The sequence below is a fragment of the Pholis gunnellus genome, assembly GCF_910591455.1.
Source record: "Pholis gunnellus genome assembly, chromosome: 21".
In the NCBI taxonomy this organism is placed as follows: domain Eukaryota; kingdom Metazoa; phylum Chordata; class Actinopteri; order Perciformes; family Pholidae; genus Pholis; species Pholis gunnellus.
Window position 1 is genome coordinate 16,564,682 of NC_136548.1, and position 131,749 is coordinate 16,696,430.

General features: G+C 41.4%; 12 protein-coding genes across 16 annotated transcripts; 7 read left to right on the top strand and 5 right to left on the bottom strand.

Annotated features, from left to right (window-relative positions):
* Positions 1-431: 431 nt before the first annotated feature.
* Positions 432-21,244, top strand: scn4aa (sodium channel, voltage-gated, type IV, alpha, a). Of its 2 annotated transcripts, XM_079182343.1 has the most exons (27): positions 432-588; positions 5,771-6,111; positions 6,413-6,531; positions 6,695-6,784; positions 6,867-6,995; positions 7,234-7,325; positions 7,551-7,844; positions 7,926-7,989; positions 8,080-8,221; positions 8,353-8,550; positions 8,644-8,814; positions 8,911-9,040; positions 9,696-9,934; positions 10,027-10,200; positions 10,306-10,662; positions 13,146-13,595; positions 14,057-14,098; positions 14,271-14,403; positions 14,494-14,648; positions 14,754-14,927; positions 15,061-15,183; positions 15,671-15,952; positions 16,046-16,099; positions 16,835-16,976; positions 17,481-17,578; positions 17,747-18,017; positions 18,106-21,244. In XM_079182343.1, the coding sequence occupies exons 2-27, from the start codon at positions 5,821-5,823 to the stop codon at positions 19,404-19,406; spliced, it is 5,715 nt and encodes a 1,904-aa protein (XP_079038469.1). In that variant the 5' UTR covers positions 432-588; positions 5,771-5,820; the 3' UTR covers positions 19,407-21,244. The 2 variants fall into 2 exon arrangements, with proteins under 2 accessions (XP_079038469.1, XP_079038470.1); XM_079182344.1 differs by lacking the exons at positions 432-588; positions 5,771-6,111; positions 6,413-6,531; ... (3 more) ...; positions 7,551-7,844; positions 7,926-7,989 and having other exon boundaries at positions 8,090-8,221; positions 8,330-8,550.
* Positions 21,245-24,093: 2,849 nt separating this feature from the next.
* On the top strand, positions 24,094-29,630 carry cd79b (CD79b molecule, immunoglobulin-associated beta). The gene is made up of 5 exons (XM_079183284.1): positions 24,094-24,228; positions 25,512-25,826; positions 25,948-26,066; positions 27,409-27,462; positions 28,656-29,630. Exons 1-5 carry the CDS (start codon positions 24,177-24,179, stop codon positions 28,752-28,754), a joined length of 639 nt encoding a protein of 212 aa, XP_079039410.1. The 5' UTR covers positions 24,094-24,176; the 3' UTR covers positions 28,755-29,630.
* Positions 29,631-29,770: 140 nt separating this feature from the next.
* Positions 29,771-30,838, bottom strand: LOC306713291 (interferon a3-like; the record flags this gene model as incomplete). The annotated part of the gene is made up of 5 exons (XM_079182944.1): positions 29,771-29,923; positions 30,014-30,097; positions 30,268-30,417; positions 30,539-30,619; positions 30,707-30,838. 5 exons carry the CDS (start codon positions 30,836-30,838, stop codon positions 29,828-29,830), a joined length of 543 nt encoding a protein of 180 aa, XP_079039070.1. The 3' UTR covers positions 29,771-29,827.
* Positions 30,839-33,492: 2,654 nt separating this feature from the next.
* LOC306713292 (interferon a3-like) lies at positions 33,493-34,499 on the top strand (the record flags this gene model as incomplete). Its single annotated transcript, XM_079182945.1, has 5 exons — positions 33,493-33,624; positions 33,712-33,792; positions 33,914-34,063; positions 34,230-34,313; positions 34,404-34,499. 5 exons carry the CDS (start codon positions 33,493-33,495, stop codon positions 34,497-34,499), a joined length of 543 nt encoding a protein of 180 aa, XP_079039071.1.
* A 2,251-nt stretch (positions 34,500-36,750) lies between these two features.
* LOC306713293 (interferon a3-like) lies at positions 36,751-37,757 on the bottom strand (the record flags this gene model as incomplete). The annotated part of the gene is made up of 5 exons (XM_079182946.1): positions 36,751-36,846; positions 36,937-37,020; positions 37,187-37,336; positions 37,458-37,538; positions 37,626-37,757. 5 exons carry the CDS (start codon positions 37,755-37,757, stop codon positions 36,751-36,753), a joined length of 543 nt encoding a protein of 180 aa, XP_079039072.1.
* Positions 37,758-39,896: 2,139 nt separating this feature from the next.
* Positions 39,897-50,772, top strand: plekhm1 (pleckstrin homology domain containing, family M (with RUN domain) member 1). Of its 2 annotated transcripts, none has more exons than XM_079183053.1 (12): positions 39,897-40,123; positions 41,623-41,712; positions 42,474-42,715; positions 42,909-43,580; positions 43,715-44,174; positions 45,178-45,325; positions 46,613-47,593; positions 48,121-48,266; positions 48,375-48,568; positions 48,651-48,714; positions 48,797-48,954; positions 49,465-50,772. In XM_079183053.1, the coding sequence occupies exons 2-12, from the start codon at positions 41,659-41,661 to the stop codon at positions 49,571-49,573; spliced, it is 3,228 nt and encodes a 1,075-aa protein (XP_079039179.1). In that variant the 5' UTR covers positions 39,897-40,123; positions 41,623-41,658; the 3' UTR covers positions 49,574-50,772. The 2 variants fall into 2 exon arrangements, with proteins under 2 accessions (XP_079039179.1, XP_079039178.1); XM_079183052.1 differs by having other exon boundaries at positions 39,897-40,109.
* Positions 50,773-52,001: 1,229 nt separating this feature from the next.
* Positions 52,002-58,189, top strand: LOC306713197 (kelch domain-containing protein 1-like). Of its 2 annotated transcripts, XM_079182845.1 has the most exons (13): positions 52,002-52,124; positions 53,223-53,293; positions 53,539-53,650; positions 54,366-54,478; positions 54,791-54,881; positions 55,008-55,106; positions 55,260-55,334; positions 55,610-55,668; positions 55,788-55,900; positions 56,308-56,380; positions 56,491-56,575; positions 57,288-57,367; positions 57,881-58,189. In XM_079182845.1, exons 1-13 carry the CDS (start codon positions 52,023-52,025, stop codon positions 58,014-58,016), a joined length of 1,209 nt encoding a protein of 402 aa, XP_079038971.1. In that variant the 5' UTR covers positions 52,002-52,022; the 3' UTR covers positions 58,017-58,189. The 2 variants fall into 2 exon arrangements, with proteins under 2 accessions (XP_079038971.1, XP_079038972.1); XM_079182846.1 differs by lacking the exon at positions 52,002-52,124 and having other exon boundaries at positions 53,241-53,378.
* Positions 58,190-59,013: 824 nt separating this feature from the next.
* LOC306713561 (LIM and SH3 domain protein 1-like) lies at positions 59,014-65,542 on the bottom strand. Of its 2 annotated transcripts, XM_079183300.1 has the most exons (8): positions 65,346-65,542; positions 64,286-64,380; positions 64,081-64,165; positions 62,145-62,252; positions 61,407-61,514; positions 59,620-59,689; positions 59,464-59,552; positions 59,014-59,301 (listed from the first exon to the last, which is right to left on the bottom strand). In XM_079183300.1, exons 1-8 carry the CDS (start codon positions 65,412-65,414, stop codon positions 59,128-59,130), a joined length of 798 nt encoding a protein of 265 aa, XP_079039426.1. In that variant the 5' UTR covers positions 65,415-65,542; the 3' UTR covers positions 59,014-59,127. The 2 variants fall into 2 exon arrangements, with proteins under 2 accessions (XP_079039426.1, XP_079039427.1); XM_079183301.1 differs by lacking the exon at positions 62,145-62,252 and having other exon boundaries at positions 59,015-59,301.
* A 1,556-nt stretch (positions 65,543-67,098) lies between these two features.
* On the bottom strand, positions 67,099-81,010 carry LOC306712683 (plexin domain-containing protein 1-like). The gene is made up of 13 exons (XM_079182079.1): positions 80,505-81,010; positions 74,044-74,204; positions 71,861-71,995; positions 71,695-71,764; positions 71,254-71,376; positions 71,044-71,162; positions 70,860-70,956; positions 70,682-70,777; positions 70,504-70,585; positions 70,360-70,420; positions 70,148-70,271; positions 68,814-68,974; positions 67,099-68,142 (listed from the first exon to the last, which is right to left on the bottom strand). Exons 1-13 carry the CDS (start codon positions 80,578-80,580, stop codon positions 68,017-68,019), a joined length of 1,431 nt encoding a protein of 476 aa, XP_079038205.1. The 5' UTR covers positions 80,581-81,010; the 3' UTR covers positions 67,099-68,016.
* Positions 81,011-91,918: 10,908 nt separating this feature from the next.
* On the top strand, positions 91,919-96,207 carry tectb (tectorin beta; the record flags this gene model as incomplete). The annotated part of the gene is made up of 10 exons (XM_079183131.1): positions 91,919-91,985; positions 92,881-93,071; positions 93,495-93,646; positions 93,722-93,824; positions 94,000-94,103; positions 94,192-94,275; positions 94,383-94,545; positions 95,428-95,506; positions 95,774-95,806; positions 96,134-96,207. 10 exons carry the CDS (start codon positions 91,919-91,921, stop codon positions 96,205-96,207), a joined length of 1,050 nt encoding a protein of 349 aa, XP_079039257.1.
* Positions 96,208-96,723: 516 nt separating this feature from the next.
* gucy2g (guanylate cyclase 2g) lies at positions 96,724-105,424 on the bottom strand (the record flags this gene model as incomplete). Its single annotated transcript, XM_079182947.1, has 22 exons — positions 96,724-96,804; positions 96,941-97,048; positions 97,137-97,228; positions 97,430-97,528; positions 97,844-98,018; positions 98,395-98,587; positions 98,688-98,828; positions 99,227-99,404; positions 99,602-99,757; positions 99,854-100,022; positions 100,671-100,739; positions 101,226-101,330; positions 101,827-101,910; positions 102,014-102,148; positions 102,257-102,423; positions 102,504-102,607; positions 102,699-102,834; positions 103,298-103,442; positions 103,524-103,706; positions 103,902-104,011; positions 104,115-104,463; positions 105,098-105,424. 22 exons carry the CDS (start codon positions 105,422-105,424, stop codon positions 96,724-96,726), a joined length of 3,306 nt encoding a protein of 1,101 aa, XP_079039073.1.
* A 2,571-nt stretch (positions 105,425-107,995) lies between these two features.
* On the top strand, positions 107,996-116,033 carry acsl5 (acyl-CoA synthetase long chain family member 5). The gene is made up of 21 exons (XM_079183361.1): positions 107,996-108,088; positions 109,498-109,663; positions 109,764-109,875; positions 110,152-110,216; positions 110,317-110,418; positions 110,503-110,602; positions 110,939-111,117; positions 111,257-111,289; positions 111,378-111,429; positions 111,720-111,793; positions 111,878-111,955; positions 112,041-112,175; positions 112,714-112,848; positions 112,937-113,032; positions 113,513-113,585; positions 113,797-113,885; positions 114,208-114,324; positions 114,465-114,608; positions 114,717-114,818; positions 115,166-115,237; positions 115,883-116,033. Exons 2-21 carry the CDS (start codon positions 109,508-109,510, stop codon positions 116,018-116,020), a joined length of 2,052 nt encoding a protein of 683 aa, XP_079039487.1. The 5' UTR covers positions 107,996-108,088; positions 109,498-109,507; the 3' UTR covers positions 116,021-116,033.
* Positions 116,034-131,749: the final 15,716 nt, after the last annotated feature.

The window sequence follows — 131,749 nt, forward strand, 5'->3', positions numbered from 1 at the left end:
GACTCCAGATATATAAAATGAAGCCACGTGGACTCTTTAGTCCACGCTAATAAGTTATGTGCTTATATAACATAATGAATACATTTAATAATCTGTGTGAACTAACTATTCCTATAGCAGATCGTGCAGGCGGACCAGTTGAATAAAACACTTTTATGCTGAGAGGAGTTTGTGCGCAGAAACATCCCGCGCGCTTCATCCGCGCTGCGTCGACACTTCACCTCAAACACGTTTTAAAAAGACCCCGATCGACGGACACGCGCGCAGGAGCGACCAGCTGTGTGGGAACGGATGGGGGGGGGGGGGGGACGGACGGATGGGGAGGGGGGGGGGGGGGGGGGGGGGGCGGTCCCGCTGCTGAAGTGTCAAAGGTCTCATCTGATCCTATACCTGCAGCGACTCCTCCGGTTTCACTGCAGGTCACCACCACCGCGTCAGCAACAGCTGTGCCGCCGCCACGCACCGGCTGCCAGAAGGGGAGAATTAACGTCCTCGGTGCAAGGCTTCACGGAAGACTTTATACTTTATTTTTTATTTTTTCCTTCAAGTTTCTTGGATTCTTTGGGAATATTTTCTTTATCGTGCAAGGTAACCTGTCACCTGCTTGTTTTATTCGTGAGCCTAAAGAGGACTCCTGCATGAAGCTCAGAATATAGAACGTTTCCTGTCAGACTGCAGGTTGAAGGGTTTTGCTTTGACTTGATGGTTATTAGGGTGCTATTTTATATCTTCACCGGTCATGAGTTTTATCTTTATGCTCCCCTTTCTGTGGATGAAATGGGCTCATTTGGCATCTTCCTGATTTAAAGGTTGTAGTTAGGTTTCACCACAGTCCAAATAAGCCTATCGTGCACAGTTTTCTATCGAGTAAGAGAGAACCAGTTGACTGTTTTAATAAAAGCATTTAAAAGGTATAAAAATGTAGCAGTAAATGAAGCATGGTATCTTTTATTTTCTTTCTTGGTGCTCAAAATAATCAGTTGCACTGGCGAAGAAATTAAATGCTAAGTCTTGTTTTAATATGAGTGCCTTTTGTTCTAATAATAAACACGGGTCTGTAATTGAGCTTAGGTCAAATATGGAATTGGTAGATTTATGGCGTCTCAGCAGTGTTTTTGAATGTGTTTGTGTTGTGAAGGTGCACGCACATGCAGTGCTGAACTGGTGCTTTACTATTATGCTACAGTAGACCATGTACAGTATGAGCGGGAAACTGCATGAGCATCAGAACAGGTCTTCACCTCCCAGGTGAATGTCTCCCTGGAGGCACATGGCTGTAATGTCCAGTGTGGACACTTTGCAACCTTCTCGATCCCCACTATGCCTCCTCCCACAGGGACAACGTGTTATTTTTAGCTCATGTCCTCCTGGCAGATGGGCAAGATACTGTGATGCTGTGGATGCTCATACCCCACCGTTTCTCTGCCGTTAATCCATGGAGCCCAAATCAGAGGTGTGGGGCAGAGACAGCCTGGCTCCATGCATGCAAAGCAGATCTTTGGACACGTTGGTGGGAGACATGGAGACATATTAGATCCTGCTAATGTAACAGGATGGGCTCCTGCAGTGCAGTCCCAGCAGAAGTGAATGAGAACCATCAGGTGGTGTTTTTAAAGTCTTAGAGTGAGTTTTGTTTGCACAGTGCATCAGTTGTCTCACATATTTTTCTGCATTCTCCGCTGACCTTGTCACTCGTGTCATCACATACGTGGTAGATAAATAAAGTACTTATTTGTGTAGCTTTTAACCTGCATCTGCGGTCGTCCTGTGTGTGTGTGTGTGTGTTTGTGAGTCTCGCGTCACATGTTCTTGGACGCAGAGGGTGTCGGTTTTGAGTTTCTTTCACCCACTGAGTCCATGTGACTGCTTGGCCAGGCCTCTGTATTTTCCAGAGTATTCAAAAGGTGAAATAAGGTTAAAGATCAGCGAAACTTTTTCTTTTCAAAATCTCATTTGTTCAGTCGAATTGAATTCATCGTAGAGTTCTACTGCTTCCCTTATCTGAACATTATGTGACAGAAATACTTTTTGGGGTTTTTTTTGTCAACGTTTCGTCTTAGCTATGGTTCAAACATGAGCAGCTCCTTCGTGGATGTCTGTGTTTATTCAGGACCTGGCCGGCATTATGAATATGATAATGGCTCCCGCTGGTCTCTCACAAGCACGATGGAAAGCTCTCCATATCGTTTCCACACTCAGATTTCTGTGCAGCGAGTGCAAAGGCCAAATGGGTCAGTTTGATGCAGCAGAAATCTGTTTGGAAAGCTGCATTAGACTACATCAGAGAACAACATTATTCCTGGTTCATTCCAAACATTCCATGTTTGTGGTGTCCTTAGAGACACATTATGTGGCTTCATCCCCTAATAAAGGTCTGGATTTCTGGATCAGTAGGCCTTTATGTCTTTGTTCGGCGTCTGACCATCTGACTGCACCGCAGAGATTACGTCGGGTCTTCACAGCTCCTCGGTATGCAGCGACAGAGGCATACTGCGAATGACAGCTGCTGTCCTCTTAGCAGCAACATAATGAATGTAGGGACATAATGCAGACTGAGTCCACTGTGCACACATCCAATAAAGACAGGCGTGACCCCCGAGTAGATGCTGATCATTTGCAGCCGTGCAAAGCTCGTAGCAACATACAATGAGGCGGAAGGAAGCGGCGACAGGTGGAGAGGTCTGTTTTTAATGTGGCTCCCTATAGAGTTTGAAATACAAGGTTAAGTGTTGGGTGACGGAGGTGTTGAAGCGAGCTGGGAGCGAGAGCGGAGCACAGTGCTGCGATCTGACCCCGTGAGAAAACGGGGGGGAACAGGAGCAAGGCAAATGTCAAAGGACGAGTGGATAGAAAGCCCTTGTTTGCTCTGTTGTTTACAACTTCACCACATTCCAGGAGTGGTAGGCGCTGTGTGATGAGGGGACTGAGACGTTCGCCACAGGACTTTGAACTTGTCATGAGTTGAGCCAATAAGTCATTAAAACATTAGGTTCTCTGTTAAAATCACATCCATAGTACAAGACAGCATGCAAGTTGTCTCCTACTATTCGAGGAAAGTTTCTGCTCATCTTCAAGTTAAACATATTTTCTATCTAGATCTCAGTCTCGTGAACTCGGCCTCTTTAATGCACGGCCTCTCTCGCCGTATGAACTCGAGCTACCCTCGGTTGACAAAAGCCAAAAGCTAGTTCGGCCAGTTTCCGGAGGTGAATATTGGCATGCGCATTCCTACGGCCGGCTAGTGTAACGAAGAGGTGTCTACATTACATCGTCTATATCCTCGACCGGAATGTCACAGGTCACATGGCCTTCGCTGACATGCAAGCTGATATATACATTACTGTCGGGGAAAGCTTCTGAAATCGAACTTCCACTCCCTCTTCCTTCAGCTGGCCACCTGTCCTCAGGGCGAGTGAACGAGCACGGTCATGAAACCAGTTGATTGTCTTCAAAGGTCTCAAAACGGGCAATGTTTGATGCTCAAAGAGCTAAAATGATGCCTTTTGGTACTTATAATACCTCTTTAATCTGACTTTGGTAGGATTTTGACGCAGGACTTTTACTTGTTACTTAGATAATGGATCAGACTAGACAGGACTGTATGTTCTGCACATGGTTTATGATGACTTTCAGCCCGATCTACAGAATCTAGTTTGACTGGTACTGAATATTGCACTTGTGAAGAAGCACACGCTGATCCATGTAGCTACAAGCTTCATCACGCCGCCAACACATATTATTTCCCTAACTGACGAGGCAACAGCCTCATCAGGAAGGACTTTTTTTAAGATTGGCAGGCTTTTAATTTATACATATATATTTTTATAAAGGACATCTGATGGCTTCAGCAGTGACGGTGTGATGTAATGCAATCAGGAAATGTTCCCCGTAAGCCACACAGAAACGCATCCATTCTCAGGATGTGTATTTTAAGGTTGGCTCACGGTCGAGGGCGGCGGGGCCCGCGGCTCCTTGATTGGGGGGTTTCTGAAACGGGATGATGAGGGGGGGAGACGAGGGCTTAGTATGGAGTTGGTGTTGGGCTGCACAGGTTGATGTTGGTAATAAATCTAAAGGTTTTCTCTTTTTGGTAGGAAGAAGAAAATACTGGCCCATGTTTTTAAGGAGAAAAGAGTTGTGTGTGTGGGATAAAAGATGGTGGTTTGATGAGTGATGGAGTTGAGACTGATTTAAAGAGCGCTTTAAAGGCTCAAGTGTCGTGTATCTGGAGCTCTAGTAAAGTGGCTGATACGGGGTGCGGCGGCGGTGGAAGCTTAGTGTGTTTGGGGGCCCCTGTGTAAAATGGAAGGTGGTGGAGGAAGAGGAGTCCGCTCGGTAAGATAAGTTGGCACGCTGTCCTGTTTATCGGAGTGATGTGAGGCGCAGAGCGAAGGCTCAGCCAGGAAGGAATGAGCGGAGTCATCGGGCCTCTGTAACACGACGCTCCGTCCTGATGGCCCGGAGCAGCTGGACGGCCACCGTATCTGTTTGAGTGTGTGCGTCTCCTCACGTATGTGTGTGTGTGTGTGTGTGTGTGTGTGTGTGTGTGTGTGTGTGTGTGTGAATGCATCGTTTTATGTGTGAGTGAGGTGGTTTGAGGAGGCTGCATTAGTGTGTGTGTGTGTGTGTGTGTGTGTGTGTGTCAGTGGCTTTCTCTTGTTGCCATGTTGATGGTCTCATGTCTGTGTCTCTTAGCTCTTCTCTTTTTACAGCCTTCCTGGTGATTAGTGCCATGTCTGTATATTATATTTACCTTTAGTTTAATAGATTTTATTGCAACTGGTGTCGAGGCTACAGCTGATGCCTTGTAGATTTATTTACTTTTGAGTAATCTCAGGGTTTTTTGCTGCACAATTATGTATTCAAACTTTCCTTAAATCTATTACTTGTTAGCTAAAGGCCCACTTATAATTACGTTGCATCTTTGTCCTCTAATCGAATTTGCAAATGATTTAACTTTCAAAATGCACATTGATAGTGTTGCTATCTGGCAAATATATTTCCCCTTTTAATAAAAATACCACCTTCAGGTTAAGTGGTTGCAAAGTACATAATAGTAGACCACTATTACTCAAGTAGTGGTATCTTTTGATTTGTATTGGAGGGTAGATCCATTTAAAGAAAAATAGCTAATATAAATACATAAAGGACACTTTACTCCTTTTTATTTTGCCACGCTAGCAGCAGCCTAACCTCAGCTGCTCCAGCCGGGTTGCTAAACGCATCAAAGGATGTAAGCGAACTCCTCTTGGATCCGATGTGGAGCGTCTGCTAGGCTAATAAGTAATCTGATGTACACCGGTAATGTCATAGTCTCTTTAGAGCGGTGGGAAAGTCCAAGCTCTCGTCCCGAGTGCGTCTAGTCATTTTGTTACCGTCCTGACACTTTAAAGTGATGGTGTTGTAGTGATGGGTGAAGGGTCAGAGATGTGGAGCAGGGTGGAGGGCAGGAGGGTACGGAGACATGAACCTGGAGGGGTTTGGACATGGGTGAAAGAAATCTTCCAACCTTATTGGCTTTTGACCCCTTAAAACAAAAGTGTGTCTACACGTGACTCCTCACAAGGTTGACTTTCTTAGAAAAACACTCATAGAGAGGTTTAACTTTTTGTAGGATATCATACAAACTGTTGTATGAGGATACGTTGAACATGGCGGACTACGTGAAGAGGACCCTCTATGTAGATATGAAGGGCTCATTCTAAGCTAAATCATACACACTGTTCCTTTTTTAAGTCAAAACGTGTTTTCTCTCGATTCCTCCCTGCAGCTCCTCCCTAGGGAAACCCCTGTGTGGCGGTATCCCTTCGCGATGCGAAGATGGCGCCCCTGCTCCCTCCCCGAGGCGCCTACGAGTTCCGCCGCTTCACCCAGGAATCGCTGGCGGAGATCGAGAGGCTCAAGGCGGAAAGCGAAAAGGCAGCAGCAGCAGCAGCAGCAGCAGCACTAGAGGGCCACGAGGTCCACGACGGCCACGAGGGGGAAGAGCCAGCGGCCCCGAACGCCGGTCTGGAGGCGGGCAAGAGTCTGCCCATGATCTACGGGGACTGTCCATCAGAGATGCTCAACACGCCTCTGGAGGACCTGGACCCCTTCTACAAAGCGCAGCACGTCAGTTTGAGCACATCTGGGTCTCACATGGCGATGAAAACACACACTTTGTGTTTAATGAGCTCGACTCCGTCCCTGCATAACCTTGAAATACTACAGGATGTATTACTTCAGATGAATTTCAGCTGCATGCAGTATCCCTTACGCAATGTATACCGTTTCATTCGTGGCATGTTACAGTTGAATGTTAAAGTGTCATTTAAAGATTGTCATCACTTAAGTATCTATTGAAAATGCACGAAGTGCTTTTAGAACCTGTCGCGTCTTTTGCATTTATACATTTATAATGTGTGTTTTTCAGACATTCATTGTGGTCACTAAAGGAAACACAATCTTCAGGTTCAACGCTGAACCGGCCTGCCACATTCTGAGCCCCTTTAGTTTGGTTAGAAGAGGATCCATCAAAATTCTCATACATTCATATCCTTTGAACTGTTGTTGCTTGAGTTTGTTAATTATTAAGTGTGTTCACGTTTATTAAACTGGATATGAAGTGGTTAAACTATGAACAAAGTGGGAAAATGTCTGCTTATATATACATATATACATAATGTCCATGTTTGTTTCCTTAATCCTGAATTAAATTATTTAGCATGTTCATCATGATTACGATTCTATCGAATTGTGTTTTCATGACGATGAGCAACCCTCCAGCATGGAGTAAAACCGTTGAGTGAGTACTTCACTATTGTGGTTTTTTCTGTGTCACATTTAACACTTTTCTTATACTAACTTGTGTTTCTTCCTGCGTGTAGGTATGTATTCACTGGTATCTACACCGTCGAGGCGACAATCAAAGTGTTGTCAAGAGGTTTCTGTGTTGGATCTTTTACATTCCTTCGAGATCCGTGGAATTGGCTGGATTTCATGGTGATCAGCATGGCGTACGTGTACTTTTAATATTTGTGTTTATCAGAAGAAACGTTACATAAACTCCACATTTTGATATTAAAACCAAAAAACTTTAGTGCATAAATTGCTGTTAAACAGAAGTGACATTTTTGAGACCAGCTACTATAAAAGTTGATATTGTGCATTTTTAGCCGATTGGGGGCAAAAGAAGGAAAATTAATAGATATGTTGAGTCTTATTTGGCTTTGATTGTTTTATGTCTTTCCACAGATACGTCACTGAGTTTGTTGACCTCGGCAACGTGTCCGCCCTCAGGACGTTTCGTGTACTTCGAGCCCTTAAAACAATTACTGTGATTCCTGGTATTTCTTTAATCTCTTTTTTTAAAGTTTTGTTGTGTGTGTGAGTCAGTATTTTACTGAGTATGAGTGTAGTTTCACAAACGAGACATCATATATACATAAAACTTCATATTTTCATTTAAATTCTCTGCCATTCATAGCTTTACTCAACAGTAATCATTTGTCATATTGATGATCACGTGTTGTCGCAGAGCTGTTTCAGACGTATCGATTGTATTTCGTCAGGTTTGAAAACCATCGTGGCCGCGTTGATCCAGTCAGTGAAGAAAATGGTGGACGTCATGATCCTGACCGTCTTTGCGCTCGCCGTGTTTGCCCTCATCGGCCTTCAACTCTTTATGGGAAATATGCGTCAGAAATGTGTGCGATGGCCCCTCCAGACAGACGAAACCGCCTTTGAATTCTTCAACACCACCGCCACATTTAACGACACGGCGTCCTTCAACAGCACCGTGGGCTTCAATGATACCACATATTCCAACAGCACCTTCAATTTCAATGACTATATTGAAAACAAAGGTATGTTTAAATCTATGTTTTTTTTTAAGCTGATATTTTTCTTAATGGGGTAAAAGGTTTCATCTTCTTGTTTGCTTTTAGATAATCAGTATTATTTGGAAGGCAGCCTAGATGCTCTACTTTGTGGAAACAGCTCCGATGCTGGGTATGTACTACCGTGGTCATTCTATCTGGTGGGAGTGTGATTTGGAGGCTGGGAGAGCCATTGCAGCTTCTTCTTCTTCTTTGTTGATAGAAAGTGCCCAGAGGGATACACGTGCATCAAGGCTGGCAGGAACCCCAACTATGGCTACACCAGTTTTGACTCTTTCGGCTGGGCCTTCCTGGCCCTCTTCAGACTCATGACCCAGGACTACTGGGAGAACCTTTTCCAGCTGGTTGGCACTTCTTTCATTTTCTTGCAGATGGATTCATGACGTCTAAACTTGGAATCTTTTTTAAAACTTCAGTTATGAAATGAATAAATGTGTCCTTAGTTCTCGTAGCTTCTTTTTTGCTCCAAACACAGATCCTGCGGGCGGCCGGTAAGACATACATGCTGTTCTTCGTGGTGATCATCTTTCTGGGCTCCTTCTACCTCATCAACCTCATCCTGGCTGTGGTAGCCATGGCTTATGAAGAGCAGAATCAGGCCAGTCAGCGAGAGGCCATAGAGAAAGAGGAAGAGTTCCAGCGGCTACTGGAGCAACTCAAGAATCAGGAAGAGGTAACCGTTACAAGCAATAAGCAGACGGCTCTTTGCTGTAATTGTTGTTTACGTGATTAACTTAACTCTTGATGTTTATTTTTAATTTCTCAGGGTCAAGCTCTTGGGAGCTGTGCAACTCTAACCAGTAAGAAGTCGCTGAGTCATCACACCATGTCTGAGTTGACAGACGATGATCGGAGCCTCGAACATGATGAAATTATCAAGGATTGTAACGGGAGAATCATTCCCCGTCTGTTAATCAGAGCGCCCACCATGGTCAAGGTGAGTCCGTCACCCTCTGGTCACAATTAATTGTTTTTAAAAAGAGCCTTTTGGTTTTGATTTGCAGCTGACAACATTTCTGAACACATTTTACAGTCGGCTGCAGATTACGAACTTGGAGAGAAGTCAATAGGCTCCGTTCACAGCATGTGTCATCTGGACGAGCCAGGCCTGAAACAGAGGACTGCTAGTGCTCTGACGGTGCTCACTATAGCTGCTATGGAAGGTAGAGTGCCAACAAAGGTAGAAACTTAACACTAATAATGCACCGACGATTATCGTACAAAAACCCCAAGATATGAGGGTTTATTTTCTAGCTTTGATTAAACTAAAATAAGAAGACGACACAACGGAGCAGCAGGGTGTAAGCCTCTGCAAGTGTCAAGTTCCTCCAGGGATTGAAGGATGAGATGCTTTAATGTGAGCTCTAATTGCTGAGATTATCAAGCAGTTGTTCACATTATACACTCATTTTATCCAAAGCCAATACAGTAGCATTGTCTTGAGCTTGCAATAATCACATTGTGCAGCTGGATAAATCCCTGTCAACACTCAGTGTCGCGCCCTCGTGGTGTTAAGCTTTTGGCTATTTTAGCTCGACTATAACTTGGCACACACGTCAGTGCTCTCTGTTAGCTGTGTTGTGCACGTCGTTTAAAGATGATTAACGAGACAGTGTGTAGCATTTAGTGGGATCTATTGGCAGAAATTAAATTTAATATGAATAAGTGTGTTTTCTTTAGTGTATAATCACCTAAAAATACACGGCAGTTGCGTTTTTGCGTCGGCCACCGTAGTAGTTCCAACGCTAGATGATACCGTGGACCTGTAAAGCTTTGACGAAGTGACGGTAGACTACCTAATTGTTTTTCTTTGTCTAGAGTTGGAGGAGGCTCAGAGGCCGTGCCCCCCCGGCTGGTACAAGTTTGCCGACACGTTCCTGAAGTGGGACTGCCACCCGCGATGGGTGCTCTTCAAAAAGTGGGCGCTCTTCGTGGTGATGGACCCCTTTGTCGACTTGGCCATCACCATCTGCATCGTGCTCAACACCGTCTTCATGGCCATGGAGCATTACCCCATGACCCCAGAGTTTGACTACATGCTCTCCGTGGGGAATCTGGTGAGCATGTGCCACGTTACATTTAAATTTCATCGCAGAAATGTCCGTCCGCCTCAGACTTGATTTGAACCAGAACTGTCTGCCCCCTGCAGGTTTTCACTGGGATCTTCACAGCGGAGATGGTCTTCAAGCTACTCGCCATGGATCCCTACTACTACTTTCAAGTTGGCTGGAACATTTTCGACAGCATCATCGTCAGTCTCAGTCTGGTGGAGTTGGGGCTGGCAAATGTCCAGGGGCTGTCTGTCCTCAGGTCCTTCCGTCTGGTGAGAAACAATGATTGTATTCACTCGAGTCCATTCAGCACAATGAGATAACTTCATCATTATTCACTGTCTTTTTTGCTTGTGTCTGTCCTGTGTTGGAGATAGCTCCGTGTCTTCAAGCTAGCGAAGTCCTGGCCCACGCTCAACATGCTGATCAAGATTATTGGTAACTCGGTCGGAGCTTTGGGAAACCTGACTTTGGTGCTGGCCATCATCGTCTTCATCTTCGCCGTGGTGGGTATGCAGCTCTTTGGGAAGAACTACAAGGACTGCGTGTGCAAGATCTCCTCGGAGTGCGAGCTGCCGCGCTGGCACATGCACGACTTCTTCCACTCGTTCCTCATTGTTTTCCGCATCCTGTGCGGGGAGTGGATCGAGACCATGTGGGACTGCATGGAAGTGGCCGGAGCTGGGATGTGTTTGATTGTCTTCATGATGGTTATGGTCATTGGAAATCTAGTGGTGAGTGCAACAATTATTCATTCACTGCTGATCCCCATCTTAAATCTAAAGCGTGGGGGGGGGATTATTTTACAAAAAAACAAAAGTGGATGTTCTGGCTGGGGGCGTGTTGTTTCAGGTGCCAGAGAAACAATGAAGTATAATCCAGATAGTTTTAGTAATATTCTTTAATTTGCCCCCATTAGCAGCCTCAAAGTGATGGCTAGTCTTCCTGTGGTCCACTCAAAAACAATGATAACTAAAAGGCCACACGGAGAGCGCAGACAATCTGTTCCCAAAGGTGAATTATAATTATCCACTTTATCCGCTCCGTGATTTGGATCTCCTCCAAATTGATTGGATTCCTCCATCGCCCATGCTACACACTTCCCTCAAATTTCATGATTATTGGGCCAGTAGTTTTTCCATAGTCCTGCTGAAAAACAAACCCACCAAACCAAAAACATAACCCCCTTAGCGGAGATAATAAAAACAATCGCACGGTATCAATAAAACATGCAACTGTCACGACTGTGAAGCTGTAAAGCTGACAAATTATTTCGAAAAATCTTTCTAAATCTAACAGTTATCTTATCATAATGCCAGGAGATTTTGTGGCCTGCATGTCTCAGCAGTCTGTTGTTAACCTCTCAGCTGAGTGAGGGAGGTCGAGGACGGACGGACACAGCTGAGGGAGAAAGTTGTATCCTCTAGAACCCTTTAAAATGTCGAGCCGCTTGGGTTGGTGGAGGTCTGCTCTCTCCGAATGCTCTTCTAGTTTCATATGATAACTGTTCACTAACCTTTTCACACAACGTCCGGGTGAATTTGTGCAAAGAGGCAGCGGAGTTTGACTGTCTGGGTCGTGCTGAAATACTGTCCCTGACATTTTATCTTGGCCTCGCAGAACAAGGACGAAGGAGGGATAATACAGAGATGACCACTCTGTTCATTTCAGCATTGTATTTAATGACCAGAGCCAAAACCATTTCCTGTTGGGTTATTCATAGAAATGGAAAGGAAATGGCTCATCGTCAAGCTGACAAAAGTATTGCGATGGCCACACTGTGCCAAAAATGTCCACGGCTTTCTTGGGATGCACACTATTTGCACTGACATAAAGGCAAATAGTTTACCAGCACACGTCACAGGAGGGGGGGGGGGGTTCTATTTGAATCGAATGACTCGAGCCGCCAAACAGTGGTTTTGACCTTGAGTGTGTGTTAAGATCCGGCTCAAGGAAGCCTGCTGCCAACACCGACAGCTGAGCAAGCAGGGCTCAGGTGGCAGGGGGACTGGGTGTTAAGGAAAAGTAATGTGATCGCAGAGTAAAGCGTAATTGATGAAGAGGTAATCATATTGAGCCATCAGCGCCACAGCATGTATGGATTTAACTTAAGCTTGTTTAGGGAAGATGCTGATATCATTTTCTGCTGGTTATCTTTATGATCCAAAAATGCTTCTGAATTTCCACGGTCTCCTCTGCAGAGTTTTTGACTAAGGAGAAAGAAAACCACTAAATATTTTGTTATTTTGCATAATTGTACGGGCTCAGGCGAACATTATTGAGAACGTGTTGAATTCTTTCTCAAAGCTTGAAATGTTAAAGGTGCAGCATTTTGGTCAATAGGCCTTTTTGTTTGTCTTGTCGAGAGTTTGATGAGAAGATCGATAACAACATCGTGTCTGTTTAATCTGAAGCTGCAGACAGTTAGCCTAGCTTAGCATAAAGACGACTTGTCCAGCCTACTTGTTTCAACCTGCTTCTAGAATTTACGCTAAGCTAAGTTAAGCTAACTGTCTACTGGCTGAAAGACATCGGAGTTTGATTGGCTCTTGTCTTCCAACTCTCGAAAAGAATGTCAAAAAAAAAGTCAAACTTATCTTTAAGATAAAAACTTAACCTCTCACATCATCAGGTTATTAGAGCAGCTCTAAAGAGAACTGCATTTATTTTGTGCCGTTCTTTCTTTAACACAGTTTTCGTTCCTACACCGTTGGGCTCGTGTGTGTTTTTTTTTAGCAGCTCATCCTCTTTACTGATCCACAGCTCCCACACTGGAATGAGGCAGATCAGCCTGCCGTGTAACCGTGATCTCCCGCTAAACCTGAACAGGAACCGAGAAAATGACCAACAGGTTTAGACTCTAAAGATAGCTGCGCCGACGACATAATATTTATTGACGTGCCATCACAGGACCAATTTGATATGTGATGTGTATTTGAGACGTTTGTTTCCAGCGATGTCGGCGTACTTTGACGCTGTGAAAAGAATTATTATTTCACATGCAAACCCAGGATTCACTCACCCTTAGACAATGTTATAATAATTTAAATCTGGTACATTAATCACTGATATAAACTGTACAATTCTAGATATTTCAGATACTGTAGCTGCAGTCTAAATACAGACTACTCGCAGTACATTTTGGGGGTTTTCACAACACTTTGACGTCTGACATTTCAGTGTAAACTTATCTTTACCTTCATGTGTCTTTCCTCAGGTGTTGAACCTCTTCCTGGCCTTGCTGCTCAGCTCGTTCAGTGGAGACAACCTCTCCACTGGGGACGAAGACGGGGAGATGAACAATCTCCAGATCGCCATCGGCAGGATCACGCGAGGCATCGACTGGTTCAAAGCGTTCGTCGTTCGAACCGTCCTGCAGATTCTCGGCAAAAAGCCCAAGGAGCCCGAGGAGGGCCCGACGGACGACGAGGAGCCTAAAATGGAAGAAATTGAAATGAACCACATGGACACCGGTCAGAAAATGGCAGATGGGATACATAATTGTTTAGTTGAAGGCCGGCCTTCTGGATTTGTTGTGGACGGAGAGTTCAGTGTCAACGTGCCAATCGCTCAGGCTGAGTCAGACTTTGAAAACCTGGGCGAGGATGACGAGGATGATGCTGATAATGCTAATGACTCAGACATTTCAGATGAGAAACATAACGAGGTAAGTACAGCAGATAAATCAACATCTATTTGTCTACGTGCACTGACAAAACACAATATAATGTTTGTCCGTCATTCAGGCTTTAATAGAAGTGAATGTGGAAACAAATCGTCTGACAGGACAACTTAAACCTTTATCGTTCTTATTGGCTCATGTTTCCCAGCAAAGCGCCGCCCAAAACATGGTGAAGGTGATAATTGTCCCGACCTAACCGGTGAAAGAAAAGCTAAAAGAGTATGTCAGTAAAAATAAAAGTGAGATGTCAGTCAAGCAGCGTCTGTAGACGTTCACACAGTCCATAGAATGATACATAATTAGACTGACACCTGTGTAGAGCCTTTTACAGTCGTCTTAACTGTGTAATTATCTAATTAAATATTTTTTTTGGGGGGGAAAGAATTTATGTCTTGCTGCTTATGAATGCTTACTAAAGTTCGTTCTTTATTCCTGCGCTATTTCAGAAAAACTTAGAAGATGAAAGTGGCATGCTGGGAAAAGTCAAAGTGAGTAACTCAGCAGACCCACAAACAAAAGAAATCCTGATTACCGATCATTGACTACGGTCATTACTGTATATGTGGTTCTGCTCATTATACATTCGGGGGGGGGGAATCAAAAATGTATATTTTTGCATGGTGGCTTTGTAACTGAGCTTCAATTGTAATTCTTGACTAGCTGATGGGTGCTTTGAATGATGGGGATTCTTCAGTGTGTAGCACAGTGGACTATCAACCACCTGAGCCTGAACCAGAAGAAGTGGAGGAAGAAGAGCCGGAACCCGTGGAGCCAGAGGCCTGCTTCACCGACGGTATGAACCAACCGCGGGAGAATTTACCCTGAAACTGTTAAAATGATCGTCTCACGGTGAAACCTTTTTGACTCTCCTCTCTCTCCTCAGAGTGTGTGAGGCGCTGGCCGTGTCTGACGGCGGACATCACCCAAGGTAAAGGCAAGAAATGGTGGAACCTCCGTAGGGCTTGCTTCACGATTGTGGAGCACGACTGGTTTGAAACCTTCATCATCTTTATGATCCTCCTCAGCAGCGGCGCTCTGGTGAGTGCCGACGTCACTGCATCAAATTTAGAAATGTTGACAGTTTTTTATGATGGCGTTACGATTAGGACGTGTATCTGAGTGTCTTATATCTTCCTTTGGCAGGCGTTTGAGGATATATACATAGAAAGACGCCGAACCATCAAAATTATTCTGGAGTATGCTGACAAAGTTTTCACCTACGTCTTCATCATCGAGATGCTCCTTAAATGGGTGGCGTACGGCTTCAAGACCTACTTCACCAACGCTTGGTGTTGGTTAGACTTTTTCATTGTAGATGTAAGTTTTGGCCTCTTATTTTACGGCTCATCTGTGTGTATGTGTGTGTGTGCAACGCTACAACAGAACATGTTTGATGTCAGATCATTTCCGTGGTAACACGTGAATAGGAAATGTTTTGATTCTGCCACAGATTTCCCTGATTAGTTTAGCTGCCAACTGGATGGGATACTCGGACCTCGGACCGATCAAGTCCCTCAGGACTCTCAGGGCACTGAGGCCTCTTCGGGCGCTGTCGAGATTTGAAGGGATGAGGGTACGTTTCTCTCTGTGCAACCACGTTTGAGCAACGTGCACGACTAACCAGCGGTGGAAAGCAACCAAGTGCATTCTTTTTAAAGTACTTGCACTTTACTTAAGTTTGGTCATGAGTTTTGAGAAAGAGATATTGCTGTTGAGTTTTTCAAATATATTTGTATTTATCAAAGCTTTTTTTTCTCTTCTCCTTAAGTACTTAAGTAAAGAAAACTTCTTCCACCACTGCAGCTAACATTGATCTAGATGACGCTGTGATGTTTAATGCATTATCACACTAATTTGACTGGCTTTCCTCTACAATGTGTGTTGAATGCATGCTTACATCATGGCTGCTGTACCAGAGCTGACTGAGGTAAGAGTACGTGCAGGACTTGATGTCAATAGCAAGCTCGTTGCTCACTCTTGCAAACAAAATAAACCGGGGAACATTTCTATACATTTCTTTATAGTCCCTCATCTCTAACAAAGTCCTCTCCTCTGAACAGGTGGTGGTGAACGCTCTCGTCGGAGCGATTCCCTCCATCTTCAACGTGCTGCTGGTGTGTCTGATCTTCTGGCTCATCTTCAGCATCATGGGAGTCAACCTGTTTGCTGGGAAGTTCTACCGCTGCATCAACACCACCACGGGGGAGCTTTTCCCCATGACGGAGGTCAACAACAGGACCGAATGCGTGGCCGTCCAAGAGGCCACGCAGGAGGCCCGCTGGGTCAACGTAAAAGTCAACTATGACAACGTGGGACAAGGCTACCTGTCGCTGCTTCAAGTGGTGAGGAGGGCGGTTTCCATTATTACATACGTGGAAAATAAAAGCTGTTGTGTTCAAGTGACAGATTTTGAATCAATGTTCTGTGTTTTTCAGTCAACTTTTAAAGGCTGGATGGACATCATGTATGCTGCCGTCGACTCAAGAGAGGTAGTTATTAATTACAGTTATGTCTTGAAACATAATATTTGGCATTAGATGTGTTGGTGGTTTGAAAGTAGTATTTTCTGTACTAAAAACAAGGTGAACACTTGCTAATTATATTTAAACCATCCTGTAACAGAAGACCCTTCATCTTGTATTCTGAATACTTTTATATCACTTTTATATTATATTATTAAAAATGTAGGCTAGATGCATGCATGAATTTATGCACATATAGATACGTTTATACGTATTCATGTATCTGTATATACAGATGAATATACAGTTTATTCTTTCTGTTATAATAGTAATTGCAAATACAGGTTGGACATTTTGTGGATGTATTAATTCAGTTAATTGCAATGAAAGTATTAAAAGAATATTTAGAATAGAGGAATTGCATATCAGAAATCCCACAGTATGTATACTACGTTATTTTTTTATTATGTATATGAACATAAGTAAAGTAAATTATATTAATCCAAGTCTGGAGTTCAAAGATTCTCCCTTCCCTTTTCTAACACCCCCCCTGCACTTTAAGATAATTCAATATATATGTAATAATATATATGTGACAGGTGGTGATGGTGAAGTGAGACCGGTCTTTGGATCAACAAGTACCCTCCGACTAGTATCTTATTCCAGTTTAACCTTTTATCCCGCGTCTTCCTTCTTACTTAATAATTCAGAAACAGAAAAGGGACAGATTTTTCTTTTCTAAATGTTTTGTTCCTCTTTTAGGTAGAGGAGCAGCCCTCTTATGAGATCAACCTCTACATGTACATTTACTTTGTCATCTTCATCATCTTTGGCTCTTTCTTCACACTCAACCTCTTCATTGGTGTCATTATTGACAACTTCAACCAACAAAAGAAAAAGATAAGTATCACACTTCTTTTTTTTAGTAATCTGCAGAAAAGCGATTGTTTTTCTTTTAGTTACATCCATACTTATTTATATACCTGTAATCCTTACACCCTGGCCCATTGTTTTCCTGTTTACAGGTTTTCAATTACTATTTCCTGTTTTATTTTGGTACTCACCTTTTGTCTCTCGTTCAAATACTGAAGTATAAGAGTAGTCAGCAGTGAGTCAATGAGCAGTATGAAATGGTTAATAAAAACTATATTGAGAAAGTGTGAGTCACTGCAACCACGAGAGGTACTTGAGCATGTAGCCATAAAAAAAGCACCCAAAATATGATGTAGTTTGGTGCAGCAGTATGCGAGGTCAGCCTCGGACAGACACAGAAAGGCACACACTCATTCACAGATGCACACACGACCCATCTCTACTAGAAAACATAATATATCTGCAAGAAAACACAACCTCGATCTTGTGGTCATTAATTAACAATATGTTTGTTTTATGTTGCGTCTGCACGGAGATAAAGACCTTTTCATGACTGAGGAACAAAAGAAGTACTACGAAGCCATGAAGAAGCTTGGCTCCAAGAAGCCACAGAAGCCGACTCCACGTCCAACGGTTTGTCATTTGTTTGTAACTGATATTAATGTAACCCAAAGTAATGAAACATCAGCTCGTGCTCATGGTGATGTCACCTCTGACCACTGTGTTCACCTTTTCTGGGACGGGCCAAATGACCCTGTTGGATTTCTGTTTCTTGTGTTCTTTGCCCCTTCTGACCTGCAGAACCTGATCCAGGGAATGGTGTTTGACTTCATCAGCCAGCAGTTCTTTGACATCTTCATCATGGTGCTCATCTGCCTCAACATGGTGACCATGATGGTGGAGACGGACAACCAAAGCCCCGAGAAGGAAGATTTCCTCTTTAAAGTAAACGTCGCCTTCATCGTCGTCTTCACCTGCGAGTGCGTGTTGAAGCTCTTTGCCCTGCGACAATACTTCTTCACCAACGGGTGGAACGTGTTTGACTTTGTCGTGGTCATCTTGTCCATAGCTGGTGGGTAAAATATACATTACACAGAAACTGTAAATTGTGTTCAAACTGATGAAAGGTGTTCATATATATCGTCTCCTTTTTATTTCAGGTACGATGCTCTCAGACATAATCGAGAAGTACTTTGTGTCACCGACTCTGTTCAGAGTGATCAGACTGGCCCGAATAGGCAGGATCCTGCGTCTTATTAAAGGAGCGAAGGGCATTCGGACGCTTCTCTTTGCTCTAATGATGTCACTTCCTGCTCTATTCAACATTGGCCTCCTGCTCTTCCTCATTATGTTCATCTTCTCCATATTTGGCATGTCAAACTTTGCCTACGTCAAAAAGGAGGCTGGAATCGATGACATATTTAACTTTGAGACGTTTGGCGGCAGCATTATCTGCCTGTTTGAGATCACCACGTCAGCCGGCTGGGATGGGCTTTTACTTCCGATGCTGAACAAAGAGTTTCCAGACTGCGATCCAGACTTTGAGAACCCGGGCACGGATGTAAAGGGCAACTGCGGCAACCCGCTCATAAGCATGACGTTCTTCTGCAGCTACATCATCGTCTCCTTCTTGGTGGTGGTCAACATGTACATCGCCATCATCTTGGAGAACTTCAACGTGGCGCAGGAGGAGAGCGGCGATGCGCTCTGTGAGGACGACTTTGTTATGTTCAACGAGACGTGGGAGAAGTTTGACGTGGACGGAACTCAGTTCATTGAGTATAGCCGGCTCTCAGATTTCTGTGATGCCCTGCAGCAGCCGCTGAAGGTTGCCAAGCCCAACCGGCTCCACTTGATTGAAATGGATCTGCCCCTGGTCATCGGGGACAGGATCCACTGCCTGGATGTCTTGCTGGCCGTCACGCAGATGGTCTTGGGAGACACGGTGGAGATGGCGGCGATGCGCGAGAGCATTCAGGCCAAGTTCATCCTGAGCAACCCCACCTCGGACTCCTTCGCGCCGATCACCACGACCATGCGCCACAAAGAAGAGCAGATGGCCGCCGTCGTCATCCAGAGGGCTTACCGCCTGCACCTGCTGAGACGCTGCGTACGCCACGCCGCTTTCATGCACCGCTGCAAGAGGATGGGTGGAAAGGAGGGCGGCGATGATCCACCAGAGAAGGAGGGCTTGCTCGCACGGAGGATGGGAGTGCTCTACGGGAGCAACGTGGACCTCGCCGAGGAGATGGAGCAGGCCGATTTAGAAACTCTTGCAAGCCAACAGCCTCCTAATCCTGAGACACTGTCACATGACACAGGGGCCCAATGTGGTCCAGAACCCCCCGAGCCAAATGTCATGGTTGTACCTGTAGAAATCACTAATGAGGTGTTATTACATTCTGCCCCCAACCCACACCTCTTTATCCTACACGCAAATCTGAGGGAGACGGTCGTATAACAAGCAGCAGACGACGATTAATGATGTCGTCCTCCTGTTGCACATTAGATGAAGAGCTTACACAGTGCTAATGAATGTTTACACTTGACAAGTAACTTCATGTGATATTCAAGTTTCTTTTTGGTTTTAAGGTTGAAACTGGAGTTCATGGTTTTTCTCTGATAATATTCATATCGGCATAAATAACCACTATTAATGTTAAAAGAGAACTAACTACAAATAAACTACTTCACATGTTAAATGATAATTAACCTAGTTGTAAAAACAAGTAATTTTCAAAAATATTAAATGACTAGTTGTGACGCTTTTTCTAAATAGTTTAATTTAATTGACATTTTCAAATTTAAAGGTGCCATTAGATGTGATTTCTCAGCATGTAACTGTACACTGACTTTCAGAGAACTGCATCAGCTAATAAAAAAACTAGTATTTGTTGTTACAGAGTTAAACATCATAGTGAACCGGACGTCTGATATAACTTTGTAGTAAGAAATCTATCTTGAAATTGCAAGATAAAGCCCCCATATGTCTGAAAATAACATATATTTCAGTATTTAATGCACACTGTGGTTGAAGTCCTCATTTAGGCCAACAATAACTTTGTTTTTGGTATGGTAATTATTACCATGTGCCCCAGTTTCTAACCAAAGAGTAACTTGAACGTCACATGAGAGAACTTGAATGACCCTGTGTTTATGTCACAGTGAAGATACACATCAGTGGCACAAATCCAGCGCTGTTATCCAACTCTACTGAGCAATATTTGAAAATGAAATCAATATACACACAACCATTTCATGGCTAAAAATGGCAATGCGGAGTCCCCTCATTTGTTATAATTGTCGAAAAATTAAAACGGAGCAAAATCCTATTCCTGCTTACTTTAAGTCACTTTTATGTGGAATCTCATTAACGTGAAGGCTCTACACACTAATTCTTTCAATTGGACACTAAAAGATTTTCTATGTTGAGTTATTTTTGTACATATATATAAGGTTTATCCTCATCACATTTATCCCTGTCTACCAGTGAAACCCTGTTATTCTTTATTAGTTAACAAGAACATGGGCCAGCTAATGCAGTTACCATCTGAAGGCCCGGTTTATATTGCACTATTTATATCCCTTCCAGGTCAAGTTAGAGCAGACTGAGAGACCTTCCTGTTTTTAATTTCACCACTGATATATGCATGTCTTTTAAATGTTTTGTCTATTTTTTTTTTTTTCACCTCAGATAGATCTGAAAACCCAAAGCAAGCAGTCAGTGTGACTTTATTAAGATGTCTTTTGACTTGATATCAAATTGATTTAAAATTCTGAAACACAACTTGAGTGTTGGTTTAGTGAAATAAATCCATGAGTGAAGTTAAAGGAATCCCCCATGTTTCCAATGTGTAGATAATCACAACTATTTACGTATTTAGAAAAATATTTATCTTTTCTCAAGTCTGTCCTCGTGTAGAAAGGTTGCGTCACTTGCTGTTGTTCAAGTCTTAAAAACGTCTTATTCTGAATATATATACATGAACAACATTTGTTTTAATTTTTTTTACAATAGAATATAGAAGGTTGTCCCTTCTTTTGTTTATGTGTTCAGACCTGTCTTAACATCAGCCCTGGGGGACACAAATGTTTCCTCTTTGTCTTATCCTGCTGCTGCAGCATGGCAGTAGCTCTATAATGTGACCGGCAGCGATCCTATTTACCGTCGCTGCACCGCCGAGCTGCAGTCTCCTCTGACGCTACAGTCAAACTCACGAGACTGTGTCCTCCTTTTGTTTACGTCTCTAATGGAGGGAGAGCTTTACTGGAACACCCGCAGTCAGTGTTGCCTGTACATACACGTTTTTTTTTTCTTTCTCTATTGTGTATTTATATCATTTTGTTATTGTAAAAAATTGTAAGTATATTGTGAGAATTAAAATACTTCTTGTAGGGAAAAGTAGGCTGTGAGTTGTCAGTAGCTGTGTGGAAGTGAAACTACACTGAGGCCCTCTGCTGGTTTGTATGCTGAACAGGTCGTTCTGCTGGCTGATTTATTCATTGAAAAGTTATATTTTTTGGGACTATAGACTTAATTAGAAAACAATCCAGTGCGTCATTTCCCTCGACTTGTACTGCGTATTTTTTTCGTGTGAAATGGTGACATTTGTTTGGAGACTATTTGCAGCCGCAGATTTGGTTCAGTAAGTATTTGCAGCAGCAGGACGGTGTATGTGGGGCTGACTCAAAATACACGATGCCTGTTCATGGTAATGAAGAATTAAATCATACAAATTAACTTATAATACATGTTGGGGGAAACGATGAAGCTCCATGACGGTCAGCTTTACATTTGTCATCTTCTAATATATCAACAGAACTGCTCGCTTCAGCGCTTTATATTGGCTCGCTGGCCCAGTCGCTATTTCTTGTTCATGAGTGTCAACAGGCGGGAATAAGCGCTGCCTCTTACAAGAAATAAGGAGGTGGGGTGTCTGATTTATTTGCATTTTTTTGTGGTTGCACGCTGTAGCCTACGTCTTGCCCAGTGCTGACTGGCGTTTCTTAAGAGGGACTTGTCGGTCTGACAGGTTTGGCAGCCTGGCAGAGTCGTGCTGCTTTATTCAGCTGTGGCTATTTTCATCGGTTGATGTCCAGCCACCAGCACGAACAATTCGGGCTGCAACTAACTTTTATTTATTGATTAATCTGCTCATTATTTTCTAGATATTTGGTCTAAAAAACATCAGTAAACAGTAAAAAAATAAATAAATAAATCCATGGTTACTTCTTAAAATATATTTTTCCTCCGAAATGCAGAGATATTTTATTTACTATCATGTAAGACAGAAAGCAAATCCTCACATTTGAGAAGCTGGAACCGTAACATTTCTGATGTCTTACTTTGATTGAAATGCTTAGTTGATTCTCAAAGTTGGTGATTAATTATCTGTCGATTATTTGACTTTTGGTTGCAGCTCAACAAGAAACGGTTCCCACCTCTGACTTCTACCGTTGATTTAAACCATGTTTGGGCGGGCACCATTGTTTATGAGAAATGAAATGTCAGGCCCTAACTAAGCTTGACTGATTTTCTGAGTCACCTCATTAAAATGTTGCAGCATTTCCTGCCAGCGTTGGTTGTTGGAGGCAGCAGTATATCACCTGTACACTGAAAACTGAGCAGCTCCATAGAAGTAGGTGCTGCAGGATGCATGTTCTTTGAGGGAATAAAGGAAATGTGATCAGCGTGGCTGACCTGAATTCACTGAACTGCATGTGGATGTTTCACAACAGTCTTCAGCTGCACTGTAGCAGCCCTGTGGGACTTTACTTACAGTGAGCACAGTGACAATGTTGACATGCTGATGTTTTGCAAGTATGCATGTCACAGTTAGTACTTTTGTTGGACAATATATTGTCTCAGAAATAATTGTAATAAACGATATCATTGCCATTTGAGGGCCCTTTTATGCCACTGATATGATTATATGATTGCGTAATAATGCAAGTAATGAACGTTTCATTCTTAAAGATATTCACACATTGAAATTGGAATGTGGACAAAAAAAAATATTCTAAATGAAGATAAAATAAAACCACAAACGATAAATAAAATGGACCCTCTGGCTTTGTTAACCGACATGTACGACATATGACAAATGTCCAAATCTTATAATGGTAGTGAAAACCTTGCTGTTTATTCTGGCATCATGTTTGCTAAAATATTGTTGACATTCATATAGAAGTATGTAATATATAAGAAACCACTACAGGGGATATCGAGGTCAGCATCGAGCTTATGTCCTTTTATTGTATGAAAAGTCGATGATGTAAATATGATCGATTTCATGTTCATATATCGTTCGATAAGTTAAACGTAAAAACGTTTGGAGGTCATGTCCATACTGTAATTATTGTGACTATTTTCAACACTTTATTTTGTAAGAATGCTTATATTTGCTTATATAGTACAGCTGAGGCTGCTGGGAATGTCATTTGTTTACAACCAAATACCTTCAAAACTAATACTGGATGAACTAAAGTGTTACAGTAACGTGATGATGTCGCTACATGAAAAGTCAGAGGATCACCAAAGTTATTACAGTTCATCACAGTTCATCATATTTTGATGAATATCAGGAAAGTATTGTGCTTTTTTAAGGATTATTGTGACAAGAAGTTGTCATATTGTCCCCTGAATATTCCTGTTCAAATAAAATGTTGCTATTTTTCCTCTATTTTATTTATGCAAAAGTCTTTTAAGACTGCTTGTTTTTCCAGAATGTAACATTTGAGAACTGCTTTTGTGAAATGAAAAGTATAAGGCACCAAAAAAAAAAGGTACTGTTTTGATTATCGATACTGAAACTTGGATATTGTATTGGCACGAGTATCGGAAAATATCAAACATTTCTAAGCCCCATAATAAGTTGCTTTCATATGAATGTTTGTTGTCATCCTACGAATTGTCTCAAAAACCCTCCCAGTTATCGTTTAAACCTGCTAATGTTCAGGTTTACCGTCTTGTTTCACTCGTCCCTAAAAATGGAACATACGTATGTACGTGAAATAGTTATTTAAAGGTATAGAAGTGGGTTGGTTCCATGTTTCAGTGCTCTTCTTCCCCTTATTTGCCTGTGTGGTGACAGACGGCCCTCCCACTGCTGCAGACACTTTATTCTTCGCCCTGTTCACAACCTTCTCATGTCTGCAGAGAGATTCGGGACAAACGTGTGAGGACATCAGCGCTCTTAATATTTATTTTTGTTGTCTTTTGCATGTCATCATGTGCTGGTTGCTGGCTGGATGCTGTGGGCTCGCTTTGATCAGCTTCTCAGGTAAATGAAAACTCTTGCAGTTTAACAAGTGACTGAAAAACAACAATCACAGTCTTGGTGCTAAATATATTGTGAAATTCTGAATGTTATTACAGCATCAATCATTTCATAATGTTTCAGACATTTAATTGTACTTTTTACGATTGTTTAACCGCAGCTACAATGCATATAAGTGTTTTGCATGTTATTTCTGACTCTTCAGAACCATTACTTCCTGAACATCTGGGGGAAAAGAGGAAGTTGTCTTCTGAGACAAACACTATAGTTATTTCAATATACTGTATATACAGTTTACCTTGTCCAAGTTATCTTTCAGGTTACTTTATTTCAGACCTGTAGTCTGTTTCTAGAGGAAGATGAGAGAGATTTAAAGTATATATCCAAACAGAGCACATTTAAAAACCACAACAGTGCTAACCGTGCAAAATCAAGTATAGTAAAGACAGTAAAACAACATAACAACATAAAACCATATGGAACATAAAAACAGATGGTTAACATTAAAACACAAATCATATAAACTATCCATTCCCAACATGAATAAATAGACTTAAACACAACTTTGATGCATACATTGAGCTTTAGGTTGGATTAACTAATGCATGAACTCTCGCGTTTTAAGAGTATTAAGTGAAAGACTCACGTTGCAGTTTCTCAAATACATTTGCTGCTTTTCTGTATTTTATGTCTTGTAAAGTTTTTAACTTTGAGTTTTTACTTCCCGTTGAACAAAATGAGCAACGTGGAGCCATCGCTTTGGGATCTAAGAACGATGTTTTTTGGACATTTTTTGGACATTTTATTGATTAAATTATGAATCAATGAATACAAAATAAAAACACAAATCCATAATAGAAATTAATTATCGTTTGCAACCCTAATGACTACAATTAGCACCCTCATCACTATAACCAACCTTAGGTGTTATTTTTCCATATCTTTACACCACATTACGCCCAAAACACAAAGACATCATTTGAACATATATGATTTTTTGGATTCAAGCATGTAACCTTCAGCATATCATTTACAACAGTGGCGTAATTCTATCCTCCATAACGCCATCGGTAAACTTTAAATAGTCATTTTTTTATCCTCTCCATATCCACTGAGTACATTATTCTTCTTGGCATCATTTTTGGGGGAACACAGTCAATTGCTGAAGACCAGAACTGCAGGGGACAAAATAAAGCCAAATTATCTGCATGCATGTTTGAGATGTACACGTGACTGCTGCTGTAACTGTGCCACAATGTCCCTCAACCTTCTTTTGTCTGCCTCAGTGGCCCTAAACCGCGACATGCAGATCACCCAGAAGCCCCGGTTCTACGGTGTGAGAACCAAACGCAACGTGGCCATTGGCTGTCTGTCCAGCCAGGACCTCCAGCCGGCCAAGGTGCAGTGGTACAAGGCCGATCCGTCCGACGAGCAAAATCCAAACGGAGGCATAATAGTGTCAGGACAAAGGTTTCAATTTTTTGACAGCAATCCGCGACAAAAGTTTCTCGTGATCCGGGATGTGCAGATAGAGGACGGAGGAGTGTATTTCTGCAGGTTAAACAACACATGGGGACCTGGGACTGCACTTCAAGTTGTCAGTGAGTAACCTGTGTCTACATGACATCGTATGCATACAGACACATGATGCTGTGTTACTCCGAGTGGATATTTACTGTGATTTATCGACGTCTGTACCAACACGTATCGTTCCTCTCACAGGACCCATTGGCCTTCCCCAGGCTCTGCATAGGACCAATATGAAGGATGGTCTCATTATCCTCCAGGGCCTGGTGCTGGCTGGCTGTATTGCTGCCATACTGATGCGCAGACGACAACTGGTGAGGAACAAGATGACCAAAACACTTCTGTGCAAAGCTGTGCTTTACCAGACTGCACTGCTCACTTAAAGATGGAATAAAGCTGAGGATGTGCAAAACAATATTCACATTCAGGGCCAAGATAACGTACAAATCAAGGAAGAAGTTGATTATTTTTTTCCAAGTAATGTAAGCTTTTGGGAATAAAACGGATGTCTGTGATACTATAGACGTGTTGCCAGGTCACAGCTAAAATGTAGGCCTTATGCAAGAGCTTGTTTATTAATACATTTCTGATTTATCAATTAATTGTTGACAAGTTCCCGGTCCACAAGGTAATGGACTTCACATTGCTTGTTTTGTCTAACCGGCAGTCCAAACTCCCAAGTATTCATATTATTTATAATTTTATAAAAGATAAAAGCAGCATATCATCTCATTTAAGAAGAGAGAAACCCTGAATGTTTGGTATTCTTTACATGTTTTGTTACTCATGAGTTACAGCAGCCACGCAAATGAAGTAACGTTAGTTAAGAGGCAAAATACAATAAACAGTCATAAATAATTAACAACGACAACATAAAAACGAAACCATGAGAATTGAGACAGAACTAAAACCACGACCACTTAGTTACTGCTGGTAATGTTGCATCTTTAAATCAACACCACCTGTAACGTTGGCTCTCCTGCATTGATCGGCTGCACTTTACAAGCTCGTAACACAACATTTGGAAATACACGTTCAACAACATCGAGCCCAAATATGTGTGTTAGGCACATTGACGCCAACTGTTTTAGGAACATAGATAATTGCCACTTTGCTCACACACATGTTGCCCAGTAATGTAACAGCACTGTGCACTAGCGTTGAACATTGAACATGGGTGAGGTGCTCCGGCAGTACTCTGGCCCGATTTGTCGTCACGGCCGGTGGATCCCATCGCAAGATGGTCTCTAGTTTGCATTACTTGTGATAAGCTTACAGAGCTGCTCAAGCTGAAAGATAACATACCTAATTTAGTATGAAGATACAGGAAGTTCTTTTTACCAGTTTGCCAGTGCCATATATGCTTAAATTCCCTTTCCATCCTTCTTTTATGACTCTTTTGGTGAAAGGGTATGACAGTCTAAGTGATGTAGTGTTGTTACAACTAACAACTACACACCTTTTCACCATTTTTACACACAGCTAGCTTGTCTTGCTTTAACGTTAGATGTTCCATGATCGAGCCTTTAGATCAATATAACACTAGCTAGCTTACTTCTTTTAGCCGTTTTTTAAAGATTAACGTTGTTTCTCAATAGCTGGTGCTAACTCCTAAAATGCATCTTTTTTATTTATTCTTTATTTTTTTATTAACAGTTGGAAAAGAAGGACAGCATCTACGAGGAGCCTGACACTGATCACATCTATGAGGTTTGTTTGCTTTCATTATACATTTATATTAAACAAAAGACTGAGGTGTAAGAAGTACTTAAAAGTACTAATATCATACTGGAATAATCCACCAAATGTCCAGCATTCAAAACCTTAATTAAGTAAAAGTATCTCAGTATTATCAGCAACATGTACTTAATGTACCAAAAGCATTGATTGTGCAGTAAAATGTTCCCTGTCAGTGTTTTACTTTAAGATGTTTCTTGGTTAATATAACAGCTGCGTTAATGTGTGTGTTTCATTTTACTGCTGTAGGTGTTTTAAACTCCTTTTGTTGGGTAGTTTAATCTACAGCAATGCTTCATATTCTATAAGATCATCATTTACAGACAGTACTTGTGAAGACGCATCACAGCTGCAGGTTTTTTTACAGCAAAATACACGTGCAAGACACACGAGTCTCCTCGCACCACTGAGCTCAAAACCACATTATTATCTTGTTCTGTCACTGCAGCTCTCGGGTTCTTCATATAAACTCAGCACGACACAGTAGGCAGAACTTTTGTGTGTCTTTTTTGTGAGAATAATAACTTTGGAAAGTAGAATTTGTGGGTTGAAAAATAGATTTTTTTTATTCCTGTAGTGTTCTTGTAGAAATCATAGAAGAGCAATGTTCACGTTGCCACTCGGAATGCTTCACATCAATGTACAAGAAAACAAGAGGAAGCAGACAATCTTAATGCGTAGACCTGTACAGTCAAACATGTAGTTTAAAGTATTTATAATGAATTATAATAGGAGAAAAAACTCTTGACTTTTCAGTACAAGCAGCAGCATCCTGTACAAGCTTTTGTTTTATTTATACTGATTTTTTGGAAAATAATCTTCTGTTAGATAGAGAAAATGCTGTTTTACTGCAAGGTTAAAGTCAAATAAACACGGATTTAATGTGCTAAGATAAGAAAATGTGTTAATTGTGAGCACAGTTTCTCTGTACTTTGTAAAGCTATAACAGTTAGAAACATCAGAGATCTTTTTTTTACAAACAACAGGAAAGATATTTAAATGTCAGCCACTCTGCTGTAACATTTAGCAGCTGCATGTCTTTTGTCTTCTGAGTCATGTCCGAATCACTGACTATGCAAATTCAAGCTGTACCAATGTGCCCAAGCAAACGCGTTAAGCTTAAACTGTGCATGTTAACCGACTTAAATCTTATTTCCGTGTGTCAGGGTTTGGCGATCGAGACGTGTGGCGGAGATCTGTACGAGGAGCTCTCTGTGTACGCCCAGGCTGACGGAGCCGAGGGAGCCGAGGCCCCGTGGGAGTGAGACAGCCTCACAGTAACAGTAGATGGCGGCCGGCATGTCTCGGCTTGGAGAAACAGACAGAACTACTGCGGCAAATCAATGTTCTGCTGTCAACATTGCTTTGTCAGCACAAAAACTATTTTAGCCACCAAAAAAACCCTACGTCAGTTTAAGTGTATACGCGATATTCTGATTATATCTCACTGCTTTACCTCACTGTCGCAACTCCTGTGTTTTGCGAGGTTGTCAAAGGAGTCTGGTGTCTCTGAAGAGAGCAGATAGCGGCCTCCGTTCCCTGACGGCGATGGTAAAGCAGTGACAATATTCCAAATATAGCCCACACTTTTTTTGCTGCTGCCTCCATCCACAGCAGCATGTTGCTTTGCTCTCCAGTACTCCTGTCTGTTACTCCAGATACTGTAGTAATACACTGACTATGGAAAAGTACTTTGTTCAACCCCACGTCTACTAATCGGATCATTCCCTTTAAGAGTACTTGAGGAGATTTGTCATTTTTCCTCTAGTAACAGTTTGTTTATGAATGTGCAACAATGTAAAACGCTTGCTATGCCCGCTGTTGATTTTATGCTGTTCAGTAACACTGGAGTGAATTAATAAGCTGTGATTTTAATTGTACTGAAGTGTAAATGAAGAATTCTGCAATTCAGATTCGACAGCTGACATGTTGGTGCTTCAAGAAGCTTTTTCTGTCTTTATATATAAGCTGGTGTGTATTGTTTCATAATGACTTCTCGGTCTATTTCATCTAAATGTTACAGCGTGTGCATCAGAGCCTGAACTAGACCCTGCTTGATGTTTGATTATATATAAAAAAAATATTATTATTCCTTTTGTTTGTGTAACAAGATTAAAAACAATAAACACGTTTCCTTTTGCTGGAGAAAGTCTTATTTTTATTGGCTTTTACAGGTAAAAAAGTACAAAAATAAACTTAAATAACAAGTTGATCAACAACATTGGTTTAAAAAAGCTGCTGGTTGAATAGAATATCAATAAATACAAACAACTCAGGACATAAATAAGCAATAAAAAGATAAATAAATAAATATATAAATTAATTAATCGGACATGTTCTAGTTGGTGAGTAGAGACAGAACCAGCTGGTCTGCTCTCATCAGATGGGTTTTCATCTCCTTCCTGATCAGCTCCCAGGATTCAGCACTGTGGCCCTACAGACACAAGAATATCATCGTTGTTAAAACATGATCAATGCTGCAGGTTGATTGACTGATTAAAAGATCATTGACGGACACACTTACCATTTGCTCCAGGACATGACGAGACAGTCTCTTGAAATGCATCTGCAGCTTCTTGTTCTTCTTCTTGTGGCCGTGGCTCTTAATCTAAATGATTAACAAATAATTAACTGTTAACTTGGTACATTTACTATTAGTTGATCCTCTCAATCAGCAGGATTCATTAGTTTAATAGAAAGCAGTCAAAGAACCCTGATGCATGTCTTTAGGTTTTTTCGGGAACAAGTACAGCTCTGTTAATCCACCCTGAGACTTACACAAGACTGAAGGCCGTCGGCCTGCTGGGTCACAACAATGAGAAAGTGGTCCACTGTGGTCTCCTCCCATGATGCATTGCTGTGATCCTCCTCAAACAGGGCAGCCATCTCCTCCAGAATCTGAACTGTGAAGCTGAGTTTGTCCTCAGCCTGGAAGAAGAAGAACAAGAGAGATGGCAGTTATAATAAGATACACTTTTCTGTGGAAACTATTTATTACATTCAAGGAGATCAAATCAAACCATGAGTTTGTGTTTTGAGGATGACTTACTGATGCTTTGGATGCCTGTCTGTACAGATCATTAGGGAAGTTCACTTCAGCATCCTCAGTGGTGTTAGTGGAGTTAAGAGCCTGCATCACACAATATACATGTAAATAAATACAGTAAAGTAAACTCATTCAGCGACTTTAAAGAATATCCAGAAGAAGTCCACTTACCATGGTGTCTATTAGATCCAAAGAGTTTCTACTGTGCTGTCTGAATTTATGATCCACCCATCTGCAGCTCAGCGAGGAGACTGAACTGTACAGACTGAGAGACAGACACACCAACACGATCCTGCAGAGCATTTTCAACGAGATGTTAATATTCCCTTTGTATGGAGCGAATAGAGATTTCTCTTGTGAAGCAGTTGTTCTGTTGGAGCAGAGCTGCAGCGCCTCATTTATACTGCAGGACGCACCTTTTTCACTTTCCAGACACCTGTGGGAAACACTGAATGAACGGCGACTTGTTCGCGGTCAACCTCAGCCTACATACTTGTATAATGTCAGTCACACATTTCGGATTCTAATTAGCGTCCTGATGAAAACCTCCCGCAATAAAAGCATAAACAAATATCACAATAATGATAAAAAAATGAGCTTTTAAAAAGATGGAACACCTAAAAAAACATAAAGACAAAAACAACTCACTATAAAATATTAGAATTGTTTACTATTCGATATTGTAAATTATATGATTTTTCTATGAATTTTATTGCGATTTATTTTAGACCAAATACAAAATAAAGACCCAAAATGAATACTTGATTTTTAAATGAATGCTATGATAATGATTTGAGGCTTTTATAAAAGGTGCATGTTTATTCTACTTCGGTAGTTTGAGGTGTTACTTTGCAGATTCCATTTCCCTTTCAGTCTGCACGCTCTCCGGTGTGATGGTGTAATCAAAGCAACAACAACAATCATTGTTTTATTCTTGTCATTGCGTGATTCATTATGTTTGGATTCCTCTTAACCGTTCGTCAATATTCCCGCAACGGGACCTGATTGTGTCCACTAGGGGCCATACAACGGGAAGTTCCCGTCCAGAGAAACTGAAAGCTGCTCCCTGGCTGCGGCCTGCGCTCTGACGCGCGTTCACATGAATCCGTCAGTGACATTTCACGTTGTTTTAACAAGAACATGGCGGCTTTGAACATGAGAACCAGAGAAGGGGATTCTGCTTCACAGGAATCATGAAAATCGATTTTACAAAGCACAGGCCTATAATCCATGAAGTGGAGAAGCAGGCTTTTATTTAGTTAATGGTCCATTTATTGTAATTTGTATTTTCAATTTGTGTTTTTTTTTTACAATGCATGCTGTAATATAATTATCGATGATCGATCAGATGATAAATAAATCAGGCAATAACATAGATCCTTTTTTATGATCTTATTTATTCATAAAAGCAGATACAAAGGAGGCTCAGATCTTTATATTCCACCACAGTTACCTCAGGGAACAATAACTCAACTATAAGTATAAGTACCTGAAGTATGAGCTGCAAACTAGAGTATCAAAAGTAAAAGTTGACTTATAAAAATATCATGCTTGATCAACTTAGAAATAGCAACATTTTGGATAATATTATTATATGTAAAATAAATTATACGTGAACATAATTTTGCAAGTAAAAAGATTGGATGAGATTACATAACTACACCTTGTTATAGGAAATTAACAAATGCAGATTATCTTCAAACTATATATTTTCATGTTAAGATAATAACTTATATTCATATCTAAGTTTAATGTCAGGAGTTTAGTATAAATCAGATGTTTAGGAGATCCCTGACCTCTCCAGATGTACCAAGACAACCTCAGTCCAGAGATCCACGATGAGAAAGGAACCTGCTGTCTGAAGTTTTGGTTATTAAAATATATTCGTTAGGAAAGATGTATTGAAGATCTAAAATTCCATATGGAGTTCTTATTAAAAATGTAAAAATAGAAAATATGATTTAGCCTCATCATACAAAATCCATCCTGACACACAAACGTGAAATTTTTTCTTCGATAAACTCATTTGGAAAAAAAGATGTGAATCGGATTAGACTATTAATCCAAAGAAACATACATCAAAGGGTATTAAACTGGTGATAAACTCCATATCATATTTAAATAAGTAAGATCTGTGAGAGGCATTAGATCTGAACAATGTTGTTTTATTGAAATAAAATAAAAATCCAAACCTTTTATTCGTGTGACAGAATGAAGGGATTTAAACTTGCTGGAAGAAAGATACTTGTATTGACCACGACATAAATTAATATATAACTCATTAATTAAATAAATGAACACACTCTGATTTCCATGTTGCAGCGTGAGAACGTCACATGTTATGTACGGAGTCGCTTCCGCTTTCACTTTGGGGACGCGCTTTCAAATCCAGTGTTAATCATTAATGATGAATGTTATTAACACTTTATAAATACATGAAATTTCTTGCTTCAAAAATCCAAAACAAGTAAACATATTTAAAGTATTAATTGGCTCATTAAAACCCAATCAGAGAGACAAGAAGTTCATTCAAGAAAACTGATTTTGTGTCTTTGTTGCTTTTAAAAGTCGCCAAAATATTCCCACGTTACACCCAAAATGTTTCCTATCACACAAATCAGTGTGATGATAAATAGTGAGCTGTGTTTGTGCTTGTGTGTGGCTTTACTGTATTATGGTGAAGCATTTTAAAACTTCATTAAAGGCAACATTATCTAAATGTGGCATAAATCTTTCATTTGGCCGCTAATTAGAATCCGAAATACGTGAGTGACATTCTTCATGTATGTATGTTTGAGGTTGACCGACATTCATTCAGGTGTCCATGTCTGGAAAGTGAAAAAGGTGCGTCCTGCAGTATAAATGAGGCGCTGCAGCTCTGCTCCAACAGAACAACTGCTTCACAAGAGAAATCTCTAGTCGCTCCATACAAAGGGAATATTAACATCTCGTTGAAAATGCTCTGCAGGATCGTGTTGGTGTGTCTGTCTCTCAGTCTGTACAGTTCAGTCTCCTCGCTGAGCTGCAGATGGGTGGATCATAAATTCAGACAGCACAGTAGAAACTCTTTGGATCTAATAGACACCATGGTAAGTGGACTTCTTCTGGATATTCTTTAAAGTCGCTGAATGAGTTTACTTTACTGTATTTATTTACATGTATATTGTGTGATGCAGGCTCATAACTCCACTAACACCACTGAGGATGCTGAAGTGAACTTCCCTAATGATCTGTACAGACAGGCGGCCAAAGCATCAGTAAGTCATCCTCAAAACACAAACTCATGGTTTGATTTGATCTCCTTGAATGTAATAAATAGTTTCCACAGAAAAGTTTATCTTATTATAACTGCCATCTCTCTTGTTCTTCTTCTTCCAGGCTGAGGACAAACTCAGCTTCACAGTTCAGATTCTGGAGGAGATGGCTGCCCTGTTTGAGGAGGATCACAGCAATGCATCATGGGAGGAGGCCACAGTGGACCACTTTCTCATTGTTGTGACCCAGCAGGCCGACGGCCTTCACTCCTGTGTAAGTATACGAGACAACTGTTAGTCACAACGTACAGCTTTATGTGTAACATTTAACTCTCTGTTACTCTGAAGTCCTCACAGATGTGTCAGGTTTACAGCTCTGTGAAGCTTTACAGGTGAAATATTATACATTTTAAACATTTATTTTCCTCTGATGAATTTAGATTAAGAGCCACGCCCACAAGAAGAAGAACAAGAAGCTGCAGATGCATTTCAAGAGACTGTCTCGTCATGTCCTGGAGCAAATGGTAAGTGTGTCCGTCAATGATCTTTTAATCAGTCAATCAACCTGCAGCATTGATCATGTTTTAATAACGACGATATTCTTGTGTCTGTAGGGCCACAGTGCTGAATCCTGGGAGCTGATCAGGAGGGAGATGAAAACCCATCTGATGAGAGCAGACCAGCTGGTTCTGTCTCTACTCACCAACTAGAACATGTCCGTCTCATCACGAATATGTGCTCTTATGTGCTGACATGCAGTCTATTTATTTATTTATACATTGATTTACACGTTTATTTATTAAGTTATTTATTCATTTATTAACTTATTTATTGATTTGATTATGTATTTCTTAACACCTTTATTCATTTGGTTTCTTATTTATGTATTAACTTATTTTTTTAATTTATTATATTTATTAACATATTAAATAATTTAGTAATTTTTGTATTTTTTGATAATGTATCTTTCTGTGTTGATCAATATTCTTGTTTTTGTGCTTTGAGCAAAATGTGATGTTTTTATATTTCTTATGTTATAATCAATAAAGATTATATTTCATACAGTATATGTGGATGTTTTCTGGTTTTATTGCCGTCACATAAACAAAAGGATGCAGATTTTTCCTTTTCATGCGTTCAATCAAACAACATGCAGGAACACGTGTTTCTATATTAATACCGCTCACAGTACTTACTCCTACTGAAGGTACAAGAACTGATATTAAATCATCAGGTCAGAGGATTAGAGAGTAATATGAGTGTACAAGTACAACTTTAAACTTTTAAAATCTCACCTTTTAACAGATACTTAAACATGAATGAATCTCAAATGTCAACCTCTTTGTTCTTTAACTTCGGCACAAATAGGAATAATTTATAACTCTTATCTGACACAGCAAACACAAAACACCTGCTGAGAGGTTTTTGTTATTGATATGATTTACTACTTACTACTTTATTATCAGATTTATCTGCATCACAACACACATTCATATATTCTGTAAATCAACTCTACTGAAGGTATCTGTATACAGTGAGATACATTTCCTGCCACTTTTCTGTTCCACACACATATTGTACTTTTGTCTCTATATTTACTTGATAACTTTCAGATTCCGATATTGTGTAATAATGCAAAAGATAATCAGCAAGTAACTTAACGATGTGTTGTTATATTTTAAGATTTATTGATCCTGTGGAGAAATGCACAAGTTACCCAGCAGAAGGCGACATAAAGTTCAGCATTAGCTCCACTTAAGCAACATCAAAGTGATGAACACACTTTAATGCATCACTAAATATAATTTAATATAATACATATAACTCTGAAATGAGACATTCTTGTGGGCTTTTACTTTTAGCTCCAGTATATTTATGTTTTGATGCTAATTTTGTTGTATTTTTACTACACTCTGAACACAGGACTTGTACTTGTACCTGAGTATTTGTACACTGTGGTACTGCTACTTTTGCTCAAGTTAAAGATCAGAGTATTTCTCCCACCACTGGCTGTACTACTACGTATCTGCTCTGAGACTAGGTCTTAGATTTCTGACTGCACATATTAAAAGGATGTCGTCTCTGGATGATAATAATCATTTTACATCAAACACCAGATTTAGTCCCACAGGTCAGACTGTTCCTCTGATTACACTGCAGCAGCTAAGATACACCTTAGTTTTGTTGTCTGCTAAATGTTTTGTTATGATATATGAAACAATGCAAACTTTGTGATGCAGATGAATCTGATAATAAAGTAAGTAGTAAATTAGATGAATAACAAAAACCTCTCAGCAGGTGTTTTGTGTTTGCTGGGTCAGATAAAAGTTATACAATATTTATGTTTGTGTCAAAGTTAACAAAGAGGCCGACATTTGAGATTCATGTTTAAGTATGTGAAAAAGTGAGATTTTAAAATTTTAAAGTTGTACTTGTACACTCATATACTCTCTAATCCTCTGACCTGATGATTTATTATCAGCTCTTGTACCTTCAGTAGGAGTAAGTACTGTGAGAGGTATTAATATAGAAACACGTGTTCCTGCATGTTGTGAACTCATCAAAAGGAAAAAAACAGTAAACACATCCACATATACCGTATGAAATATAATCTTTATTGACTTTATAAAAACATCACATTTTGCTCAAAGCACAAAAACAAGACACGTGATCAATGATTAAATAAATAAATATCTTAGTAAAAAAAGAATTAGATAAATAAATACTTTAATAAATAAATGATCAAATCAATAAATAATGTAATAAATAACCAACCAAATGAAAAATCTCATGAATTAATAAGTTAATAAATGAACAAATAAATAAATACGTTTATCAATAAATAATCAAATAAAAATCTCATTAATGAATAAGTTAATAAATTAATAAATAAGTTAATAAATGTATAAATAAATAAATAGACTGCGTAAGAGCACATATTCGTGATGAGACGGACATGTTCTAGTTGGTGAGTAGAGACAGAACCAGCTGGTCTGCTCTCATCAGATGGGTTTTCATCTCCTTCCTGATCAGCTCCCAGGATTCAGCACTGTGGCCCTACAGACACAAGAATATCATCATTGTTAAAACATGATCAATGCTGCAGGTTGATTGACTGATTAAAAGAACATTGACAGACACACTTACCATTTGCTCCAGGACATGACGAGACAGTCTCTTGAAATGCATCTGCAGCTTCTTGTTCTTCTTCTTGTGGCCGTGGCTCTTGATCTAAATTCATCAGAGGAAAATAAATGTTTAAAATGTATAATATTTCACCTGTAAAGCTTCACAGAGCTGTAAACCTGACACATCTGTGAGGACTTCAGAGTAACAGAGAGTTAAATGTTACACATAAAGCTGTACGTTGTGACTAACAGTTGTCTCGTATACTTACACAGGAGTGAAGGCCGTCGGCCTGCTGGGTCACAACAATGAGAAAGTGGTCCACTGTGGTCTCCTCCCATGATGCATTGCTGTGATCCTCCTCAAACAGGGCAGCCATCTCCTCCAGAATCTGAACTGTGAAGCTGAGTTTGTCCTCAGCCTGGAAGAAGAAGAACAAGAGAGATGGCAGTTATAATAAGATACACTTTTCTGTGGAAACTATTTATTACATTCAAGGAGATCAAATCAAAGCATGAGTTTGTGTTTTGAGGATGACTTACTGATGCTTTGGCCGCCTGTCTGTACAGATCATTAGGGAAGTTCACTTCAGCATCCTCAGTGGTGTTAGTGGAGTTATGAGCCTGCATCACACAATATACATGTAAATAAATACAGTAAAGTAAACTCATTCAGCGACTTTAAAGAATATCCAGAAGAAGTCCACTTACCATGGTGTCTATTAGATCCAAAGAGTTTCTACTGTGCTGTCTGAATTTATGATCCACCCATCTGCAGCTCAGCGAGGAGACTGAACTGTACAGACTGAGAGACAGACACACCAACACGATCCTGCAGAGCATTTTCAACGAGATGTTAATATTCCCTTTGTATGGAGCGACTAGAGATTTCTCTTGTGAAGCAGTTGATCTGTTGGAGCAGAGCTGCAGCGCCTCATTTATACTGCAGGACGCACCTTTTTCACTTTCCAGACACCTGTGGGAAACACTGAACGGCGACTTTTACGCGGTCAACCTCAACCTACATGTATGAATGTCACTCACACATTTCGGATTCTAATTAGCGGCCAAATGAAAGATTTACGCCACATTAACTGGTTTTAAAATGCTTCACCATAATACAGTAAAGCCACACACAGGTACAAACACAGCTCAATATTTATCATCACGCAGATTTGTCCGATAGGAAACATTTTGGGAGTAACGTGGGAATATTTTGATGACTTTTTTAATTAAATTCATGTCAATGTGTTAATGACACAATTATTAATTTAGATATGTTAGATTACTTGTTTTCTCTTTTGTATATTTGAAGCGATATAATACATGTATTTAAAAAGTGTTAATTCAGTTTGCAGGCTCACGTGTTAAATAACGATTATTCTCTATTTGTTGTAGTTAGTATTTAGTGATTTAATAACATTCATCATTAATGATTAACGCTGTGGATTGGACTGCAGCGTGTCCACATGCCAATCATGAAAAGAAAGTGCTTCCCCTGAGTGACAGCGACGTGCTGCGGCCTACGTTACGTAACATGCGACGTTCTCACGCTGCAATGTGAAAAGCGCAGCACAAGTCATGACGTTTCTGAAGGAGAATTTCAAGATAAGAGAAGACAGATAAGCTTTTATTGTTCTCCAGAGGGGGAATTCAAGTGGTTCCTTGGCATTTCATCATCTGGTGTTGCTGAATTGCATTTTCCATTTGTTGTTCAGGTGCGCTGTAATCATATGAGTATTACGTGTATTAAAGGAATGAAGAATTAGGTGTTTTACCTTTTTTCCTATTTTGGTAATATTCTTGTTTGTGCCTTTTTTTCTGACAATACATATTCGTACGTTTTTATTTCATTATCTTCCTTTTAAGTACGAAATTCAGCATTCTGAGGAGTTTGAGGACATTTTAGATACTGCATGCTGGATAAAGAAAGCCTCTAATGAGTGGAAATAATGGTGTTGCAACAGCATAATTCAGAAATAAGTACTGACAAATAGAGAGAACTAAAATATATACAAAAATATGAATACATCATATATAAATATATAAAAATGCACTATTGATGAGCATTTAAACTTATGACTACAACAATGTTGTCTTGTTTTTTAATAATAAAGGCAGTTGTTTTTTATCACATTATTACACACAAAAGAAAGGATATTGCTTCATGTTATAGTGTTGAGTGTTAACAAATAGTACACACACATGCAAGACATTTAGGATTCACATTCACCAACAACCATTCAAGTTAGAAAATAATCAAAATCTGAGATTGAATCTTTAAGTGGACTTTGTCACCCCCTGTCGAGTTATTTGATGACTACATATTAGCTCTAAATCAATGTATTTTCAGACTGCAGTTGTACCAGCAATGGATTGTTCTCCACAAGGGACAACCAATTGCCAGGATCCAAGTAAACCTGAATGTGACTGTTTAAATGTTGCATCTTTTTATTCTCCTCCTTATGCAGCTTATCTTTTCTTCACACAAACATTATTTAAAAAACAGTATAAGTGTGGGGATACTGTGGTTGAGCTACTTGACAGTTTGCAAGTTGTTGAGTAGTTGATTTAATATGTTGGAGCTGTGTTGTCAGTCTAACAGGAACTCTCAGGGAACATTAAGTCCTCACATGTCTGAGCAACAACATCAGCACGCCTTTGAGAGCTGCGCTGCCTTTGAGTGTTACATGTAAACTACATCAACAGCACGGATTTCGCTTCTGGACCCCACATGCTGAGGTGTAAACAGTTGTAAACGTAAAAAATAAGTTAAAGTATACAACAAGTAAATGTATTATGGATGTGTGAGTGTTAGATGAAAAAAGGATAAGAAGGAAGAAGGACTGCCCTTAAAATGTCGTATAAATACGTTCCTGTAACGTCTATTCTCACTTTTACTACATATTTGAGGGAACCTGAAGGCATCATTGGTGTAGTCTACTTCCCATAATGCACTTGTGTTACACTGGAAAGTGACGAGAGAGCGTCTTCACCCCTCTCTCGAGAAAACAAAGATTACTTAACGCTAATTGTTGGATTTTGGGGGATTTTTGGATGATTTGGAAGCGATGGAGAGCGACTGTACGGATCGACTTTGCCTTTAACTTACATTTACTGAGTTTATAACAATTTACGGAGGATTTTTGCGGTTGTCTTTGGACCTTTAATGGCAAGTTAGCCAACCGGTTGTCGGTAAGGAAGCTAAGGTTTGTTTTTAATCCCACATTTATCCTAAAACTGTCATGGTTACAGTGTTAACAAAGCTGCTGGTGCACGTGCTGCACGTGCTGTGTGTGTTTTCTGTAATTCTTCGATGTCTCGAATCTTCCAGCTCGAGTTTTAAAGAACCACACACGCCCAAAAAACAGAAGCTAACAGCAGCAATCATGGTACAGGTAAATAAAACAACAGAGTAAAAATATTAGATATACAAATGCACAATATATACAAATAAATAGAATAATATTAAATCAACTAACTAAACAATAGTGCAAAGGTTTAGTTAATGTAAGTGTAAGTTAATGTAAGTTAACTGAGGAGATGTGAGCTAGTTTTAACCTTAATGTGACACCAAACCGAAAGTAAGTTATTTTTAATAATTATATATATTAATATACAATATAATGATATATTAATTATAACATATAATTAATTATATTATTATATTTATATTATATAATAATATATATTATTATATATTAAAAATATATATTATTATATAATAATATATATTATTATTAAAATATAATATAATAATACATTAATTATATTATTATATTATATATAATATAATCATATATATTAATTATATTATATTTATATTATATACAATATAATAATACATATTATATATTAATTATTATATATATATATATATATATATATATATATATATATATATAATATATTAATTATTATATATAATATATTATTATTAATTATATATCATTACGGTATATTATTAAATTCTGTAAGGCTAATAATACTTAAAGTCACTTGTCTATCTGCTGTTAGATAAATCCTATTTCTTTCACTGGAGGTTTTTGATTTAATATATTCGTGTTCTACGACATATCATATTTAATCTTCTATTCTATTATGCTATATTGCTATATATACTATGGTGTACTATATTACACTACTAACGTTACACCTTATGCTGTCTCATTTATTTTTTGTCCTTTTTACTGCTGCAACTACCACAGTGCCCCACTAAAGATTGACCTTTTATGCATTCAGAGTTATCTGCTCGTGATCGTGTCAGGGAACCTGAGTGGCATTGTGTCTCTGGATCCTTGTATTTGCCCTCACAGATCCTTTTATTTGCCCTCACAGTGCGTTTCATTTCATTTAAGGAAGTTAGACGCTGATGCATTTTGTAGCTACTTCCCTGCAGACAACCTCCTTTAATCAGCGCCTCACATGACTTCATGGTTACTCTCTGAAACCGTGAAATAGCAGATATGTCACAGTGGCAAACGGCAGGCTCGTTGTGGAAAAATGTCACGATGGCTCAGTGGCACGAAGTGAGGAAGAAAGAACAAAAATAAAACCAGCTTCCTGATCGTCACATGCCTTGCTCGTCTGCAGGGGCACGCAAGCTAGTCACCAGTCATGTCGACAGGGAAGCTAGGGGTCAATGAAGCGTTTATTAGAGATGTTTAAGTGTTGAAAGGAGTCATATTTGTTGTTTTGTGTGTTTCAGCCTGCCATGTGGGAGTAACCCTGCCCAGGAGGTGCCATGCTAGCCACACAGATGCCAGACACACCGCCCGAGGCTAAATATGTCAAACAGGTAAAACCACAAGTCCCGTCCCGTCCCCCCCCTCCTTGTGTGCAAAGATCCTGTGACCTCGTAGACTTCTCTCCGGCCTGCTTGTTCTACCTTTTACTGTTACTGTGATACCATGGTTGTGACATTGAAGTAGGCTAAATGTTGTAAGTGTTCTTCAACGTTGCACCACTTTTTAACCCTGCACTTGTGGATCCATTCAGTTGCCCGCGTATCTTACTTAACAGACAATCTAATGGTTGGTTAATAGTTAAAATGATTTATTACAGCAGAGCTTTGCAGACGTTGCTCAATGTACTGCTGAATTAATGTATGCAAGTCCAGAAGCTATGAAAACAGGCAAGGAGTCGGTCCCCATACTCAAGTCCTGCCAAGTCATGCACAGCAGAAGAAGAGCGCTTCAGGCCATCGCTGCTTTGTCGCAAGTGTTGCTGAAGAAGTCGTTTTGATTTTGCAACCTATTGCGTAACGTGGGCTCACTTTCTATATGTTTATGTTCTCTGTCTGTCCATGTCAGCTGACAGTAGGTGTCATGTGACTGTAGGTAATCTGAAGATTAGGTTTCACAACAACACGGCCGTGCAGACCTCACACTGCGTCTCCCTCTTCAGAGAATGTGCTGGCTGCTTTCTGTGCTGTACCTCTAATGTTTGTTGGTTATTTGCCAACCTGCTTCGCATCTGAACCGCACCTTTTAGTGGCTCTCACCAAGCGAAACGAGGAAGCTGATGGTATTTTCCTCTCACACGCATCGTCGCATGTAGATCAAGGAGAAGTTGGCACAGTCGCTCAAGGCCCTGCAGAAGAGATACGTGACGTCGGACGCAGTGGTGACCAGTGACGACGGGGACGCTAACCTCCTCTGCTGTGCCCTGGAGGCCGTCTTCATCCACGGCATCAAGAGCAAGTACGTCCGCTCGGACGCTGGGGGCCGGGGCAGGAAGGGAGAGCGAGGATCCCTCCCTCAGCCTTTCTTCTGGAGCCTCCTGAAGACCGTCACCCACCGGTAAAAAGCACATTATTCTAAAAGGACGTCGGTAGAGCTGAAATTATTGGTTGGGTTAGATTAACAGAACATTAATCTGCAACTGTTTTGGTGGTCGGATAATCGGTCCATTCATTTTTCAAGCAAAAAGGCTAAACATTCAGGGATTCCTGCTTCTCCAATGTGATGATAACACTGTTTGTGAACTCCCCAGTGATGTGGTCAAGGAGCTGGAGAAGATCAGCTTCGTGGGCACGGACGTGGGTCGCTGCCGAGCGTGGCTGCGGCTGGCCCTGAACCACGGCCTGCTCGAGTGCTACCTCGCGTCGCTGTTCCGCGAGGGCTCCAAGCTGCGGGCCCACTACCAGCCCAGTGCCTTGCTCCTGGACACCGAGGAGCGGGAAGTCCTGCTCAGCTACCTCCAGGGTCTGGCCTCGCTCGCGTTCAGCCTCTCCTACAAGTCGGCCGTCCTCAACGAATGGACCACCACGCCTCTGGCTCTCGCCGGGCTCTGCCCCTTGTCCCAAGCGGACACGATCGACCTGCCCCTCAACGGCGGAGACCTTCCCGACTCCAAGCCCGCGTTTAAAGAGTCGTGGGACACGGCGTCTCAGTCGTCGGGCTCTTCAGACGCACAGGACCTGCAGAGAGGCTGCCCGGTGACGCTGACGGGGAAAGGGACGGTGATAAACGGAGGTAGTACTGCACTCAACTCATCTAACTTAAGCCTGGACACCACAGGCTCCTCCCAGCTCTCCTCCAGCTTGAGCTCCGATAGCCTCCTGCAGGGGCAGGACCCCCGCAGCCCGACGGGAGAGCAGTGGTCTTCATGTGACCTGGACACGCCCATTAATGTCACCATCAGCACCAAGAGGCCACAGAATGAGTAAGTGTGTCTTCTTAGCTGAGTTCTAAGTAGAATAATGTTTTATAATTTAATATTAGAAATAGAAACAGGCAGTAGTAAACTCCTCTCTTTTCTTATAAGCTTAAATATATCTTGACTTGTTGTTATCTCAGCGGTTCACTGACAGAGTTCCGGGAGAGTGGCCACTGCAGTCAGGACTCCATGCGCGAAGACTCCTTCGTCTCCAGCACGGGTCCGGATCAGTACTCGGAGACGGCCGTGTTCAGCGGCTCTGACAGCGAGACCCAGGGTCCCCCTACGCCGTCCCAAGACCCCGTGGACCACGTCCCAAACTCTGTGCTGTCTGATTCAGAGCCACCAGCGACACCCGACGAGAACCACGTTCACCGCTCTCCCTCTGAAGTGTGCGTCGCTGCCTCTCCTGAGGCACTCTTGGACACGGACATGCTTTCTACTGAGCCTGTGGAGCCTGTGGAGCCTGTAGACGAAGTGCAGATCACCGGAGTCCAGGAGAGTCCTGAGCCTCTCCAGGTAGAGAAAGAAGCAGAGCCTTCAGTGGATCAAGGCTCACGTCGCTCCACCAGCAGGATGTTGTCCTCAGATTCTCTATCGGTAAGACCCTCTTCTGTTTCAAAAGATGTTTCGCTGTGTTATGGTTCATCTGTACAACTTTTAACATTTTTACATTTTGTTTGATCCGGTCTGTTGTGTCTCGCTCAGAAGTCTTGTTCTCAAATCTCCCGTTACATCCGCATTGTGACGTCGAAATCAGATAAATATTCAGCCGTGACATCGAAAGTATTTTAGATAACACTTCTGTGCTCCAACACACCACCGACGCTCCTCTCTCCGGCTCTAACTCACGTTTTTCACAGTTGTCTTCTGGGCAACAAGTTACGTAACACAAGAACAAACAGACCCGATGAAGCAAAAGGTAAAGAAGAATGTATGTAGGGTCGTTTCCTTAATGCTGTCAGACACTTATAACAATCTGAGCCTGTCAGTGGAAAAACAGGCACATTTAGTGGACGTACAAGCGATTACATCACAACCTGTTGAGCCGCTGCTGTCTGCAGCGTTCTCCCTCAATACTTGTTAGTCACTTTGACACAAAAACATGGAAAATCACAGGTTGAGAAACCGTTCCCCTTTAAGGATTGTACAGACGGGGTAAAATGCAGAATTGCCTTGATGTCCGAGCAGGAACAGCTCACGGATACGTCACTAAATGTAGGACTCTCTGTGGTTGCCACACACTGGTTTATCAAGATGGTGACACATTTGTGCTTGTTTTTACATTGACCCTGAACAGAGAAAGACACCATTCATCAAGGTTTTATTTATAGTTCTCACGCTACTAACCCCCAAGACACATGATAACAGGAACTGCTCCTTTATTGAAGACAGCTCAGTTGTGCTCACTGCGGTGCGGCCCGTTGATTAGTAAAGTTTGTAAGAAAGCATTGAAAGAAGTGCTGCAACAAAAAGATATTCTAATTGTCAGTTAATCAAGATTCAATCCAAGATAGTTGACGTTGGAAACCAGTTTAAAATGTCTTGTTTTCTTCGACTTGCAGTCCCAAACTCAAAGATAAACGTGTCATTTCTGTTGCAGCATTCTCGTTCCTGGATCTCCGAGGACGACATCTACAAGCCTCACCTGGAGGAGGTGTCGGACCACGATGAGGCGCCTCCTGCTGCTCCCTCGGCTGAGCTCAAGGTCTCTCAGTCACCTCCCAGTGTCGTCCATCGCAGGCAAATAGGTACTTCTGCCTCCGTCTTCCAGCTGTCTGTGTCATTCAAAGCTGAAACATTTAGTCAACCTCAGATCTATTTTTAAGATTGTTTGTCTTTCTTCTGGTTCAAGCGTCTCACATGAGATGGTTTCTTGCTTTTCTTTTTCATCCGTCTTTGTAAAATGAATATTGTTTTTTTTTTGGTGAAACAGCACATTTCACTTCACAATAAATTAGAAAAATAACAATCAGATTAATCGATGATAAAATAAAAGTGTTAGTTGCATCCTCAGCGTCATCCATGAGGGCCATTAACTGTTTTCACATAAAAACATTTCAGCTATCACTCAAATCGATGTTGACATTCAGTGCATTCTTGAGGTTGAACACATTTCCTTCCGCCTAAAACATTTGCAACACAGATTTCTCTTCGGTTAGTTTACTTGGTGTGTTGCTGCCCCCTGTAGATCAGTGGAGTAGTACAGCAGTCATGAACTTAAACATGTTCATTTCTGCAGTGCAGTTGGGCATTTTAACACTGTGGGTCTCTGGGGATTGTCGCCAGCCTCAAGCGGCCATTCGACTTCGTTTTTCAGCCGCTCGGTCGGTAATAACATCATCATGTTTACATAGTGCAGGAAATTCCCACAGTGGAATGAAAACACTGCAAACCACCCCCCAAACAGTGACAATACAGACAATCCTGTTCACATAGGGCAGGAAATGCCCGCAGCACAGGAAACCGAGGAATGAAAACAGTGCACGCCACACCCTGAACTGTGACAACACAGCAGGTTCTATCAGCTGATTGAAAAAAGAAAACCACCAGCTGTTGTTATGTCATTAGTGGGACGTGGCCAGATGACACTGGAATGTAATAAACCTGTATGTCTGGCCAGACGTCACCTCAGTGAGTGCTTGAACTATGGACCAGCTACTGTAGTATCTCACCAATCAGGTCAACAGATTCATTATTCAACCGTCTCATTGGTCAACAACAGCAGCTACCGTCGCTAAATTTAGTGCTGTAAGCAAATAGTGAATTAATTTGTCAACGTACAGATGATCTTCTCCCTTTGCTTCTCATCAGATCCCTAAAAGTTGCTTTGCAGTTAAAGAGATGACCAACATTTTGTATAGTAAACACTGGTTTTAATAGTTGATTCTGACTGTTAAACATTCATATTTATCATTCTTTTCTTGTGACTTAAAGCTGTTATGACAAAATGTAATTGGTCTCGATCTGTCAACAAGTCTGCACAGATCATGTAAAACATTGTTATGGAGACTCTTTTCCTTCCGTCTGTCTGTCAGGGCTGTCCAACCCTTTCCGTGGCTTGCTGAAGCTAGGTCACCTGGAGCGTCGAGGTGCGATGGGGATGTGGCGCGATTATTACTGTGAGCTGTCGCCCTTCGAGTTCCGGCTGTACGTCAACGCCGAGGAGCGCACGTGTTGCGACAACTGCTCCCTGGTGCGATGCGAGGACGCCCGCGTGGCCTCGCCCGAGGGCCGCTTCGAGCTGGCCTTCCCCGGCAAGCGGCTCTACCTCCGGGCAGCGAATCGCGGCGAAGCCGAGGACTGGGTGGACCGGATAGTGGAGGCCGTCATCAAATGCCGTCCGACGCCTTGTACCGATGAGCATTGGGAGGTGCTGCAGCCCGCCTGTGAGAACGGCGTGGACGCGGCGTCCTCGTCCTCCGTCCCCTCCAGCCCCGAGCGAGGTCCCTCCTCCCCGGACACGGGGCCATGCGGAGGGCAGGAGGCGCCTCCTCCTCCTCTGCAGGACTTTGACTGGACTCGGACTGCGGATTTGGAAAATGACGCAATCAAAGAAGCTGTTTTGTACTTCTCCACAGATCCAGAGGCTCGGACATGGGCGCCTCTGGTCTTCTCCCTCTCCTTGGAGTCCTTGAAAGGGTTTCGGGTACAAGAAGGAAGGAAGCAGCTGCGGCAAACGCTCCCTATCGAGGAAATCCGGGACGTGGTGCCGGACGTGTCTCAGGGAGGACCGGCCTTCTTCAAACTCCTGACCGTCAGGGAGACGCTGAGGGTCCGAGCTGAGAACCCGGAGGAGGCTCGCTCTTGGAGGGTTTTGATCCGAGGGGCTCTGGACTCGTACCTGGAGAGTGGGGAGGACGAAGGCTCCGGCGAGGCGCCTGCAGTCCTCCCCGGTATGAGTGGAAATCTCCACAGACTGGTGCAGCACCGACTAAAAGAAGACGGAGCGCTCCTCGTGCATCTGTGCACTGTTCCCTCAGAGAAGGGGCTCGACACGCAGAGCTTCAAGTGTGCAGGTAATGTTGAGTTGTTGAACACACATTAATCAGACAAGTCCAGTAGTAGTCCAGTGGTATGTTCTGATCCAGTGGCTGCTTATCGTTATCTCTAACACACACACACACACACACACACACAACACAACAGTTCTGATCTCAGTGAGGTGTTGACAGCATACGGGCACAATTTTGGACTATTTATCAACTCAAAGGTCTCTCATCATCTTCCCGTCACACAGGAGTTCCTCTATAGAGGAGAGTAAAAGGAAAAGAGGAGGAAAACCCAACATTTCTCCTCCTGATTTTGCTTCAAAATATAATATTTTAATAGCAAGATTACGGGGGCTTTTATTGTGAAATGTTCAAGGAAAATGTGTTAATCACCAAATTTACCGGGGCTATTCTTCAATACAATATGCCTACTTATATTGCAGGGAGGAAGAGTAAACAGCAAACATAATGGGGGACTTTTATTGTGAAGAACAGGACATTTTTGTGAATGAGATGCTGAGGTTGTGTTTGCTGCGTGTCTCACACACACACAGGGTGTCCTCAGCCGATCGGCCCGTCTCTGGGCAGAGCCCGGCTGTGTGAGTTCTCGGGTCAGTACTACTGTGACTCGTGTCATCACGGCGACACCACCGTCATCCCCTCACGCATGGTGCACAACTGGGACCTCACACGGCGAGAGGTTTGTGCAGCACATGCAGATCACTTCTTAACTACGTGCAGATACAGTTAGACATACAATGTGTCACACGTTTCTCTGACCTGTGTGTGTGTGTGTGTGTGTGTCCAGGTGTCTAAGAAGGCCCTGCATCTGCTGGCTCAGGTGGAGCAGGAGCCTCTGCTGAACCTGGAGCACCTGAACCCTGAGCTGGTGACGCACGCCGACTCCATGTCTCAGGCCCACAACCTGCGGAAGAGGCTCCGCCTGCTGGGCGACTACCTGCTCACCTGCCGCAGCGGAGCCTGCAAGAAACTCCAAGCCAGGTGTGTGTGTCTGTGTGTGCGTTTTACATTCTACCATATCCTACCACGACGTTTTCTAACGTATGTTTTAAAACTCTGTCAGAATGGAGCAGCGGACGTACCTGCTGGAGTCGAGCCACCTGTACAGCGTCATGGACCTACGACAGGTACTGTGTTCGTTGTGTGACCGCGACCTGTCGTCTGCCACCAGGAAACAATCTTAACGTGTGTTGTTGTTTTATCTTCTAGATAGCAGAGGACGAGTATGTGAACTACCTGCTCACAATGCTGCAGTACGCCTCCAACCACGTGTTCCACTGTGACCTGTGCACTCAGCGGGGCTTCATCTGTCAGATATGCCACGCTAATGACATCATCTTCCCCTTTCAGCTCGACATCACCACCAGGTGCATTTTTACTGGGACGCCTCAATTACTGTTATTTAAAAATCATTTGTAGTATAAGACTTGGGCTCTCCCACTCAAAGATAACCCTCAGAGAGCGTGTGTGTGTGTGTGTGTGTTGAAACATTTTCAGTTTTTTTGTATACTGAGCTACAGTTTGATTTTTATATTCGGTGCTTAATATTTAAAAAATATAGGCTGTTCTTCCATCTATGAAAGGTTTAAAATGCATAAATACAAATAAATGAACTAAGAAATAAAGTGAAATACAATTCACATGTTTTTATTTTAATGTAAACATTTACTGGTTCATTTAAAACCACTACTTTGAATCATCTCACAGGTGCTTAATTATCTCACTTTTTCATCAAATCAATGTGTTCCTAATGACTAAAAATCATTGTTTCATTGTTAATTTTAAATACAATGCACTGAGCAGTTTTCCATGTTTAGCTTTTGTTCTCTATGTGCTATTAAACCTGTATTTGTTTAATCTTTCCTTCTCTGTCCCAGGTGTAAAGATTGTAAAGCGGTGTTCCACTCGGCCTGTAAGGCTGCTGGGGTCTCGTGTCCTCGCTGTCAGCGGATGAAGAAGTACCTGGAGAGGAATCCACAGTACTGAGCCGTGAGGCCCCGACTAACAAGGCCACGGAGAAATAACCGAAAATCTAGCTTTTACATGAAGTAACCTCAAGTGCAATTATGAGCGTGTTGTGAGAGCGACGGTGCTGCAGTAGCTCGACTCTCTCGCACTAATTTAGAGGCACATCTGGCCTCGTTACGCTGACACGGTGCAGCCAGATGTTACCGACCAGTGACGTTAATACCTCTCTGAATTCAGACTCGGCATCAAACGGAGGACGAGACACCGGTGAAGGTTGCTGTGCCAAGAATCATATCAACACATTTTTTTACATGGTGTGTTTTTCACTTTGTTTGTCTTATTGTATCTACGTTCATCATGTTCACACAGGACATTCTGCCTTTCTCTCAGATGCACGTATTTAAACATAATGCAGCAGGTTGGTTGGGTACTGAACATGCAAAAATATCTAAAGCAGTGCTTGAAATATTCTAATCGACATATTTTGATTGTGCCTTTTTAATTTTAGCTTTACACTCTTCTCCACTTGGTGTGTGTTTAACACGGCTAAACCTCACACTTTTAATTTACCTCCACCAGGAGAAGAAGTGACATTACTGCAGTAGAAACTGATTGTGATAAAATCTGAATCAAGTCGTAGAGAAGACTTTGTGGAATGTTTCTTACAAGTTTTTCAAGCTTACAAATGTACATTAATGTGATTTAAGAGGATAAAGAGGTGAGCCACACTGACGTATAACATAAAGTTGCTGAAGAAAATAAATAAACGTGCGGCCGAAACAAGGAAAAGTTTGATTTTGCGTTGATCATGAAGTCAAAACACATTTTGCACATTTGCACGTATTCGCGATGACTGTTAAACTGATGTTTCAACTCGACTTTAGTTATGTCTTCTAGCACACAGAGCTACACCTCAACTAACACACAAACCTGCATTCTTGACATTTTCATTTTTGCAGAATTTGATTTTCTTCTCTTGAAAGTTTGACGCCGATGTAGAGATGAACTCGCAGAAGTAGCACATTAAGAGAGACTTCCATTTGCCAAAATCTGCAGAGAACAAATAAATAATTGATGGTTTAATCATCAAGTTCATTTGGATATATGCAGAGCATATCAAACCACAGAATACTTCCAACTATTCATGGTTTGTCTTTGTCTTCTCATTTATGATGTATGATGTATAAATGACCGTTATGATTAAATGTCTCTGTGTTACTTGATGAATCTCTTGTTTTTGGGCACAAAGGCTCTCTGGATCGTTGGTTATAGATTTAATTGTACGTGTGTTTAGTCATCATTGCATTAGTGCCAGTTTTGCTGAGACACACACACACACACACACACACACACACACAGTCCACACTCAAGATTAAGTTAGATTTAAGAGAAAATACTTTTTCTTAATTAACATACAATAATGACAATAAATTAAACTTTTTTAATAGCACCTTTACTTCTCCAAGGATCAAGCATTGTCTTCCATCTATTGACATCCTAAAATGTATTTTAATAAATGTACAGTTAGAGATGCAACAGTGTTGCATGCTGGGACTATTTTTCTACTATTCAAAGATGTTTTCTCTTTTAATCTTTATTTCTTTCTAACCAATTGTCCATCATCTTCCCTCTCACTGTGTTCAAGTATTTACTTTTTTAATAAGTTAAGTCAAGGGAGTATCTTCCAAAGTCAGTCTTTTTAGAACAACAGTCCTTGTTGCTAAACATATTTAGCTCACCCGGCTGAAGACTCAAATGTAACTTGAGCTAACCTGTGATTTTACACCAATGACAATTGAACAAAGGCCTATTGTTGAGGCACAGGCTGGACTTTTAACAAAGCACAGGTGCAATTAATCACACAATGATTGCTGCCTGGATTAGTCACGCGAAACGCCCCGGAAGTGACTCACATAAACGCTGTGCACTCTTAATTAAATCAATTACACACCTGTGTTGGATGAGTTAGAAATATATTGTCCTCTCAGTTAATTTTGAGCAACTTGACTTTATTACATGCAAACTGCAGAAATGATGTGCAAACTAAAATGAGCATAAACTTAATTGTGAAGCAAACAACCAATAAACAAACACGCGCCCTGTCCGGTTGGTAAATGGTTTAACGCACACTTAATTGGTATTCTAACGTTAAATGCAAACTCAAAGGTGTTAAATGAGTGAAGGCGGGTTCCTCCTTCAACGCAACGTGATGTCATGGTAGAAATAAACGGGCATAACAACAGGGATCCTGTTAATGGGAGGAGTGAAATCAGGACTGCGAACACGAAAAACACGTTCCGCAAACCCTCCAATCCAGTCGGCTTTCCTCTGTGCCTGGAGCCCGGAGCTGCTCTCTGAGCCAACAACACATTCCTGGTAGCGGTCCCTTCTCTGCGAAACCATTTTAGTTGTTTTTAATTTGAGCGGTGAGTCGGAGAAACAAAAAGAGTCCAGAGAGTGTTTGGGGATGGATGCTGCCGAGAGAAGCGCCCCGGTGAGCCGGCTGGAGAGAAGCAGCCACACGGCGTTCATAGAGGACAGGACGCTGTATGTGTGGGGAGGTTACCAGGTAAGAGACGTCGCTATGTAGTTCTACCTGTGCAGGTAAGTCTCCATACCTGTTTCTCCTCTGGGAACGTCATGTGTCTTCAAATTACCCCGATGTTCTTTTAACAGCATGCTGTAATTTATAATTTACCAATAAAAACAAAACCTCTTGATGGAATACTGAATGGGGCCAGGAGCTGTCAGGGGCCCTGCACCTAATAATAAAATGACACTCCAAGAGACATGAACCAACCAGGAAGAGACTGCAAAGAATCATAAAATGACTACAAAGAGACTCAAAAGACTTGCAACGACTATGATTAGGGACACAATTACCACAAAAAGACACAATATTACTATCAAGAGACCAAAACAACTCTAAAGAGACTCGAAGTAACCTCAAATGCACTTACAAAGACACAACTAACACTTTTGATGGTTTGAGGAATGTCTGTGTCTTGCTGGATGTTTTGATTGTCATAATCCTTGCACTGAGTTATGACATGCCATTTTATTAGGTTTATCTAACTGACTCAGTTTAAAACAACAGGCTGTAATAAATCCTCTTTATAAAGCCTGATGTTCATCGTCAACGGTTTTAGAAATCTTCATTTAAATGTATTGTCACTGACTGAGGTGTTTCTCATATTTTGTCCACCCTTTTTATTGATAAAGGTGTGGTGGACAAATGACACACTTCCCCTGTCACTGCGGCCTCACACCTGCTTCTTAATGCGTTGTAAATTGAAACAGGAGGATCTATAGCAGGACTGTTAACTTCGGTTTAACTTATAAACTGAGTGTGTGCGTATAAAGAGAACAAAGTTCACCTGGAAAACATGCAGCGACGCTCTCAAAAGCAACTGGATGGCAGCAGAGCGGAACATTAGACAGAGAAAACATTTCTCCCACCGCGTCTTGTTGCATCCTGATAGTTAACGTATGGGTTCAATAAACATCTACCGTTCAACCACACGCATTAACAGGAGCCATTATAGTCCGATTTAGAGGTTTGTAGTCAGCAGATTTTAGCCTAAAGTCGTGCAGTTTCTGCTGGCTGTTCAGCAGATAAGAGCACAACATGTTTTCATACTTTGTCTTTATCTCCTCTCCCTCACAGGTAGCTGGTGGAGAGGAAGTCATGTTGCCCTCTGATGAAATATGGCTCTGTGATTTGGACAGCGGGACGTGGTGAGACGGGAAGAATGCAGTTTATCCGCTGATATGAACTCTGTGTCACTCTGACATTGAAGCTAAGGATGTCGCCTCAGAGCCTGTTAGTTTGTTTGTTTCATTGAAATGAAGAGACACAAAAGCAAGATAGTTAAAGGGGGAATCTGTTGAATAAATACCAATTTAGAAAGTTCCTGCAGATTGAAACTCTCTATGGTTGAGATCACATTCACAGTTTCTTTTGTTTTGTTTTTGTGTGACAGGGAGTGGAGGAAGATCACCGGGGACGCTCCACCAGCTGGCTTCTGTGGCTCTCATGTTAACGGAGCGCTCTACGTCTTTGCAGGATGCGAACCCGTCGGATACACTGACGAGGTGACTACCACGACCTCGTCGTTTGTAAAAGCTCTCGTCTTTTTGTTTATCTGAAAGATGAATACCAGGAGTTCTTCTGCTCCTTAAGGCATTTCCAAAATGTTAAAGGAGTCTCCTAAGCATCCATATGCTGCATGATATTTTCCCCCAAGTTCCTAATTTAAAGCAAAGACATTGTGCAACATAAACCAAAAATTACTAAGGTTGTCTCTATTTCTTGTGTTGTGAAGTATTTATAGCTACAGGTAAAAAGGAAACTGTGATACAACTTTGGGAAATGTTTAAAAACTCTTTTCTTATCATGCAGCCGAATATTCTTTATCCACGTTAACTTGTCTCCAGACTGAAATATCTCAACGAGTATTTGGATGAATCTGGAAGTCTCTGAAGGTACATTATCTCTTATGCAAGAGATGAAAGAGCCATGAAGAAGAAATCCATTTGCACTCTTCATAAATCATGTTTTGAATGTCAGATATGAAGTTAGTCCTGTAGACTGCTATCAGACCAGACTCCTGATCGTCTGGTCTGATAGCCGTCTGAAACAGTCGGGATCATTGACGACTTTGAAGATTGACAATAAAATAGGAGGCGGGATGAAGCCTTTCCATTTGGTTTCACAGGAAAAAACGTGGAAATGTTGTCTGAGCTCCTTCTTGGATAAAAGTGACGGCCGCTTGATTGTTGTGATGCGTTTATCTCTCCTGCTTTGTAGATGTTCAGCGTTGACCTCACAGAGCAGAGCTACTCGTGGAAGAAAGTGACCGACACCAAGGGAACGACGCCGTCACCGCGAAACAAACACTCGTGCTGGGTTCACCGAGACCGGTCAGTCCCGTCCGTAGGAAATCACAACACAGCACACAAACAAGCTGGACCAGCGAAGACAAGCGGCTGAAAATGAGCCCCAGCTGAGCTTTCCAGCAGCTGATCACATCTTCTACATGACTGAAGAGTTGGTCATTTTGCATCTTATATCACAGCTCTACACGAGCAAATGTAGCTTTAACACCTCAACGAGAGATTTAGCTGAGGGGTGTTTTTATTATCTGATACAAACCAAATCTTGATCTTCTTTTAACCACAAATACTTTAATTTTGTTGTTTCACAATGTGAATTAATTAAATTTTTTGGTGCAGATTAATCTTCTTTGGTGGATATGGATGTAAGACGATAGGGGAGGTACGAAACGCATCGACGTCAAACTTCGTCGTGGAAGAGATGTCCTGGGTAAAGAGGAACCAATGTTGTGAACAAAGCATGCAGTGATTCCTTTTTATTGTACTTTTTTTGTTTTCCATAAGCAAACTTCCACATCTAACTTGTTTGGTATCGTATGTTCTGTTGTCATTTTAGACCACAATTGGAAACGCATTATTTCGGTGCTGGGGCTGGAACAATGAAGTCTGTGTTTTTGACACTCTCACGGCGACGTGGAGCACGCCAGAGACTCGGGTGAGTAGTGGAACCACAGGATTTCATGTCTAAAGACGCTAACTTAGGCTTAGCATGTATTTCAGCTCTTTTTCTGCACTATATTCTACTTTTAGACGATAATATAATGTATACAGGGTGTGAACATAGTTTTTTTTTTTATGTCATGTCCAGGGTCCTGCTCCAGCCCCCAGAGGCTGCCATGCCAGCGCCCTTCTGGGGAACAAAGGTTACATCTCTGGCGGCGTGGTGAGTTGTCTTGATGTGTAAAGTGAAAAACAACATCTAACCACGAATATGTGTGCACACCCTGTGACGTGACGGTGCTCTCGGGCACAAAGGAAGATCTGTAAAGAAATTGTTTTAAATGTTTAAAGAGTTTAATCACAGATGGGATGTTTGTTTGTCTGCATACCTTTTGGGCTTGAGTTGTGTCTGACCATGCAGAGGTGTAGCAGCCTTTTGACCATGCTCCATAGTGTTGTAACTGAACACTGTCAGGACTTTACTCTTTACTTTTGCAGGAAAAGACCGAATTGGACATGTTCTGCTTAGACCTGAAGACCTGGACTTGGACTCAATTGTAAATTCTTCTACGCTCTTTCACACACACACAGCAGTAATAGTAACCTTTTTATTATAAGCGGCTCTTCTTTCCAAAAATGCGCTGACGCCTGTTGCGTTCTGCTGCTTTTCCACCAGTGACATCTCCCCGTTCTGTGCGCCTCTGGGACGCTCCATGTTCACCATGACGCCCACATCGGATCACACGCTCTTCGTGTACGGAGGCCTCGGCATAGACGGAAGCACTCTCAGTAAGTCTTCGCCAATCGGTCTTTAATGCTTCTGCATTCAACTCTGAAGGCTCACAGTCTTCTCTGCCACATGGACGGATTATGGGACAACACGAAGAGACGCGAAACGACCACAAAATAAAGCAGCGACGGAATTTTGCGTCTTTTTGTGGTTTGACTTTCCAATGAGAGATATTTACTCTGGCCTTGGAGCTGTCAAACAAACATTTTATCTGCATTTTATAAACATCTTAAGCCTTTTATCTGTCTTGGACAAGTGTGACCAAGGTTGAAGGACATTTTTATTACATGCAACTCTAAAAGCAAAGGACGTCACTGTTGCTCAAGTGGTTCGTTCTCTCAAAAATACTGAAAGTGAAGCTCCCTGTGGTTTCATCTGCATTTCATCATTAACCTCTCTGTGCTAGATGATGCCTGGCAGTTCAACACGCAGAAGAGCGAGTGGAACAAGATGGTGAACCCACACAAAGACAAGCCCAGGTAGTTGATTTGTCAGTATTCTTATCTTCCTGTTGACGTGTAGCTCATCGTGTTTTGACAATCGGTGTGCAACTGATCTTTTTATTCACCTACATGTTGGTCTTCCTCAGAGTGTGTCACACGGCGTGCCTGGGAAGTGACGACGATGTCGTTGTGTTCGGGGGAAGCAGCAACATGTGCTTCCTCATGGACTCGGTATGTGTTCTGTTTGGTTTTTAGATCAGCTTCCACTTTCAATAATACCAGTAAATAGCAAGTATTTAGCAGTGAATTTGTCCTAACTGCAAGCATTATTATTAGGTCCATAGTGAGGTCTTAGTGAGTAAAATGCTGTGCAGCATAATCTTTTATCCCTTTAGGATTTCCATCAGCAAAACGCAGCATTTTGCCTTTTTAATCCCCTCATTCCTTCTGTAACATTGTGTTAACTTATATCATCGTCAAGCAGACCAATTATAGCGCAGTGATTAAGTGTTGCATAAAGAAAGCTTAAGTGATTTAAGGACTCAAAGTCTCAAAAATCCCAACATGCATGTTTTACAATCTTAGCTTAGCCTGGTAGCATGCTAACTTGCTAGTGCTTGTTAGCACTACACACACACACAGGAACAGCTGAGACTGATGAGAGCTTGAATGTATTTGACCTGTTGATGGAGCTAGACTAAAAGTCAGAGCATCACTTTGGGGCTAATGTCCATCCTCTGGGGACAGTGAACATCTGTAGAAAATGTAGTACAAATCAAGGTAATAGTTGTGTAGATATCTTCAGTCTGGATCAGCCGACATGACCGTCCATAAAGCCAGTTTTACCCACAGTTGACTGTTTTCAGCCCACAAAAACTTTTCTTACCATTTGAATAATTGTTTTGTCATCAATCCTCATGAGATTATCAAACCTCTTCACCAGGTGGTCATTCTGAGGGCTCCCTCACAGAACCACTGCAGAGACGTGTTTGTGTTTCAGACTCAGCCGTACTCACTCTTCAGGTACGTTTGAACCTCCCCACGTTTTTATTTCTGACCTATCGGCTCTCTGTGCGTCGTGTACCATCGCTTACTTTCCTCGTGTTGGTGCATGTTTACATGTGACTAAGCAGTTTTAACAAAGTCCACAGAGACCCATTAACCAGCTATTTATACTCTCGCCCTGTTGGACCTGTGTGCAGTGTCTCAGAGGACATGGTGTTGTGCTAATGAGCTTTACATTATTCTAACATTAGGCAATCGTCTGTGGCACATGTATGTTAAATGGATTAAAAGACTCACTTGAGATTAAAATGTTTGTAAAGTTGTAGCGAGTTCATTTGATTCTCAGAACACTACGTGATATGAAAGTAAATTTTCTGGCCAAACAATAATGTGAATATTGTTGTGTTCTCCTAGAAGTGTGGCTGTGATCTGCCGTGTAGAGCAGGAAGCTAGTCAGGATTACAGTCTGCCACGCTAACCTCTGTCAAGACGCGTCTGAACAACCTGCGTTTGATTCTATTTCCTCTCTAGAATGTGTGAAGACTTTATAGGAAGAAACCCGGAGCGGTTTGGGAAGCATCTGAACTGTCTACCATCAAAGGTCCACAAAAGAATCAACAAGCGAGTCGCCTTTTTCTCCGATACGAAGCCCGTTCTCACAGCTTGAAGAGGACGGTTTGTTTCTTTTAGACTCTGAGCCGGTCAATTATTACAGAACTGTTTTCATTTTTTGTGTCAGGAATGTGTTTTTTTTTTTTTCTTCAAATGATTTAAAAAACACTAAAAACATCCTACAGTTCAATTGTTTTAACTGAAGACATTCATTTGTAAATTAAGCTTTTCGCCTTATTTTAAAAAGCCAGTTTAGATTTGGTAAAATTTTACTCTATATAGTGATTTGATGATGTGCAATCTGTTTTTGAATAAAAGTGATGTGTTGTATATTACTGTGGTGTTTTATTATTCATTGGTGGTATACAAAGTAAGTACTAAAGTACAATTCTGAGGTACTTGAGTATTTCCATTTTCTGCTAATTTGTTTTTATTCTCCGCTATATTTTGGAGGCAAATATTGTCATTTTTACTCAATGCATTTATTTAATACTTCAAGTTACTTTATGTTTTTATTTTTATAATTAAAATAAGACTTTATTGATCCCTCTGAAATTCACAAGTTACCCATCTGCAATATTTAAGTGGTGAACACAGACAATAATTATAGTTCAATAATATACATTATAATTTCATTATCCTGAAATGAAATATGAACAAAGACGTTGCCCATTTTGTACTTCATTAAAATTGTGAATGCAGGACTTGTATACTTTTACCACTGATCTCCTAAATGTACACTAGAACAAAAGGATGAATGAAGCAAATGTATCATCTTAAAAAATAATGTACACAAAGTTACATATTCCACTTCAAATCAGACTAAATGATAATTTAGGGTCAAATGAGTTTTGTACATTAAAGGAGCATGTCACCTGAGAAAGATAGGAAGAAAAATAAGTAAACTGTAGGTTTATTTAACATTTCTTCAGTTTTGTAAATGTTATCCCTCTGATGTCCTCTTACTTCCTCTTTTGTGAGTTTATGTTCCAGACTCTCTTCATATAATATATTCTTTCCTTATTTAAAAATCTAATTTCTGGCCCCCAAAAAAAAACAGAACCAGTGTGTTTTTTTTTATTTTAATTTTCAAAAGGTGATTTTGAGTAGAAGCCTGACTGTTAATGGTGACGACAGATTCACGGACCGCCTCGCGTGTCCTCGTCTCACACGGGCCGGACGTAGTTGGCGGGCAGCATGCCCCGCTGCCCCGTGCGCTGGTTGCACCCGAACATCCAGCCTTCGTCTATCTGCTCCACGTCTGACAGCAGGTCGCCTTCCTGCAGAGACACCTCATCTGCTTCTGCTGCCGCGTAGCTGTACACGGCCTGGTAGCGTCTCTGTGGAGGTCAGACACACGGAGAGGGGGACGAATCAACAGAAGCTCCCATAAAGAGAATACGGAGTCCAGACCGGTTCAACGGCACAGATTAACACCTGCTGTGTTGGAATGAGACGTTTATCAGGTGTCTGCATATAGTTGGTCTGTGTAGTAGCCTTACCTCTCCACTAGGTGGTGCTACAGCAGCAGGGCGCGTTTGGCCGACTGGCTGATTGAATCTCTGAGGGTTGGATGGTTGTTCCTCATAGTCTACACACACACACGCGTTAATACCATTGTTAAATACTTGGAGGAGTCTCATGAGGATGTTTCTCACCTTGTCTGTTCTCAGGAGGAGGTGCGTCACTTCGAATCCGGCTCTTCTCAAAGTCTTCGTGGTACTTTATCTGCACACACACAGGCAGCAACGCACGCGTGTTAAACCTACATCAAATATGACTGTTGAGAAGCAGCTCACCATTTTAGGAGGTGCTGGGAGATGATGAGGGGGTAGGGAGGGAGGGAGGGGGCAGTCTCTGCTGCAAAGGCAACAGTTTCAGTAGAGGTCAAACAGCTGAAGACTTTATGTTTTCAGTTTCAGATTTGGTGTGTTTTTATTTAGCAGAAACTTAAAGATCATTAACTATTTCTTTACAAATAGGAACACTTACATTCCAGCAATCTTTATCATTGAATTTTTTTAATTTCTTGGGCACTATTTAATGTTAGAAACTTAGTCCTGTCACTGTTTCTGGCTTTTGGAGTTTTTCTTCTTGACATTTTCTCGTGGTGTATAACAGAAGAGACTGGAAATCTATGACAGCCACTCTTTAGCTGTACAAAAGTGACGGTTCAAAGACTCCAGAAATAGATTTGTGTCGTCTTTAAGACCGACCGCCTTCTTCACTTTTCACTGAAGAGAAACTGGTGTTGTTGAGATGCTCGTTGCATCATCCAGAGAGTCCACCAGAGGACACAGAGAGACAGACGACAACATGACACGACATCTTTAAAATTCATCAAATGTTGTTCCAGCTTTTTTAGGGGCTGGAAGAGGAAACACACACACACACACACACACACACACACACACACACACACATACACACGTCCTCAACAGACCTCAGTGGGAGAGTAAATAGAGACAGGATGCGATGAGAAAAGACTGAAGGGAGTGAGGGACTTAAAAAGGCAAAACAAATACAAAAGGAGGGAAGGAAGAAGGGGAGAAAGAAAGAGAGGAGGGAGGGAGGAAAGAGAGAAAGAAAGGGGGGAGGAGGAGGGACGAATGGAAGAAAGAAAAGAAAGAAAGAGAAAGAAAGAAGGGAAGGAAGGAAGCACGAAAGACAGACGGGAGAGCCGGTGATAGAAGGAACGAAATAAATAAAGTAAGGAAGAAAAAAAGGAGGGAAAGAAGGATGACAAAAAAGAAAGAAGGGAGGAAGGAAAGAGGGAAGGGAGGGAAGAAAGAGAGGAAGAACGGATGGAAGAAAGAGAGAAAGAAAGAAAGGACAGAAGGAGGGAATCTCCCAGTGGAAAAAGGAGTTACTAGATTTTTCCTTTTTCACATCACCCGTCATTCCTTTCTGCACCCAGAACCCTCATGAGACAAAAAAAAAGAAAGTGTGTGTGTGGTATGTGTGTGTGTGTGTGTATGTGTGTGTGCTGCAGAAAGCCGACGTTCCTTCTTGTGTCCACAGCTGAGAGACTTTGACCATATAGGGCAGCTGGACGAGGAGAAATGTCTGAAATGTGTCTGCAGGATCTCTGAGATCCTTCTCTGCAGCCGTCTGCTCTCCTCTGCTCGAGTCTCAGCTTTGTGTAAAGGACTATCCACAAATCTACTTCCTGTCACTGGACCGGGTTTCTGTTGTGTCTTTGGCTGAATGGCTCTACTTGCTGCTTGCATGTCCTGCTTGTTTTTGTCCCTTGAGGTAGAAGGGAGCTCTAGTTTCAAGTCTTCTTCAATACAGCATGATGTTCATTTAGTACATTATGGTCCTGAAGATATCTCAGAAACTGGGCACGTAAAACCAAAACTATCTGCACGACAAGCTACCACTGGCGTTGGAGAAAATGTGTTGTTTTGTGATTTGTTTGATCCGATCCTTGTGTGTTTCTCACGTTACTGATCTGGTCTTGCGTCTTCTTCACTCTCTGCATCTCCGGAGTGTCGACCACCACGCTGAAACCTTTCCCTTTGTTCTTTTCAAAGTCCTCCTTGTAAAGAGCCTGAAATGTAAAGTTAATTATAATGTTAAAAAAAAAAAAAAACATCATTCTAGTGTTAGAGGAATAGTTTGATGTTTTGGGAAATACAATGATTAGCTTTCTTGCTGAGAGTTACATGAGAACAATAATATCTCTACATCTACGCTAAATATGAAGCTGCAGCCAGCAGCTTTAGCTTAGCTTAGCATAAAGACTTGAAACAGTAGGAAACAGCTAGCCTGCTCTGTCTATCAGCACATCTGAAGTTCACGAATTAACACAAAACATCCTGTTTGTTTAATCTGATGACCTCCGAAGTCACTGCATCCGGCTAAGAAAATGTATTTTCTTCACTAAGACGGTTTAATTCTACTTTTATAAGCTGGAAGAGGTAACACTACACAGTGTGTCACACACACAAAAGAAAATAGATAACATCTGAAAAATAAACATATTATAAAAGGGAAAGATTTTTTTATAAAAGTGCATGCAGACATGCAGACACACACACTAACACACAAACACAGCGAGAGGTTGGAGAGACATCACATCTAAAACGTCGACGAACTGTTATGACTATAGAGACGTACGAAGATTTGGTGTTATTAGATTGTTTAATGCTCTGCGGTTCTTGAGGTGAACCGGACGTACGTGACTGATCTGGTCTTGTGTCTTCTTCACTCTCTGCATCTCCGGAGTGTCGGCCACCACGCTGAAACCTTTCCCCTTGTTCTTTTCAAAGTCCTCCTTATAGAGCGCCTGTAAATTTGTAATTCATCAGGATTTAAGAAACTCAAGTCTTTGAAACTAGACCCCCTGAGGAGAACTTCTCAGAGCCAAAAAAGGGTTGTGTTCTTCAAAATAACAAAAAGCTAGATTAGATATTCTGCGGTCGCACGCACTCTTCGACCAAATGTGATTCACAAATAAACATAAACACACACACACGCTGTGCTTTAAACGGCTATTTGTCAGATTTCCTTGCAAGTTTAGGCGCAGGGGGGAAACACTTTAAACGACATTAAACAAAGCTGGAATGTTTACTTGAAAGTAAATCTGAGATCCACACACACACACACACACACACACACACACACACACACAAGTGAGTCATGTTCTTGCTATGAGGAATATGCGGCCTCAGTAACAGACCTTGACTGCCGAGACTTTTATGGTTATATGAACTGTGTTGCATGAGAGGAGACGAGAGGACAGAGAGAGAGAGAGAGAGGAGGAAATAGCTTTTGGTGTAAATTTAATCACCATGTTTTCAGAACAACCATGTAGCATGTCAACAAAGTAATGTTTAGAAGTGCTTTAACCAAAAATGGAACTAGTCTGTGTGGTTACATCAGGTGTTTGTTTTCAGACATTTAGAGTCCCAATTTACATCTCGTGTTTTGTTTGGTGTTGCTGTAGTTTATAAGTCAGAAAACAAACCACCCATTTAACTTTGGTGGGGGTTTTCTGAGTGCACGTTGACATGCTAACATTTCAAACCAAGACGCCGGTGATGGGTTTGAAATAGTGAGAATGAGATGCAAAGAAACTGTTCAGAACAAGCTGGTACCGGCTGACTAGTAATGGCTCTGTTCAACCCTCGCCTCGCAGGTCGTAGCTTTCCGATGAGAGTCGCTCAGCTAAAGCCGGGAGTCAATTAGCCTAGCTTCAGGACAGAGCCAGGCTAGCTGATTAGACTAGAAAGCACAGAGCCAGGCTAACTGATTAGCCTAGCTTCAGTACGGAGCCGGGCTAGCTGATTAGCCTAGCTTCAACACATAGCCAGGCTAACTGATTAGCCTAGCTTCAACACATAGCCAGACTAGCTGATTAGCCTAGCTTCAACACATAGCCAGGCTAGCTGATTAGCCTAGCTTAAGCACTATCTGGGGGAAGGGGGAAATAGCTAGCTCAACTCGCTCCAAAACAAACGAAAACAATAGGGGTACCAACACTGGGCCATGAGGCATATATGGGACTTTAATTATGTACATTTCAAGTACAGAATTTGCATCTTCTCTGCAGATTAAACATTCAGTTTTACAAATAGTTTGGTGTCACATGATTTATAAGAATTTAAAGTACAAACTGATGATCAGTTTTAGCAGAGGAAGAAATGCTTCATGAGTGACAAGACAATCCCTAAAGCAAGATTCACACTGTAAAGGAATCTCTTTAATTTTTGCGTGACTTGGAGGACTTGGAGGACTTGGAGGACTTAACCCTCTGATCAGGTTAAATGGCCGGCTGGAACAGTGTGATTAAGATTAGAGATTAAGAGCAGTGAAGGCAGGCCAGGAGGCTGATCTTAGCCCGGGCCACACGGGTCGTAGAAACAGAAGGAGAGATTTACACGTTTAGATTTCTAGATCTTTACGTCAAAGTCAAGCTTGCATGCTGTCATTTTAGGGCTCATTTGATTTAATTATATCTGAATGAAGGAGACAGATAAAGAGGGGGGGGGGGGGGGGGGGGGGGGGGGGGGTGTACTGAGTCATGACGACGACAACCAGATGAGGACGAGTATATCTGCCCGAGACAGAGGAGTGATAGCAGAGACAGAGGATCTGATCTGTGGACGTCTCACCTGGCTGTTGAGCATGCTCTGCTGTTTGAGACGCAGATTCTCGGGCGTGTCGGCCACTATGGTGAAGGAGGTTTTGGGGTAATGCCTGAAAGACGGAGAGGAGAATAACAAAAAACGTTGGAACATCTCTGTTCAAGGATTACAAGAATTCACACACACAAAGTTATAACTCTTAAGAACTGTTGTGTGTGGTGTAAACACTCACATACTGCAGTAAGGTTTCTTCTCAAAGCCTTTGTAGGTCGTCATGCTCAGGGCCATCTTGCAAACCTCGCAGCTGAAACAACCTTTGTGCCAATACTACAGAGAGCAAACAGTAAAAGGGTCAAGCATTCAAAATGATTACTCATTGCTGATTGTTTGGATTCATGCATTTGGTATCAGCTAAAACACAAAAAAAGGATGTTATTGTAACTTAAAAAGCATGTGTTTATGGTTTATGTCTTTAAAATAATTTCAGAATTGTAATCTTGTAATCATAAAGTAGGCCACTAGGACACCCTCCCAAATCAATCATCATGTTCTATGATCGAGCAGCAGCTTGTGACATCTCTTTTAACTCTCGTTGGCTTCACACAAAGCTATAGTTCTCAAGTCATGGAGAAGATTGACGTAGGTATATAGTTTAATGAGCGTGCATGTGACACAGGAAGGGGAGCCTTTGATAGTAATAAGATAATGTGCCGTTATAAAGATATCAAATCGTCTCACAAAACAGTTGTTCGCACCAAAGTAAACTTCCCAAAGGAGAGAAAGACCTCTGACTGTCTAGTACTGACCATCTTTGTGAAGTATTTGATGGCTTTTATTTGCTGACTCAATCACAGATTATATTGTTTCACTCCTAATGAAAAAGCCCCAATGATAGTCGGGGAAAAAGAAGAATAAATAGTGGCCTACAGGCAGTGGTGAAAGGTAACTAAGTACATTTAATCAAGTACTGTACTTAAGTATAATTTTAGGATACTTGTACTTTACTCTACTACAAATATTGTTCTTTTTATGCCACTATGTATGCCATGTATTTGATAATGTAAGTCATTTTCAGATCAATAACACAAAATATAATCAAATAATAAATTATGAAGTGATGAAGTGATGAACACATTAATGCATTTATAATCATATAATATACATTATTCTGTGTACTTCTTACAGTGCCTTCTACAAACTACAATTTATTATCAGACAGGATTATTATAGACTAAATCTCTAAAAAAGGAAATGAAAGTGTTATTTGGTTAGTGAATGGAGTTCGACCTTACCTTATCGAGGCAATTTATTTTTTCTGTGGGATAAACTGGTTTATTGCATCTTCCACAGGGCGGATTCATGTTGGTGCAGGAATTCCTCACAAACAATCTCTCTAATAAAAAAAGTTTTGAAAAAAGGTGTTGAGCAGTAAAGTGCAGACTGTGGTGAGCATCTGGGACACAAGTCGTCCTCCTCTTCTTCGCCTGCAGGCATTTCAATTAATATACGGTCGCGAGGAGGAGTCAAGCACGAAGAGCCTTCATGGTGCCTTCAGGGACCGTCGGCTATAGGAGACTTCACTTGTTGTGAGAGGGGTTAAAAAGTTACCAGAATCCCAGTTGTATAAAAAACTCCATGTTGATACAATTTTTATTGTATCTGATGTGTTTTCACAACTTAAGATAAAACATGCAAAATCAAAGACAACAGACATCATTGTTGAATTATATTATATATTATATGTTTACTAGTGATGAAGCCTTGTGAAGCTTTGGGCCCGTAAACAGTGGCATCTGGTGGTTTGCAACACTCATAGCAGCACTTCAAGACCAGAGTTCATGGTTGAAAGACGATAGTCACGGAAATGAAGTTAGCGGAGCAGGTTGTAACTCATGGACGCAGATTTTGTCTGGATAAATGGTACCAACATCCATCCATCATCTATAGTCCACTATCTCACCATGAGATAAGATAAATAGGTGTACGGCTCAGGCTCAGTACATCGGGGGTATAGCTCAGTGGTAGAGCATTTGACTGCAGATCAAGAGGTCCCCGGTTCAAATCCGGGTGCCCCCTCTTTTTCTAATTAGTTTGTTCTACTTATCACGGACTGTTCTTATGTTACTTGCTAACGTTAATCGGTACACAGCAACATATATTGCCGGTTAACAGCAAAGGTACAAACCATTACTTGTGCACTGTTTTATCAGTATTTATCTCTCTCTCTATATAAATATATTTACAATCATTTAAAATATTCTATCACTGGGACTACCCCACCCCCGCCTGTAGAGTGGTATGTTCCACCTGCACTACTTCCTAAACGTTTTTCAGCTGGCCAATTAGTATCGTCCATCGAACAGTAAGTGTCCTATTTACATAATTAACGTCGCTTCTTTTGTTCGTGATTCAGCGTTATAGATGATGGGACTGTTTTTGGTGGCCACACTAGCAGGGGTCATTCTAATTAGGCAATTAACGCTGGGAGCAACTAACGTTAACAGCTGTGTTCGGTAACTAGCTTCTGAAATGTGCAGAGTGTGTAATAACATCAATGTCTGTTTTAAACACTATGGAGACAAACCCTGTCTTAGCTTGCTAATAAATAAGATAGCTGAGTTTCTGTAATTAAAGCCACCTTTTTGTTGTCATCCGTGGGACAAAGCGTTCCATGATTTGGGATCAATTTGTGTTGATGTGTTGACTTTACTGTAGTTTTATGGCTCCACCCTGTGGCAGTGCTTTGTATTGTTTGTTTATCATCAATACCTTATATTATTCTTATATAAAGTCTATGATCAATCCCTAATAGTGACTGACGTTAGGTCTGGGTGTATAATGTTTTCCTCTCTTTATTTTTCTTTGTTTTATTCTTGTTCAATTAATACGATTATACATATAGATATATGGAGTTTATTTAGTTGTATCCGTACATGTAATCTATTTACTATTTAGATAAAAAAGGCATTATCCAAGTCATTTGTCCCTGTTGTGCTCTCTTGTGCCTCATTTGTTCCATCACTAAACGGTCAACAAAACCACATTTCATTGCATTTAATTAGGCATTATATATCACAGTATCACAAAATAAGGATATTACAATGCATGTCAGGGCTGTTTGTTTACATGCATTAATCGTATGCGTCATTACCTCACATGTGCCTGGACATTGAGTTGATTGCATGCAAAAACAATGTAGATTACTTAGTGAGAGCTTTTAGAGAATCTAAACAGTATGTTAACCGATGACTCTCACCTGACAGTGACCATCATCCTCTCCACATGTGTCTCAGTAACTTAATTGGTCTAAATATAGGCCAATGTGGTCAGCACCATCTTATTTTCAACACTCATCTTTTATTAGAAGACATTTAAACAGAAAGGTTAAAAGAAAAACATAACGTCACGTCTCTAAAAATGAATCTAAGCAACTTTTCTCCAGAGAAGTTCAAGATGATCAATATACTCACTACAGTTACATTGCTAAATATCTGTTATAGTGAATTCCACAGAAATATAACATTTTATGAACCAATCAATGGTCGCGTAGAAGTTTCATGAAACAAAAATAACTCCATAAACAGAATAGAAACACATTGTTACGTTGAGCTGTTGGTTTGCAGTATGAAGGCTAGTTCGAGTCATTCCCTGACATCCCCCTTTGCGTTTTATTTTGTACAGTTACACATTTGCATCTTTTTGTCGTCGGCTTCCTCTCAGACCCCTCCAACCCTTGTATAAAATGTCAGATCCCCTGTGTGATGGCAAAGAGCAAAAGACACTTAGAAAGCTGGGAAGAGCTACAAGAGCAGTTACAGTAAACACTGTCCAGCCGCCGAGGTTGGAGTCGAGACACCCAGTGTCGGCCTGATCCTCCATGTTCCTCCACTTTGTAATGCCTGTGCTGTCCTCTAGATGGTGTCCCTTTCTTCTTCTCTCCCAGTCCTGCCAGTCTTAGGAGTCTTAGGAGCACTGCTCGGCCTCAATGAAGCCTTCCTTTTCGTGACCCCCAAGCTCGACCTCGGCGTAACCGGACTGACAGCCCTGGTTGTGGAACTTCATGGAGGGCCAGTAGTTGTTGGTGCGACGCTACGAACAACAAGACGGCAGTTACACAAGGAGCAAGGCAGCAGACCAACACGCATCCATGCAATCCATTGTAAGGGCTGGTACCACACTGTACAAATAATCTGTTACTTGTCAAAGTAATCTATTATAAATGTTACTAACAATGTCCCCTGTGACTGTATATCTATATTATAACATTAGGTTATTATTACTCATCCATTCTTGTAAAAGCAGCATTTTACCGCTATAGGACTGCTAATTATATTTATTATTATTTAGTTTTTTGTCCAGCCAATAGCACAACATTTAAAATGAATTCAAACTATTAAAATAAATAAAAATAAAAGCAAAAAATCGTCACATTTATGAAGCTGTAACTATGAATTGTTTCGTGTAAAAAAATATTGTGAAAATAGTTGCCATATATTGCCTAATTCATAAATGAACCAATTGTTTCAACTGATCTGAATATTTTTGAGCAGTTTAATTGATAAGAAAACATATTTTATAAGCTCTTGTGCAAATATCTGAATTGGTAAAGTTAACTAGTAACTAGTCGTGAGGTAGAAGTGAAAATAAATGAAAGTACACTTCAAATTAGCGTGTAATGTGCTTGCATTCCATCAAACATGAGTGCACGTGTGGGATATCTTTAAACAGAAGAATGAACGTGTGAATATTGTCTCTCTCACCTGCATGAAGTGGAACGGCGTAGCGACTGTGGGGTGTGTGTTGATGTAGTAGATGGCCAGTAAGGTCAGCACTACAAGCAGAACCAGTGCAGCCGCTACACCGGCTACGATGGCCATGTTCTCCGGTATCCCGTTGTGGTCGGGTGGACTCGTCTCTATGTCTGAAAGGAAGGAAAAACAGAGATTGCTTGTTATCGTTAAAGCATGCAGTCTGCATGGAGAAGTGAGGTGACCGTAACCTTAGAGGCATCGATCATATGTCTGGTCTGACTTGCTGCGATAGGAGTATGAGCTCTGATGTACTTGCCAGTTAATGTGGATGTTTTTCAGATACACTACATTATTTATACAGCACTCATACAGCACTACACATAGTTTATTCAAGAGAAAACCAGAACAAAAGGGGGGGGAAGAAAACGTATGGTCTGTGTTGCATTATATGTACATAGTAAAACTTTTACAAACAGTTTAACAGCAGCACAGTCAGTCAACCAATACATTTACTATTAAAGCCCCAAAACAAGCCTCAACCTGCTTGTGGTAAAATCACTGAGACGGTTAAAAGGCTAATTACGGTTTATTACAACATGGAAGCTATTCATAGTTGTAGCCATTTCCTATAGATACAAATAAAATTGTATTAAAATAGTTGCTGTGAACTGTGAACATGGGGATCACTATAACGTCCAACATGGCAAAAAACAAGCAGTCAGACAATCAGACGGGTTGGAAACCCGTCGGTCAAAGCTGAACCAGGAAGTAGGTCTATAAACTGTGACGGAAGTTTACAACCTACGTCTTGGGTGATAATTATACTGTTTCTTTGTTTTCTCTGTTTTAGTAACCTGCACATTTCTTTAAAACCTGTCTGACTATTTGTGTTTCTTGCCCTGTCTGAATCTTTCAGCGATGTTATCACATTCTCACACCTCAGCATTTAGCTGGATGAGTACAAAGAGATTATCAGCGTAAGGAATTGTAGCCAAAACTACGAAAATAAGCCAAAAAGAATTATTCTTTACTGTAAGTGCAGCGAAAAACAGTCTTTAAAGATGTTGTTTCGTCTTTAGGCTTTTATAAACTTTGTCAGACCTTGTCTGCTTTCTAAAAAATTCATATTTTGGTCACATAATTCAATTTTCTGCTTCTTAAGTTCTTATTTTCCAATATGTCTGTATGTCAGACATTGGCTGCCTGTGACTGTAAACTCCATACAACAACGGTAAAAGTCCAGGGCTTCTGGTTCTGATCCTGACAAACTAAACCAGCAGGATGATTGAGATGAACCTTCACCGACATACCGCACTGTCTGTTTACCCCTCAGAGACGTTTACCTGTAGTGACCGGCTGGTCTTTGTTCACTGCCGAAGAAGACGTTGGACCCGGAGAGGACAGGTTGAAGGAGCTCGTAGATCCCTCGGGTAGTACGGGGTTGTAGTCCTCACATTTGCCCTTTGCCTGAGTGAACGAGCACAGGAGTGACTCAAGAACGAATGAACCAGCTGCTCATTTCTCTGTTGTATAAATCGGTAAAAATGAATCTCACCTCTTCAGTACAGTTGTAATCTAACCAGTCTTGTCTATGCCGGTCGATACCGTCGGAACATCTGAAACTCAAGAGCAAAAATGAGAAGAGCCGGGCTTTCTGCGGGCCTCATCGCGAGACACACCTGTCAGAATCTGACCCTACCGTTGAAGCGTGTTGCACCAGCCACAGTTCGTTGTCAGGTTGGATGCGAGGCAGAGATCACAGGAAGTGTGTTGAAGACAAGCTGGAGGAATCAAAAATCACAGTGTCCTGGAGTCAGAGAGGTTGAACAACGAGGCGAAGGCTCTCGCGTGAAGGCCGGCTTTGTGAGGATACTTACTCGGCAGAGGCGTTAACTCAAAAGAAGATCTGCTAACGATCTTTGCGATGTCAATCTCAACACGGTGATACTCAAAGATGGTACGTTGATTCAGTTCTTCAAGACAAATATCACATGTTAGTGTGTTTGTAAGATTTTTAAGACATTTGAAAGTCAGTTGTGTTGAATAAAGACTCACCTAAGGGCTGTGAGGGTTGGCGTGCCAGAAAAGCATCAGACAGTCCCACTTTCACGGGATGCTCGGTGGAATTAATTTGCTCCACTGGTATGGGGACCTGAAAAGAAAATAGCATCAGCATCTGTTTTAACAGCTGGAACAGTGTACAGATGATGAAGAAAACAAGTTGAAATCCACAACTTACATCTCTGTAGTTGAAAACAATGGTTCCATTTCTGTCCAGGACCGCCTGGAAAGTAAAAGGTCCTTCAGCCTCTCGGTCCTTCAGGTGCACGTTGTCCCACTGCACCACAAACAGGTTACCTGAGCACAGCGGGGAACACAGAGGCCGGTCAGAGACAACCCAGGAGCTCCACAGACATTACCGACGTCACCAGGAGGAGCTCCTGCTCACCGTTGTCCGAGTACCTCACTGTGGAGTTTTGGGAGAAGCTGGGGTTAAAGTTGGCCATGAGGGGAGCGATGTACTGCGTGGCGGTCAGCATCCGATGAGTCACGTCACCCATGAAGATGAACCCTGAAGGGGCACGTACAGATGTTAGAAGTTGTGTCGCATATTTGTACTCACAGCAACAAGTCGGTATTTATTTTTGTTGGTTACGTTATCGTTATGAGAATCGCGTGTCTTGTTCACTGAGGGATTATCTAGCTGCAGCTGGAAAGCGGCCACGCGTAATATGTGATGAACGACCACAAATTAACTACATTTATTATAGCCTGGTATGCCAGAATATCTAAGTCCTTCAGCAAACTGGTAGACGTTCAGTCTCCAGATTGGAAGAGCAAAGTAGATGAGCTCTGCGGTGATATCAAGTCAAATAAAGAGAAAACTCACCACCGGTTGCTATGATAATTGATCTCAAGGGGTGTCCAAAAAAAGGGAAATCAAACGAAAGCGCCACCCTCTGGAAAAGAAAACATGTCAGACAAGGCTGGGTGCTAAATCAGACTTGTGTGTGCGCGTGTGTGTGTGTGTGTGTGTGTGTGTGTGTGAGTCTAACCGCTGCCTTCTGGTGTGCATTGGACAGTATGCCGTGGATCTGGAATTGGCTCTGGGTGTTCAGGTCTACCCACTTGTCCTCCGTCCGTCTGTCTGTCAGACCAAAGCGCTGCCATGTGTAGTACTGGTGGGAGTCCTCCTCAGAGAAAAAGGCATCAGAAACATAATTAATCCGTCAGTCGATCAACAGCTGCAGATTAATCCAAAAAGAAAATAATTTTTTAGTTGTAGCCCTAAATTATATTTCATACATCTCGTCAGAAGAAGTCATTCATAGTTGGCCTCCTTAATCATCAGCCTGAAAACCATTGATTTACACCAATAATACCTTAACAAAAAGAACATTTTGTTATTTTTGTGTGTGTTTTTTCCCCGCAGACATTTTCAGGATTCGGGACGATGCTACATGAGGACAGTGGTTTCCAACCTTAAAAGAATCGCTGCATGAATCTAAGGATTGTTGAGGTAAGAAACATAAACTCTGCTACACAAAATCAAGTACTTTCTGCTTTTCTTCTTGTGAAAAATCATCCTCACAAATCAAAAACATACAACCAGGGTCCTGAAATCGACACCCAGCAAACACCAAATGCGGGTAGATCTTCCGTACGTTTAATAGCAAATACTTCAGTAGAATTTTGAGATCAAGACTTCATGAGTTGTATATAAGCTTAATTTGATTATCTGTTGATCGATATATTAAAATAATCCTGCTTCAAGCTTTGCTTTGGCCTCTCTTATGTTTCTATTCAGCGTAATACCTTGTTATCTCAATGAAATGTACTGAAACGAATGTATATGTGCCACAAAAAACGCAATTTATTATTTATTCCTTGGCCGATGAGTGAAAAAATTAATTTTGGACACTTCATACAACCAATCAAAAGAGATGTTGTGCGTTGAGGGGTTGTTTGGAAACCCCCCGCACCAGACATCTGGGATTTATCTCCTCTGTCTCTGCCCAAACAGTTCCACTTGAGGGAGCTGTTTACACCCTGGGCTCTGCCTCCGCACAGATCTCCGCTCGTGACGGCATTATTAATGTATGCCACAGTTCAAGGTGACGGAGAGCAATGGTTCTGGGGTTTAGCGCGGGCTCAGAAAGTGGAGCAGTTAAATGCAGCGCTCTCACTGCCTCTCCGGCTGCTCCACATACAGCAAGTGACCCACTTTATTTTCCTCCCATCTCCACCACATGTTTGCTAGTGGGGGGGGGGGGGGGGGGGGGGGGGGGGGGTTCTAGGTGAGGAAGAAAGTGAACTATCATATACTTTTCCCTCACAGCTGACTGATTTATTGAAGAGGTTCCCAATTGGCAAGACAAGAGGTGGAGTGTTTTGGAAACTAGGACCAGACCTCCCCCCAAAAAAGGCAGCGGCAGCGGTGCAACAGGCCTCCATGTGATCTTGTCCAAGTGAGTCATTCACATGCGCGCTCACATGCACACGCGCACATACTCACACTTATAAAAACACTGTAAGTTGGCAGGACGAGGCTCTCGTCTGTTTTCAATTTGAATTGGAGCAAAAAGGAAATTTAAAAAAAAAAGAAAGAAAAAAGGTGCAACACAATTTATTTGGGTTGAATTTGACTGAGGCTGATTCAAGTGAAAGAGGAGTCTGTGACATCATAACACACTCAAACAAACACACACAGATGCCAAAGGTAATGAGTGGAAATTGGCAGAGGACAGGTTCACCTGACAGAATAACATTAACCTCCACTCAACGCTTCTCTAGTCTAGCAGAATGTAAAGATTATGACCCCGCAGTCAGATTAAAGGTTCTACAATGCATGCAAACAACTACATGCTGTTTTCTAATTTGAACCTGATATTAACCAGCAGTTAACAACATTTTTTTCATGCAATTTTAAGAGCTCAGATGTCTGTAAGTCAACTCATAACAACCTGTAGAGCTGTTTTGAAAAGCGTAAAGTGCCTTCAACTTGCATTCTTTCTAATGGCCAGCAGGGGGCCAAACATATGTGTGGTTGTATAGGAGTCTATGAGAAAACGACTCTACTTCTCTCTGGATTTATTACCTCAGTAAACATTGTAAACATGAGTTTATGGTTTCAATCTCTAGTTTCAAGTCTTCTTCAACACAGCGTGATGTTCTTTCTTTTTAAATTATGGTCCCAGCTAAAATGGACTCAGCAAAGGACCAATTATTGGCATCTCACCACGATGTGGGTCGTGTTGTCAGGCAGCGTGCTGACGTCAAATCCTCTTCCTCCGGTGTTGCGGGCTTCTCTGTGCTTGTGTGGGGTCTGCTGGTCCCTCCTGGTTCTGTGGGAACCGGACAGATCCACATCCGCCTGCAGAAGAGTCCCGCTCAGTGCATCTAGAACGAGACGGGCATCGAACAGTTAACACACACACGAGGGCCACACGCAGAGACATTCAGGAGGATTTAATCCATGAACGAACAGCTGCCTCTTGAACTCTGCATGTTTTTCTTCACGCTGTAGTATTTCTTCACCTGTTATTGACCTTCATATGGAAACACTCTTGTCAGTTCCTTAATAGACTCCAGACTTTTGAGGAAAAACATGATCATTGAATTCGGTCCCCGATTCCCAAAATGTGTGAAAAGAGCTCCGTAATGATCCGGTCAAATGTCTTTTAAAAGGAAGTGGAACTAAATTAAACTCTGCGGTCACATCTGCTCGTTATTGTTGCCATGATTTGGCTCATTAACAAGCAGACAAGTCCACAGAAAATACAATTGACGTTTGGAGCAATAACTCACTCAGAGACAGAAGAAAACAACAAAGCTCAGAAACCCATCTGGTCATAAAGACACAGTGCCATGACTTCTTTCTAATTTCTACATTTTGAACGTCATAAAAGTGTGTTTTTGGCCGGACCACAGGTGGTCATTAACTAATTGTGACGCATGACCTTCATTTGGTATCAGCATTCTTTACTGGCCAATTATTCCTGTGTTTACGTCCGACCACCGAACCTTGTGTGGGTTTCTTGTCATCGGCTCAACTTTGACATTTGGAACGTTTCTTTTGTTCTTTCTTTAACACTAAAGTTAAACTGACCCACGACTCGCTGTCCTCTGGACATTCTCAGACAGAGTTGTGAGATCAGCAGAATTCCTTGCGTGAAGGTCTCCGACTGTTTTCCCACCGAAAAAAAGAAGTTGAAGGTTAAATCCAGTTTGTTGTCTGGATTTGTCTGATCTGAGCAGTTAAGTGTAACTGCGTGTCTGTGAACATCTTGAGAAAAACAAAGACAAGAGCCAGCCTGACGTTCAGACCTCCCTCTCAGCCTCTTTCCTTTTAAACGCTGTTTACAACATATGCCCAACAGTATGTGCTCACCCCGGGTCCGATCTGCATACTTTTGAGTAGTTTCGGTCTGCAGCTGTTCTTCTTGGTTTTTTGGCTTCGTCCGTTTTTTCCGATTGACATCGTAACGCTTCGGCATCTATTGATAATTTAGACGATAATTTGATTCCAGCTGCGTGGCAATAGTTTGGAATGCCATTTCCTGTTGATGACTATCCAGAAAGCCAGAAATGGTTTTCTCAGTTTGGTGAGAAAGAAGTTAACTGGCTGACCTCACTGATGCTCCGGGAGACAATCCCTGCAGCCAGGTTTCACATCTGGTGGAAAGTCTTCCCAGGAGAGTGGAGTCTGTAGTAGCAGCAGAGCAAAGCCCATTGTTGTTGGAATGAGATGTGAAAACAATCACTTCAGGGAGAAATGTTTCTTTTGACAAACTTTTGACCGAAGTTGACAAAAAAATAGGTGTCTTATTTTTCTCTCTCTGCTTAAACATGAACGGGTGAGATTATTGGATATTTGGCATTTGGTCTCATTTTGATATTTGTTGGATGAAGCAGATGACGTGTGAAGCAACATTCTGGGAAATATGCTGAGAATGCAGAGAATTAGATGAGAAGTACTTTACGTGTATCAAGTTTGTATACGTGAATGTAATGTTAGCTTAGCTTAGCATAAAGACTGGAAACGGGGGAAACGGTTCGTCTGGCTCCGTCAAAAGGTGACGAAATCTGCGTAGCATCCACTCTAAAGCGCACAGATTAACACACGATGTCCTGTTTGTTTAATCCGTGCAAACATTTGAAGTTCTGGTTTTATGGTTCTTGGCAACACTGTAAGATTTTATCCTCCGAATCGTAATCGTTAAACTCACTGAACGCTTTACCTAATTGGGGTGCTCGGATGAATGAAGTGAATTTACTATTAGACGAGTAACACACAATGACAAAAAGAGACTTGAGGAACAAAATGGGACAAGAGAAAAGAAACATTGAGAGGTTTTCACACACTCAGGGGAGACGGCTCTAATGAGGAATCTCGTTTTGATTACGGCGCAGAGGAAGCCATTTCCACATCTTCAGAACAAGAGGCTCCTAATTGGGTCATATTGGCATCGCTTATCATCATCATCATCATCACTAAACAGCTAAGGAGGCGTCAAACAGCGGGGATGAGGAGGAGCTCTGAGGGGGAGGAAGGCTGGAAGTGGCAGATCAGGGATTATGCATTAGTTATTACAGAATGTACGCCAAGTCCTTTTTAGAAATGCAGCCGACCCGTATATGATTGTGCATTCAATTTTTCACTTCACAAATATTGAGCTTCTTTTCCGGGAACATCTCTAACCTTGTTTAAGTGTCTGCATGTGGGCCCGGATGGACTTCTAACAACACGAAATAGGATGCTTAAGGACTTGAGTTAAGTGACCTCCATAGCGTCAGGTCTGGCAGACACGTGTGTGTGTGTGTGTGTGTGTGTGTGTGTGTGTGTGTGTGTGTGTGTGTGTGTGTGTGTGTGTGTGTGTGTGGAACCTGCATTGGGAATGTGCAAACTGGAGCAGAAGAAAACATTCTGGTGAATTTGAAACGGGGCCCAGAAATCCAACGACTAAAGAGACACATCTCCTGGTGGAGAGCGGGTGGTTTAACGGTAACCATAAACTATGATGGCCCCCCTCCAGTAGAATATATAATGCACGGAAATTATTCCTCCAAATGTAATTTAATCCAACATATCCTGCAGGGCCACCTGTGTTGACCTGAGTGAGAATCAAGCCTCTAATCCTGCAGGTTTATTTAGAATTATTAACAGATGTACATCTGCGCCTGCATTGCAGCAACCACCTTATAAATCCAGTGGGTGCTGGGAGTCACATCAAACTAGGCCACATCATTTTGAGCCATATACAGAGTGCTATAGATATACACATTGTGTTCATTCATGCCTTCATCGTCTCCCACGCACCCTTTTTCCCGTTCCCCTGATCTCTTGCTCTCTTTGTCTTTTTCCAGAAACCTACAGTAGCTCCATGGCGTTCTTACATCACTTGTTTTTACATCTTTTGCAGAATTCAAACTATTTATCTATGATTTTTTGATGACAGACGGACATGTTTACTGTTTGAAAAGCAGCGTTTGAAGGCTAAACAGACACTGAACAACACACACCAGATGAAAAAGCCACATTTCCTCATCTGAGACAAAAGCTTAATGGTCTTCCAATCTGTTCGGCTGGTGTCCAGACGTGAAAAGAAATAAATGTCCTCTGAAGATAATCTCTTTCTTGTCAAACGCACAACACAACACTTTGTAGTGCGAGCACATTCGGGGATACACTGAAGGCACAAAGGCCTGCACTTGGTCCTGGACAGGAAAAGCTAATTGTCTGCAAGCCCAACAAAAGAGAGCAGAAGGCCAACATCTTTGCTCCAGAGACGGATACGCTGAGCAGAGTGAATCATTATGCCTAAAACACAGCAGAGGAGACACGAGTGAACCTCACGACACAAACGAAGTCTCGACCCTGTAACCGTCCCGCGTTGTGTCAGACGAGACGCGGTGTTGGTGTCACCGTGTCTTCTGGCAGAAGAACCATCAGTGGAACAGTAATCAAAATGTCGGTGTGTGTCTTTTTGCAGTTGATCCGTGTTAAAACCAGGCCGGGGCTTTGTGGCGTGGCTGGAAGCCATTTGGCACCTTACGTTCAGAGGAACAGCAGTAACCATAACACCCCAAACACTGTCGGCTGGACCGATAAGGACCCGAGCAGAAAAGCGCTCGGATAAATATGAACACATAGATCAAGCTCAAGAGTTTATAAATTTGATTTACTGTCGTGTTGTTTCTTGTTTGTATTGGAACCGGCTTTCTTTTGTGCCGCTGACATGACGTCTCAGTTTGCAGATGGTATTTGTTCCAGTTGTAGTTCACTGTCTGATTTATTTTACAGATAGGAAAGTACAGAAACTCCTGATAAATCTATCAGGGAAATAATCTGTCGGATTAACGTGTGATCTTTTGATAAATGTGGTTCAGCTTTATATTTGGAGGCTGTGTTTACATGATGAGATTACTGGGCTATTTGTGGTCTTTGTTACCGTACTGCAGGAAATACGAGTTGGACTGCGGAGTTACTTATATTGGTGTCATTTTTAGCTCCTTCTGGTCATCTGTCTGCAGGCTCAGGCCCACCGTGACTGTTGATCACTGCAGCCTGTCAGAGTTAGATCAGTTGTCTTGTATAGACGTCATCCAGTTTGAAACCTATCTGCATCAGACCGAAGCCAAAACGTATCAATGTGAATCAAGTCGTCTTCATGTTATTCTTACCACTTAAAAGGTCACCATGTTGATATCTTATATGTGATTTAAAGGGAACTGTCCCTAAATTTAAATCCGTATCAAATGACTTGTGCTATTATGCATCCATGTTATAAATGATGCCATCAACACTGGTATACTCAGACATGCTGACTAAGCTCCATTTAGTGAAAAGGGATTTTGGTGACCTGCTGACCTGTTCACACAGCGGGTCATGACACCTGCACTGGGAGGTGTGACCGATTTCCTCGTTACCCCCCTGAGAAAAGGGACAAGACCTGAGTGGGAAACATAGCTTTGGTGTGGATTCACTCTCCACCACTTCAGTTCAAACTGAAATATCCCAAGTATATTATTTTACATTATATTATTCTAATGACTTTGGTGATCCCTCGACTTTTCTTCTACGGCGCCACCAGCAGGTTTGTGGTTTTGAGTGAAATGTCACAATAACTGTTGGAAGGACCGCCATGAAATGTGGTTCAGACATTCATGTTCCCCTCTGGATGGATCGTAATAACCCTGACTTCCATCCAGCCTGAGTTGTGCTTGTTGTGTTTAGTGCTAATTGGTAAATCACTATAAATCACTATGTTAGCATTGTCATTGCAAGCATGTTAGCATGCAGACATTAGCATTCAGCTCAACGCACCACTGTTCCTTAGTGCAGCCTCTCACAGAGCTGCTAGCATGGCTGTAGCATTGCTAGCATTGCTATTTGTTTTTGCCCAACATGCAGCAGACGTATGTAGAGGCCTGGTCCCACCAGCGTTTATAACGGCAACATTTCCGCACATAATCAGTAACGGAATTGTTGCATTCAAGCAGATGAAGCGACAACACATGCAACTGTTTGTGTAGAGTTTGGTAAAAATGTCATGCTGAAATTTGTACTGTTGGTCAGTTGCAGACAGTCTTGACTGCTGACCTCCTCTGCTGACCTTTTTCAGAGAGCAGAGACAGACGTTTCATGTGAAACCGCTGGACTATGAAGTGGCCCCGCGGTCAGAGCGGATGAGACCGGAGTGACTCAGACTTTCGGTTGTCTTATGTTTCGGGCGGGGATCTGAGTCTCTGGTCTCTCTGCACAGTGTGTCAGCTTGTCCTCTGCAGAGCGAGGCCCCTGATCAGAGGAACTGGGACCACAGGATAGGCCAGAGAAAGTGGAGCACTGCTGATTGTCGGAGGAGGAGGAGCGGCAGCGGAGGAACGGGGGCTGGCTAAAAATAATGCATCTCCAAGGAGAACGAAAATACATACATGCGCGTACACTCATACAGACACTTATACACACACACACACACACACACACACAAAGTGAGGCAGCAGCACACATATGCAGGTGATGCACAGAACAAGCACATTATGTCTGGTCATTAGTTTGAGATAAAGCAACATAGAAAAGCGAGAAACTTTCCAAATGTAAGTCGTCCAGGCTCAGCTGCTGCTCTCATTGACTTTTGTGCTACTTTCATAAAGTGCCTGCTGGAATTAAAAAAGTAATCATTTAAATGCCCGATTAACCTCAAACATTTATCTGCTGAAGTGCAGGATTTCCGATCACATGATTCCTATTTTTCAAGCAAGTGAGCACCAGATGTTTGGTTTTTCAAATTATGGAAACACCGGTTTTGGAATGGCATCCCAAGAAAATCCAGACCTTCACACACACACACACACACACACACACACACACACACACACACACACACACACACACACACACACACACACACACACACACACACACACACACACACACAGGCACAGTCTTTCATGTGCTTCCTGTGACTGACAGAGAGAAATGTCAAAGGGCCTGTTAGCTTCACACATACGCAAATCCACCTTCAACAAAAATGGCAGAAAACATGATTTAAAGCCTGCCTGGTGCCAGAGTTAGTGGCAAGAACTCTTGTTCATACAATATTTCCTTTAACCTGAATATTAGAAGCTGTTTTGACAGTCCGTTCTGAAGACATGCAGACATTGGAAGACGTATGAATACCTGAGAACGGGGGGGCTTACCTTCATGCTCGTGAGCCCAGACTCTCCCCAGCTCAGCCTGGGAGAGACAGATGAGGAGAACGGCACAAAGCCCCATGTCCAGCCAACTCTTCTTCCTCCTTCCCCGACTCGTTATCACTCCTCTCTTCTTCTTCTTCTTCTTCTTCTTTTACCCCTCCCTCACTTTGCTGAAAGGGACGGGGCGCCTCACTCCTCCACTCCCCTGCCTTTTGGTCGCTGTCTCTTCGCCTCTGTTCTCCCACACAACTGCTTTTTCTCCTCACCTCAGCCAAGGGTTCCTGCTTTTCTCTCCCTCCTCTGTCTCTCTTCTCTGCTTCACGTCCTTGTTTTGTCCTTTAGAGTAACATCTGGCAGAACAGGTCCCTGTCTGGAAAGGAGTTGACAAACAGCTCACGTGTTGCAGAGTGAGGTGTTTCCCCTTTTTCTCTTTGTTTTGCACAATTTTGTTATTTTTCCTTCTTAAATGAAGTCTTCACTTCCCCCTTTCTGTCGGTCCGTCTCTTCTCTTGCTCGTGCGTCTCTCTGTTTCTCTCTCGCACAGAGCTCTGGATTTTTGTACGTCCTCCACAAAGAGGAAAATATTTATGTATTTCTACATTTTTTCATTCCTTCTGAACTCCAAAAAGGGGAGTTGGAGTTGGGAGGAGTATGTCTCCCTCATGTGGAAGCACGTTGAACCAAAACAAATGTGACGTTGACATTCTGAGAAATCGTTCCGTTGTTTGTCTGAAGAAACATTACGTGGATTAATGCAAAATTGTGTGTTCATTTGATTTTCTTTTACACAAGCTTATTATAGAGAGTCATTTTAAATGTAAAAAAACATTTATTTATATAAGTTGTTGTTGTTCACACAACTTACATGAATTGGAGTTTACCTGATTGATGGTTCAAGATTATTGATATCTTATAGGTCAGCCATTTTAGTTTAAAGTGTTTGATTCTCACTGTCTTTTTACATGCGTTTATATGTATAAATACATTAAATAAATTGATGAATTGACATGTTTTTCAGGAACCTGGGACATCAGGAGTAAATGTGTTGCAACTGTGACAGTGATTGTCTTCCGTCGCTGCTCATCGGTAAGTATGAAGCCTCTTTATTAAGAACCAGACGCGGGACGGATTTAAAGAACATCTACAGCAAAGAATAAGAGAAACGCAACGTCAAACACCGCCCAGCAATGTAGAGATGTAGATGCAGATGACCGACATCTGCGGGAATCTGTTCAGAAGCAGACAAAACATGTTGATTCAAGTATTTCTTTTCTGTATCGTGAATCTGAGTGAAGAAAACTGCCTTTTTAATCAACAACAAAAACAAATCTTAAAGTCAGTTTAATGCAATAAATCAAATGTAAAAGGAATATAACGTCAGCTCCTGATGCTCTGGTTGTTGTGGGGCCAAAGGTGTTTACCGTCATGGTGAAAAAAACAAAGCTGCAGTCTTGACAAATATGATGAATGAGTTCATTTGTGATCAATTGGATCTGTTAAACAATCCAACACATACAAGCAAGCCAGTGGGCAGAATGTGTTCCGTCTTGTGACGCCTCCTAATATTCGTTTCCCTACGTTTTTAGCAAGCGAGACAGTTTTTATGAGTCTGATAAAGTTGTTCCAAATGACCGGACTCCTCCCGCCTCCCTGCTTTTACAGACTAGTTTGCATTTGTTTTTTTTCGGCATCCCCTGCAAGATTCGCAAGACACATATTAAGAAACATATTAAAGGAAAACCCGAACAAATGAGCAGAGAAACACACAGTAGCAAACGCTGATTCCTCCATACGAGTCACGAGGGCTCACCGAATTTAAAAATCTTTAACGATTTTGTAATTGTGTTGCATCTTCACTCTAATCTTAAACATGCTCACACAGCGATATTTGTCTCGTCACTCACTTCGAGGAAACCAGAGGGAAGCAATACACCACCTTGTTCTCACGGGGAAGCAGATGTTGACGAAATAGTAGCTGACGTTGTGCAACGACCGGCTGAAATAAGTCTTTGCAGTGATAAAACTGGACAAGATTTCTCCTTTTATTGTTGGCAGGACGAAACTAAAACCAGTTTAAGACTATTTTAATGTGTCACTCGTTAGAACATGTCCCCTATAAAGACATTTTTGACAACAACAACAACAGAAGCAAGACATAGCTGATAACCCAAGTTTGCATCGCTGGTTCATCTTGGGATGTAATTCTTCGGACTGTAAACATGAAGTCAATCGGCATCAGAAATAGAGAGAATACTAATTCCAGGACAGATAAAAGTACCGGAGTGTTTCTCAGTCCCACACAGACCGTGATGTTCTCCTCTCAGATCCTGTATTCTTGACGGGTTGTTTTCTTTGTTTAAAAGTGAATTAAACATCCTAATAACGAGGAATGACCTGATTTGTGATTATTGGCCACCAGTGACCCTTGCTCCAGTTTCTCATCCGTCCCTTATTTATTCTATTTCTTTTTTAAACCTGGCACGAAGAAGACAGAGGTCTGTTTCCCATTACAGAGGGAGACTCACTCTCCTGTCTTGTTCCAATTGAAAACAGCTTTTTCGGGAACATTATTTAAACCTCACCATAAACGCGGCTCAAACATCTGACGACAGGTTGGGTTCATTTGCGGTTGTAAGTAATGATGAGGTAAGTATATTATGTTGTCTATGGACCCAAAATAATGAACACATTTTATTGCCATTCATTTTTCTCCTATGTCAAAATGCGTCTTTAAAGGATTACTGTTAAATTCTAATAAAGGTCAGATGTGGGGTTGGTTAGGAATCAGCGAGGCAGGCCCACTGGCACTATTGGGAACTGACAAAGCCATTACGTGTACGGTGGGTTGCCGGTGAATGTTTGTGGCTGGCACACAGTGTACTCGTCCAATTTAGAATACATCAGATTCAAGACCTTTGTTGTAAGTCATCCCTTTACTTTTATCCACTGTTTTCTTCCTTAAAACTGTTTTACCATATTGTTTTCATGAAGCAGCAAAGAACCTGACGTTGAACACATCAATAACTTTACCTGAGTTAACATCCGTCTCACCAACAGTAAAGATAACTCACTTTTAAGACGAGTATGGGAGCTTAACTCCTTCATCACCGTCAATAAGAATAAAGTAACCAAGACCCGTAATCCAGTTTTCTGTAAGATACAAGTTTATAAATACATGATTTTCTTTTCGTTTTCTTCCAAGTGGCACAACCTCGAGTAATACTGAAATTTTGAATCTTGAAGAAACAAAACATTGACCTCATTGTTCTCTCGTACTCTGAATACGCTCTCACTGATTGCCATTCGTCCATCCAGTCCTGCACTGAACATGTCTTCTTTTGCGGTGGGAAGGCAGACTCCTCATGCCCTCCACCATTCAGAGCTCCCGGTGGGGGGGGGTCGAGGTCCATTACAATGGACAAACATCACCCTGCCCGTTGTTTTTGTTAGCCTCTAATTGCAAGAGCCACGGCAATGTTGATTGTGGCATTCATTACGAACGTCATTAGCAGAGTCATTCACTCTGGGGGGGCATGTTAAGGAGTTTTTGGAGACAGTTATCTGCTTTTGGCATTGGGTAAATAACACAAGGGATACCTTTCTGTAAGTACGACCGTAGAACAAGAATACGTGTTTGGAGGAGCGCGATAAGGAGAGGGAGTGGGAGTTGTAATTCTTGTGCTGCAAGACACTCAGGAAAGATCCAAAACGCCTGTTTAGTTGGGTAAGTGAATTTATTTATAAGTGAATTTATTTACATTTTCTCCTCATAAGTTACAAAACACAGGAAAAGTTGCAAAGTATTTTCAGTCTGACTGGCGATTAATCTGCAAACATTGAAACTATCTGTGACTCGGACACGATGAAGTTGACATAAATACATTTTCCCCCCCAATATTTTTAAACGATTATATTTATACATCCCTTACAGCACCACTAAGAGCTCAACACACATGAACCGTCGTTCACAATCCAAAACGTATTTACATATTGCTAATTGACCCTGCAGTTGCCGCTATTGTGTCTACTGATTGACCACCAATTACGTCATTAGTCTGTGTTAGCTTGTTCTGATAAGGACTTAACTACCTGGAGCTGAGATAAGTGCAGACTCTGCGGTATCTACGTAACCAATCTGTGGTGTAAATTGACTTGCAATTATCCAGGCATCTACTGTAGGTCTGAGCCAGAATACTGAATGCTAATGAAACAATGAATGCTAATGCTAAGTACAAGTCAAACACAGAAGTTATGATTACTGACAATGCAGTCCTTCTACATTCTACAGTCTACTCGTCACCTCTGACTTTTCCCAAAGCGAGTGAACACCTCCAGTGTGATCACCGCTACTTGATAAAGACCGCTGAGCGAGGTACTGGGTCTACTGGTGGCCTGCAGGCTTGTGGTCCCACCTGAACGAGACGGAAGCTTCTGGAGCTCTGAGACGGAACATTATGGCCACTAGAGATGCTATTTGTGTACAGTTCACTCAGGTTTTTGTTTCATTTCGTCAAGTTATTAAATGCTTCTATTTCATTAAAATGTGCAGATGATTTTTAAAAGTAGCTTGATTTAGTTAATTAAGTTTTAATCTAATTTTTGCAAGCAAAGAAAGAGCTTTTCAAAACAGTTTTTCCAAATTGCTTAACCAAAATAACAATATCAAAGGTGTACAACCCACAAACTACAATACAAACAATACAGTATATCATATAAAGTTATAACATTACCTTTTAATTATACATCGTACGTTTCGTCCAATTATAGATGTGTTTGGCTTTGTATTCTGTAATACAGAGACGGTGTAATGTGTGATTTCTGCCTTGCTCAACGGCAGGTCAGTAGCAGTTGTTGGGGAGAGGAGTAGACTTTTACTGAAGCGGAACCCTCTAATTTATTGCCAATTGTTGTCAATTGGCTTTACGGTCACCAAAATAGAAAAACAATCGTTTCATTGACTCTTTAACTCTGTTGGTTCTTCTCAATTCAGGTTCAGTAATCGGGTTCTCGCACTTAATGTTTGTGCCGAATGGGTTTTGAACAGACTTCTTGTCATCGCTCACGGTCAATGAAAGCATCGGTATTGATTTCTAGGCTGATGTTTTCTACAGATGTTTTCAGCTTCATGCCATCTGGTAGATTTTTTTTTGTCTGGTTTATCCAAACTCCCACTGAAGTGTGTTCTGGAACTTTTTGTCCAACACGTTGTGTATTATTTAAGTACCTGCATGAATCAATAAATACATAATAATTTTACATCGCATAGTAGCGCTTGGGGGGAAAAGCTGAAACAGTTTTATTTTCTAAATACTTAAAACAGACTCACAGACCTGTGCCTGTCTTTATTGAGTGTCTCAGAGTTGGTAATCGGTCCGAGCTGGACATTTATTCTCATATTTGGTCATTCTTTTAGCCGTCCAGAGTAAAAACATTTGATATGTCCTATTTCTGCTGATAGAGCTCAAAAGGAGTCCTGATCTGCTAGAAGATCATTCTGTTCTGGTAGAGGAGATGATTTGGAAACGGTTGATGAAGATGAGCTAATTAAAAGATGTCGTTTTAACTAAAGCTGAATCATTTTTGTGGCGGGAAAATGTGAGAAATGAGGATGAAAATCTGTCACACGACCAAAATATCTCAGCAGTAAGAAGATGCTGTTAAGACAGGACAGCAGAGAAAAGGCAGATTTAGGACAGGTGGTGTTCAGACCAACATTAGCCCGTTTCTCATCGTCTTTCTCATAGTATTATAAACCTCTATGCTGCGTCTTTGTGTCTTATAATCCTTCGAACTCAAACCGGCCAGCGGCGGTGCTGATTTATTTTCATTCTTCTCTCGGGTACTTCACTCTTTTCAGGTAGAAAGCACAGCTGTGAAGGATGTCATGAATTACACCCACTTGTTGTGAGAAAGATCTGTATAGCAGATGGATTTCAGACAGGAAGAAGTTCATTCACAGTCTAAAAGAAACAAATCGTGAGTGGAAGACGAACACGCTGTTTGCACGTCGAGAGAAACAACTTTTACTCCATGATGATACGTCTGAAGCATTTCACTGGAACGGTACGTTCTTAATGTTCTCCTTTATTTTCAAGATGTGCAGAAATCACCAGGAACATTATTTTTATCCCTTTTTGACGAGTAAAAAGAAAACAAAATGTGCAAAAATGAATCTTGTTTGTTTCCCTCAAGCGACTTTGTCTCCCCTCCACTCACTCCCCCCTCTCTCCCCCCCAGAACTAATGGCTGATGGTAATTACATTTAATGAGATCATGGGGTCGTCTGCAGGGTGCACTTCTGCAAATTGCTCTCAGCGTGGGGTCTGAAGTGGGATAGGGTAGGGGCCAGCGGGGCAGTGGAGGTCGGGGGCCACGAGTGTTTGCCCAGTGTTTTTTGGGGCGGGGTGGGGGGGCCACAGTGGCTTTACCTGTCACTCAGTAAGCAGTGGAACATGTCGCGCATTTGTCTGCCTTTGTCCTCCTCGTTTGTTTGTCTGGCAGAGATAACCACACAGAGGTGCTCTTCTTGGCTCCATTGTGTGAAGCTGCTGTCAGCCCGTCACGTCCATCCACCCCCCCTCCACTCCCCCTCTCTCCCTTTTCTCCCACGACTGGTCATTTCGCCACTATTTTCTGGCTGCAGGCAATTTAGTTAATCCATTAACCACTAATTGTCTCCTCCTACCCTGTTGCTTGGACAAACAGCCCGGCAGCAGAGGGGGAGTAAGACTTGGTGACCTATAAAGTCACACTGGAAGAGGAGGCAGCCACTGTCGCTGCATGAACCCCTGATCCTCCACACGTTTACTGGGACTTTAAGCTTTGGATTTTTATTTGGTGTGGAGTCCTTGTCAGTCTCTCTCGCTCTTATTTTTGTATTTTTTTTTTCATCAATTGTTTGGCGGAAATGTTCGTCAATCTCTGGATGCTCTGCCTTTGTCTCTGCTTCTACTTGACTGAAGCTCGTATATGGGCCTGGATGCTCAACTTGCCTCACAGCCCTCCCAAAGAAGGAGCCAAGGCACTCAGAGAAGGCGCCCCTGCATCCAAAGTAACCATGGTAAGATACCGGATACTGTGCGCGGTTATACGGCTTCTTTTGTAATCATACCGTTAAAAAGCACTTCTGTGTGTTTTATAAGCTCAGCGGAAAAGTAGAATCAGTGCCGCTTCTTGCTCCTTATATGCAAAAACATGCTGTTAATGCTTTTGCACAAGACTTTAGTCTTTACATAGTTCATGTTCTTGATTTTTTTTCAAGTTTCAATGAAAGTCTTTAACATCTCCAACCTGTTTTTTTTCTCCCCAGGCTGTGTGCGACCATGACAGGGCCTGTGGACGGGGCTTCTCCTGTGATCGACACTTCGGTCTGTGCGTCCCTCTGCGAGGGGAGGGCCACTACTGTCGGAGGGACGCTCAGTGTGTCCGCGGACTCTGCTGCATGTTTGGAAAGTGCCACCGCAGCATCCCCAACGGGCAAGAGGGTAAGAGGTGCACATTCAAACCCTGTTCGTCTAGCGTGTGCGTTTGTCAGTTTGGAGTTTCAATACAACTGGACCCTTAATAAATAACCGTTATTTTTCTCCATCCAGGTGCCAGATGTAAGGTGGACAGGGACTGCGGGGCATCCATGTGCTGCGCGCGGCACCACGGTGAGCAGGTGTGCAAGAGGCGTCTGATCCGCCGCGAGAGCTGCTACGTTCCCGATGGTGGCCTGGCATTCAGCATCAACCAGATCTGTCCGTGTGATGAGGGGCTACTGTGTCGGGAAAACGGTGCATCACACCGGAGAGAGTAAGTCAAGCTTAAGTCAAGCTTTCATTTAAAAATGATGTATTCAAAATACCACCAGGTGTGGCGTCCAAGTGGCTAACAAGGTGGTCCGTGTCCGGCCCGGGACCCTTTGCTGCATGTCGTCCCCTCTCTCTTTACCCTGCCCGTCCTGTCTGTGTATCAAATAGACCACAATATACTTATATATGTATTTATATGCACACTTAAAAAGCCTTTATCTTTGTGTGAGTCTGCTCTTGATGTGCACTGTTGTCCCACAGTGCGTTGCACAAAGGCAAGCGAGGAGCTACTCACAGCTGGAACGCATTAAAACAAATTAGGGACGTCGGTAAAAAGACTCCAGGAACAGCTCAGAAAGCCCAAAGAAAACAAGACGCTATTAAATCCTTGGAGAAACATTTTTTTTGTGAATTTTAATCGGCAGTGACATTCCAACATTTTATTTGACGGGTATTGGCACATGTATCACATCCCCGCTATATATAGAACTGTGGTGATTTATTTGGATACACATTTATGCTAATGAACCTGATATGATGAGGGATTATCAGAGGACCTTGGTGCTGTGGTCATTCTCCTGTTTCATCAAACTACACTTTAAATAACTCCTCAAACCTTCTGTAACATTGTTTTATAATAACGCCGTCTACACATGTTCTGACCTCAGTTTGTTTGTCTTTCAGGAGAGATTTTATTTACCAGCCAGAACGAACAAGTTGGAGCTGCCAAGTGCCCAAATCTTGATGCCAGCCTCCACACAAACTATTTATTCTGTACATATGTTGTATATGATTGTATAATTTGTACTTATTTTCAAATATGTTGTAAATGCTACATGTTATTATTAGAGTCTCACAGCAAGGATGTATTTTGTTTTTTATTATTTCGTTTTGTACATTTTGACAAAAGCACTACTGTATGTAGCTCAACAACGTCATACAGTGTCTTCCTCATGCGTTTAGTGATCTTTGATTATATCTATAAATGTGTGCTCCCTTTCAATTTATAGAATAAAAATAATCATTTTCCAAAACCAACGATTTGTGTAATTAACTTCATTTTAAAGCTGCTAAAAATCACTCCTCATCAATAATAAGTACAGATAATAGAAATAGTAGAAGAAAATGTTTTGCTGCTCTCTTGTGGTGAACATATATAAGGAGATCATGTGACAAACGTGTCTGTTAAATTATACACATAGCAGATAAGAAAAAGGTCAGTTTGTCAACCGACTGAGCCCAAAAATTAGATTTTGAAAATAAATTTGAATAATTTTGAGAAAAAGTCATGATTCTAAGAAAAAAGTAATAATATCAGGAGAATTAAGTTCCTTATTTTTAAGAACTTAACTTAATTACAATTAAAAATAGAGGTATAAGAAGTTCGGATACTTTGCTGCATGTTTTGAATGAAGAAGCAACAACAAACCATTGACAGACACCTTTCAGGTTTAGATGTAAGTTAATGGTTCACACTCAAAAGATTTTAAAGCTCAAAGCGGACACACTGAGCACGGTTCTTGGTTGTTGCATAACACGGTGGAGTCTTGCGGCTCCATCACCAGATGTTGTAACGCTAGCTGTCTCCTGACCCGTTTTCTCAGATCGGTATCTTCCTTCACAAATTCCCCCGTCGCTCCATTCAAATGCTAATCGTCTGCAGTTTGCCCCCTTCAATTGCTGGGTGACTTGAATTGTTCCGTGAAGGACGTTAGTGTCTCACGTCTTTGCTATCGTTTTACAGCTCTCATCATTGAGTCCTTGCGAAGGCGCTGTTTGAATGGAAGTGCATGTTAAAAACTGAGATTTCTGGATGTATTGGTGCGTTGGAGGCATAATCTAGCTTTTCCTTCCCTTTTGAGCGTTGACCATTTTATTCTCTTTAAAAACGTTGATTTCGAACACGTGAAAACTGTCAGTTTAAAAGGCTTCAGGCAGCATGATATTAACCAATAAAAATGATGTAAACAGGCCAACGAGAACACACGTTTCACACACATACGAAAGGCTGGCGAGACAAAGACGATATCTAATCGCATGAGACTGAGAGAAACCTTATATTACTGAATGCTGCAGAACACAGGCTTATCATCTCCAGAACACTAGTTACCGGTGAATGCCCGCTCTTATCTGAGCTGCCATCACTTTTTCAAGGTACCCATGCACGTCTGTTTGCACTAATTAGCTTCTTAAATGGTATTCTGTTTCGTTTCTTCCTCTTCGGCCAAGAGGTAAAAAAAGAAGGAACAGTGCCCGTCTGGTTCTCCGTCTACCTCGAGTCCTGTCCTCAGAAAACGTCTATGACTTTATCAAATGTAAGACAAAAAAAGTAACAAAATCCACCTACCAGGCCCTTTAAAGCTCAGTAATAAACACAAAATGTCTCGTTGTTAAGATCGTTCGGAAACTGAAGTGTAAAAAATGCCAAGAAATAAACCATAAAATGGCAAAATCTTTACACTTTTTTTTTTTTTTTTTCTCGTTTTAAACAAATAACATATAATCTGTTAAGCAGTGATCTTATAAGGCTAGCTATGTCCCCCTGTCTTTTGCTAAGCTAACCAGCTGTAGCTTCATATTTAAAGTACAGAGATGAGCGCGGTATCAATTTAACTCTCCACAAGGAACTGAATAACGTTATTCCCCAAAAGGTCAAACTTCTGCTTTAAAGGAACAGTGTGTAGCATTTAGAGGAGATATTTGCCAGACGTGGAATATAATATTATTAAGTGTCCTTAGTGTGTAATCACCTGAAAATCTGATTCGTTTTCGTACTTTCTTTACCTTCGACTGAGCTGTTTATATCTAAAGGAGCGGGTCCTCCACGTGGTGTCAGCCGTGTTTCTCGTTTTTTTTGGTGTTTTTGCGTCGGCCACCGTAGTTCTCTACACGCTTGGCACACGGCAGTTTCAGTTAGTTGCAATCTGCAACCTCACCACTAGATGCCTCCGCATCTTACACATTATGTCCATATATCAGTTCCTTCAGTATTTTGACACTGTGGGAATGAAACAAGGATTGAAAAGAGGCTACAAATCTACTGGAACAGTCTTTAGCTATAGTCTTGTTACACAATGTGAGCTGTGATGTTGAGCTTACAGTTTGTGAAGTTTTCTTCCTCTGCCACAATGATGATGCCAGGTAAATATGGAATACATTAATCGTCCTCCTACAACTGTTTGGTAATAACTGGATAAAATTGACGAATTTCCAGTCTCTGGAAAAGGTGACTTTGAGCTCCTTTCTGAGCGGTAAACCCGTGAGACGCTGGTCATTTGGAAGTGAATGTCCGAGCAGCACAGAGAGCTTTTTGTGCGCAGAGACACAATAGAGCTCTTAAACCTGCCATGGGGGAGAAGTGGAGACGGGGGAGAAAAGGGGGGAGGGAGGGAAGATGATTAGCCTATAAAATGCCTCCTCAAGCTGTCAAGATGTTAGTTTACAGAGTCACTCGTGCTGGTAGCGTGTTGAAGAGCCATGAAGATCCTCTGACATCAAACCATTTAAAAGTGCTTTCTTTCCTCTACAGGTGAGTCTTTTCTTTAACTAATGACAGATTTATATCTTTATATGTTGAGTATTCTCTCATTGCTAACGTCTTTGATCTCTCTGCAGCGTCACAGTATGGCTTCTGTCGGTGCCTTATTAATGTTTTTGCCTGTTGCATGGACATGCTCGCCCCAAAAAGCAGGTAACTCCACTGTGGCACACGGATCAGTTGGTACTTATGTGTTTGTGTCATGTTACCCTCACAAAATATCCACAAATCACAAATTTCTCTTTGAGGACGTTAGAGTACGGCACCGTCTGTCCGTAGACCTTCTATTAGTATCAGAAGAAAAAATCACAAGAAAGCTTTTAAATGGAAAAAAGGCAGAAAACTGAACGGAATAACATGCAGTGAATGTGTATGTAAAGAGTACACTGAGTACAATTACAATACGGAGAAACAGAAAACATTAACTAAATAAAGCACTCAACATATAGTATTAAGTGCGTTTCAGGCGAAATGTTCATTCAACCTTTATTTTAACTCTGAAATACATTGACCTCCTTTTAAAATATAGCCGAGTAATTAAATGATAAACAATTAGGGCGCCAAGAAACACAAATAATAAACTTAATAATCAGCAAAGGAATTATAATTTAAGGCAAATAAATGTAAGCGTTATTGTTCTGCATGCTCTTCCATGTTTCAGGTGCACAGTGAGAAAGATTCTGGTTTTCCAAGCTCAGTAAAAACAGCCGGCACCTGCAAAAAATCCAATGATTAGAGCGTCTTCAACATGAGCCCATTAAAAGACAACAACACAGCAATGTAAGGGCGTAAATAGAAAACATGAAGAGCCTTATAAATCAATGAAACCTTGTGTCTATCACACCTTACACAGAGAAAAAGCCACCCAACCTTAACATACAGCTCACATTGATGAGTATTATAATTATCTCCAGTAATACATGTTAGTGTGAAGAGATAAACAGCGTCCAGGAGCTACAAAATGTCTCCATAATCCAAAACAAGCATCACTGTAGAAGTGTTTCGAGTGAAGAAGGTTTCTCTCTCTGATTGTGCCTTATTATTTCAGACTACGTTATGGTGTCATGTTTCCCCAACGCCATCATTGCCAACGTCCCAGAGTGTCCTTACGGCTGGGAGATCGAGCAGCTGTCGCTGGGCGGAGTCTGTTACTCTGGAATCCACAGCCCAGGCTTCTACCGCTTCAGCATCCCAGACCTGACGCCCAAAAACCACTCGTACTGCGGAACCCAGTCTGAGGTGAGGGATGCGTTAACCACAGTATGCAGCCGTGGAGAGGAGGAGGTTTTGATTTATTTGTTTTCAATTATATCTGCCACTCAAATTTAATTTAGTAGATTTTAAAAACCAGAAACAATGTCCCCTTTCTCAGGTTGAGGTAATTCAAGATAAGCTCATCAAAATGCAGGAACAAGTAGTTTACAAAAAGAAAGAAAAGACAAAAGGAGAAAAATGACAATTACAAGAAACTAAAACAATTCCGAGGAAAATTTATCACACGTTCGATATCTCCAAACCCCAAAACTATGTGGATATAAATGCTACTAGAGTTAATTTGGGACATTCAGCCATTTCAATGCACTCAAGTTTCTGTCTCAGATCAAATCAATTAAACAATTACGGAAAGCAAAAGTCTCATTTTATTCATATTCCTTCTGACAGTACGTGGCCGGCAAAGACCCGAAGTACGTCTTCTCCAACTCCATCGTGTCCAACGACACGTCGCTCACGGTCAGAAACCAGCCGGTGAACTACACCTTCAGCTGCGTGTACCGAGCAGCGTACCTGCTCAACAACGCCGTGTTCAGCCAAAGGTAAGCACACCGGCGCGAGACACGAGGCGACCTACCGCGTGGAAGATGAGTGCATTCTCACCCAATGACTTGCAGCGTTTTTACTAAACCCTCTGCTTTTTCCAGAGTGGCTACAGTTTATGTCAACAACGGGAGTTTAGGCACTTTTAGATCACAGTTGTCTATGAATGTGTTCATGGTGAGTAGCCGCTCAGTGTCTCCAATGGAGGCAACATGTTTAATGTTTGTTTAGTGTTGTTCAATGAATCCTGTGCAGAATAGCTGTCTAGAAAAACAATGGTAGAAGTTATTTGTAGTAATTAAAAGCTTGTCAGTCAGATGAAGAAATATAAAAGTTTAAATGCATTTTGTAGAATTCAAAGTTCCTGAACGCCAAGGACTCCCCGTATGTGATCGACACTTCTGAGATCGGCTCTGAAGTTTTCATCGGCATCGAGGCAAAAGGACTAAGTAACAGGTTTATCACCACATTTTCCTTAAACGCTTAAAGATTATGTTCGTATGCCGCTCGATTTATAACCCGCCTTTTCGTTATCACCTCTCAGGTTTAAAGTTGTAATAAACAACTGCTGGGCCACTCCTACTCCTTACTCCACAGACAAGAAGAGGTGGAGTCTCATCATTAACAGGTACAAAGTAAAACAACAGAGGCATCGTTTTTTTACTTACTAATACTTCACTCTGCTTTGATCGGATAACTTTACTGGAGGTGAAACAAGTCTTTGTCTTCCAACAGCTGCGCCTCCGACAAGACTGTGACTATTTTTGAGAACGCCAAAGACAGCCGCTCCACGTTCAAGTTCAACTCTTTCCGCTTCCGGCGGCTGGAGAAGGTTTCAACTGTCTGGCTTCACTGTGAGGTCCAGGTCTGTGACGGAGAGAGACTCAACTGTCTGCCAGTGAGTACAAACTTTAATACCAAACGCTAAAGCACTGTGACACTTTATTCATCAATCCAACTTCTGCCCTTTATAAATACAACGTACAGTATGTGTTGTTACGACCAGTTTCTACAGAGAAGCACATTTAATCAAGAACAAGTTTAAGGTACTTTACTTGAGTATTTCCATTTTCTGTTACTTAATACTTTTAGCGATTTCAGAGGAAAATATTGTACTTTTTACTCCGACGCTTTTGTCCACAGCAACGTACAAATGAGACACAATCTATGACAATATTAGCTGCAACTTGCTTAATGTTTTCCATAAAAAAACAGATGATAACCTTTAAAACCAAGTTAATCGTCAAAAGTTAAACCAGCGGTCCCCAACGTTTTTGTCTTATGAGTTTTTAGAAAGTGATTTCCCGTCCACAATTTAAATTGTTAAGCTTAAAAAAAAAGTACAATTACGTAATATTTTACAACAAAAGTAAAGATCCTGAGAATGAATATAGATTTTTGTAGCTTTGTATGTATTTGTTATTCTTTTCTCTCCCATTAATCATCTCACGACCCCTCTGATTTATCTTGTGACCCTTTGGAGGGACCCAACCCCTATATTGGTATAAGAATGTGCACCTACATCACCTGATTTCTTTCACAGATTATCTGTCTCAAGTGACCGTTTGAGGAATTATTTTACCGACTGCAGCTTTAAGTAGAATTTTGAATGCAGGGCTTTTACTCATAGTGGTGTATTGTTGTGTTATGCTGCGTTCTATTAACCTCGGACATCAGAGGTCGGAGCTGGAAATGACAGAAAATATTTTCATTGATCGTTATTCTTTAGTTTTATTTGACAAAAACAGGCTGATGGTTCCTCCGTGTCTCTTTCCTTCAGGGCCCCTGCTCGTTCAGAAGTCTGACATCAGAGGTAGAACCGAGTGGGGGGATCCTCACTGCTGAGTTTCACATTAAAGGTACAGTTTTATAAATGCTGACGGGTTTTGAACGTCTCACAATATTAAACATCCTCTGCAGACGTGCTTTAATAAATCATAAAACGCCGAACATGCATCAGATGATACATGAGAAGTTTTGAAGGAAGCTTTGTTATTCCCCCTCTTTCAAATTAAAAGCCTCCAATAGCTGGCTGTTGAATTCAAACATTTTGTTTTAGTTTGTTGTTATTTGTCTTTACTGTATCAGCTTTTATTTTGTATTATGACGTCTTTATCTCTGGACAGGTATTGATTCCTCCAATAATGGACACATGACAGGTAAACAAAATGAGATGCACTGATAACTGCGATTGAAGTGTCTGATGTTCAGAGCCGTGGCAGGATTAACAAAATACCGATATTTCATTTATTCAGTCAATCACTGGATATTTTTATGAAATTAATGCTGTTTTAAGCCTTTACTTCACTTCCAGGAGTCAAACTCTGGTGGGAAAACACTTGATCTTTTTATTTGTTCGTCTAAAATCATTAGATTTCTAAATTGGGAAAGAAACAAATGAAAGCTACGGCTCAGATAATCCTGTTGCTTTTCTTTTATCGACATTTGATCCGATCTGTGTTTTTCTTTTCCTTTTTCCACCACAGGAACGTCACTCTTCATGCTGCTGGTCGTGCTCGTAAACACATGTTGTGATTTAGTGAATGAATCAAGAATGTAGTAAAAACTTCATGTCACCCCACACTCAATCGATTTTATACTTTTCTCACAGATATTATATGTAATTAGGACATTTATTGACGCTTTGGATAATCTTTATTTAATCCAGAAATAAAACTCAGAGTCTCAACATGACAGCAACACAATTAACACACACTTTAATATTTAATATCTTCCAATAATACCACCCAGAACAAATTGTGAATGTGTAACAATAGAGCCAATGATCAATTGTAATGGATACAAAATGATTTTCATTGAATCCAACACTGTTTCATCTGATTTAATTTGATTTTAGAAGAACACTTTAAGTGTTCGCTTGTATGTTGTTGTTTTGTCTATTTTCCCTTGTTTGAAGTGAGAATATTTGCATAAAAAGTGCTCTATAAATAAAGGCATATAAATATTATTATGATTATCCTCTTTACAAGTCGTATTGCATTCTTTGAGACCTTCCGAATTGTCCTTTCCAGATATCCCTTCATCCAAAATCGTCATCAGAATATCCGGCGGTTCTTTAAAGGTGCACTGCAGTCTTCATAGCTTTGTTCAGGGTCGGCTGGGTCCTTTTCTCAGCAGCTCTGGCCAGCCTCAGTTTCTTCAGCAGAGATATCACAAACAGGTTAAAATACAAAACTGCTTTACATAAAATACTACATTTACTGACTGATCTAGACTAGTCGATGCTTGCTGTGTTTCTCAAGAAGAAGAACTACGATGTGTGTTAACTGTACCCCTGTTTGTAGTTTGAGACCGTCAGCTGGTAGAGGGCTGTGAGCAATAAGAGGAGGATTAAATCCCTGTTTGCTCAGCAGCCAGTAGGTCTTCAGAGACCCTTTTCCCTGTCATGGACACAAACACACACACATGTCAGAAACAAAGGTTGTATATCGTATTGGAGAAAAAGCTAAAACAGACTCTTAAAGTCACCTTGATTTCGACTTCCCCTCTTTCCTCCATCTCAAACGAACCAGCCTGGACCAGAATGTCCGCAGTGCTCTGAGATATGTGAATCTTCAGGGCTGTTAGAAATGCGAGAGGAAAAAGTCAAGAGGATTCCACATCAATGTCTGCACAGAATGTCATGCCAATCTATCACATTTTTTTTGCACGACCCCAAAAAAATAAAACTATATTCATGTTCTTATCCAGTAAGTTGCAATACTGATGGTCTTAATGATCAGCCTCTGCAAAGGCGTCACGGTTCTCTTCGGTCTACTCACGTGAGCTGTTGCTCTCCATGCGAGACGCCGTGTTCACCGTGTCACCAAAGAGACAGTAGCGAGGCATCGTGGTGCCAACCACCCCAGCAACCACTGGACCTACGAAAGCCACAACAAACTGTTATGGATTCACATTTATCAAATGTCAAATTATTTAATGTGCAAACTTCAACACAGTTCTTGCACAACATGAAGTCTTAAGGACAAATGCAAAGGACCAGAAACTCTTTAAGAAACCATGAATAGAGATAAATCCTGCATACTGTGGGCAGCTTGTACTTTATATAATATTTAATATGTTTCTGATTTTAATGTACAAGAATATGAACAAATGTGGACAAATTCCAGAGAATAAAAAGGCAGCAAAAACAAACTTCACCATTAAGTATAATAAAAAAGCAAACCGTCTCTCACCAGAGTGTATCCCGATGCGGATCGCAAGACTCTCGGTAGGCATGTGGTGGATTCTGAAGACCTTGATGGCACTTAGAAAATGCAGAGCCATTGTCGATATCTCCAGAGCGTGCTGGAAGCCGTTGCTGATGGGAAGACCACTGGCTACCATGTATGCATCACCGATTGTTTCCACCTACAAAGATGCAAAGATGATTCAGTTTTACTGACACATTTTATGGTAACAATTTATTTTTTTCTGCGAAAGAATCAGTGTGCAAGAAATAGCAGGTTTTCTGGCCCATTTCCAGTTTTTATGCTAAGCTAAGCTAGCTGTTTCCCCCCGTTTCCAGTCGTTGTGCTAAGCTAAGCTAACCAGCTGCTGGCTATACCTTCATATTTACAGCACATATATGAGAGTGACATCAAAAGTATGAATATTCCTTTAAAAAAATATATACTTTTTACTGATTATTTACAATAAAATTCACAAACATTTAGTTTTATTGAAGCACATGACAAACATAAACAAAAAGCACACAAACTCTAAACTCGTCGTGTGTGTGACTCACTTTATAGACATCGTACATCTTGATGACGTCGTCGAAGAGGCTGTAGAGGTCGTTGAGGAACGTCACCACCTCCATCGCCGAGCTGACGGAGCACATGGACGTGAAGCCCACGATGTCGGAGAAGAAGATGGTCACCGCTTCGTAACTCTGAGGCTCCACGGACACCCCCGCCATCAGCTGATCCGCGATGTACCTGCGACCAGTGAAGCACCGGCAACGACACAAGGTGAGGGATGCAGTCGTGGACGATTTGAATGGTTTCATCACTTTTGGATGCAGTCAACATCTATTACCTTGGTAACATGCTGGAGAGAAGCTTGTCTGCGCGGGTCTTCTCTGCTGTGAGCTGATTGGTCCGCTCCTCCACCACCTCCTCCAAGTGGTTTGCATATTTCTCCAGCTTTGCCACCATATTATCCAGTATATTTGCATGACTACAGTACAGAAAGTCATGATCACTAGCTTTTAAGGAGTTTTCTGGTCGAGGTAGTTTGTTTGTTAAACAACAGGATGTCTCAAATTTTCACTCAGAAAAGTATTTTGTGGAGGAACAATAGTTTTCGGCACCGATCCAGAATCCAAAAAACAAACTTAGCATTAGAATATGAGCATTTCTGACCATTTTAGCTATTGATTCCTTAACTACTGCACTAAATTGATTGAAAATGTGGCACATGTATCCAGTCACTACATTTATTTTATTGCATAAATGACATGTTTGTGGATTTTTCAGCCCTGGCGAAAGTACGCGCTCTCTAGTTTAAGACTGCAGGCCCAAATTATTAGAGTCAGGGAGGAGAATTTATTTTCTCACTGCATTTTGGGGCCTTACCTTTCTGGGCTGGTGTTCCTCAGCTGTCTCCGTATGGCTGCAAACGGCGGTCGGTGGTCGGGGGTTTCATCCCAGCAGGCCTTCATCAGTGCGTTGATGTTTTCATCACAGAGCTCCTCCGACAGCACCGGTCGGAGCGGCTCCCGTTGGAAAGGCGTCCGCAACTGCGTGATAATCTCTGGAGAAAAAAAACATGAAGCAAGATGCGGGAATCATCACAGTGCTGGAATTTGGGTCTGAGGTCCTTTAAGCCGGCGTCCACCGACTAAATTGAAATGTCTCGAAAACTATTGATTGCTTTGGGTTTTCTCTAACATGTTCAGCCTTTGCCAGTATGCAAATGAATTTGTGGCCAAAGAAAATAGGTGTGCGAACCTTTGGGCCCCAGGTTGATCTCATGGTACGGGCCGGACTTTGCGTTGTACATGAGTTCCCACATGATGATGGCGAAGCTGTAGACGTCCGCTTTGGGCGTCCCGCAGACCTGGAGGCCGACTTGTCTCAGGAGCTCGGGGGCCGTCCAGTACATCTCTACAACAAGTCACCCCTCGTGTGTTATTTCTCCTTCATGCTGTGATAAATATCTTTTAAAATGTCATGACTCAGCATTCGAGTGCACCCACTGACCTGAATGATCAGGGTTCTCCAGTGGGACGATCTTGTTTTTGCTCCCGTATTTAAACTCACACAGGCCGAAGCCAGAGAGTTTAATCTGGAGCCGGCTGTCCACCAGACACGTGCTGGGCTTCAGGGTCCCGTGAAATCTCAGGTTACTTTTGTGGATGAACTCCATTCCCTAATACACAGAAGAACAGGTTCCAAACATGGATTGTCCTGTAGTTGGCATGTAAAAAAATGTTGACGGGTCGAAAAAACATATTTGGTTTTATTTTGCCGACGTAGTTGTTGTGTTGTTTGACATGTTGTGTGACGTAGTTGTTTGACATACTATTGTTTGATTTAGTCTACAAATTGAAGGTACATTCAGGGCCGTATTGTCTCTGCCATTGATGTCTCTGTGGTCTTGTCCTCTGTATTTATTCTCTAATTCATTTTTTAGAAACCTGGGGGAGTTTATATTCTACAAAACACAATAAAGAAACCCAAACATGGTGGATATTTATAAGCTGTTTCCGACAATGTCAAGATAATAAAACATGATGATATTTAGACCAACAACAAAATAAAATATATCATAGTTACAGAATAAAGGAAATAAGAGACATACTTGGGGATACATTGGGTGGCCTTTTATTTTTTAGGATTAATTCTTTTGTAAATATTTATTTATATATCAGTGTTTTCTATATGACTTCATTATTTCTACAATGCTCGTTACAGCCTTGAGTACATTTGTGAAACTGTTGGTTGTTTATAAGGATTAAAGTGTCTTTCCCAACACAACATCACGACAATAACATGCTGCTGAAATGAATTGACTCACATTCACGATATCATAAGCAAAGGACAGCTTAAACATCCAGTCCAGGTCAACGTCTGACTTCAGGACATCCTGCAGGAAATATTTTCAAGTTAAACATCAGATACACACTGGGTTGAGTGTTAGTTACCCAGAACCAAAAGGTGTTTGACCCACTTTGTTACATTACTGTCGGATTATTTACTCAATATGAAATATGGTTATTTTAAACCCAATGTTACATACAACGAGCTCAGGTTTCACCCGAAAACTGCCAAACATTTACTGTTGATTGTTAGAAAAGATGTGTGTATAATACTCCAAACTGTAAAGGTGTAACACAATACAGTTTAAAAAGAGCTGGAGCATTAAAAAACATTATAATTTGGGTAAATAACCTCAAGAGTAATATAAAAAACAAGGTGATTTTCTACCTGCCAGTATGGTATTCGTGCTATATTGACTCAGAGTAATTGGGTAGCGTAACAATACGACACATTAAAGTGGCAGTTCTGCAGCGATGCTTCACAAGATGCAGTAAAAGTGTCTGTGTGTGTGTAGTAGAGGTCGTACGCTGACCTTCAGACTGCCTTTGGTGCAGTACTGGATCACCAGACAGACATTCGACGGCTCGATGCAAACACCAAAGAACTGAACCAAGTTCTCATGTTTCATCTCTTTCATCTGTCTTAAAGAGTTTAAGATGGTTAGTCACACAAAAGGAAAATTCACCGATATGTCTTAAAGGCACAGTCATTTTTATTACAGCAAAACACTGGCTTTAGAGAGAGCCTTTGCGTAAACAGAAGTGCCACTAAATCCTACAAACTGTCCCGTAAGAACAATCACATTTGATACTGTAGCTGGATTTTACTACTGTTTCTTTAAAGGGATAAACACAGAAAACGGATCTGAGAGTATGTTTGGACTCCAATGTCTTCATTATTCTAAAGTAAAACTTAAAATCTACCGTAACGTAGACTCTATTTGAGTCTCTGCTCCTCTGGCACATATTGTTCTGGCTCTGGCTTGTTTGTTTTTAATGTATTCATGTTTTGTCCTTATCCCTCTTTTGTTTGTAAAACACAAAGAAGGTTATGTGCTTTCAAAACTGGAAATGAATAAATACAATTGGAGAGAAAACAGTAAGTTTGATGTAGAACAACGTGAAGAACTTTACCACACTGAACTCTGCAATGATTGAAGGCTTCTGGTAATTAATGCCAGCGTGGTCCTTGAGGTACTTGATGGCCACTTTATTTCCCTTTAAGGAGTCACATTACATATGTTAGAGAAAAAGCACATATTTTGGCATATGAATCTGTAATTGCTGCTTTAGTGGCTCACTTTAAACGTTAAACCGGTACCTGGTAGAGACCTATGACGGTGTAGACGCGTTCTCGGCCCGCCTTGTCCTTCAGGCCATAGCTGGCAGTGGAGCAGTTCGACTGTGAGCCGCTGCTCCGACTGGCTGTGGTGCTCAGAGACAAACCCTGAACCCCCTGGAGAGGAAACACACACACACAGAACAGCCCTGAGAACACTAAACCAGGCGAGCAAACGCACTCGTACATGTTTGTTCTTCGTCTGTGTTTATTAAGTGCTCGTACTGGGTGCTCCCTGATGATGGTGATGTCGTTGTAGCTGATCAGCCACCAGTTGGAGTCGTCGAGCCTCGTCTGGAGTCGGAACTTCTGCAGGATGAGGACCCCGATGCACAGAACGGCCAGCACGCCGATCACGGGCAAGGTCAAGAGCAGAGCCAGCAGGGCGATGTCTAAAAGGAAACATAAAACACTGAGATAATCGGTTTAATTACTGGTTTCTTTTGGGCTACTTTGCAAGTGTTACTCTTACCATTAAGGAGCCAATCACAGAGTTCATTGTTGTAGCCACATTCTGGTTTATCAGACGGAGGTCTTCCTCTCGGCCAGACCACAGAAGCAAACATAGACGTTGGTCTGAAACGACATTTTTTTGGTGTAATTTCCCAAAAAAAAACAAAGATAGATTGTTCGATAGTATATTTATATATATAAAGACATATTTTACCGGACAGCGTTGGTGTGACTGTCAAAATGGAGGATGGGTTGAAACTTGGTGACGTGTCCTTCATGCTGCAGGTCATAAATGGAATAGTCCAGGTTTCTCTCCCCTTTTTTGTCAAAGTGGACGAGTCCGGAGGCACCTGCAATGATAATCATAGATGGATGGATGGAAAAATCCAAGTCAACTAAATAAATAAATAATTTATAAACGTATTCTGTAACGTAAATAATGAAATTAATGTGTATCACATGTACACGTAAATAATCATCGAGATATATATATATATATATATATCCGTCGGAAAGGAGTAGAGCTACTCCTCTCTGGAGACCCAGGACGTAATGCTGGACCCGCTTGAGGGAAGGGAGGCACGGGAGAACCAGAACCAGGACTGAGCGGGCCAGACTGTCAGACCCTGCTGCAGTAAAATGAGAGGCTTCCTAAACTAAAGGGAACCTGGTGCTCGGAAACAACGCTTTTGTTCACAGGGACCAACAAAATCAGAATGAAAATTCTTCTTCCGCCACTGTTTAAGAGTAGAAAACCTGGGTATTTTGCATTCTAGGCGTTTGCAGGATACATTTATTAAAGCAGCTACCAACCATTAAATCGAATGTTGTTTCTATTTCTTAATCTCTGCAGCAGCTGCCGTCCATCATGAGGGTCTTTGCCTTCTTTGAGGACTTCCTTCAGTGCCATTGCGTAGAGAAGCACGGCATCGTGCAGGTAAGCAGAGTACGGGCTAACCTGAAACAACAGAAATAAAAAACAATTGTATCTGTGATTTGACTTCTGAGCAGAATAAAAGGGAAAGCGTCGGATGCTTACCTCTCTTTCAGATGTCAGGTTGCTCTGAAACGGGTGTTCTTTTAGTCTTTCAAAAACTCGCTCAAAGAAGTCATAATACTCGTAGCCTTCGTAGGTTTTCTGACCGATGATGAAGGTCATGTCAAAGGCTCTTATGGCATCTTTGTTAATCCTGCTGTTCAGGGCATATTTCCACATGTTATCCTGCTCAGGGGAAAAGATTAATACGAAACACATGAGAAACACCTTAGTGAAGCGGTATGAAAGATCATAAGTTCATTTCTTAGTCCATAGAGTTTGGATTCTACGTAATGGTGCAGCCACAACTGACCTAAACTGAATATATGTGTGTTTTCCACTGTTTGTATGTAAAGTTTTACTTACCACACTGCCACTGACCTCAAAATGCTGCACCAGGAAGAACACGTAGTCGCCGTTCATCAGACCCTGTCGCTCAGCCTCCAGCAACAGAGCCATGGAGTCCACGGAGTTTGTGAGCACCACAATCACTGGGGGGGCGGAGGGTCAACAGGACACATTTAGTAGCCAGATCACAGGTAAACATGTGGTAATGTTTGGTTTTAAAGAGCCAGAAACAACGTGCCCGCTCACCTCTGGCGACTGTCGCGATATACTTGACATTTCGATAAACCAGCTGAGGATCGCTGGTGTCAAACTTCAGCGCGGCGGCCAGTTTAAAGTTGTGTCTCAGCGGATTCTCAATGGTTTTCCACAAAGCGTCAACTTTGTCCCAAGTGTTTGAATCCAATCCGCCTCCGATCATCGCTACGTGACTCCATCCGAAGAACTCCAGAGTCTTCACCAGGACCTCCGAGCTTCTTTTGAGAGGGGGCACAACTTTGATGTAGGAATCGTAGACGTCGCTGTTGTCCGCTTTGGAGGATTGTCCCACAAAGCCGAACATGGGGATGTTCCACGTGGACGCGATGAGACCGGTGACCTTGAAGGCAGAAATAATGTAAAATAGGAAAAATACCGATCGATATTCAAAGGAACTGTTTCATCACAACATTTAATTTCAGGTTCCTTTCGTTCACGGAAATAAGACGAGCTTTATTACCTTGTTAAAACACACAAAATAAAACTCCAAAACCAAAACTCTCTTGTCTTCCCACTGTTCCCACAATCACCAACTCTGGTTTGGTCAAAATTACCCCTTAAAGTTAGAATGATGAAAATATAGCCCCGCTCTAAAGCATAAAACTCTTTATGGTCTGTTTGACTCTAAATGGACCATCATTTACTAAATGAACATCATGCTGTATTGAAGAAGACTTGAAACTAGAGATTGAGACCATGAACTCATGTTTACAATGTTTACTGAGGTAATAAATCAAGAGAGAAGACTTCTATACAATCAGACTTCTTTTTGCAACCGGAGGAGTCGTCCCCCTGATGTCCATTAGAGAGAATGCAAGTTTAAAGCACTTCAGCATTGGTTAAACCTTTCAGACCCGGAGTTTGCTGCCGGGTTGAAGTATATAAAAATGTAACTTCAGCACAGTAAATGTAGGCTACTTAGTTTCACAAATCTGATGCAGGAACTATCAATTTCCACGTCACATGAATCATACCTCGGCTTCTTCAGGACACGCTGGACCGAACAGCGCGGACACATTTTCTTTCCACACCTGGTGAATGAATCCTCCCAGGGAAATTTTGGGGTTACAGTCGGTATCCAGGTACACAAAATCCAGACTGTAGTTCCCCAGGAAGGAGGGATTGGCGTTCACCTTCTCCACGGCTATCTGGATGGCCGAGCCCAGCCGCGGGGCGCTGAAGGGCAGGGACATATTCCAGGGAGCCTGGAAGCCGATGATCAGCTTGAGAGACCCATTGGTGTCGTTACCGGTGACGGCTGCAGCAGACAGTGTGAAGTGAAGCACCAACGTGAGCCTCATGACAGGACAATACGTCGCCCTCCACATCACTCTCGTCTCATTAGCTGCTTCATGTCACAGGGTTTAAATACCCGACTTCCCTGGTGATGCTGGACGAGTTGGTTAGGGAGGAGAACATGTAAATATGTGGAGGAGAGTGGGAGGTACAAAGAGGCATTAAGTCCATCATTTTTTATTCTTCTCTCTTCATTAGAGTGTATTCTTCTGTCACATAGAAGGCCCCGTGCTCGAGCGTATGTTCCCCAGCTCAATATCCACTAAAAGGGACAGTTCACCCCCGAATCAAAAACACATATTTTTAGATTATTTTGGTGTGAGTCGCCCCGTCGTGTTACATAAACCTGCTCACGACAAGGTCTGTGGATTATCTTCAGTCATGATGTCTGGAAAAAGACATCGCTGTTACAGTTTTTCAAATGTACCTTTAAGCCAAGCCTATTATATTGGAGAAGAGGCAGATATCTCTACGGCTGATATCGCCAAAACTCTGCATCTGATGAACCTCAAAGATAACCCTTATCAATCACTTACAATGTTAGTTTATATCGAGAGACATTGGGATGATGCCGCTTGAATTCATTGGGCTTCTCTAAGCGATCAAGGAGGACTTGATGATTAGATTAGTTTTGTTAAGTGCTTACAATAAAATGTGCAATAAAAAAACATTTCTAAATGGTTCATGACCACGACATACTCTTATCTGATATTGTTAAAACAGATTCAGGTGAGATTTTATCAACCATAAATCAGTAAACTCCAAAGGTACCACACCGAGTTTGCCTTTAGTTATCGCTCATAAATGCAGTATCAAAGTTCATCGTGATGTCTTTCTTTCTCTGACGGGGACACATGTCCACTGCATGCACATGAGAGGAGTGTAGAACAGACACTTTGATTTAGGACAATTCAAAAGACGGCAAAATCCAAAGTGAGAACTGAGTTGCAGACCTCCTGGGAGTGTTTTCTGCAGAAACCAGATGAGGCAGGTTGAGCCTTGCTTGGTGGCGGAGAGAAGTTCACACACCTGTGTGCAGTTTAAGGTGCTAATGATCACAGGTGGGCAGATTGTGTGTGCATTAATGGTGTTGCTGAGTTCAGCTTCTTTCTTTTTTTTTCCTCTCCTCCCCGGAGGAGATCCCTGCTCAGCTCTGCCCCAAAACCACCTCCGCTAATCCCACCAGGTAACCTCTCAAAGCTTCTCCTAATGAACCTTATTCAGCTCACTGTCCAACAGAAATTAATCAAGTCGCTCTCTCAAGAGGACATGTTGGACGTGTGTCTGCTAAGTGAATACAGAAAGCTTGAAGGTGCAGAAAAGTAATTTATGCATCTTGACATCAAGTTAAATGTCTGTTTGGATAATTAAATTTCAACAACTCAGGCTTTTAAAGGATTAAATCTTCCTCTTGCAAATTAAAAGTTAAAGTCATGAGCAGCTGAATGCACCATACAAACTAGATATATTTGTCTTTGCAAACTCCTTTTTTATGATTTTAGCAATTCCCATTATTCTGTAACGTCTCCACTGTGGCTGCTGTCCAGAAAATGTTGCATGCCTCGTCTCACTTTAATCAGTGTGATCTGATCAAATGCGAGGTGCAATTTCAGCTTATCGTTCTTCTTCAGTGTGACGCATCAAGTAACACCGATAACTGATGACACGTTTCTGACCTGAAAAAGAGTTCACAAAGAGCTGTTTTTATTCAAATTAAAGAGTCTAGAGAACTTTCCTTTCTGAGAGAGATGTTAAACCGGTCTGCTAGAGGCCAGTCTGCTGCTCTTCCATCAGTCTAATGTAACTTTTCAGGAAAAGTAGAGACTGATTGTTTTATTCATGAAGGTTTCTAATGTTCAGTTTTTTTGGTTTAAGTGTTGTTTAAACCGTGTGGTCATTTTGGAGGCTGCAGTGTTTTTTAGTCAAGACCGCCTAAACCCAGACCAAGTAATGACCGAGACCAGACCAGTGCGAGTCCCACACAGCATGACACACTTATGATAAAATGTGGAACATGCAAACCATAGTCGCTCCTCAAACTGATCTTAAAAATCCACATCCATGCTCATTCAGCTTTTCTATTTGTTTGTCCAACACATTTATATTAATGTGGCTACATGCATTTCTGTACCATTTGAGGAATCTAGATACAACTTGACCTGAAACACACTATGACACTCCACGTGTTGATGGTTATTTAACTTACTGTACAAGTTTCTTATTCTAAAGAGAAATTGTCAAGTTTGTTGTTGAAATGTGAGAACTTTGAACACTATGAACTGCAGATAAGCGTGTTGACCTTTCGTCTACTGCAGCATCTTGGCCCGTAAACAATGTCTCAGATAAAGTGTTTGTCTATCTGGACTGAAATTGTATTGTTTGGTAGAGCGGACGGTTTTTAAAATAACCAGCATAATAAATTGCAAAATACATAATATTAATATCACAACGTTGAACATCGGAAGAGTTCAGAAGTCTGTGTTCATGTTTCATTATCAGTGGGAGTGAGGAGCAAAGGTTCCTTTTGACGCAGAGTTGTTTTTATGAGTTCTCACTCTCCGTGAATCTCCTTTCAGACGAGAGGAAGTAGACCTGCTGTGCACAAACAAGCACACCTGTCCGCCTGTCAACTGGGAGCAGACTGGAACACCTCAGAGGACCGACAGCAGGTAGGAGAGCTGTGGCATCGGCCATTTAAATCGCAGAAAATGGATTTATCAAATGAGCCTACGGTGGCTCAGAAATTAATAATTTGAAATAATTTAAATTGTTTGTTGTGAGTTTTTCCATATGCATGTCTTTTTTTTTTTTATTTGTATCCAAAATTAGCTTCCACAAAGTCTTCCTCAATAACGGTAAAAACAACAATTTATAATTAAATTATTTATTTATTATTATAGATACAAGAGACTAAATAAGCCAAATGTAATGTTAAATTGCTCTACAATGGAAACAAAATACACAAAAAATAAACAAAGATTCTAGAACTAAAACGTGAGGGTCATCACTTCTTCACACTGGAGATAAGCGTCCACCTTTACTTTCTTATTGCGTTACCTTTTTAAATGCTGTTACTCAAATGCCATAAAATGTGCTTGTTCCTAATTAGACTTTTGATATGTTCTCATAAAATAATCAACCCTGACCTCGGTGTCGTTCACAATCATGACACATGAGACAATCTGTCTCAAAGGTCAAGGCGACTGTATGTCATGCTTAAGATTTTAAAAAAGCTGCATTTGTTACACGTTTTTAATCTCATGCGGCATCAGTTTAACAGTGTGTGTAGATACGAGGGATGTCGATACAGGTGTTTTAATTGATAAGCTGCATGCTTCACTGAGTCATCATTCTTTTTATGAGCAAGTTAACATCAGACTTGACGTACACGGCTTTACTAACGTTGCAAAACAAATCATTACATAGACATAAATGTACTAAAATTATGGTTTCCGACACCAGGTCAAGCTTTTTAAATCGGTATCGGACAGATATCTGTATCGGTGCATCTCTAGTAAAGACTCAAATATTGTATCGCAGTACAGACTGTAATGCTGAGTGTTCATGAGTTGAACTCTATCTGGAGTGATTATCAATAACTGTTGCGTAAGTCATATTGACTTTGACCTTGAGTTGAGACACTTTGCGTTCCAATTCTCATACTACTATTCTATTAAGGTCGCCAAGTAAAGATTTTTTTTTTGTCCGAATACATAGTATGTCAAATACGGGATGTTCTAATGCATCCAGTTGACTTTTCCAGTTTGCAAGCCGGCACGCTTCACTGGCTTTTCTGAAGCACAATCCATTTAGCGCAGCAGATATGAGCAAGAAAGTTCAAGGTGCCACGTTAAGACGAAATACTGTGCCCCGATCTGCATGCAACGGTATGCACTTTGTAAGACCTGCTCATGTACTAAAAGTAAAAAGATAAGTATGTGATTTGGAATGCAGCGTCAAAGCTCAGAATTGCATCAAAGGACCTTTATATCTAAAATATGGCCACGTTTTGGACTGAACTTGGTTTTAAATGTCAGTGCAAAATGGCTAAATATTTTAACATAGCGTTTGTCTGCAGACCTTGCACCATGGACTCCCTCTTCGAGCTGCTGTTCACTCCTCTTCCTCTCCCGGCCATCTTCACCCTGTTTGCTCTGGCAGCTGCCACCTTGTTTTACCTGAACACGCGGCCCAATCCCCTCCGCAGCGCCGTCGACCTCAACAGTCAAACTCTGGGCATCAAGGTGACGAGTGCCGACCTGTCCGGTTACATATTCATCCGTCGTTGTATACCACAGAGTACTGAACAATAGTTCTCATGTTGATTCGGCTTGATGTCCACAGGATGGAGCGAGGAAGACCGCGTTGCTCGAGGACAACAACAACCTGATGTCTTATTACTACGATGAAGCCACGACCCTCTATGAGGTCTTCCAGAGGGGTCTGAGAGTTTCAGGTGATGGAAACTTTCTTTACTTTTATCGATTACTCCATCAGCCTCCTACTTAAGTCCTCTTCTTTTATATGAAGTACAAATTGGTTAACAGGTGTCTTCAAATAGTTCAACTTGTTTATTCGCTTTCTTGCTGAGCGTTGGATGAGAGGATCAGCTAACCGTCTCCTGGCTGTAGCTTCATATCCAATGCTCAGACATGAGATTGGATATAAAAAGAAAGCTGGAGTTTCACCATTTGATTTAGAAAAACGTGTAGTTAAATGTTGTCACTTGCAGGAAACGGACCATGCTTGGGCTACAGAAAACTAGGAAGGCCGTACCAGTGGCTGAAGTACCAGCAGGTGAAACGTCAAGATTAACGGGGGGGGGGAAAGAAAACTCTGTAAAGATGAACTTCTGTGAACTCCAGCTGACCTTTTTTTGAATTCACTTCCTGTGTAGGTTTCCGACCGAGCGGAGCACCTGGGTTCAGGGCTTCTTCACAAGGGTTTGAAGCCGAACTCGGACACTTTTATCGGCATCTTTGCTCAGAATAGACCTGAGGTGAGTGTGGCTGAAGGGATAACAGGGTGTTAAGGTTTGAACAACAAACCGTAAACTCTCTCTCTCTCTCTCTCTGACTGGCAGTGGATTATTGGTGAACTGGCCTGCTACACCTACTCCATGGTAGCCGTCCCCCTGTACGACACCCTGGGACCTGAAGCTCTCGTGTTCATTATCGACCAAGGTAATTGGAGCTTTTTTCCTGCACTCTTAATGCTGCTAATTACTGAGTCCAGAAACCCGTCGACCCCCCCCCCCCCACAGGGATCTGTGTCGAGTTTCCTCTTAATCTCTTCTCACTGATTTACCACGACGGCTCCTTCAGTCTGCGGCGCTTCTTTTTGCTTTTGATTATGTGATCACCTCTGGACGATGTATGACGAGACAAAGAGCGTTTGGTACTCCGTCTTACTAAAACTACATCATTAGTATCAACGTGATCGAGTGCTTGCCTCATAACAGCACTTGTGTGAACTTCTATTATTCTGTCAATGCAGTTTTTAAAGTTTTCTTCTTTCAGCGGAGATCTCCACGGTGCTTTGTGACAATCAAAGAAAAGCAGAAACACTGCTGCAGACCCGGGAGGCGGGCCAGACGCCGGTCCTCAAAACCATCGTCGTCATGGACCCTTTCGACTCTGAGCTGGTGGAGCGGGGTACAAAGTGTGGGGTGGACGTTGTATTGATGCAGGACGTGGAGGTAATGCATGCTTTAACGCAAATAAACGGTTGCGTTGCTTGTGTTTTTATCCTGGCTTCAATTGTTTTAGCATCTGCACATTTGACACGGTCAGAAGAAGCACAGACGTAATTGAAAACATGTTGTTTTTGTTCTCCAGACTCTGGGGCAGAGTAACCTGGAAAAGCCAATTGTAAGTTTCCTTCTGATGTATTCATGTAAATTAATTTCTATGAGATTGAATAAGCGGCTCTGATGTGCTGATTTCATGTCCTCAACAGCCACCAAAGCCAGAGGACCTCAGTATTGTTTGCTTCACCAGCGGCACAACAGGTGATCATTTTCTGTTTCAACAGCAGGTTTTGATCCAATGAATCCTAAAGAAAAGGGAGAACAATCGTGTCCCTCCACGATGTTTGAATCTTACATGAGACGACACAGAATGAGCACGAGCAGCTATGGTTGAGTTCCTCTTTAGCTAAGCTAATGCCCGATTGATCTGGGAAAATGTTGAAACCCCAAAATGTTGAAACGAAATCTACGCCCTTGTTACAAACGACTACTTGCGTGTTTCCGAAACTAAAATGTGTCTCAAAGGGTAAAATATTTCGCTTCTTTGTCAGGAAATCCCAAGGGAGCGATGTTGACCCACGAGAACGTCGTCTCAGACGCTGCAGGAGTCCTCAGAACCTTTGAGGCGAGTCTAATAACCATTAGATGTCATTTTAAGTGAAATATCTTTGAAAGCATGTGTTGCTAACGGAGCCTCTCCGTCCCTCAGGCGTCCGTTACTCCATGCTCCCAGGATGTCAGCATTTCATTCCTGCCTTTAGCGCACATGTTCGAGAGAGTCGTACAGGTGAGACTCTGGTGATTTAAGCCCGTTTAGAGCATCTATATAGATGAGACTTAAGACGTGATGACTTCCTGTCTGTTTCTTGTAGACGGCGATGTACGGTGTTGGAGCTAAAGTGGGATTCTTCCAGGGAGACATCCGACTGCTGCCGGACGACATGAAAGCCCTGCAGCCCACCGTTTTCCCCGTCGTGCCTCGACTTCTCAACCGCGTCTACGACAAAGTCAGTGATTCACAGCGGTGGCATGAAACCAACATGTACTTCTCATGCCACCTTATAAATACTTCTACTCCACTACAATTCAGAGGATAATATTGTACTTTTTACTTCATTTACTCACTTCACTACATTTATTTGGTCACAAATTACTTATTTATTTTTTACAAATTAAGAAGTTTGCACACAAAACATAGATCGAGTTTATATAATGTAATTTTATAAATGTATCTAACATGACATACAAGTTGAAATGAGGAATTGATTAATCGATCTGTTTGACAAAAAATGAATTGGCTTTTATTTTGATGTCATTTTTCATACAAATATTTGTTATGATTTGTTTTACTTTAAGTACATTTCCCTTACTATTCTTTCAAACTTTTACTTGTGTAGGACTTTTAACAGTATCTTTACATTTTTAAGTGAAGGATCTCATCGCTGGTTACTGTCGGACACAACAGTCCTCTCTTTCCTCTCATTCTGCTTTTAAACATTTTCTAGTTTCTCATTTTAAATGCTGTAATCAAACTTCCGTCACCAGGTTCAGAGTGGAGCCACATCTTCTTTCAAGAAGTGGCTGCTGAACTTCGCCGTGGACAGGAAGTTCGCTGAGGTGAAGGAGGGCATCATCAGGAAAGACAGCATATGGGACAAACTCATCTTCCACAAAGTGCAGGTACAGCACCACCTCCGTTCATACGGTTCATGTGGCGTAGAAACAAATAAGCCACTGAGTGTAAACGCTGCTTTAACGTTGACTGCAGGAGTCTCTGGGGGGACAAGTGAGGGTCATGGTGACGGGAGCAGCTCCCATATCGCCCTCAGTGCTCAACTTCCTCCGGGCTTCTCTGGGCTGCCAGGTAATAAAACGTGTGTCCAGGTAATTAGGTAAAGATTTAACATAAAGATGTTATTAGAGGATCAATTTTACTGGACCTCCAGTCACATTTGTCGGACTGATTTATGTATTTTATTACATGATTTACTTTATTCATTATATATTATACTGTGTGTCTAGATAGGTATGTATGGTCTATTTTATTCTATACACTGTACCTTAACTAACTTCACTTTTGCCCTGTAGTTGTCTTTTAATTGCTCTTGTAAAGTTTATTTTTACTTCTCTTATTCTAGTTTTTTTTCCTACTTTTCTCTATCTGTTTAAAGATGTCAGTTTAAGACGGGTTTTTTGTCCCTGAAACATTCACGTCTCTTTAAAATGACCTCCTTAAAAAAACTAAATTCAGTTCATTCAATGCCATATTTTCTGTGGCGTAAGTTGGTTTTATTGTGAATGATTTAAAAGCTGATGAGAGCTCTCTCTCTGGTGTGACTCTTAGATCTTTGAGGCGTACGGTCAGACGGAGTGCACGGCCGGCTGCACCTTCACAATGCCAGGAGACGCCACCTCAGGTACGCAGCTCCACCTCACCTGACCCACACTTACTACTTTAATATAGAGTAGAAGTATTTCTAATTTAAATTCGTCCTCTTTCACTGCATATGAATCACATTACCTTCATATTAGTTTTAATGTCTATTTTTTACAAACTTTGCATCTGATTAAATGAGATTTGTTTTTTTTAATAAGCAAGAAATCATTGCCGTGATCTTTTACCATCAGGACATGTTGGCGTGCCGCTGCCTTGTAATGTTGTGAAGTTGGTGGATGTTGATGAAATGAACTACTTTGCTTCAAACGGAGAAGGAGAGGTAAGATGATGGGAAAGGTAACCAAAAGAATAATGGAAGATGTTTAACAGTGATTGTTTGTTTTAAGTTAACATTAACTGATATTTTTTATAACTTATCTCAGGCATAATCAAGCTTTAACTTTTATAACTACCGTTCCTATAATTTGTAAACCAGAAGTATACCTATTAGCAAACCAGAAGTATACCTATTAGCAGTTTGTTTGCAATGTAGCTGTTCATTTTCAGACAACTATCTTTGAATTACTGTGAAACGTGATGATTCTCAGGCAAGTTCTGAACTTTTTTTAATAGTTGTATTGTTGTTTCTTGCTCTTATCCAGGTCTGTGTCAAGGGCAGAAATGTGTTCAAGGGGTACTTGAAAGACCCAAAGAAAACTGCAGAGGCCTTGGATGAAGACGGTTGGCTCCACACCGGGGACATCGGAAAATGGCTTCCGGTACGAACAACAACCCTGATAATGAATAAGTAGAACCACAAGCCATCAAGAACCAGATGTATAGTGGTTGTGGGTTTTGCAGATTGTATATAATGTTTTTAAGAAAGGGTATTTCTCTTAACCGACTGTTTTGTGAATAGAGTGGAGTCTTGAAGATTATCGACCGGAAGAAGAACATCTTCAAGCTGGCTCAGGGGGAGTACATCGCCCCGGAGAAGATCGAGAATGTATATATACGCAGTGGACCTGTGGCCCAAGTATTCGTGCACGGAGACAGTCTGCAGGTAAAACCAGCGTCTCTGCAGTCTGTGCATATATAGTCAGCACGCACTCACTCACTCACTCACTCACTCTCTTCCTCTGATAACCAAACTTCTTGCCTCGGTTTGCAGTCCTGCCTGATCGCCATCGTGGTCCCGGACCCAGAAGTCCTGCCGGGTTTAGCAAAAAGTCTTGGGTGCCAAGGCTCTATTGAAGAACTCTGCAAAAACAAAGTAAGGTTTCTGTCTGGTCACCTCTCACACCTGTCTGCAGGACATGTAGACAACAAACCAACCGTAGACAATCTGGGGTCACTTTAATACAGTTCAGTGTGCAGCGGTGGAAGAAGTACTTAGATCTTTTATTAAGTAAAAGTAATAATACTACAGTGTAGAAAAAGTCCTGAATTCAAAATGTAAAAATTAACATCTAAATATAATTAATAAACTTTAAATACAAAAATGTTGCAGCTGGTAAAGATGGAGCAAATTGCCATTACTTTATGTACTGCTGGGTAGTTTGTAAATGTATATATTTTTTTTTAATGTTTTAATAACGGTGAGACCTTTTTTGTTCACAGGAAATGAAGAAAGCCATTCTCTCAGACCTGATTAAACTGGGCAAAGAAGCAGGACTCAAGTCATTTGAGCAGGTAAACACGCCTTGTGATTTCCCCAAATTATCTACATGCAAACTTATTATTCCAATTTAAGAAATGCATAAAGTCAGACTAATTGGTTATTAGAAATAAGTAGTAACTTAACTGAAACTGTGGGAGATTTATCAACCTCTCTGGTGCTTCACTAAACCTGACTCTGTTCACCCTCTGGTGGTCAAAATGAGCATGTTTTGTTCAAAGAAATGTCCTGAAGTGACATCAAGACCATGCAGACGTCAGACACTCCGCTCATTTCCTCTCCAGTCTGTCCTCTCTACTGTCTTACCTCAGTAGTTTAAACTGGGTGCAACAACTTCTAAATAAAGTCGGGTTTTTATGCAGAATCTTGTTTCTATTTGAATTTAGCCAAGACAATCCCATTGAGATTTCGAATCACTGCGCTCCACATAAAGAGACCAGCATATTGCATCAGCCAGAGATTTGTCATTCTGTGTCAAAACCAATGCATTCAGTTCCCCAAAAACTTAAGAAGCACTTTCACTAAAAACGGTTCTAGGGATGACATACCTAACCTCAGAGGTCAGAGGCTACTGATACGAAGGAATATAGAGTATCATCCATCAAACCTTTTAACCATCTACACTTTCCTCCCCCTCCTCCTCTTCCTCCCTGATGCAGGTGAAAGACTTGTACCTCCACCCGGAGCAGTTCACCATCGAGAACGGCCTGTTGACTCCGACTCTGAAGGCCAAGAGGGCCGAGCTCAAAACTCTCTTCCAGCCACAGATCAACACACTGTACGCTAACCTCCAATAAATGGCATGAAATCACACCACCATCTTTGTTTTTTATTTTAGTCTTTGATTAAAATAATTCACCTCTTGTGCAGCAGCCTTTCTAAACACCCACAACAAGACAGTTTAGCTGTGCTGTGTGTTTTTGCTTTAGTCATCTAAAACAAAGATTCTGCTAAACACGTCTTTGTGCAGAACAAATGTTGCAGTGCATTCTGGGGGTTTAGCTGGACAGACTCGTTGGCTGCAGCCAGAGTGAATCATCCTGTCTTAGTTGTTGGCTGGATGCTCTTTCTCCAGTTGGAGAGTTGTTCATTTATTATAATAAAAAGAATTAACTTTATTCATACGGCTCTTTTCAAAACAAAGTTACAAAGTGTTCATGATTGAACCGGGATGAAACATTTCAGGGCTATAATTAAGGGTAAAATAACACAGAGAAGATGGTAATGAAACTAGGTAAACGGGAAACTCATGCTTGGGTTTGTGGTTAGTAAATGAGACAAACTGGAAATTAAAAGACAAATTGTTACTGCAGCTATTATGGATCTCATGTCAAACAGGTTTTTGCTATCATATAAATGTGTAAGTTGTAGTGGTTGCATTGTCACTTTTAAGAGTCTTAAGAGTTTTGTGGACCCAAGGAAGAACCGCTTCTACAATCGTGTAGCTAACTGGGATCATAATAAACTAAAGGAATCACTGCCCTCGTGTGTTACAACACACACATTACAGGTGCTGATGCTGCAGCATTCAGCTGTGTCACTTGTTGTTGAAAGAGATGAATGGAAACATGGCAATAACTGTACAATGATATTTCACATCAGCAGTACAAGATTAATTATTTGCAACACTTGGGTGGCGGCCGTGGCTCATTGGATAGAGAGGGTTGTTCGGTGGTTCGATTCCTTGGCTGCTACGGGTACCTGTGCCGAAGTGTCCTTGAGCAAGACACTCAACCCCTGACCGCTCCCCGGGCACTTCTCAGCAGCCCACTGCTCCCAATAAGTTAGGGATGGGTTAAATGCAGAGGTTGCATTTCACGTATATGTACAATATGACGACTATAATAAAAAAATTACTATAAATGTGTTGACTGCATATGTCACTGCATACTGGTAAAGGAATGACCTCCCAGTTACCTTTAGGATTAAACCAGTAAGACAAATTAATTAGTAGCTAAATTTGATAAGAATTATGTTTTGCTACACAACTATGATATGCAGTTTCTCATAGTGGTATTTGACTTATATAACCATGAAACATAACTACTGGACAGATATATCCTGCTTAGCAGAATTGTAAAAATACAATTGGGAAAACCAAATTTAAAAAAAAAGAGAATTTTATATATTTTTTAATTTACACAAAATCAGGGAAAGTTTATTTCAGGAATGGAATATAACGTGTTTTTGCTGCTGAATCACTTTGACATCCTGATATATCAAATATATATCGCAGACACTTCTGTCTGATTGTCCTTGCAATCGCTTTTTTTGCTTTTCCCCAAAAATTATATTTATTCAGAGAGTGCAGTTAGTGACAGTGTGGGCTCCATGCACCAGGAGGGGCGGGGCTTAACAACGGGTCAGTGGCTGTGTAATTGTAACAATTCTCTAAGGCTAATGTAACTCTTTTTAGTAACTCCACCACTGTACCAGCTATATCCGTTTGCAGCTCATGTGATCAACGCTGCCACCTTGTGTTAACTTCTCTCACGGGTGTTCCAGAGAGTCTCTCCGGGCTGCAGCTGGATTCTGAACCGCTTCACCTGGAGTTTACACCGGGACAAGCCGAGCCTCCCAGCGGTCTCTGAACGGGCTGCTTCCGGGAAACTCTGAAGGGCACGAGCCCACGAGAGAGAGAGAGAGAGAGATAGGAGCTGCCCGCGAACGTCACCTCCTCCTCTTATGCGTTTAAATAGTTTTACAATCGGTGGGAGGATTTGGCAGGTCCCTCCTCAACTCCTGTGATACCAAAACTAACTTACCTGTGAAACCGGAGCAGCTTCTTCAACATGGCTTCTTCCGACACAGGTGACCGCGAGGAACAGGTAAGCGGGTCTTTGACTCGTGCATGCTGCTGAAAATGACAGTTCTCCATGTTGATGTCAGGATTAATGTCCCGGTTTGGTTTGTTGTCGTTTGTTTGGGTTGTGAAACGTCAAACGTTGGAGGAGCGAGTTTGTTCCTGACTTGTAAGTTTTGTTTTCCTCTGCGGAGTAAAAACGGAGAAATAGTCAAAAATCTAACAAAGTATTTCATTGTAACTATAAGAACAGTAGCACATATGAGCCGTTTACTTTGACATGCAAATAGTGCCATCCTCTATCTGTTACGGAAGGCTGCCTGTGTTTTGACTGATCCATTCAATATATCTATACACACACACACACACACACACACACACACACACACACACACACACACACACACACACACACATATATATATATATTATATATATGTATATAGACGATATGTCATTGACCTCGTTAAAGCCCCTTAACTACATGTCAAGTGTTCATAACTCACATGTGCACAATCTTTGAACAGCATTTCATTTTTTTATGATTTAATTTCTATCTTTTCTATTCTATGAAATGTTGAAACTTGAGTTGCATGATTCACCATTTCTGCATTAAAGTTACATCATTGGAGCCTGGCATTCAGAGGTTAAAGATGAGCTGTTTGACACAAATTCATATCTGCAACAAGTTTAATGAATTTCTTTTCTTTTTCTAAACAGAAAATTAATATTGTATCTGTATGTTTTTACAACAATTGAAGGCTGCCATTGGTTGGTGTCCATTCGTTGCTGTATGGCATTACAATCAAAAAGCAGACTGACAGATGTGTGGTACATTGCCATGAACATTGACTGGCCTTTAGAGATGATTAGTTGATTAATTGATAAGTCAAAGCAGGCAACAATTTAGAAAATGTGTACTTTAAAAAGTACACATTTTCTAAATTTCTAAAGTACTTTATTAAAAACCGTTTCATAATTATAAATGATTTCATTTAATAAGAATCACCATAAGTTGCACTTTAAAACATCTGCATTACATTATTTATTATTTAGTCTACACTGTAATTTTCATATTGTACAGACATGAATGGAAAACAATGGCTGCCTGAACCCGTAAAATACGTCCACATGTTCAAAAACACAGTAAGCGTAGCTTCCACAAAGATTAGTTTAGATTTAAAGTATGTGTGATTTGTAATGAAGGTGCTTAAACATGCAGAACCATTGATATAGTGGTTTAATTACTTCATATTTGTGTGATAGCGCTTGTAATCAGAGATATGGACGCCTTTTCTTGTCTTTTAGTTCCACTGTAAGGCTTACCTTTCCCAGAAATAATTACCCAAAATATTTGTTAGCTTGCAGTTTTTGTCAGCGTCAGCAGAACCACTTTGTCTAAACATCTCTTAAAACTTAACCCTGTCCAGTTAAAGTCATAGTTGGCTGCATCTTCTTGCATTGATATCTTGTTTTTTGTAATCTGCATTGATTCCATGTTGGCCTTTTTTTCTGCACTATTTAAAATAAAGCATAAACAATATACTGATGTTGATACCCGACTTGCTGGCAGTTAGTTCACAAGGCAATAACTTGTGCACCGACGGACATAAATCAAGCAGCAACCTCAGAAGCTTGTTGCCAATATTCAGATCTGAACTTGAATAGTTTGTTTTGTCATCTCTCCAGTGTGTCAATGTCGTAAATGCTCAAAGCACAGAGTTAATTTAATGTGTGAAATGAAACTGTGGAAATGCTCGGAAGGGTTCAAACAATGACCCGTTACCAGCATTTAGTGAGGCTCGTAGAGCGTTTTGCTTTCAATTCTTTCAGAGCCTTTTGTTGTAACATGAGAGGGCACTCAGGGAAAATTCAGGTTTTACATTCATATAATATATTTAAATACTTACTGCACTGATAAATGTTGTTTAAAAGCTGGAATAGGCTATGAACTCATTTGTCCCTTCAGAAAACAAAAGGTTTCTTTGAGCCATACTGTCTGTTGATCTGCGTGTTTTCTGTCGGTGCGTTCTTTCCATCTTGTCCATTAATGTTTGACCACAGATTGTAGTGGGGAATGGGAGGTTTCTCAGTGGTGGTAGTAATAACTGGCTGTTGTCAGGACGCCGTGAGTGCGCAGCAGGTTTATTGTGGCAGAGCAAACACGGGGAGGCTCCACCTATGTCCTGTTTCACACACACAAGGATTTCACTCCACCTGAGCCCGGAGGTGATAGGATAACGAGGCAAAGTGTGTTCCAAAGAGTTTGGAGAGAATAATCAATTCATTAGTGAATACTGGACATTAGTACGTTTTTGAAAGACATTTTTAGTGAGAATTGCAAGTGACAAATTATTACCCTTTGAATTTAGAGACCCCCCCCAAATTTTGTAATTGAGGCTTTCAGAGCGTCTCAAGTGTCAATCAAGTACCCGTGTTTCACACACCGTTTACAGCCCCGTTGGCGAGTATTGTCACCACAACAACGAACAACAATCGCCATTTTCTTTTGCACTCGTCAAACACTTTAATATCAGTCCTACGCCTGTTCTGCTTCTATCGGTGATGTGCATCTCTACTGCACACCAAACTGTGCTCACAGTGAATCCTGTAAAAATAATGATGAATAACAACCATGAAAGGTCACGAGAACACAAAAGGTTAGCCTAGTCGGTGCATTATTTTATACCACATGAGCCTTTTCATAGTCCCTCTCATTGTAATGGGGAAAAGTCCAGTTCAGCTGAGTCAGCATGCCGCATGGAGGGCAGTGAGCTTACTGATTCACCCACGCGGGCTCTCAGTGAAGAGCATTGTAATGGAATGAGCAAACATGACCTCAGTTGTGGTGAGGTAACGTCAAGTCACAGAGTGGAGTGTTTGTCTGTGGAGAGGATGGAGCGGCTATTTGGTAAACACACGTCGAAAAAGGTGTGAGTGCAGAATCGGTTCTAGATATTTCCCATACTGTGGTGGCTTGGAGATATGTTGGGTTAGCAGCATTAGCATGTATTCGTACTGTCTGTTGTCTGTTAGCAAGTGTGTGTGTGTGTGTGCTGGCCTGTGACTAGCTGAGCCAGATACACAGTCGGCCGTGGTGAGACAGACCAGCGCCTGTGATGACTGAATGGCAGCTATTGACAAGATACAAGGAAAGATGCCAGTATATAAAGTCTCTATTTACTAATCTCTCCATCTGCAGCCTTTATTTTGTGTGTGTGTGTGTGTGTGTGTGTGTGTGTGTGTGTGTGTGTGTGGGGGGGGGGGGGGGGGGGGGGGGGGGGGGGAACCGTCAAATTGCTGAAAGATTAGCAGTACAGCTATATATTGAGTGTTTGGACTCATGCACCCTCTCTACTAGTTATTCACCATTCAATTGTTTTCCCGTTTATGCTGCCATGACAAGTGTAACCGCTGCTCGGATTATGATCAGAGACAACGTTTCTTTTTGACTTGTTGGACGATTCAAAGTGACGGATTTTTGACACCAGAGGCCGAGGTTTTCGCATCCCGAGTCTCGTCTGTGGTTCGGCTTCGGCAGCAAAAGCACTTTGGTTAAAGTTATGGAAAGATGTTCAGAGCATTGATATATAGCAGCAAACAAATATTAGCTTTGTAAAGATATAGTGGAGTACCGTCTACCTGAGAATGAAGTCACTGTGTGTGTCGTAAACCCTTGCTTTGTTGCATGGCCACGCGTGCATGTTGGTGCACGTGAGCGCTGGTCGCCATGTTGAGAGCCGTATGGAGGCAATCCCTCAATCATATCCTCTGAATTTGGAATTTAGCACCTTGAATAAGTCACTGCACGTTCAAGACAAACAAGGTTTAATAATTCTGTATGAGCGGATGTTATATTGCAAGATCAGATATAACTGAAATCATTTGACTGATACTTTCTGTCTCAACAATTTCCGTTAGTTTACAGGTCAAGTCAGGTCCACAATACGTTTCCCCCAAAAACACATTTGTTTTGTCCATAAACGTAACTTCCTGGAGATGCTTGATTTTAACACCCTCCCGTGCAAAGTGTGACCAGACATCTAAACAAACACTCATCATCTGATCTGTTGCGTGGAAGAGGAAACTGTGTCTGCAACCGAAATGTGACGTCTGAGAAATCAGATCTTATTTTGGGGCATTTTATGTTAAACCAGATGAACTGCAGCTGGCCTCATTTACATGTCCTAATAAGTAGCAGCTGAAACACATTTACACTTTTGTTATTTATGGTGACAGGAGGAAATATATTTGTTTTACTCACAAACTTAAACCAAGAAGCTTAAACAAATCATTTCACTACCCACATTTGGTTTAAGATAAATCGTGAAGTTTAGACGTTTTGATGAATAATTTCACATAAATAGCAAACTGTCACCATAACACAAACATTTTAATTCTACAGGCTATAATACAAATGTGGATAAGTTATGAACGTGCTGATAAAAACCAGACGGTAATGATTAACACAGTTTATTCCATTCGTTGGCCGCACAGAACCCGACTTCAGCTGTTTAACATGAACAAAATAAGGAAGGTTTCAAACAAATGTTTAAAAAAGGTAAACATCTGCATTCTGCATTAATAACTAACTAACATCATGCTGTAATGGCCTAATGTGAGCCTCAAACAGATATCCCAACCTTGAAGTGTGAGTTATATCGAAACCTCTCAACTGTATTTTGAATTTATGATGCCGAAGGTCAGAACGACAATGAGATGTAGCAACAATCATCATGTTTGTGTAGGCAAAGGTCCAGGTGGGTCAGCTGATATGGTTTGGATATGATGGTGCAATTTAGATGCTAAAATAATTGTGAAGGTTTAAAGGAATATATTTATGCATAAAAGTATAGAATGATGCTGCAGCAACATTTCAGGAATCCTTCGCTGAATTGGAGATATTGTTGAAAGAGCTCGGCTCTGGTTTCAGAAGGAGACTTCTTGGTTTAGATTGAATCGTATACTAGAGGGAAATGACACTGTGGGTTTGCAGAACCATGACTGACAAAAGAGCGTCTGCACATTGAAAGAAGGATGAATGAATGAAAGAGAGCCAGTGTGTAAGCAGCAATGACTGAGAATCATGGGGTCGCAGCGCTGACTGACACCAGGGTGTCTTACAGTGTGAGGAGGTGTATTATGTGCTTCTGTTACATCTTTATGAATGGCTCAGCAGAAGCACTGAGCCGGCGCTCCCATCAATGGGTTCATCCACTTTTTACAGTTCACGTTTTCTTTAGTTTTATTAGGATACAAAGAGATGCAGGAACTGTTTATATCTGCTGCATCAGCTGGTCCATACGAGCTGATATTTTGAACTGCAAAGTTATGTTTTTATTTGCATCATTTTTTTTTATAACTGACAGACGTTCTCAGTTACAGTTTAATAGTTTTGTTAATGTGATTTTATTTGTGTTTATTGTTTAAAATGATTTAAATGTCAATGATATTAACTAGTGTTACTGTCTTTTTCACAAAATGTCCGACCCTATTGGGCTTAAAAAGAGATCCATATTAGACTCTAATCACAATAGATCTATTATGTGTAGTTTGGTGTTAAAAACTGTTTTATGTTTTGTATTTATACGACGCTTTCTCATGATGATAATAAGGTTAATATCTGACGTAAAACATCATTGTAACCCGCCACCATTAACAGATTAGACAACATTTAGTCTAACTAATGATTTGAAAGTTAATCTGCATTAACAACACTGAAATCATAAAGGCCCCGTTGCTCCCAAAGCTGCTGAATAAAGTGGATGTTATCCGGCCATGAAGACAGGTCAGTCCTCCTGTATCTGTCTCGTCGTGGTCTCGATGTTGCAGCTGTGAAAGCGGCTCGCTGGTAGAAAGTGAGTCCGGATCCAACTTTCCAGCGCTGCTCCTGTCACTGCGGTTGGCGATGAGACCATTTTAGGCGTGGAACCGTGGCCTTTTTGCTGCCATTAGCATTGTGTGAGTGCGCGGCCGGTCCTGAGAGACAAAGACGGATTGTAAATCACGGGAGGTTGGAAAGTCCATCTCTTTGTGACTGGTGTTTGTGTGTCTGCTCTTTCTCAATAGTCCTGTGTGTGTGTGTGTGTGTGTGTGTGTGTGTGTGTGTGATTCATTCTCTTCTTTGTAAATGAGCCTCTTTAACTTTATGAGGGTTAGTTAAACTTTTTCATCTGGCACTTAACTTGTGTTCATCTGGGGTGTTGCAGAAAAACACTCGTCTGATTGGTCGGTTCAAAGTGATAAAACTCCACTCAGGGTGGAAACGTTGGAGACGTTGTCCTTTTTCTTTCCTTTTTTTAAAGGATTCCTCCCACATTTGAATGCCTATATATATCTTCATGCACTGCAGAGGTTCATGCCATCCCTTCTAGTGTTCGGATATGTTGCAGTATTTGTTAGAGCTTTATGCCAAAACCTCATTTTCAACCTGTCTTTTTTGTATATTTGATATGAATCTGGAAAGTGATTTAAGATGTTAAACTGAGGAACTTTCCCTTTGTGTGGATTTTGGCGGTCCCTGTGGAGAAACGCGGTAGTGTTTCCGAGCACCAGAGTCCCTTTAGAAAACCTCTCATTGTACTGCAGCAGGGTCCTGACAGTCTACCCCGCTCAGCAGGGTCCAGCAATGCGTCCCGGGCCTCCAGCAGCGTGGTGTCGGTTTCCCCAGGATCCGACCCGGTGGCACCGATGACGAGCTTTAAGAAGAACTGTATAGAAAAAGACCTTTAACTTAATAGTCCAATAAATGTAGTGAAGTAAAAAGTACAATATTTCCCTCTGAATTGTAGTGTAGTAGTGCAAATACTCAAGTAAAGTAAAAGTACCTCAAACATGTTCAGGACGTAAGTAAATGTCCTGATTGATTGCGACACAATGCTTACTTTCCAAAGCTCTGATTGGTTCTCATGTGGTTGTCATGGCAAAAATCACATTTTGTTTGTTTCCATGGGGATACATCTATTACCACTCAGACTCATTTCCTCCTGGCTGGTCGTCATCAAGATTTAAATCCAGAGGTGTCATTAATATGCAGAGAGCACCGCTGATATGGTTTGATTTGGTTACATATTTGGACATTCGAGTTTGTCTGAATTGTAGCGTGAAGCTGCTGTTTTCTTTGAGAGAAGAAGAGGAGAAGGAGGGAGGGGAGGAGAAGGAGGGAGGGGAGGAGAAGTGGCAAGACGACAGGATCATATTTGATATAGGGAAGAGAAACGCAGATTACAGGAAAGACAGATACTCGATGAGAGAAAAAGGAAAAAGAATGGAGTTTGTTTTTCTTGGCATCGTTTACGTGACACTCTGATCTTATCAGGAGGTTGGATTGACATTCCTCGATGTCAGGAAACCAGAGAAGTTGCTTACAGAAAAACACAAATTGTTGCTTTTCCATCTTGTCTTTTATAAACCGTTAAAAACCTGTAAATCTAACCCTTAAACTGCCACAGTATTTGCTTTTACTGTGCTACTTTGTCTAATTTTGTAGCTGTGGATTTCAAAATCTACATGCAGAACAAGTTCACACCTGTACGTTTGGGGTTTAGCATTTTGAGAAATAATTAAACACTGAAGCAGGCCCCGCTGTACATGTGGAAGAGCATAAATCTGATCGTAGCGTGACAAAGTAGAGTCATTACAGGAATCAGAAGAACGTCACAGAATGGTGATTTGCAGGACGACAAGAGAACAAGTTTTGTCGTCTTCCGTCGTATCGCAGCGAGCGGCTCATTAGCTCACATCAGCATCTATGTCACTGCAAACCCGCGGCTAGTTTTCTCTCCCAAAAACACTCACGCACAAATCACAGGCTTCAGTGCAGAGCCACACCTCTCTCTCACACACGCACACGCACACACACACACACACGTACAATCAACCCTCCAGGATGAACACAAACATTAAGTACGGCAGGTCAGTATGTGTCAGATAGTGGACGCCAACTGAAACCGAAACGGAGAAAACAAACACCTTCACATGAATACAATCAACTCAAACTAAGATGTTGTCTTGAGATTTGGAAACAGAAAGTTTATCCTCTATCAGTTCGCCTTCTACTAGCGCTGATAATGGAGGGTTTGGCGCTGAGAACACCCTCTCAGACAAGCAGACACAAGCCCCGCTGGGTGCCACTAACTGTAGAGTCATGTTGGTCCCGTGAAACACTTGATGATTGATTTATTATGAAGCCAGATGGTTGTGAACATGATAAACTAACGAGTTTTTGTCGTATTTGTCTTATTGTTGCTCCACCTCTTTGTGCTCAACTTAAATTAATGAAGTTAAATTACAAAACTAAAGACGAGCAGGATCTTCCCCAACTAGTTTGTAACCCTGTTGTGGTCCCGTATGCAGCTGTGATGTGGAAACCTGAAGCTTACAGTGAGTGCACATACACTGACAATGGACTGATTTTTTCCTTCCCGATGCTGAATATATATTATATAGTATTTAGTATTTTTCTGTCTTACAACATGTCGAGATGCAAATTTGCAAAAAAAGAAAGGGAATCAGTTAACTTACATCACCTCATATGAATCAATATACTGTGTGTTTTAGCAGCTTTGTGGTGGAGTGGAGGTGTGTGATGGTGGGTGGCATAATGAAAGTGATGCTGAGTTTACGCAGATAGAAATATGATGTTATGAGGCTTTTTTATAGCCAAGTTCATCGCTTTTGTGTGTTTTGACAAAAAGCTGATTTTTATCAAACTGCTGTTTATAAAGTCAGTTTTATTATTTTTTTTAATTTCCATTGAAATAAAAGTGGAATAATCATTGATTATCTGAATATTTTCAGACTAAATCCCGAGTCACTGGTGAACTAACCGTGTGTCTCCTCACTATACGAGTTGAAGCAACTTACTGTACTTACACACACACACACACACACACACACACACACACACACACACACACACACACACACACACACACTTCGTCTGTGAAATGCTTCTGTGGTCAAAGTTCACACCCTCTCTGACAAAAACCAACCAAGCACACGAGAACTTTACTTCTTCGTCCGCCGCCAGCTCTCACGTGACGGCCGCCGCCGCGATGGGGAATGTAACATGCAACTCTCACAGTATAAGCATGCAGCTAAATATAGACCTTCGTCTTCACCGTCCCTCTGATCCTCTCCATCTGTGTCCTCCCTCCCTCACTCTGAAGTCACATGAACCGTGACCGGAAGAAAACGGTGATCTCTTTCTATCCCATGTGAATAATTCAAATGATCATTTAAATTCTTCATATCTCACTTCTGAGCTGATTGTTTTGGGCCCATTATCAACCCGCCGGCGCTCACCAAACCCTGTCTTCTCTTTGCTCCGGTGTACGGTGATGGAGTTATGTTATAAAGCCACTCCCTCTTCCAGTAGGCCTTTAATGGCTGACTGAAAGAGCATATTAGCTGTAAAAGTATTGTGTTACCTCTGGGTGCATGGGAGTAACCGGTTTGGAGGCACATAATTGTGTGTGTGCGTGCTTGCGAGTGTGTGTGTGTGTGCGTGCTTGCGAGTGTGTGTGTGTGTGTGTGTGTGTGTGTGTGTGTGTGTGTGTGTGTGTGTGTGTGTGTGTGTGTGTGTGTGTGTGTGTGTGTGTGTGTGTGTGTGTGTGTGTGTGTGTGTGTGTGTGTGTGTGTGTGTGTGAGGCTGTCTTATTGAATTCAGGCTGAGAGATGAAGAGAGGCATCAGAGCGACAGGGCTAGAAAAAGAGAAGGATGTAACCAGAAGACACAGTAGAGAACCAAATTCATATCATCTTTCTTTATGATATCCTGTTATTTCTATGCTGTATGCATAATGTATAAAACTAAATTATGCACCTTTTATAGATGCATACTTCTTGGTTTTAATTCTTGCTAAAGCAGGATTTATGAGAAACCGATGGAATGTTAAGCAGAGAAAGGCTGTTTGATTTGACAGGAGGAGCCGAAGGGCAGGGTTGATTAAATCATTTGTGTTCGCTTTATTGGTTTGATTATATGCTCTCAGCTTGCAGTGCAGGATGAGGTCATTGTTAAAAGAAAGGAAATCAAGGTGTCCAGCTGATTCATAATAACACGACAGGAAGATCATCTGGGCTTTGGTGGAAGTTTTGTTGGCAAGCGGAGTAAATACAACTTCCAGGTTCTGTCACCTGATGTCATGAGGCCCGAAAATACTATTTCCCATCGACTTAGATTTGGGAAAGAGGCGTCTGTTAATCAGCGGATAATTAAAATGTTTCAGTAAATCAACTTCCAAGTTCCAAACACTTGAAAAGCCCTTATTTAAAAAATATAGAAGCAGCTCCAGTTAGATCTTTAGTTTCAGTATTACATCTTTGGAAAAATACTCTTTGTCAAGTTTTACAAAACTACTAACTACAAAACAGTATATCATGACAATTAGTAGTCAGTATGTACTGTGTACATACTATTAATATGATCCACGTTATTGTGCCTTTTAAAACGTATCTTTGGATGTTGTTGTCGTAGCGAGCCTCGGCCACCAGATGTCAGACTGGCTTCTTCAGTCCAAACAGGAAGTGTCACAGTGGAACCTGAAAATCCTGACCCTCTCTGTTAACAGTGACACTAAGAATACACAAAGCAGAGATTAACACATGACATAGAACACAATATTCTGCATTTTTATGGGGATATATTTGCAGAGACACCTTTTATACTGTAGCTTATTTAAGCTTGGTTTGTGCAAAACAGAAACAAGACAGACGGGGAGTGTGTGTGTGTGTGTCTGTGTGCATGACTTTACAGTAAGTGTTTTTGTGTGTGTGTGTGTGTGTGTGTGTGTGTGTGCCGTCCTCTATAGAGGATAACAATAATGAATCACCCTGAATACAGCCCTTGAGTCCCTCTGCTTCTCAATAGATGATACAGTTATAATTGTACTGGGCAAACTGGCTCACACTGGCATAATCCACTCACAACACACACACACACACACACACACACACACGCACACAAAGAGCAATAATCCACATTGATCTGCCACCAGGGGTTTTCCTCTGCTTGTTCATTATTGATAAGCAGAAGGCAGAGGAGGAGGGAGGTACAGGAATCCATCCCTTCTTCTTTCTTTCTTTTTCACCTTTCTCCTTTTTGAATTTACTTGAACTAATAATCTCCTATTTCCTGTGTAACTCTGCCGTCCTTCCTCAGAAAGAGCTAAAATAAAGAGATCAAAATATAAAGATAACGAGAGCGCATGCGGTGATTCATCAGGAACAGTTTGGTCAACTCCTCCCTCTTTTACGCCTGAATGTCTCTCTGTGATCTGATCAGAGTCTGAAGGCTCAGATACAAATAATTAACTGTGATTTATATTGCGATTACTTCAACCTAACCTTCATTGCAACTAAATGCCCAACCCTTACCGTAACCCAGTGGTAGAATGTGACGGAGTACATTTGCTCAAGTGCTGTACTTAAAGGGATGGTTCACATTTTTTAAGTGGGGTCGTATGAGGTAGTCCTCCACAGTCGGTGTATTTACCGCAGTAGATGGTGATCGGCACGCCCGCAGTTTGGAGAAACAGACAGTGATGTACTGCTGTGGACGGGGGCAGCAGCAAAACATATTTTATTCACAAATAAATCAATATCAGTTTTAGTGTACGCTATATTTAGAATATTTTCACAGCTTTTCACTTCGTCACACAGCCCTGAAGTCGTTATCTTTGCTCTCTTCAAAGCCACTTTTACTTTTGGTACTTCAAGTATATTATAATGCTAATACTTTTACTTAAATAAGATTTTGAATGCAGCACAAACAGCTCTTTGTAGTGAGGAGCTCACTTTTAGCAACTGTCCTCTAAAACTCAAATTGTTTCTCACAAAGAACTTGAACTCGCTCTCTCTTTACACAAACACACAAACAGCCATATTGATTGTTATTAATACTCGAGCCCCCGCAGCTTGTTGCTGCGCTGCTCTCACTTGTGGAGCGTGTGGGAGGAAACCACAGCCACGGACAGGTAGAAGTGAAGTGTACGAGTTACAGATCAGACAAACAGAGAGAGAGAGAGAGAGAGAGAGCATGTGTGTCTCTCCATCGCTACAGCCGGGCAGCCTTCTTGGCGTCCTCTCCTCGTGGACAAAAAGTGTGTGTGTGTGTGTGTGTGTGTGTGTGTGAAAGTGGGTGTGAGCAGCTGAGTGAGTTGGTCGCTGTGCACGCTGAGAGTGGCCGCCACTCCACTCTTCTCCGCTCATCCATGCTGGATTAAAAACAAGAAGAAACACCTTTTTCTGGGAGTCGTACACACAGCTGTTTGGGACACACACACACACACACACACACACACACACACACACACTCTCACACAGCTGCTGAAATGAGCGAGGAGGTTAAAGAGAAGTCTTCGGGGAAGTCAGCTCATCGCAAGAAGAAAGGAAAGAAGGTAAAAGAATGACTTGTAAACAACACGGTGTGGCTGCTTGAAACAAAAACATCATTCGCCCTCAGTCATTCAGACAGGAAATGAAGGCTGCGGTTTATTTTGTTATTTACAAAGTTATTTAATATTTATTTCAAATATGCCTGATTTGATAAATGGTAGGATGATTATTTGACAATTTTGACGTGTTAATTTCAGATTTGTCGCCTTTGGGAAGTTGTATATTTGTGGATGTTGTTGATGGAGAGCAGCTCTTTTGTCGTGGTCGATGTCTGCCTTTGTTTAACGATCTGATGACGGAGCGCTAACATGGTGTAGCAGCTTTTGTTCTTCAGAGATTCAACAGAAAGGGCAGTTTCATCATCCTGAATATAGCAGTTTATGTTACACCGTTCACTGTGTGCAGTTATTAAAGTAAATCATACAATGGTTTGTGTTGTGGTGATGTTGCTGGGTTACTTCCATATATTTCTTTTGTCATGAGCTGTTTTTGTATCCAATAATTCTATGGAGCAAGCCTGCCTCTTATTTGAAAATATTTATTTTTAAGTTAAATACAAATATATATATTTTTGCACCAGGAAATGTAGCAGCATGCATTTAGCACCTGTTAACCTGTTAAGATGCTGAGTGAGATCAGAGGATAAGAAATGAGAAGAGAGATCAGCTGTGTATAGAAAATATAAATAAAACAATGTGTCTGTATATGAATCAGCAACAAAGAGCGGCAGATATGATTATAGCTTATTGATCAGCTGCTCTGATAACAGTTTACAATCATGGTTCTTTTTTTAGTAACAGATGTCGTGAATCCACGGCAACATCTTGCATCGTTACAACAGGAATGAGCCAATTTGGCAATGATTAGTTGGGATGCTAATGCAGAAAATGCCTTCTCAGCGCCCGTTAAGTGATTAAAATGGGGTTCCCTGCGCTTAGCAAAGGCATCAGGATTCGTAGTTCTACATTAGCATGGTATCTGGCAGTTTTGTGTGTGTTTTGAGCCTCTAAAACACAAGAACCACAAGTAAGAGAATCTGGAAATGGGTTCTCTGTTTAGGACTTTATTAGGAGAAGGAGTTCCTGTTTTAGGGGATAAGAGAAATTATTTCAAATAAATTAGTTTTTGGGTTACAGAGTAGGATTGTGTCGGCCCTATTGTTTGACATCTTTTGCTAATGATGCTGATACCTACCTGACTTTTGGTACCCATACCAAAACGACATTATCCCGATATCTTACTTTGAGAAATACATGCAAATCCCGTTCTTTATTTAGAATCTAAATTTCTTCATTTAATGTTGCCTGTAAGAAGCTTTACAAGA

Coding starts and splice junctions, on each gene's coding strand:
- LOC306713561 (XM_079183300.1), bottom strand. CDS start 65,414: ATGAATCCGCCCTGTGGAAGATGCAATAAACCAGTTTATCCCACAGAA. Junction 59,553..59,619: donor TCCTCCTGAGAACAGACAAG/GTGAGAAACATC, acceptor GTGTGTGTGTAG/ACTATGAGGAACAACCATCC. Junction 59,302..59,463: donor TAGCACCACCTAGTGGAGAG/GTAAGGCTACTA, acceptor TGACCTCCACAG/AGACGCTACCAGGCCGTGTA.
- plekhm1 (XM_079183053.1), top strand. CDS start 41,659: ATGCTAGCCACACAGATGCCAGACACACCGCCCGAGGCTAAATATGTC. Junction 45,326..46,612: donor CGTCCATCGCAGGCAAATAG/GTACTTCTGCCT, acceptor TCTGTCTGTCAG/GGCTGTCCAACCCTTTCCGT. Junction 48,267..48,374: donor GGGACCTCACACGGCGAGAG/GTTTGTGCAGCA, acceptor GTGTGTGTCCAG/GTGTCTAAGAAGGCCCTGCA.
- scn4aa (XM_079182343.1), top strand. CDS start 5,821: ATGGCGCCCCTGCTCCCTCCCCGAGGCGCCTACGAGTTCCGCCGCTTC. Junction 7,326..7,550: donor AACAATTACTGTGATTCCTG/GTATTTCTTTAA, acceptor GTATTTCGTCAG/GTTTGAAAACCATCGTGGCC. Junction 13,596..14,056: donor CAGATGAGAAACATAACGAG/GTAAGTACAGCA, acceptor GCGCTATTTCAG/AAAAACTTAGAAGATGAAAG.
- LOC306712683 (XM_079182079.1), bottom strand. CDS start 80,580: ATGGGGCTTTGTGCCGTTCTCCTCATCTGTCTCTCCCAGGCTGAGCTG. Junction 71,765..71,860: donor ATGCACACCAGAAGGCAGCG/GTTAGACTCACA, acceptor TTTCTTTTCCAG/AGGGTGGCGCTTTCGTTTGA. Junction 68,975..70,147: donor AGACCAGCCGGTCACTACAG/GTAAACGTCTCT, acceptor CCTTCCTTTCAG/ACATAGAGACGAGTCCACCC.
- LOC306713197 (XM_079182845.1), top strand. CDS start 52,023: ATGGATGCTGCCGAGAGAAGCGCCCCGGTGAGCCGGCTGGAGAGAAGC. Junction 53,294..53,538: donor GATTTGGACAGCGGGACGTG/GTGAGACGGGAA, acceptor TTTGTGTGACAG/GGAGTGGAGGAAGATCACCG. Junction 55,335..55,609: donor GTTACATCTCTGGCGGCGTG/GTGAGTTGTCTT, acceptor TTACTTTTGCAG/GAAAAGACCGAATTGGACAT.
- cd79b (XM_079183284.1), top strand. CDS start 24,177: ATGTGCTGGTTGCTGGCTGGATGCTGTGGGCTCGCTTTGATCAGCTTC. Junction 25,827..25,947: donor GACTGCACTTCAAGTTGTCA/GTGAGTAACCTG, acceptor TTCCTCTCACAG/GACCCATTGGCCTTCCCCAG. Junction 26,067..27,408: donor TGATGCGCAGACGACAACTG/GTGAGGAACAAG, acceptor TTTTATTAACAG/TTGGAAAAGAAGGACAGCAT.
- acsl5 (XM_079183361.1), top strand. CDS start 109,508: ATGGACTCCCTCTTCGAGCTGCTGTTCACTCCTCTTCCTCTCCCGGCC. Junction 112,849..112,936: donor TCATCTTCCACAAAGTGCAG/GTACAGCACCAC, acceptor CGTTGACTGCAG/GAGTCTCTGGGGGGACAAGT. Junction 115,238..115,882: donor GACTCAAGTCATTTGAGCAG/GTAAACACGCCT, acceptor TCCCTGATGCAG/GTGAAAGACTTGTACCTCCA.